The sequence below is a fragment of the Hydra vulgaris genome, chromosome 05 (genome assembly GCF_038396675.1).
Source record: "Hydra vulgaris chromosome 05, alternate assembly HydraT2T_AEP".
In the NCBI taxonomy this organism is placed as follows: domain Eukaryota; kingdom Metazoa; phylum Cnidaria; class Hydrozoa; order Anthoathecata; family Hydridae; genus Hydra; species Hydra vulgaris.
Window position 1 is genome coordinate 14,905,001 of NC_088924.1, and position 122,500 is coordinate 15,027,500.

The window sequence follows — 122,500 nt, forward strand, 5'->3', positions numbered from 1 at the left end:
TGAACCATACAAAAGAGGTGGAATTATAGATTTGCCCTTTTTACTAATATTATTAAAGATTCTCCAGAAGTCACGAGAGCCTAATTTTTGAGAGGAGATACAAGATTTCATGACCTGAGAATTGCGGGTTTTGGCGTTAGACAAAAAGTTTTTACAATTGTTTCTAGCAGTAATAAACAGACGTCTGTTTTCTGGAGAATTGTTTTGCTGATAAATATAGAAGTAACGGTTTCAATTGGCAATCGCAGCAGCACAGTGTGAAGAAAACCATGGAGGAGAGTGAGGCTTGACCTGGAATCGTCGAGAGGGAATAAAAGATTCCATTTCAGCCTGAATCCACAAAGTTATGTAAGAATCACATTTGTCGACAGGAAGACGAAAGATTTCTAACCAAGGGCCATCACGAAGAAAATCACGAAAAGAATCCAAGTCAGCTTTACTGTAGTTGTAAGAGGTTCGATAATAGGGGTATTCAGGTGATGAAGAAGAATGAGATATTAGTTTTAGAGAGATCAAACTGTGATCAGAAGAATCTAAGGGTGAATGAGGAGAAACTGAGCACTGACTAGGATCAGAAACAAGACATAAGTCGAGTAGAGAAGGTAGATGATTCGGGATGTCAGGAAAGCGATTTGGAAAGTTGACTATTTGAGTTAGGGATTGAGAAAGGTAAAAGTTGTGGGCTTTAATGCCTGAAGAGTCACTGACACTAGAGCCAAGCCATTCAGAGTGGTGAGCATTAAAGTCACCGACAACAACTATATTAGCTAATAAATAAAGAGAGAGGGCTTTGTCAATGTGATCAGAAATAACGTCAAAAAGAGTGCAGTCTTGAGATGAAGGAGAGCGATATAGAACAAAGAGAAAGGCAATAGAGTAAAGTGGTGCTAAACGAAAGCACATGAAAGAATAGTCTGTGGATTCAAACCTAGTTTCACGACAAACAGGTGAATTCTTACGAATGTAAATGCCCAGGCCAAGCATGTGACTATTGGAGTCTTTACGAATCAGAGGAAGATAACCATCAACGCTAAGATCACAAGATGAGACAGCTGAACTCAAATTAGTCTCACAAAGAGCAAGTAGGTCTGGTGAACTTTGCAAGAGATAAGACTCAACAGAAGAAAAGTTACTTCGAAGACCACGAATATTAGTGAATGATAGGTTTAGAGACTTGGTGATGATGATGGTTTTTTGTGTTTTATAGTTTTTGGTACTTTATTCATTTTTAAATTAGTTTGAAGAACTTGACTCAAAGCATAGATAGTACTCAGAACACCGTTTAATAGCCCAAGCAATTGCCTCATTACTACTAATAAACCCTAAGCCGTAACAAAGGGCTCCAAATGTGGCCTCCGCAATGCACACCAAAAGTACAAACAGGGACACCATCCATGCGCAACATGGCACTGTTAATACTTTGATATTTTTTAGCTGTTGATGGAATCAGCCTCTCTGAGAGCTACCACAGAGTTCGGAAAACCTGACTACCAGCCGGACTCAGAACCATAAAACTGTGTTTTAGAGCTGTACCCTCATTAGGAGATAATAAAATGAGTTGTCTAGTCATAAAAACAGAGACACAAGCAAAACCCATGCATTGAGTCTAGAAGATCCAGCATGCAACATCCTAAACTGGAAACAATGTACTAAAAATACATCTGCGCCAGCCTAATAGATGAAGAAGGGGTGCGAGGCTGGTCAACAGATAGAATCTGTTTACCTCTTAAGTCTTTGCCAAGGAGGGCTTCTACAAGACAGTAGCCGGGTGCATTTAACATCTGCCCAAGATGAGTATTTTTATCGAGACACCATCTCTAGCCTTTACTCAACCAAGAGCCCCAAGGCAGGGGGTGTTTTATATCGGAGTTGGCATCTCCTAGCCTTTGCCTAAAAAGGCGTATCCGACAATGCAGCAGGACATATATATACAATATATATATGCACATATATATATATACATATATATATATATATATACATATATATATATATATACATATATATATATATATATATATATATATATATATATATATATATATAATATATATATATATATATATATATAGAGAGAGAGAGAGAGAGAGAGAGAGAGAGAGAGAGAGAGAGAGAGAGAGAGAGAGAGTAAAAAAACTAAATAATTATAACACTCGATATATTTAAAATATTACTCAGAGTTTCACGCAAATAGCGATCATCAGATGTTGCAAATCTCAAAAAAACGACGACAAAAAAAAAATATATATATATGTATTAAAAATACAGTGGAGTGTCTTCTTTGATGACATTAAAGTTGTTCATTATATATTTGTTTTCATGGCGACACTTAGACGCAAGTTCTTTTTGCTTATTTAGTAAAGGCAATGGGGACGAAATTTTATGATATTTTTCCATCAAGCATAAATTACATGACTTACCACCAGGTTTAAACGGTTCAGCCTGGTCTAAAATTTTTCACGAAAGGATAGGATTTAAACTTTTCTTTTTAACACTCCACACAAATTTAGAAAGTTCAGTAGAGTTTGACCCACTTGCATAACGAAAGGAATTATTGTGCTTGTAAAGACGATCTTTAAAAGTTTTTTCTGTAAGCCCAATGTAATATCTTCCTTCATCTTGCTGATTTGTCTTAACACTACATAAATAGATGACATTTTTAGTTAAACATTTTCCATTAAGTGGACATAAATTTATCTGTCGGCAATTGCACAATGTGCAATTGCCGACAGATTAATTTATACTATGAAAATGCCTTAATTCTATGAAAAATAACATTCATAAATTATTTTATTTAGCCCTTTTATTTTTTTCTCTGGATTTTAATGCTGCAAAGGAACTTAAAATATATATGAAAATTAACTTTAGTAACACAAAAAGTTAAACATAATAATTCTTCTTAAATAAAAATGTTAATGTCTTGAAAATTTGAAGAACCAACATAAAAAATTAATGATGACGAAACTAAGAGCCAAAAGGAGATTTTTCTTGATGCGTTTAAGGCCTGAAAATAAAACAAAATGTTAACCGTCCTATTTTTAACAATATCTTCATAATCATTATTTTTCCAAAATATCTCATACTTTTTCTTACAAAGATTTTATTTGCTAAAAGTTATACTGGAATGAGTTGTGTTTGAAAGAAAGATTTTGGTATAAGAATAAGACTATGTGTTTAAATATTTCCAACGAATAAATACCTGCACCTTAAAGTTGCTTTTGTTTGAATTCAGCGTAATGTGTAATCATCATTATCATCAAAACTCTGACTTGAACTACTGGAGACCCAATTAAGTTGATCGTCACCATCTTCTGAATCAATTTCTTCAAACTGGCTATGAGATGCATTGCGCTTAACTGGAGTTGAGATTCTGTTCGAGGAGGCAGCAGACATGGAACTGTTTATTGAAGAGTCTAAATCTCCAGAGCTGGATGCTCTTTGATGCTGATCAGACTTAGATGGACCTTCAAGTTGACCTGAATAACATTGTTTCAGCATTTTTACTCTTCTTGATACTTTGTATCAAAATATGATAGGATATTTTTTAACAGTTTTAGTCAGTTAAACTAAAAATTTGTATGAAAAATAAAACCTCATTTTTTAAATAAACCTTTTGACAGTATTAAAATTTTTTTATTAAATTTTTAATTTAATTTTTTTAATTTAATTTTTTTAAATTAAAGTAAAATCAAAAATCAAATTAAAAGAATTAAAAAGATTATTTTGTTACAGCAACTAACAAACCCTCTAACAAACTGCATTTACCTGATTCAAGTTGTAAATCCCACTGAATTATGACTTTGCTGCTGTTGTGATGTATATACACCAGACGAGCCACATTAGTTGGGTCCAAACGACTTCGTAGTGGAGTTACAATATTTTCTACTTCTGATAAAACTCGTTCTGATGCTGCAGAAGATGCTAGGACGGAGAGCACAGTACGAGCAGCTGTAGACAAAAGTGGAAATCGAAGTTCATTTTGTTTCCACCAACAAAGGACATCAGTATCTTTTGGCACTTTGACTTTTAAAAAAGCTTCCCACTCCATTAAAATAAGAGGTTTCTCTTCAGCTCCAACCATTAGGTCTGTTGCTTCTTCACCTCTGCAGGCTTCATAAAGGGGATCGTTTTCACGGGAAAATTCCTCAAAAACCTCTAGGCGTGTTGCAGAGATCCATTCTTTGTAGGAAGAATGTTCATTGATAATTTCTCGTTTGACCTTTTTGAATAATGCTAGGGAGAATCGACGTAGAGTCACATCACGGTAACGTGGATCTAAAAAGTTGGCTTCAGCAAAAACTTTCTCATCGTAGCCATGATTCTTAAACTTTTCTTCAAGCTTGGACAAAACAGCTGCACAGCAGTTCTTCACACCTTCTGTGTTTTCTTCTGTCATGCTGTCAGAGAAGATTTTGTGCAAGCTGAACACTTCGGGAATGACTTCATGAATTGATGGCTTGTCTTCAACAGACAAGGTGTTGATTGCGTCATTAAGCCTTTCTGCCATCAATTCATTAAGCCTTTATGACTTCATGAATTGATGGCTTGTCTTCAACAGACAAGGTGTTGATTGCGTCATTAAAACTTTCTGCCAGATTTCAAAAATGAGATCATCAGGAATATCTCTCCACCAGGTATTCTGCTTGTCAGGGAATTCATTTTTTTTCCTTTTATTTGTATGTACAGAAGAATAGGCTTCGCATCTAAAATTGACTTCAAGCAAAAAAGCATACTATTCCAGCATGTCTTGACAAAGCTTTTTTACGTTCTTTTTTACGTTCCGTGCCCACTGGGAATATTTATACGCGCCGAAAGCGAAAGTAACTGGACTTTGCATTTGTGAGCAATTTGATGAGCATTCTGTAGTTTATTATTATAAAATATTCTGTAATTTTTTAACTTAGAGAAAACTATTCACTTCATTTTTATTATTTATTTTACCTTTCTCAGGACGTATTTTATGTTGAATTAGGTCTGCCGAATCCTTTTCATTTGCAGAAAAATGGTGGTTTCCTTTTTTTTGATCCCGTTAACTTTGATTTTCAATATTTAAAGTTACCCAATTTACCATTCTGGCACTCTTTCCCCCTCCCTTTCGGTATAATAGAACCAATCATTAAATATTAGTTGAACCCTATTTCAAGGGTACAAGGGTATATAGTCGGCAACTGGACTATTAAAACATTTATTAAATTTTGACACAAAAATAATTTTTTTTATTATAATAACAATCTATTGTTATTGTATTACAAAGACGAATTACAATACAATATTTATTTTTATTGTAGTGGGTCATTACAATACATTTTTTTTTCAAATATTGTTATTGTTTTATAAAGATGAATTGCAATACAATATTTATTGTTATTGTATTACAGAATTACAATAGTTGTAAATCACAAGTATTGTTATTGTTTCTAAATTAAGTTAATACAATAACAATAATTATTGTTACTGTTATTGTTTTCATTACAATTATAATAGTCCTAACCCTAGTTTATACCATGAATCCTGATCAATTTGGGTTTCAACGATACAAGATTTTAATCGAATTATTGAAATTAAAAAGAGAGAGGGCGTTTAAGAGCTAGCATCCCCTAAGTAAGGTAACGATTTTAATAACAATAGAAATGGTGGAAACAACTTTCTTTTAATTGACGTTTTAAAGTTATTAACTTTATTATTATCTATTAGGAAAAAGTCTATTTTGATAATAAAATGATTTTATAAAAAAAAGTGCTTTTTTTTTCTTCTGCTTTTGATTAAAATTTAAACATTTTAATTCAGCGATAACATTACAATTTTTACATTAAAAACTTTTTTTACCACTTTTATTGTCAATAGAAGTTAAAAAATGTGGTTTCTACGTAACCAATTTTTACAGTTTCATGGCCTGAATTATTTCTTTTAATTTATGAAAGAAATAATTTATAGAAGATCAATCGAACAATTTGAACTGTTAAAAAATTTACAAAAAAAAATTATTTTTTTTTTCGTACTTGCGGCAACTTGATTTAAAAAACTGTTGTCACAAATTTACAAATTTTTAAAAAATTAATAATCAAAAATAATAATACGCTGAAAATTAATCACGTCAATAATATTGCTTTTAAAGTTATTGTAAACATTTTACGAAATAAGTTTCTGGTTAAAAAGTCATTGAAATTTAGACAAACGTTTTTTTTGTGCAGATTAAACAAATATATGGAGAAAAATATAGGTTCACGTTTAAAAAGTAAATAGAATATGAATAGTGTTTTACAACTAACTTTGGTACGAACGTTTATACATTTTAGTATTTGTTTTTTGTGATGTACCTGAGAATTTATAAAACAATAATAAAATAGATAAAAACAGATACTTAAGGCTAAATATTTATGATATTGTTACGTGAATGTACTGACTGATGTAATAAGTATATGTACCTAAATACATCAACTACTTTAAAAATTTTCATATTAAAACATTTATAGTCCCGGACGGTGGGTAACTCCGGACACTTGATGTACAGCTTAAACTAAAGTAGCTATGTGATTTTAAATACTATAAAAACATTATTTGAGTGAAAATATGGCATATGCAAAATATCTATCATAATATGCTGAAGCGATTGGCTCGGAGTGCAAGATATATTTTCCACCACCAGAAGAGCGATGTATCATCATATTTGATTCACATATTAATATATTTCATTTTTATGTAAACTAAGAACTTTTTTATTGGCTAAAGATACATTTTTATTTACAATAATCATTGAAAAAAATTTTAATACTTAAATAAAAAGTTTAATACTTTAATTCACTGGTTTTAAAACTAATATTTGTGAATTAGGTATGATCGGGTGGTATCGCACACATGTTTGGAGTTCGAAACAACCTAATCCGTTTACATTTTAAAATAAGCAACTTTTTTATATAGATTTTAATAAATTTAATACAATGCAGAAACCTGTAATAGTAATCCATTTAATTCTAATAAAAAGACCTCAGATTTGAAAAAAACTGTTTTTAAAGTGTTTATTTTCATTAGTAAAAAGCTAATGTTTATATTTCTAAATGATGACAATTTCATTCCTATTCCATATAAAGGGTAAGGTTGCCTATCAGATGCAATTTTTAAAAGCGATATTTTTTTTTAATGTGTTGAGACCAGTCCAATGCTAAATAATTATATGTTATATTTGTATCACACTGGTAAAAAAAAGGTAAACTCATGGCAAAACTATGTGTCCGGAGCTACCCTCCAATTTTGAAACATGCCTTTTTTCTAACATTTTTTCTTTTATGTTTTGTATATTATTAAGGTAATCATAATAATTTTTTTGTATCTAATTCGATGATAAATGTTTATACTTTTAAAAAAGTCTTTTGACACTTTCTTTTCTGTTAGTACACATGTACAATCTATTTTTTCCTTAAGTGTCCGGGGCTACCAGACTTTCCCGTACTTGTGAATAAAAAATTATAAAATGTCTTGTAAGAAATTTTTTTTCTATTCAAAATTGCTTTGGAACAAATAAAATTATAATACGTAGCCTGGAATAACTATTATTATTAATAAGGATCAACTAAATACATTTAAAAATAAATTTATAATACGTAGCCTAGACAACTAAATACTTAAAAAAAAAAAGCTATAGACAAAGGATGTTCTGACAAAATTTGAGAAAAAAGATTTTTATTGAAATAAAATTAAAATAGGTTTATCACACTTGAACAGATTTATTAGCAACAATTATTATATTTTTATTTGTAGAAAGAAAAAAAGTATAATAAAACTTTATTTTTTATTTAGTTAATGATCTCACTTTACATTATTCGTGCAAAAGAACGATTGAACGGCAAGTGCATATTAAAAATTATTTGTATTATTGTATTTTACATCTATTTTCTATATTTAAACAGACCTCTAATTAAAAGGAGAGCGAATCTCCTCCATTAAAAAGTCAAATGGGTTTTTCCAAGTATAACTTTTTAGTCTTAAACCCCGTTCACATTGGAGATAAAACACGTTTTATTTTAAATGTGTTTTGTGTTTATAATGTTATAAACTCTGCAAAACAGTAATAAAACAACATGGCGAGGTTGTTTTATATTAACACATGCTTTTTATATTGACAAAGCAACCTTGCAGTATTGTTTTATTGTTGTTTTATACAGCTTTTTGCAATAACAATTTAATACGCTTTTAAGATAAAACGTGTTTTATCGTCAGTATGAACGGGGTATTAGTTTTTAGTTTATTATGGGATTAATATGCAGACAAAAACGTTCTGTGACGCTTATAGCGTGATGCTATCGTTTTTATACGTACTCAGCGATTTGTTAGTCGATCTCGCCATAGTCATAAGAAATAGATTTATTATTTATTTATAAATATATATATATATATATATATATATATATATATATATATATATATATATATATATATATATATATATATATTTATTATTTATTAAGAAATAGATCTCCTCTTGCTTTAAACTAAAAGAGCGGAAACTTCTTGCTTTAAACAAAACAGCGGAAACGATTAAATAAAACAAAACAATTTTGAAATTACTTTATTACACGCAATCAAAAATACAGACATACAAACCTGAATACATACATACATCTCATAAAAAAAATGAATAAATAAACTCACGCAAAGCAAGTAATTATGAAAAAAAAAAACAGTGTGTTTAATAATTTTAAAAGGAACTGTATGTAATTATTTTTGATTACTTCTAAAATTTGTTTTGAGGAAGCAGAGCTCACCCAAAGTTTCATCGTCGCAAACAAATGTCACAAACAAATAAGATTTATTCGAGATAAAAATGGTAAAAAACTTGAATAAATTTGGATAAGCACCAACAATTTTAAGAATATTATTGCAAATTACAATATTCAAAAACATTATTGCTATTTCGAATTAATAAAATTCGAATTTGATTGCTATTGAACGAAAAAGAAAATATCAGGAATTTACATTATGAATATAAAAAAATCTCAACCGGTGAAGTTTAAATTTAAAAAAACCGGAAGCAAATACAATTTAAAGACTAAAATAAAGGAAGCTGTATTTTTCGTTTTAGGCTTAAAAAGTTAAATCCTGTTATTAAATGCACAATCCCGAGATTTCGGGATTGTTGAAAACTGCGGAATCCCGGATTTCCTAACCGTATTTTTCAATCTTCTACCCTAATTTTTAGTATTCAGCCCTAATTTAGAGTCTTAATTTTCCGCGGAATACCGGTGTCATAGGAAATTTTGCTGCTAGGAAATTTTGCGGCTACGGCATAATTTCCTAGGAAAAATTGCCGCTCGCAGGAAAATTTGCTGCTGAAAAAAGCCAATTAATTAATGTCAATCTTTCCTAACATTATTGCTTCGAAATTTCAATTTTTTTGCCTAAACGAACAAGCTAAATTGAAGGAGCACACTATAAAGTTTAAATTAAAATTAACTTAAAATTTGTAAAGGATTAATCATAGCTCTTTTCATCTTTTTAAATCAATTTACTTTTTATGTACGTTACATAATAAAAACCTTTGCCTTAATAAAAGTAATCTTTAAAAGTAATCCTCCTTAACCAATTAAAATAATTATAAAAAAAGAATTTTTTTAATTGATAACTTTACTTTTATTAACATTAAATATAAAATAGTTGGTTTTGCTAATATTTTTAAAAATTTAATTTATGTTAATATTTCTAGCTTTCAATGTACTTTTTCAAAGTATTTTATTCATTGCCACACTATATATTAAGCTGAATCGAATAATTATAACAAAATAAAACTCTAAGACAAGAGTTGATAATATATTTTTAAAAAAAAACAGAAATATTTTATAGAAAAAATATTTATGGCATATTTCGTATGCATATTTCGCAATTCCACTCCTGCACTGAATTGTCTTCTTTATATTGGACACATGTAATATGGAACCATTTTAGGCATTTGCTGCAAGCAACCATTAACACTTGAATGCCAACTTTAAACAACTGGTTTTCTGAACAATCATATGCTTTTTTTTGGCGTTCCTGAGCTTTCTGAATATTTTGCAGTGCATTTCTATTACATTTTCCAATAGACTTTCTCTATTTTTTAAACTGTCATCAATCGTAGGTTTATTTTCAAAATCCTTTTTTACAGACTTTATTTGTAAATCAACAGGAAGCCTAGCTTGTCTTCCGTAAACTAGATAAAATGGGGTTTATTTTGTAGAGTCTTGAACAGAGACACGGTATGAAAACAATACACTCTCAATGTATAGATCCCATGTGTTTTGCTTTTCATCAACATATTTTAAAAGTTGACGCTGAAGAGTTTGATAGAACCTTTTGTCTTGACCGTTGCTCTGTGGGTGGTAGGCACTTGTTACGTTGCACTTTGTTCCCATCATTTTATTTAATTCATGGTTTACCTAAACAAAACAAAAAAAAAATAAAAACTCTTTACCTGAGTAGAAAAAATATAAGGAAATAGGTCTATTACAAAATGGTCTGTAAAAAAGGCTTGTATAAGGTTTATATTAAATAATAAACAAGTATATCATAACCAAATAAATAAAAATTAATAAATAATAAAAAAAAAGTTTTTGCAAGTTTTGGCATAAAACATTTTAGTTATGCAAAACATTAACAAAGAAAAAAATATTTTTATATATGCATTGCAGATGAGGATTATTAGCGAATGTTTTTTTAGCTTTCATTTTTCAACTTTAAATGAACAAGTCCTAAAGTTTTAAAATTCCAACTAAGTCTTTATTCACCCTTTACATCCAATTTTGATATATCAACTTTTTAAAATTTAGAATTATGAAAGTTATACAAAAATTAGAGTTTTAAAAAAAGTAATGAAAATAAAAAAACAAACAAAAACATTTAAACAAACAAAATCCAACACAGTACCTCATTTACAAACTCTCTTCCTTGGTCACTTATCTGAACTTCACAACAACCATGTCTTGTAAAGCATGTATACAAGAATTCTGCTGCACTTGTAGCTGTTTTATCAGATAAGGAAGCAGCTTCAGGCCACTTGGAGAATAAACAGGTGGCTGTTATGATATATTTATTTTGCCTTTCTGTTAAAGGAAGAGGTCCAATTAAATCAATTCCAACAGTACTCCATACTTCATCTTTAACTTTAATAGGATGTAGTTCAGCTGAGTGTTTTTCAAATGCGCTATAAAGTATATGATGAAGGAAATAATATAAATTATGCATATTTAAAGACTTTACACAATTTGAAAATAACACAATTATGTTTAATTTTTGTTATAACTTAGATAATAATACCTGCAGTATTATAAATTAAAATTATCATTGTTATTATTGTTTTAAATAAATAATAAAAAATAAACTTTAGTGTATAAACCTGTTTGCTCTTTGACACCTATCACAATATTTACAAAAATTCTTCACATCATCTACCATCCCTTTCCAGTAATACCTCTCGGAGAGTTTTTCTAACGTTTTATCTCGACCAAAGTGTCCACCACCAAGAATTGCAGAATGACAGCCTTCGAGAATCATAGTTTTTTGACTTGTTAGAACTACTAGCAGATCCATGTTTCTTTTTTTATCGTAGTAAAAAAGTAAGCCATCCTTTACCAAAAATCTTCTAGACTTTCTTCTTAATCCATCTTTTCTAATCTTATCCATGCCATGAGGGTATAATCCTCTGACAATTAGATCAACAAGATTGTTGTATTCTTCGTCGTTCATATTTTAAATATGGACTCATGATTAATTTCTGTTTGTCACGCATTCAGCAGCAAATTTTCCTAGGAGCGGCAATTTTTCCTAGGAAATTATGCCGCAGCCGCAAAATTTCCTAACAGCAAAATTTCCTGACACAGGTATTCCTAACCCTAATTTTGAGACTTTATGTCATCAATTGAGAGTTCAGATTTCAAATCACCCCCTCTGAATTGAGAACTGAATTAAGAACTTAATTGTAAAAAACAATTATTTGTGGAGTGAAATCACTGATTTCATTTCAAAAACAGTTGTTTTTTACAATTAAGTTTTTAATGAAACCATCTTTTTAGTTATGCACACACAAAATTTTATTTGTGTCCAAACAACCTAATCACAATAGTTTACCTACATAAATAAAAATATGATATTGACTTAGAGCATAAAAACATTGATTCAAATTCAAAGGTTTTAAATCATATTTTTCATGTAAAATTTGTCACTTTTATAGGCTTCGATAATATATATTTTTTTTTACAAAACACTGGAGCTATTTTATCTTAACGAATTAAAAACTTTTGAGAACTCTTTTTAAATAACTATTTTATGCTAAAATTGTACTACTTTCAGTTAATAGTTTGTTTAAATATATGTTATTGAAATAGAGAATAATTGTGTTTGAACTTTTAACTTCAGATTGTTTAATTGGAAAAAATGAGGTTCCATTGGTGAAGCAACAGATTCTTGCTGAGATATTTGAGCTAAGTGAAGAATATGCAATATCTTTTTATTTAAAACCTAATTCATTTACTACTGGTTGGCATAGTGTTATTCATTTCATTATAGACTCTGTGTTCCAGAATTATGATTACAGACTTCCAAGCATTTGGTTTCATACAGATGAAAGTAGAAGTCTTTTTATTTCAGCACCAATTAATGGGAGCCCTATTAAATATTTTAAAACAAAACCAATTAATATTAATCAATGGACATATATTGAGATTAATCAAGTTTTGAATAACACTTTCTATATATATATAATTAAGATTAACGGAGAGCTTGTTTGCTCAGAAACTAACTATTTAGCACAAAGTTTCAATAATGTTAAAATATATGCTTCAGATCCATGGTATGATGCTCATGATGGTTTAATAAAAAGTTTGTTTATCAATGGCATATCAAGTAAGTTTTTCTAAATAAAAATATTTTTGTTAATAAAATAGTTAAGTTTAATGAACAAGGTAAATTTAGTGTTTTTTATTTGAGTTTTATAAATATTTAGCAGGGTACCAGACATTGCCTGGGACTTTCTCAAATTATCAAAAAAAAGTTTATTAATACAGTTCACCTGCTATTAAATATACAAAAATTGATCCAAATTAAAATCTACGAAATTGTACAACAAACATTTTTATTTCATTGATACATATTTCACTTTTTCAATAAACTTTAAGATCATTTAAGAATTGACATTTCACTTTTTCAGTAAATAAATTATCATTTGTGTTTGTATTAGAAATTTTTATAAAGTTTTTAAACTCTAATAATTAGTGAATCTTGAATTTATGAAGTAAGTAATAAAACAGTTTAAAAAAGATTCATTAAAAATTAATAAATAAAAGATTCATAAAATCAGTAATTAAACTTAAAGCAATTTAATGATATGTAGGTATAAAAACTTGATGCATATTGAAGATAGAAACTTTGTTTCCTAATTATTATCTTGTTGAGATCTTAAAGATTGTGTAAAAAACTGTAAAAATATATTGAGATTAAAGCAAGGATTAAAAGACAAAAATGTATTTTGCACTGGTCCTTTTTAGAACTGTAAGAACTTTAGAACTGTAAAGGTAATATATTGGTTGTAAAACTAGCAAATTACAATTATATGGTAATATGTTAGTTTTACAAACTACATACACATTTAATGAATTTATATCGACATATGTTATATCCATCTTGTAGTATGTTACTTGTTTGAATTAAGAAACTAATTGTACCAATATCTTTTAACATTGTGATTAATATACATTATATTTTTGTTGATTTAGTCTGCACACAATGGAGTGATTGGTTGAGTTTTAATGTATCAAATGGTGGTATTTTTATGAATAGAACAAGAAGTTGTAATGTATCAAGAGAAATTGAATGTTGTTCTTTAAATAATACTATGTTATCATCAATTAAAGGTATATAACAATTTTAAGTTGAAAAAAAAGGTTAAATTTTTTTATTTATTTTGATTTTATTGTAATCACGCAATCAAATTAAAATCAATGTGTAAACTGACATAATATATAGTTACGTATTATTTAATGTTTTATTCAGTTTTGTCTTTTTATTTAATTTTTTTCATTACATATTTGTTAAAAACTTTTAGTTTTATATGATAAAATCTTTTTTAGCTAAGTTATTTTTGTGAAATGTTTTAATTTTTTAAATTTATGTTTGTTTTTATTTAAATAACCAATAAATTAAAAAAAACTTTTTTTTCCTTTTCAGTTTCCATTAATTTAATAGTCAATTAATTTATAAAAAGTTTTTTATTAATTTTTCAACTCCTTTTTAGTTTTCATTAGGCTTTTTCAGCTTTCCCCTGTAACATTATTAGGTAACGTTATGTATTGTAATGTAACCTAGTTGTATTACTTTATGTGGAAAATGGCTATTATTTTTACGTAACAAGAAGTAAAATTTTTTCAACGAAAAGTTACATTTTACTAATGTTACAAATTTTAAAATTGTAACGTGTGGTTTCTTTAAATTTTAAAAATTATTTTCTATTTTTATTAAATTAGTACATTATATATTTTATATATAATATTTTAGTTTTATATAATAAAGTGGTTTTGCAAGCATTAAAAGCAGTGACAAATTAGACCCTAGCAACTATAAACCTGTATCTTTAACATCTGTAGTTTGTAAAGTCATGGAAAGGATAATTAAGGATAAATGATGAAATATTTAGTAAATAACAAGCTAATCAATAAAAACCAACATGGATTTGTTAATAATAAAAGTTGTGTGACGAACCTATTGGAGTCTTTAGATTTCATCACAAATTCAATAGACAATGGTTGGGTTGTGATGTGTTTTGTTTTTAGATTTTGCCAAAGCTTTTGATTCGGTTGATCATGAAAGATTATTGTTAAAACTGGATGCTCTTGGTTTTAAATCAAAATTATTGGATTGGTGCCAAAGATTTTTAAAAAAGAAACTTCAAAGAGAGGTGATAGGAGATAATACATCTAAATGGAAAGAAGTTGTGAGTAGAGTACTGCAAGGATCTGTGCTAGGACCACTATTATTTGTAGCCTATATCAATGATATCTCCAATAAAATAAAATCAAGCTGTAAATTCTTTGCTGATGACACGAAAATCCTAAGAGCAATAAAAAATGATAATGATATAATTGAACTTCAACAAAATATAGATGTTTTAATGGAATGATCTAATGAGTGGTTGATGATGTTCAACCAGTAAAAATGTAAGATTATGGTAATTGGAAATAACCAACACAAAATTTCAATGAACAATACAGCTTTAGTGTACTCAAGTATGGAAAAAGATTTAGGTGTGTACGTTTCTGACGATTTAGGATGGAAACACTATGTTAATAAAGCAGTAAATAAAGCAAATCAAAAGCTAGGTCAGATCAAACGCGCTTTTAAATTCTTTGATGAAATAACAACGAAACTCTTGTTTATAGCCTTAGTTTGTCACAATTAGAATATGCAGCTCTCATCTGGAATCCATATTGGCAGTATGATAAAGATAAACTAGAGAGTGTTCAACAGAGAGCTACTAGAATAGAAAGTTTAAGATGATATAGCTATGAAGAGAGATTAAAAAAGTTGGGTTTACTATCGCTGGAGAATAGAAGAAGAAGAGGTGATATGATACAAATGTTTAAATATTTGAAAGAATACTATATCATAAACCTTCACATAAAGCCCGAAACGCTAGACAAAGACCATAAAACTAGAGGTCACAATAGTAAACTAAGAAGACAATATACAAGAAATATTAAACAACATAGTTTTTTCACCAATAGAGTGGTAAATTACTGGAACAAACTTAAACAAGAAACAATAGATGCAGTTAGTATCAAACAATTCAAAAACAAATTGGATGAACATTTTGAATACTAATTTTTATTATTTTTGTGTATTACAGCTGTTAAAGTACAAACTCTATGCAGTTTGCACTCATCACTTTTGTATATGTATATATATATATATATATATATATATATATATATATATATATATATATATATATATATATATATATATATATATATATATATATATATAAACTTTGTTTAAATGAAAAACAACATTATTAATAGTACTTCATCAATCATTGTATTTCAGCAATCATCAGCTATTAAATACATTCATATATATATGTGTGTGTGTATATATATATATATATATATATATATATATATATATATATATATATATATATATATATATATATATATATATATGTATATGTATATGTATGTATATGTATGTATATATGTATATGTATATATATATATATATGTGTATATATATATATATATATACATATATATATATATATATATATATATATATATATATATATATATATATATATATTATATATATATATGTTTATATATGTATATAAATACATTAGGGCGATGACTTTTTTACAATCTTATTTTCCTGTATCATTATTTGATGAGCTTTTATTAAAAATAAGATAAAATTTTATTTTCATGGTAATTTGATAAAAAAAATGTTACGCACGAATTGATTATATTTTTTGCCTAATTTTTTAGGTCCCTTTAAGCATTTACAAAATCAAACCACAAGGAAATCAATTATTTATAATATGTTATTGAACAGGATGAATCTGGTGGGAGGTTATCCTTATTGCGGCAGGAGTCATACAGGTCTTGGAAAACTTTGGTCCCACACTCACAGCACTGGTTGCTTCAGGCGTTGTCGATTGAAGATTTGTATGTTTTTCAGTGGTTTTGCAAACATCTGAGACCTTTTGAATAGTTATTCACTGTACTATAGATAGTTCATCAAAATCTTCAGCGCGGAACAATTGACTGCAAAGTCAGTGGTAGACCCATGAGTAGGATTTTTACGCAGCCTGTTACGGGTTTCAGGCATCAGAATATATGCGATAAGGGCTATAATGGTTCAAGAGTTCCAGCGTGCATTGCTAATATTTGGGATTACTTATTTGCAAATCTCATTCATCTCAGTGTGGTGACAGATGACACAAGTGAGATGGTAAAGAAACTTCATATCGCCTCTCCAGCCGCATGTTTCCTTATTCTCATTTTTACCATTGCTGAAGGCTGATTTCAATTTATCATAATTGCACATCAAATTGTTCACAAAGAAGTACTCAATATTTGGTGAACTTATTGCAAGGTTTTTTAGGGAGGTTCGTTTTTGTAAAGCGAAAAAATTTAGAGTAAAAAATAAATATTTTGCTAGTTTTTTATAACCAAATTTGCGTGAAACAAAGACCACTTAGTACAAAAAAGCGGGTCGATTGCACCCAATGACTCCCCCAGGGTACGAGCCTGTCTCTATAATGATATGTAGTATATAAATTATTTTACAAGTTGGTTCAATGGCTCACATTGTATATAAATATTATTGAAACAAATATATATACGCTAAAATGGTCTATATTGCATTTCAATTTATTTGGTTTGTGCATGACCTTTTTCAATATTTTATTAGAATATAGGTAATTTTAGGCAAAAGTTCATCTGTTCCTGTTACAGGAAATGATTTTTAATAATAAAAGTTAAAAAATTATTATCCTGATATATATATATATATATATATATATATATATATATATGTATATGTATATATATATATGTATATATATATATGTATATGTATATACATATATATATGTATATATCTATATATATATATGTATATATATATATGTATATACATATACATATATATATATATATATATATATATATATATATATATTATATATATATATATATATATATAATATATATACATACATACATACATATATATGAGCGAAATCTCGCTACGCAGCGAGATTTCGCTGCGTAGCGAAAATGCGTAACGCATTTCTAAGTAACTCAACTCAGCAAATATATCGTTAGAAGTTATCATCGTAAGCATCGTTAGAAGTTATATTGTAAGCATCATTAGAAGTTAGCATCGTTAGAAGTAAGCATCGTTAGAAGTTATATTGCGTCACTAGCGTCTTTTTAAGTACCGCATTGTAATTAAAGTTATTTTATTAACGCGTTAAAAATCGTACAAACAGTGTTTTTTTCTCACTATAACAAAAGTTAAAAATAAAAGTTCTTATATAAAAAATCATTTTTATTATTTTTTTCAAATATGAACTAAATTGTATTTTGAAAAAAAATATTTTTTTCATGAAACGTAAAATAATGTTAGTTTATTTTCTTATGATTTTACAGTTGGTTTTTGGTTATTTTATTAACTGTTAATAAATTATTTCTTATTTAATTTGTGAACTCTTTTTAATAATGTTTTTAAACAATAAAGAGTTTTTTTTTTGTTATTTATCAGTTACCGATAACATATTCGTGATCATAATTTACTTTCATAAATTAAACGAACGTCTTTAAAACTTTACGTTATTGAATTAGCAATAAACAATATATATCTTATTAATAAAATATTTACATCAAAATAAATCGTGCATTTTTAAAACTATTATGACTAAAAAAAATTTTTATATTTAAAAGGAATTTATATATTTAATTCCTTAAGATAAAACTTAAAACACTTTATTTTTTTTAAATAATTAAAAATTAGTTAAAACAAATAAAACAATAACAACAAAAATTATGAAACAAACTGTTTCTTTAACAAAAAATCTATTAGTTTACAATTGCGGTTAAATGCTTTTACTTACGACTTTATTTCTTCTGAATAAACGTTACGTTACGTCACGTTAACGACAATCAAAAGATAATTTAAATATTCTAAAAGATATAAGTTTTTGCGTAGCGCAAAACTGCTGAACGCGTAGGCAAATCGCCTTTTCGCAAGCAAAATGCGAGCTGCGTAACGCTTCTTAACAAGGCCTGATATATGTATATATATATATATATATATATATATATATATATATATACAAGAGCATTTATTTATTACAAAAAAACACTTCTGTCATTTGTAAATATAATTACCCTGTGACCAAAGCTTTAAAAATGTATGGACCAAATAGACCACTTTATGTTAATCTATATCACAACATCACATGATTCTTTAAATTGGACATAAGTAATTCTTTGTGCTGACTAGATTAGGTCTGGTTGCAAAAAATCTTTTAAGCAAGGTTGAACTTTCTTCAAATTTTGACATAGTGGTATCACAAAACTCCATTCTTTTGTCAAAATAACTTTCACTTAGTATTTGGTCTGAATATAGTTGAATTCATAAATAGAATAATAGTTGAATGCATACTTCTTAAATAGTATGACAATAGGTGCTTGTGCTTATCTAGATTTCGATAGAGCTATTTTTAATTGAAAAATTGTCAGTTTTTCCTACTATTTTTCGAACATTTTAAAAAAGGTTGCTTTTTAGTAATAAAATAAAAGCAGCAGATCAATCATAATAAAGATCTTTTGAGATATGTCAGATATAAAAAAAAGATATACAGATAGAAATGAAATCTATAAAAATCTGTCAAATAATAATAGTAATAAAGGTCTTTTGAAATCTATAAAAATCTTGATAGATCTTTATGAATCTCTCAGATCAGTTGAAATCTATAAAGATTTGTTAGATCAAGAAAACTGTCTTGTTAAACTTGTCAATCATATTTCAAATCATTTTGTTGTTAGGTGATGATGTGATAAAATATTTTTTTTGTTGCTTTTTAAACTTTCTATATGTATAGATTTTTAATAAATTTATTATGATAGCTAAGAGCTATTATAAATCAATAACACATACATAACCTATAAAACATTATGTGTCTCATATTTCAGTTTAGTTACTATATCTGGTTTGCAACAAAGCAACAATTTAACATCAAGCAACATTTTAAAATCCAATTTCAACAACACTTTGGACAACACAAGATACAATAAGCAGTAAAAGGCTTCTGAATATATATTTAGTAGTTCAAGTTTCTTGGTTCAATTGTAGGAGTTTTTAGAATTGTAGACAAAAAATGTATGAAGAAAATAACATTAAAGTCTGTAAAAAATTTAAAAATGATTTTGTAAATTAATAATAAAACGTAAATTAACAAATAAAATAAAATATTATTCTTGTTAAAAAAATTTTTTTCTTATAATAATTAGTTGTTGAAATCTTTTTTTAGCAATTTGTATACTAACGTTACCTTAACAGAAAATTAAAAACTTATCAATAAATAGAAAAGTAAATATTAGGAATAATTGCTAGAATACAACACTCAAGATAATACATGTAACATGTCTTTAAGCGCAGAATCTTTGTATGCATCTAATGGTAATGGAGACTTATTAGACAAAATGATTGACTCCATTGCTTAATAGCTCAGACTTTATTTATTCTGCACTGTACAGATTTGTGTTTTTAGAAAATATGATTCTTTACAGATTAATAAAAGTCTAGGTTTTTAACTCACATTTTTTTTGTCATAACATTTTATTTTTTTATAAATTATTTTTAATATAAATTTAATTGGCAGAGTAACAATTTTTGATTATAGGTATTTTCTCCTCATTTCTGAAACAAACTGCAATAAATATATATCTCATTTGTTTATTATCTACTTAATTTATATTTTGATAGTTTTTTTTTCTTGTATTGTTAATATTATGCAAGTATCTTATTCCTTTAGTTTTACAACCAGCTACAACAAAAGCAACACCAAGAACCACTTATTTAGCAAAATCAACATACACACCTTCAGCAAAAACAACAAAATATCTGACTACGCAAATAATGAGTAGCAAAAGTATGTATATTTTTTAGTATGTTATCATAGTACATCCTAACATCTTTTTTAATGGTAAAAAATCATTATTTCACCTCAAAATATCTGCCTTACTCTTAAAATACACAGAAAATTCAAAAGTTACTGAAAACCTCTTACTTGTATTTTCTACTTTGATACTCTCTTTATTTCCAATATAATAATCCATTTATTTAACCAGAAGTTGAAAAATTGCAATTTCTTTTTGTAATTTTACAAAATTAGGTTAGCTGTCACTCATATAGTTGAAAACTAGTCATTGGAGTGACACCTAAATAAAATAAACAAACAAACAAAAAAATAACAAAACCATGTGTAAATTAAATTAACTTAAAAATAATAATAATAACAAATAAGCTATAATAAATTAAATAAGACAAAAGTAAGTTTGTTTTAAATGCGTATAATATAAAAAGACTTAATTCTCAATGAATTGTACCATATATAGTCTTAAAGATAATTTTGGATGGCCATGAAATGTGATAAGCTTTTGTTAATGACACTAGATAAGAAATATTTTAATGAAGATAAATAATGTATTTTAACAATGTTAATTTACAATTTTTAAAGGAGACAAAACTTTAAAAATAAGTAGAAATAAGCAAAATAATTAAAACCTTTTGCAACACTGTTCAATCATTATCATTTAATGATTAATTAAATGGTTTGTTTGACTTGAATGGAAAGTTAGTAATATTAGTTATTTCTTTCTCTTAACAGTTGCATTGATTTTCTTTCTAAAGATATTTAAGACTTATTATTTGATTTACAACCCCAATGTAGTGAGACAAGTTTCCACAACCAGTGCAGCAAATAAATCGCCTTGTGCAGTTCAGTGCGGTAAAGTGAATCAAACATTTAAGTGAATCAAAAACCAACAAAAAAATTAGCAAGTTTTTAAAGTCATCACTAGTTAGATTTGCTAATATTTTTCTGATTTTAATTCACTTAATAAAAGTTTACCTTGTTTTCAAGTTTACAAATGTTTTCCTACCTATTCAATTTAGAAAAGAAACATTTAATACTTGTCTAACTCATTTAACGAAATAAGAAAATAAGAATGTAAGTCTTAGGGCTTTGGACTTTATCTAAGATGTGTCCTCATTTCTGGATTCTTCCTTTTTTTTGATAAACAAGTTATGTACATTATATTATGTATTAAGAAGATTATGTATTTTTAATGTTACCAAAAGTTTGTTGTCAGTTTATATTTTTAAATTTTTTCATAAATTTTAGTAGTTTTTTTAGTTTTTATATTGTTGTTTAAAATATTTTTAATATACACAAGAATAGAATACAAATATAGTCAAATCAATAAATCAAATCTATTTTTTTTTTTAGATATTTTTTAATTAAGTTTTTATTATTTTTGTCTCCCTGAAATGGAAAAAATATTTAAAAACTTTTTTAAAATCATTAATGCTAGAATTATATCTTGATGTTTGTAAAAACCCTGTTTGCGAAACCCCTCATTTCAAAAGGCTTTAAAGTCTGGCTTAAAAGCTTTAAAATCTTTGAAAGTGTATCTGTAAGCACTGAATAACTGTTTCAAAATATTTCCCACAAATCTAATTCAGCAACAGTAAAGGTATAGAAGTAAAACATAATTTATTTTTTATACTTATAATAAAATAAAAAGTTTTCATAAGGTTTAAAAAGCATGAAGCTTCTGAAGATGTATCATAGCAATAGAGACATTTATTTTCTGACCTTAACTAGTTCAACATGCATCAATTTCATTGCTTGGCCAATAATCTTGCTTGAAAAAGTAGTTTATTAAGACAACATGCAAATATAGGAGATAACTTAGAGAATATATATTTTTGATTTGATCAAGAAAATTTTAACTCTTTACACATTGCACAATTTACCAAAACTTTATTAAGTTTATGAGACAGTAAACAAAAGGTATCTTAAAATACTTTTAATTACTAGAGCCTTTATTTATTGCAAAGTGAATATATAAAGTTAATTTTATATAATACGTCTTTTAATTTTCTTGACATCTATTGTATATCTAATATTTTTTTGTAACAAGTAAATTAGATTTAAACTTCACTAAGCTATAAAATCTTTAGCATCCTTTTCTTTACTGATATTTCTAACAATCATTTTTATCAACTATAATTAAATTGAAACTTAGAAAAATAATTGGTTCAAACAACATTCTCACCAGCATACTTATTGGCCTACTTAGGGACGTGGTTGGGATTGAACTCGGGACTGCTCGCTTATGAAGCAGGCACACTACCACTACACCACTACCACATACATACAGTGTAGATTAGATTGTCTCAAAAAAAAAAACTTTTATTATTGAAAAGTTCAATTATTATCAATATGTATTATTAGCTTATAGTGAAATTTCACCTTTCCAAATCAACTCTAAGGTAAAGAAGGTGGTTTTAGATAATTTCTATATATTTGAATATTATATTGCGAATTTATTATTTTATAATAAAATTTTTTATATTAGGAGATTTTCGCAAACACATTTTTTATTTTATTTGAATGTTCTATTAAAATTATTTATATAATTACTTTTTGTTAATTACATATTTTTATACATAATACATAACAAAAATCATTAAAAAATAAAAAACAATGTAATAAATCATTTTAATAAGGCGTTAATAGAAAAAAAAAGGATTAGTTTGCTAATTTTCCTAACATTAAAATTTTAAGTTAGAAGATTGCGTGTGGACTTATGAAAGTTTTACTTAAGTAAGTTTTCATTTCATTAAAGTTTTTTTTCAATTGTTTAGAGACATTTTCAAATTATTTGTTAAGTGTAGATAAATATAATAAAAAAAAACGTTTATGCTATGCATGATAAGCATTTTTTTTTTTTGCTTGGCAAAAAAAGTATTTTTTAATAGTATTATTTGCTATTACAAAACAAACTGCTGCACTGTGACCTATATTTTATGCTATAAATATATATTAATATATATTTATAAACTGTACTGTTAGCTATATTTTCAGACAATGGCTTCAGGAAAAAAATGCCACAATACAATACTAGAGCCAGCTGAAGCATTGAGTTTTTTGTTAGGCTTTTTGCTGCAAAGCTTTGTTCCAAATCAACTTCCAATGACTGGAGAAATGCTCAGAAGGTTTTACTGGCTCAACATTAGAAAAGAAACTAGATAACATCTGAAAAATTTCTGAATTTTATCTGTTTATTTGTACTTAATCATTTGACATTTTTTTAGCACTACTAAGATAAACTATAAAGAGGTGTTTGCATTTAGAGAAAACTAGTAAACTTGTGAAACAAAGCTGGATTTGACAATAATTTCATACACACAGAGCAGCAAATCCAAAACAAAATTATTAACAAGATCAATAAGTACCAATCCCTAAAAAGACTTAAGACTCTAAGTCTACCAGAAGAAGCTACTGCAAGAAAGTAAACTTTCTAAATGAAAGCAGCTTCTTATTCCCAATTCATAAGGCCATCATCTTTAACTTGATAAAGAGTGATCCAATAAGGAACAAAGAAGCTCAAAAAGAGAACATTGAATTCCTAAAGCACTGCCTCAAAGAACACTCAAAGATGGCGGATATAGATAACAAAAAAATGCACTCACAAGATGAAAAGCTCAGAAATCAAGAGGAAAAGAATAAAAGGAAGGTAGAAGAACAAGAACAAATAAAGTATTAAGTTTCCTGGTATATAGACAGTGATAGCCTTCCAAACTCTGACAAAGCTTTTATGCATTGTACAAAGACCCGATAGATTTCAGGGGAAGTCAAAGTTAGTCTTCAGCTGAGTATTGATGAACTCCTAAACAATTGGATCCCAATCATGACAAGATGTGGTATTGGAGTTTGATCAGGAACCTGTTTGTTGACATCTCTTTATAAAGCTGGTGTCATTAACATTGGAGAGTTAAAGTTCTCAAGATCAACTCTGACCAGGAAAGCACACTCTGCTGTAGAGTCAGAAGGCCAGATCATCCAAGAGCAGAGCATTGACAAAGTAAAGCTTTGTAAATTGTAAAGCAATACACCAGTGAAGAAGTAATATCCACAAGTTATGATAGGTTAGCTGTAAGCGTTTTTTTTTCCTGAAGCTGACCCTTTAGATTTTCTGCTTGGCATTTTGAAGGGAAGCGACCAGGCTATAGTCATTCAAAGTATCCTCAAATACTATGAGCTATCAGATCAAATCATTGGGGTGTGTGCTTATACCACCACAGCCAGCAACACAGGGAAGAACAAAGGAGCTACAAGGAATGTTATTGTTTATGCTTTGGGGAGGCCTGTTCTCTGGCTAATGTTCAGACATCACTTATAAAAGAGACATGTGTCTCGTGTTGTGGAACCTATTTTTGGTACAACAAAAAGTCCAAGCAAACACCTCTATGTTTTAGTTCACAAGTTATGGCCGCAAATACACGAAGAAGTTAATAAACTTGAAAGAATTGTCAAATTTGAAAGGTCTAAAGTTGCTTTTAGAACAGGTACTGTTTGGCACCAATTTTCAGTTGAAACTAAAGAATTTTGCACCACAGCACTTCAGAGAAACACTTTCCTGAGAAGAGACTACAAGTACCTTCACCAGCTACTGGCTTACTTCCTGGGTGCAGATATACCTAATTTCTTCTTTCTGAAGAGTCTTATGGCAACTCAAGCTCTTTCAAATGACCTAAAAGATTTTAAGATAGCTTACTAGCTCCAAATGTCAGATGATTTCAAAGCCTATGCAGAGATTAGAAAGTTTCTCAACAAAAGCCTTCTATGGCACACTTGGTATCTAGCTCCCATATCCTTAACAAGTTGCTGTATTTTGTCTTTCCAGAAAAAATAATATATGGTGCTTGAGAAACCTGTAATCCAGCCAGTTGTTGTTCCGATGTCATCTCTTGATGATTTTGTCACTGAGCAAATTTATCTTTTCTTTTTTTCTCCTAGAAATCACTAAGTAAGAGCTTTTAATGAGGGAGAAAAGTACAGCTGCAATAGTGAGAGAGCCCCTAAGTCTTTTGTCAAGTTCTCTGCTTGTGCAAATCAGCTGACAGTGGTAAATGATCAGGCAGAATGTCACATAAAGCTGATCTAAGATTTTATTGGAAAGACACATACCGAGGACTTCAGGATATTCTTTGGGTAATCATTAAATATTATTATACAGATCTGTAGCGTGTAAATTGTTAGGAGGAGGGGGTCGTTTTGAAAAATTTAGGCAATTTAAAATAGCAAACTCATATCATGCTGATTTTTAATTACAAAAAAAGGAATTCAATTGTGTCTAACAATTTACACCTTACAAAACCTTACCCCACCCAATGTACGTGCTTGCTATTCAATAATGTCTGTAAAACTGTTTAAAGTAATTCCATATCATTTTATTTTATAAACTAAGCTATTAATTTCAAATACTTGGATTTTTAGAGCTTGGATTATTTAATTATTTTATAAAATAACCTTCCTTTTTAAGTTTATTTATTGTTTTCTAGGTTGTCCATAAAAACAGACAGCAAATATCCAAGATAGTTAAAAAGAAGTACCTGCAGAACATCTAATAAGTATCACAACTGTGATTGTATTTTTGTTGCTTTTTAACTCAATTTAAAACTGTTATCTGAAATAAAATTGTCACACAAAATCTGTATCTTCCTTATTCTATTAGATATATTTTAAATCGAAACCAGTGTTTTGAATATAATATTCGGGAAAAATTCTATTTTATAGAAATCGCCTAAAATCACCTTCTTTACCTTAGAGTTGATTTGGAAGGCTGAAATTTTCACTATAAGATACTAATAAATAATGACAACAATTGAACTTTTCCACATTTTGATTATCAAAAAAAAAAAAATTTTTCAAGACACCCAAGTGTACATCAGTCTATCTGTGAATGGAACTAGAGTAATGTATGCATTGCAAAACATTTTGAAAAAAAAATAACTTCAAAAGAATTCATCTTTTTTTTATTTAAAACAAAATAAATTTAAACTATTGACCAATATCTATATAATCTGGTGCAAACAAACTCTTTGAAAAACTAATTTATTTTAAATTTTCTTTAAATTGTTTTTTGAAATAAATTGAGTTCTTTAAATTGAAATTAAAAAAAATCTTTTACAAAAAACTTTTTATATTTTATTTTAATACATCTTAATTCTAAAATTTAAAGCAGTTTTTAGAACTAGTCGTTACAAATCATAAACCCATAGTTTTATTGTTCCTAAGGGTTATGTTCCTGGTCCTTTATTGTTTTTGATGTATGTTATTGATCTAAATAACTCTGTTTGCTTCTCATCAGTCCATCTGTTTGTCGATACTGCTAATATTTTGCACATCAATAAAATAATTCTTTGTATAGAAATACTAATTTTGATATAAAAAGTTCATTTGCTAAATGTCGCGTAACTAAATCATGGAAAAACTTAATTTCTCTTGGAAACTTGGAAAAATCTGAACTTTTTTTTTATCTCTAATGCAAAAAAGTTTGAATAACAACTATAACAAATATAACTAAAATCAAAACTAATAATAGTCGTCTATGATACATACGTTCATGCATAATATCCAACATATGATACATACAATCATACATAATATCAAACAAAATTCATTTAATAGATTAGTGTCTTGATAGATTCAAATCTTTCATAGAATATTTATATGATTTATAAAAAACTAAATTGAGCTTATGTCTTGCTTTTAATGATTTGTAATTTTGTTGATAAAACTAACTTAAGCATGTGTACTTTACAATATTCAGTTCTATAATACAGCTCCATAAAAGAAGCTAAAGTTTTGTTAAGTGAAATTCCATTGTATATTAGTGCATCTGCGAATGAAACATTCACAGATGCAATTATATACAATGGAATACACTGTATGCAATGCGAATGAGTTATAATCTTGTATGCGTTGCGAATAAGTTTGATAAATAACAACTTCAAAAGAATTTATCTTCATTTCTTTTATTTGAAACAAAATAAGATTGGTCAAATTAAAAAAAATTGTTTTAATTTTTTATCTTAACACTTTTTTTTCATTTTCATTTTTTTTTGTTTTGTTTTGTTAATATTATTGTTATTTTTAATATTGTTATATTATTATTATTTTTATTACCTATACCATTACCATTATACTATTGTAAGTATTTTAAAAGAAAATAAATATCATGTTGTTTTCAAACAATATGTCACACAATAGGGGGTCTAGTAGTAGTAGAGAACTTCTAAGAGGTATAGAGGTTAAACTCCTGATGTCTCTGGAAGTACTACACTTAACTTTTTCACACATTGACTTTGCTTGTCAAGGTTTTGAGTTTTGAGAGGGTTGTTGCAAGTGGTGACCTGTGATAAAAAAATGCTCTTGATTCATTTAAATAGTTAAAGTTTTTTTGAATGACTTTGAGACTTTGTTGAAAGATTCTAGAGTTTATTTTATAAAGTTATGGAACCAAAAGAAGCTTTTTGATGAAGTATACTTTCTATTTTATTTTTTTGATGAATTCTTTCTTTTTATTGCTGTCTACTAGAATATTGGATCAAATAAATCCTGAAACAGTTTTTATTGTCTTTAAATACAATAAATAAAACAAAAAAACTTTAAAATGTTTAACTAAAAAGATTCCATTTACTTTGAAAAATAAGTCTTGTCAGAACTATAAATAGCTTTATGTAGTTTATAGTTACTTAATGCTACAAACAATTGTATATATATATATATATATATATATATATATATATATATATATATATATATATATATATATATATATATATATATATATATATATATTTATACAGAGTTGTTAACAAGGCTGAAAGTAGCAAGGTCAAGGCCAAGGGCACATGTTACAAGGCCGAGGTTAAGAGTTTCAAGGCCAAGGCCTATGCAAACATTTTCAAGACCAAATACTGAAATTTTTGCCTTACGTAAAGGCCAATTATTAACAAAACTGTAGGTAACAATAAAACCACATGTTGTAAAAATAAACCAAAAAATACATAAAAATAAAGAAAGAAAACTTTTAATTCCTTAATTTTATGTATTTTTTTTGAAGCCAAGGCCAAAACAAGCAAGGTCAAGGCCAATATTTTCGAGACCAAGGCCAAGGCCTTAATTTTTGGCCTTAAGGCAAAGCTGAGGCTAAGGGCAAGGGCTAACAACTCTGTATATATATATATATATATATATATATATATATATATATATATATATATATATATATATATATATATATTATATATTCTAGATTGTTATCAACAATATCAGCTGTTTTGAGTGCCGCCAAAATTAAAAATTGAGGACCTTTTTTTTTTACGTCTATTACTGTAAATATTGTTTTTGTTGCAAAAACGCCTATATTCAGCATTATTTCAGCTAAAATTCTCCTTTTTAAATTACTACAATAATGTTAATTACTGTTAATGTTAATTACTGCAAAATGAGTTAAATATTATTTAACTTCTTATTTATTATTACTATAATGGAATATTATTATTATTGCTATAGGGAATGTTAAGAAATATATTAATAATACTGTTAGGAAATGTTTATTTTCTTTTATTCTTTTTTAATATTAAATAATTAAATTTAATATTACATTTTTAAAAATGTTTGATATTAACAAATTTCTTTTCTTGACATTTGCATAAATGAATTAAAATATTTCAATTTTGAAATGATTATTTCTTAAATTTCTAATTGCGTCTTTGCAACTCCAAATGATTTTTCATTTAAAAAAAATTAGCCAGTAGCAAATAAAAAAAGTTACATAAATTTATTTACTTCATTTATTAAGAGTTTATTAGTTTATTATTTTATTATTAAAATTATATTGCTGTATATGTTGTTTATTAAAAAATAATTGCTGCAATTTAACTTGTGTTATAAAAAAAAAATTTTAACTTATGTTTCGTGCAAGTTTTTGATGCAGCTGTTTATTTAAAATTTAATTTTGAGTAAAAAAAAAAAATGTTTAGGAAGGAAAACTGAAAAAACAATTTTTTTTAAAGGATAAATAAAATTTAAATATTAAACAATATTTAGTAATGTTTTTAAATAAGTTTGACAGTTAAGTTAAACTCAAAAATTAACTTTAATTTTAATAAACTTAAATATATTTCTAAAATCAAAATTCAATTAAGTTATATATATTTTTTTATCAAAATAAATTTATATATTTTTATTAAATTAGTTTTAAATTAAATTATATATTTTTTATCAGAATTAAATACTATTATGATATTTGCTTCAAGCCAAAAGTATTAGTGTTTTTCAAGAATAAAAATTAATCATATTTTTCAAGCATAAAATAAAAACGAAATAAAAATAAATTATTAATTTAGTTTCAGTTATTTTCATTAGTAAATAGCACTTATATCTAACATAAAATAATTTAAAAGCTAAAAAATGATAAAAATTTGCTTAACCAAATTTGCTTACTGCTTACGAAAAATTGCCTTAAGCAATTTACTAATGAAAAAAAAAGAAACTAAATTAATAATTTATTTTTATTTTGTTTTTATTTTATGCTTGAAAAACATGAATTAGTTCCTCAAAAGTACATCATGTTGGGTATCAAAAGAAGCAAAATTATTTAGAAATTTCAAAAACAATTATCATTTTGAAAAAAAACTTTAAAAAAACTTTTTTTAATTAATTTTTTTATATTTTTATTTAGTCAAAAATGTAATTTTTTAGGCAGTGATATAATATATAAATATATAATAAATATTTATACATATATGAATATATATATATATATGTATATATATATATATATATATATATATATATATATATATATATATATATATATATATTTATGTAAATATATATATATATTTATATATATATATATATATATATATATATATATGTATATATATATTTATATATATATATGTATATATTTATATATATATATGTATATATTTATATATATATACAAGGGCTATTCTAGGAAAATAGTTTGGCGATACCCCTGTGTTGACATCTTTCCGCAAGGAAATCTGCCGTATGTAAGAATTTTTTGTGAAAAAAACAATATATGCTGTAAAAAAAAAGAAGCGGTCTAGAATAGCCCCTGATATATATATATATATATATATATATATATATATATATATATATATATATATATATATATATATATAATTTTTCTATAAATCTTATTTCTTCAGTTTTACCACAAACTGCAATCAAAACAACACCAAAAACCACTTATTTAGCAAAGTCGACTTATGTTCCTTCAGCAAAAACCACAAAATTTCTGACTACACAAATAATAAAGACCAGTAAAAGTATGTATATTTTTTAGTAGGTTTAGTTTATTATTAGCAACAAAAAATAGTCATAATAATTAAAAAAAAAAAAATTTTTTTAATTTTTTTAATTTTTTTTAATAATATATTAATCAATGATTTCTAAAAAAAGTTTAAAAGAATTCTTGATTGGTTGACATTGAAACTTTTTTTGCTTTTAACTTTCCCAATTGCACATTTCCATTTGCACAATTTTATTGCTGACTTTTCTAGCAGCTCGTTTCTATTTAATTTTTTTTTTGAAATCATCAATGCTTTTAGTTTATTGCACCGTTTTTTGCAAAATCTTTTTTGGCAGTTGTTCAATAAGACGTAGTTTTGGGCAATTTAAAGAATTCATGTCTTTGGCTGCAAAGTTGACTTTATTCTGTTGATACCATAAAATTGTATCTTTTGAACAATGGCAGTTACTAGATTCAGCAAAAATAATGTCTATTAGGTCTTAAAACAGGCAGAAGTTTTTTTGCAACCTCTGTAACCTTCTTCTATGTAAATAATTGTATTTGCAGTGCTTGTAGTTAAAAAAAGGTCTTTTTTGTGAAGATTCCATGTGAAAACAGTTTTTTCATAAAATGAAATTTTATAGAGTTTAAAATTTTTATGATTTTTATATTTTGTTTCTTGAGTTTTTAATATTTTTTTCGAAGTTCTTTATTTTTGTTCTAGTTTATTTTTCAACCTTATGTCTAAGATTTTGCTGTTTTTTACACCACTCAAAGATTTTAATAAATCATGAACATCCCCAAATTTTTATCTTCTAATTCCGACTGGTTTCAAAGGTTCAACTTTGCCTTGAACTTTTAACTTTGTCTTGTACAAACCAAAAGTTGCAAATTTAAAAGATGGTTCTGGCTCTTGTTTCTGTTCTTTGTGTAATAAGAAGCTGAAAATATCTACACCTATAAATTTTGGGGCAACGAATCTGATAAAACATCTCAAAACATTTAAAAATTAACATAACACCTGAAATTTATTTATACAATTTTACTAGAGTTTAATACAAAAAATCTAGATGTTGCTAGATTTTTTTTTATTTTTAGATGTCAATATATAGTTTAGTTTATAGTCAATATATAAAATAGTTTCATTAGAGTTATTAAAAAGAATTAGAGAGTATTTTTTTCTAAAACAGAAAAAAAAAACATTCTCAAATCTACATAAATTTATTACTTATAAACAGGAATTATGAAAAATCAAAAGACAATAAAAAGTTTTAAGTTAATAGTATTGTATCTGAAACTGTTTCAACCATATAAAATTGTTTCTTTAGTTGTTGTTGAATCGCTGTTTAAGTTTCCTTGTAGTTTATTTTTTTATTCTAATTACGAGTGTTTGATTTCGCTTTCCTTCCAGAGTGGAAATTTTTTAAATGATCCATGTTTTTATAATGAAAAATAAATTGTTTCAATTATACAATTTATGTCACATAAATAAAAGTTAAGTTTTAATAAGTTTCCAACTTTCCGGGAAGTGGAAATAGATCGAATTCAATCTATTTTAAAAATTCAAGCATTTTTTTACTATTTTCTCTTTTTAAATTGAATTCAAAAAATTCAGGTGCCAAACGAACTGGGATCTCACTTTCTATAATTTTTTAGAGTAATAAAATAAAATAGTGAAACGTTAGTTAAACCATAGTCAATAGAAGTTATCCCGGGATAACTTCTAAGGGATAACTTCTATTAGCTAAGGAATAACTTCTATTGACTATGCTTCAATCGGAAATTTTTTTTTGCACTTACTTTGATCACGTGATTTTTTAAACAATAAGACCATTTTGTCAAAATATTTTATTTCTCGACCAGGAATAAGTTCTATTGACTATGATATAATCAACTATTTGTTAAAAAGAAATCTTATCCAATAAAGAAAATTAAAAATAAAAGATTGTATACAATTTTTTTTGTCTTTCCAACGGGAAGTGATTGGAAAGTGCATCGAAGTAAGGTCAAGTTTAATTAATAGTGATACTCTAAATTTAACGTCATGTAAGAATCTAAAAAAAGTGAATAATTTTTAAATACTTTCCACTTTCCAGAAATTGGAAATAGATTAAATTCAATCCATTTCCACTCCCAAGAAAGTTGGACATTTTCATTTTTTTTTTGCCTTCAAAAAATAAGGTATAGTTAAATATACATTTTCTAATATAAATACATTTAATTTGCGAGCACTTTCCAAATCAGAGGAAACTACTTTTGGAAACTGGTTAGAAAGCAAAATCAAACACTCCTAATTCTAATTCACTTCCACTTGACAGAAGATTTGAAAAGTTGCAGGTTGTATGAGTCAGAAAAACATGAAGATGGGTTTTTCAAAGGGTTGAAGTGTGGGGGAAAAAACTAGACAAAGTTTTTAGAGCATACAGAGACAGATACAGTAAAGGAGAAAGAGCATCATTAGAAGAAACTAAATACAACAACAGTAATCAATACAGGGACATATAAGAGATTTGTAGTGATAGAGAATGGAATAAGGAGTAAGATAATGGGAAGCACAATAAAAACAAGCAACCTTAGCAAATGCTAACTTTACAATTGGATATATATATGGTTTCCGTGAGTGGTCAGTAGTGAATGATAATACAAGAAGGTGTAATGAAGAGAACTTAAAGGGCTTAAGTTTATTACTTAAAAAATATGACTTTCTTATTCATCAAACTAGGAAAAGTAAACAAGAAAAAAAATAAAAGAATTGGATAAAACTTGAGAAGAAAAAAAAATAAAAAAATGATATTTTTCAAGACTATAAATTAAAATTTATTAGTTATAGTAATATAGTAATTCATTTCAACCTTATATATTTACCCTGATCTTGTTGTTGGGCATTAACTACTACAATTTAATTTGAAAATGATATCTAAACTCTTTGTGTTCAAATGCGTATTACATAATCTCGTGAACCATGAAGGTGCATAAACTCAATTTGGATATCATTTGTAGAAATATCTTTTTCTGTAACCATGCCTACCCACTAAAAATTAATCATACTTACATGCAACAAAATCATATAAAAAATTATATAGGTTTGTTACAACCACAAAGTTATATAGATTTGTTACAACCACAACATCATATAGATTTGTTACAACCACAATATATATTGCTGCTTTCAGCAGACAAAATCTGTCTGCATATTGATGCGCATTTGTTCTTATAAAACTCATATCAAATTGTTTCATTAGTTATTGTTGCCTTGCTGTTGCTGTTTCTTTAGTAGTTTTATAAAATGTGGTTGTGTTTATATTGGCAATACACAACTCAAGAATATCATCAACTGTTAAAGGTCTATATAAAATTGTTCTTGCTATTGTTCTCTTAACAATACAAGACAATTTATTCAAATACCTTTACCATCACAACATGATTTTCCATGGCTAGTTAAAAAAAATATTCATTCAACCGCCATCTGGAAATCTCCTTTATGGTGGCTTTCTTCCATGCTTTAACTATGGCTTCACTTATTAAATTAAATGGCTTTTAAAGATTTGAAAACTTTTATAGTTTTTACAATAAAACATCAGAGAAATAAAAGTTTTACTGATATCCACTGAATATTTTTTAATGAGCTCAACTGTTTTCTATTGAAACTCATAATCAAGGTCATTGTCTTCACAGAATAATTTATGCTGAATTATTGGTTTTGAAGTTTCATTAAAATAAATAACAACTGGATGTAATATACACTGTTGTTTATTCTAATGTTAATATTGTATTTCATTCTGTATTAAAAACTAGTAGTTTTTTGCAAAATATACCAGTATAATACATTCATCGTAACCTAAACTGTTTTTAAACTCTTTTAAATAGCAAGTTTGGGATTTGGCAATGCAAAGTAAGCTGTGAGAAGGTGAGTAAGTGTGAGAAGCAAATAGTTCTTTATCTTAAAATAAGGTAACTATCTAAGTAATTAACTGTGGTTTATCAGTACTCTCCCATTGATTAAATTGAATTTCTTCTTCTTTAACAATCTCACTTAATTCTTCAACTAAAAATGCCGTTAAGCTATCAAAACCTGGACATTTGGCACACCAATGAACTATGCATTCATATTGTTGGTATTACATACTAATTTTGACAATAAGTCTTTGTCCATGGGATAACATTTACAAGCAATATTGAATTTTGATGATGTATACAAACACATACACAGTGAATACCACTTGGTACCACACTTATAATTAAATTATTTACATTTAAAATCAATGTAAAGTTCATGGAGGTTGCATAACAATAATCTTTTTTGTTGCAAAGAACCATTTATAACCTTAACACAATCTTTTTAACCAGGCATAACTCTGGAGTATTTATCTTGTTAAAAAAAAATCATTAAACAAAGCTGAAATAAAGTTAGGTGTAGTTTGTGCCTTTTAAAGTTTAACTATTTTACATTTTTTGAGTTTTTAAGGGCATTTTTTAAACGATCGGCATAAATAGAAATTTTTTAATCATTGACTATATACCTATGTTATTACAAAGAATGGAAAATTTTTAATCTATAGCGGTTGTATGCATTTTTATTATTATTATATTTGTTAACTAGTGGTATTTTAAAAACGCTCAAATTTGCCATGAAATTAAAAAACATGATTTTCAATCACAATGGCATTGAGGCCCAATACACAGCAATTTTAAATTTGTTAAATTCTTTTGATCTCAAACAGTTCACTCACTTCAAGCACTAGCTATTTAAAAGGAGTTTGTACTAGGTTTGCTAAGTTTCATAACTGACCATTATTCTTACTAAACTTCTGTCATCATGTCGGAGAGCTTCATACAACTGTAGCTGTAAAAAAAACTGTTAAGCCAGAAAATAAACTATTAAAATCTCTGAATTAGAGCTGTTGATGCAAATAATAAGACGGTACTGTTGCAGTTTAATGATCAGAATGTCAAGGGCACTTGGTTGGAGAAGCAGGCTCTATTGATGCCCAAAATTTGCAGGAACCTGATAGACCATAAAAGGTTAAAAAATAGTAAGGTAAGGATAAAATTATATAACTTTAAAATACCTTTATGCAAAAAAAAATATATACTTAATAAGTTTCTAACAAAATTTTCAAAATACATTTAGACTTTTGAGAAGTGCAGAGATAATTGTGAATTATTGTGAAAAAAATAGAGCTATTTCACACGCCAGGTTTTTGGCAAAGAAATTTTGCTATATGAAATTCAAGTTGCATTTCCCCAAAATCAAACAGGTTCTTATTCAGAGTGATAAAATAGTTAAAGAGATTTATAGAATGCCTTACTATATTTCTCTCTCCTGAGCATTGTGGTTTTTAACCTGCAAGTTTTCTGGCTCTGCAGTTTTTAAAGTAAAAGTTTCCTAAGTTTTAATATTTTAGCCTTATTATTTAAGAATAATATAGGTCATAAAAGTAACAAATTTTTTAAAATCATGTCATAAAAGTAATAAATTGTATAAAAGTAATGGTTTGCAAAAAGGTTCAAAGTTGGATGCAAAAAACAAAAAAATAAATCTAAATTAATTTTTTTCTTCACTGACAGACTTTTCTTAAAATCAGTTGAAATAAAATAGAAATGAAATCAATAGAAATAGCATTTTGAGTTTATATTGTCAAAATTAAATGTAAAAATTTTTTGGCAGTATCATTTTAAACCTTATTTTATCTAGATTGCATTGTTTTTAATTTACACATTTAAGATCAATCAGACTATTGGATCAACAAGACATTTTGGATCAATGAGACTATTGGCAGGTGTGCCATTATAATTAATATGAGCCTGCTGCAGAGTTGGTATTAAAATCATGGTTCAAACACCATACAAGGTGTTGGATCCGCTAACTGTAGTGCTGGTTTTAGCATCTTCTAACAGAGATCGCTAAATGGAAATAGTAAAAGTTTTTTAACATAATTATTCCCAAAGGGAATAATTATGTTAAAAGGGATGTCCATAATTATGTTAAAAGGGATGTCCATAATTATGTTAAAAGGGATGTCCATAATTATGTTAAAAGGGATGTCCATAATTATGTTAAAAGGGATGTCCATAATTATGTTAAAAGGGATGTCCATAATTATGTTAAAAGGGATGTCCATAATTATGTTAAAAGGGATGTCCATAATTATGTTAAAAGGGATGTCCATAATTATGTTAAAAGGAATCAAAGCTGAAATTCTTCTTAAAAAAGTTTTTGTTGATTAAGACCAGACACCAGGTCTTGAGTTGTATATTTCACACTCCTGATTAATTTTTGATATTCTAGATCATAGTTTGCAAAAATGTCTAAGAATGAGACCCCCTCAGACTTTTTAGATACAATGTAAAGTTGTAAAATGTCTAAGAATGAACCCCCTTAGGCTTTTTAGATGTAAAGTTGTAAAATCCTTCAAATTTGTTAACAACTCATTAGAGCTCACAACAAAATCTTAAATACATTGACCATAGTTTAAGAAATTTATTTCTCAAAACAAGAAATATATTTCTTGTTTTAAAAAATAAATTGCTGGAAGAAGTATGTTTTTTGAAACAAGAAATGTATTTCTTGTTTTTAGAAATAAATTACAGTATGGGATATTTATTTCTTAAAACAAGAAGCATATTTCTTGTTTTAGGAAAATATTTCCTAGTAAGAAATTTAATTTTGCTGTGCTTACCAGTAAAATTTATTCAAGATAATTTAGAGCGTGTGATGAGCAAAGAGAAGTTTCAGATGTTACTCCAAATAAAGTGTTCTTGTAAAAAATCATTAAAAAAGAAGAAGAGTGATTACAAGCAACTAGCTATGGTGACTGCTCCCTAACTTTTGGCTATGAGTCAAAAACTCAAAACACTTTGAATGGTTTTAATAATTTGAGTTTCAATACAATACCTAACTGTATACATAAAACATAACAGTTTGAGGTTGGCATCAGGTCAGCAAAATTTTTGCCAATCTCAAACAAATTTAGGTTGTCAGTTAGGATGGCATTTCCAAATTCTGACCCTAATTCTAATGGCTGATATATATCAACCCTTGGAATAAGGGTCGGCATTCGGCAATGCCGACCTAACTGCCGACCAAGAAGCATTTGAGGTTGACAAAAAATTGCAACCTCATTTCTATGTTTTATGGTCAAACCTTTGTTTTACATTTTTTCTGCTGACCAGATGCTGACCTCACATAGATTATGGTCAGAAAATTATTGTTGACCTTATTTTTCCTAATTCCAAGGGCTAATTGAATTTCTTTTACCCAATCTTTTAACCATTTTGGATTTGGAAAGTTTGTTGCATGACCGGAAATGACCTCCAAAATCAACAAAAAAGTACTTTACAATAACCTAAATGTTAATTTATCTATGGGTCATTTCATGCCAACTGGACCAAGGTCCAACATCGACCCTCTCAGATTTTGATGAAACTTAGTGGGTTTGTCAATATCAATGAGAAAAGCAATTCCTGAAAATTTCAGCATAAAATCTTTTGTGGTTCATGAGATATGGTCATTTAAAATTTCTGATTTTTCCAAAAATTTTTTTTTTTTTTTTTTTTGTTAATTCACCTCCCCAAGGCCGAGAAGGCCACTACATACGAGGAGGCTACTTAATTGTGGTTATAACCCTCTCTCAACTCTATAACTCCGAAACACGAACCTTGACGAACAAGGCCGCTGCGCAGAGAAACAAGTTGAGCGCGGTACTACCAGGGACGTGGTGGTGATCGAACTCGGAACCTCCTGCTTATAAAGCGAGCGCTCTACCACGACACCACTACTGCATAAATAAAAAAATAAATAAAAAATTAAGTAGCAAAAACATGATTTGTTCATTCTTTGAAGCTCTATATTTTAAAAACAAAATTTCAGAAAACCTTCTAGTTTTTTTTACTGAATACAACTCTAGACTTTAATAAAACTTTGACATTGAATTCTTGAATGTCACATTTTTTCCATAATGGCTACCTAAAAAAACGAAAAAATTGTTTCCAAGTATAAAAAGTTGGTTTTTGATGAGTTAATATACAAAACCTGCAATTTAAGAAGTGAAAAGAAATATTTTTTTAGTTTCTATATATGGTAGGCTTCTACATTTTTAGAAATTTACTGATAAGATACAATTCAGTAAAAAATATAGACCTTAAAAAATGGCAGTGGCTAAAACTTAGGAAAATGTGCCTTCATTTCAAACCACCGCTAACCTAGGATCAACACTGGTTTTAATAAGATTTTTTTTTTTCTCATTTAGTAGACTTTATTACAGTTATTTCAGAAAAAAAAATAGTGGGTACTCATGGGGAAGTTACAAAATCAGAACAATGAAAATTGCCCAAAATGCATTAAAAACAATAAAAATGAAGTTATTGTTGTACTTTAGTTTGTATTATATATTGTAATACAAAGTATGTATGAATTTAAAAGTATTTCATAATCAGTACTAGAAATAAGTCTTTAGTTAAGCCTGAATTAAACTCGATTTTTAAATAGCCCTAGCTCTTTCCTGCCCCCTCCCCCATCCATTTACTTTTTAACATTCACATTTTATTTAACTTAGAAAAAAAAAAGTAATTGAACAATTCTCCTTACATGGTATGTCTGGTTTTATGTTTGATGTATGAAGTGCCTTTATGCCCAAACACACCACTAAACATACACATATTAAAACTGAAATTTAGTTTTTAATGTTTTCATATAAAACTTATTAGTAGCCTATTAAGTAAAACTGAAATAAAAGACTTTTAGTCTAATTTACCTGATATTTAATATCATGACTATAAATTTTATAATATTTTTTCAATACATTCACGATTCCACCCATTATTTTATAATTATAATAAGACAAATTAATGATTTAATTAAATAAAATCATTAATTTGTCTTATTTGATCATCTTTTCAAATTTAGATTACAACTTATACCAAGTTATAAGAGTTATTTGACTTGTCAATATAGTGCACAAGTTGATTATGAAATAAATAATGTTATTATGTAATAAACAATCAATATAAACAATGAATCTTTTAAATGATTTTCACTTAAAAACCATTTTTAAATCAAATAATTCAAGTTTATAATAAACTTTCGAAGCTGTTATTCAATTATGTTACTTATGCTATTGTATGATGAAATAATTTAGTTTTTTAGAAAAAAAAATCTTATTAAAACCAGTGTTGATCCTAGGTTAGCGGTGGTTTGAAATGAAGGCACATTTTCCTAAGTTTTAGCCACTGCCATTTTTAAAGGTCTATATTTTTTACTGAATTGTATCTTATCAGTAAATTTCTAAAAATGTAGAAGCCTACCATATATAGAAACTAAAAAAATATTTCTTTTCACTTCTTAAATTGCAGGTTTTGTATATTGACTCATCAAAAACCAACTTTTTATACTTGGAAACAATTTTTTCGTTTTTTTAGGTAGCCTTTATGGAAAAAATGTGACATTCAAGAATTCAATGTCAAAGTTTTATTAAAGTAAGTCTAGAGTTGTATTCAATAAAAAAAACTAGAAGGTTTTCTGAAATTTTGTTTTTAAAATATAGAGCTTCAAAGAATGAACAATCATGTTTTTGCTACTGAATTTTTTATTTTTAGAAAAATCAGAAATTTCAAATGACCATATCTCATGAACCACAAAAGATTTTATGCTGAAGTTTTCAGGAGCTGCTTTTCTCATTGATATTAACAAACCCATTAAGTTTCATTAAAAACCCCTTAAGTTTCATCTACGGGGGTCCATGTTGAAATCCTAAAATTTTGGTCCATTTGGCATGGGATAAGCCCTATCATAATCAGTAAAAGATTGGTACAACATATTTCTTAAAGCACAGGGGTTTTTTTTGGTACAGGAACACATTAAGAAAATATTATTAAAAAATCTAACTAGATTTGACATCAGAAATTTGCGTCAATGCTTGGAAATTTTTCTAAATTTAGTCAAAATTGCAAAAACACTTCTCACAAAAAAAATATGAAATAAAAAAGTTTTTTATATAAGTATGACCTCTATGCTACTCATTAGCCCTTCTGCATAAAAATTGTTTGCCAAAAAAAAATTATGGAGTTGGCTAATGGTCATTTGCTTCTTTTTTATCAGTAAGATGACTGAAAAATGTAGGGCTACACCAAAGTTATATTTACTCCATAAAGACTTGCTTCTTCTTCCATTTTTGTGTAGGCTTCGGCTAATTTTCTTTTTGCTGTTACAACTTGTCGTTGCTTTGCAACTTCATGAACTTTATTTGGTGAGACTCCAATTGATTACACCAAGCTGTTTAACTGGTGTTTGTTAAAAGGTTTACCTTCAACAAGTGCTTCATCACCAGCAATTTCTATTTCATTATTAAAACTTCTTTACAATTTGACAGAAATTGATTAAATGAGTAGTAAAATTTCCATTCTGGTTTACAGTCTATATTTTTTAACCTAAGGTTACGTGCCATTTCAAGAGAGTCTAAAAAAAATCATAAATGTTTAATAAACATTATGCTCTGCTTTTAAATATATATATAAGGCAAACAAAATTTTTATATTTATTTTTATATTTATTTTATATTTTTTATTTATATCTTAAACCTTCTTTTTATCTAATCTAAAACCCTTGTTTTTATGCCTTTTCAAAACATCACAACATTAATCACAATCACAACATTAATCACAATCATTCTTTCACATCACAACATTAATCACAATCATTCTTTAATATAAAGTTTTATTTTTTTATTAGTCCGTGCTTATGATAATAACAAGTTGTTTTTATCTCTTTGTATGATGAAATAATAAGTATAGTTTAATGTAGTTTCAAGCAAACCGGACCTTCTGTGGTGACCTTCAGATGTATCTTGAAATCATATAAATCTTTTTTTCAAACAAATGAAAAATGTTGGATGATAGCCATCATCTATTTTATTATCATACTTAGGCTTTAAATCCAATGTATTAAATTAGATGAAGTCATTTATGTCTGAAAAATAACAAAGAGTAGGTCTTGGCAATATCACTTCAATGTGGCAAAGTGTTGTAAGTAGAGTGGTCCAGGTATTAGGTCCATCATTATTTTTGATTTATATAAACAATAAACCTAAACAAATAACTGATACTATAAAATTGTATGTAGATGATAATAAGCTTATTTCACTGGTTTATTCTATGATAGGTCGTGATGTTATGCAAAACAATTTTGATATGTTAGTAGACTGGACATTTATATGGAACATGCATTTTAATACTGATAAATGTAAAATAATGCAATTGGGTGAACATAATAAAAACTTTGATTATTACTAATAATAAGAGTAAGATCAAATTATTAACAACTGAAAGAGATTTAGGAGTTTTGATGTCTTTGGTGATGATGATGATGATGATGAGTTTTGATGAAGACAATTAAGAATGGACTATGCAGATCAGAGATAGATAGCAGATCAGAGATAGATAGCAGATCAGAGATAGATAGCAGATCAGAAATAGATAGCAGATCAGAGATAGATAGCAGATCAGAGATAGATAGCAGATCAGAGATAGATAGCAGATCAGAGTAGCAGCTTTAAGTGCAGTTAGTTAAGTATTATTGCCAAATCTTTCAATTATAAAACTTGCGACTCTTTCATGAAGCTATATTGTGCATACGTAAGACCACATATTGAACGTAAGACCACATCTGCCAATACATAAAGAAATTAATTTTAACATGGTTTATGCATTCAACAAGTTAAATAAAAAATCAAGAACATTTCTTTACAAATGGAGTAGTTAAAGCATGGAATCATTTACCAGAATCAACCATCAGAGTATCAACAGTAAATAATTTCAAGAGCAAAGTTAAAATTTGAATGGCCATTGTGTTTTGGTTAAAGTGTCTGCTTCAGAACCAAAAGGTCTAAGTTTTAAAAAAGGCTCTTATAGATTTAATATGGTGTCAAATCTCAACAGCAATATTTAAATTCAAATTGTAAGATGCAATATTTACATTTTTAGTGTTTTTGATAAATTTATGTATGCTGACTAATATATTGTGTAACAAGCAATCCTTTCTATATGAGCATTTGAAAAGTTTAGAAAAGTTACTTTACCACCATTAGTTCTTGTGTTTACTTTAATTGTATCACAAATAATTACTTTGATGATTACCCACAAGTTAGAGACATTTAGCAAACCGCTGATGCCATTAAATAACTTTAAGTTTTACCATTTAGTAATAACAAAACTGCTAATTTGATTTCTTTTTTACAATTTTTTGAAATTACAGTTTGTATTCTTTTTTTATCTATTCTTTTAATATTGTGTTTATTGCAATATTGTTTTTATTAATGTTGTATTTAAAAGTGTATTTATTTCTTTTTTTTTTTTTCTTTTTTTATTATTTCTGCTTCTCTCATAACATCTCTATAAAAGTCAAAATGAATATAAGTTAGACATAATTACAAAGGTCTGCATAGTTACAGAGGTGTACATTCATCAAAAATAAAAAAAAGACTGGAAACTATGCTCTCATATAAATAACCACATATTGAGATATCAACAAAAGAATTTGAAAATACTTCAGACTTTCAAAAGTTCCTTATTAAAAAGTAAGTAAAAATAAAATGCCCCCAGTTTGAAAAGTAAGTAAAGTGTAGCTAATCAAAAATTGATGTAAAAAAGTGTGTCAAAAGTCATCAAAATATTGCATGCTAAAACAAAATCAAGTCCCAACTCAAATTCATTCTGACACTTGTAGAGATGTTAGGAGGCAGTTTGTATAATTATCATAATTAAAACAAAAAAAAACTCTGAAAGAAAAAGATTATTTTAATATAGTTTCTCAAAGTTTTTTTTAAAATGTCTTTTTTTCAAAAACATTACTGTTCTAGTCATCTCAGAGTTTTAGTCATTATTCATCAATGATCTTCTCATGAAAATAGGCAATAAAAAATTTTCTTCACATGCAAAAAAAATTTGCTGTTAAATAAAAACTTTTGTTCATGTATAAAGTTGTAATTTCGTTCAGAAAAATATTGTTTGATTTTATGTAATACAAAAAGAACATTCTCTAATTTTTTTAAATTTTACTCGCCCCCAGTGAAATTATAATAATTTTTCGAAATTTATGATTAGGTTTTATAAAACTACTAAGAAAACAGAAACAGCCAACAACAACTAAAGAAACAATTTGACATGGTTGAAACTGTTAGATACAATACTGTTAACTTACAACATTTATTGTCTTAGACTTATGGCTGCATGCTCTGGATGTTTTCACATAATATTTCTCTAAATGTTTATCATAGTATATATATATATATATATATATATATATATATATATATATATATATATATATATATATATATATATATATATATATATATATATATATATATATATATATATATATATATATGTATATATATATATATATATATATATGATTATTATTAAAAATACAAGCATTATATTTTATGTTTTCATAAAGTATAATGCTTGTATTTTTTGAACACACATTTTTTAGCTTTAACTTTTTTATTTTTATAAATACAATTTATTTCTAAATGAAATACTTTTAAAGGTTTTTTATTTTATTTTGTTATTTTAATTTATATTTGCTTTTTCAATTTACTAAATTAAATTGTTTAATTTGTTTTTTGTAATTTTTTTTTTTTTCTAGTTTTACAACAAACTACAATCAAAGCAACCCCAAAAACCACTCAAGTTGCAAAATTAACTTATGGTTTTTCAGCAAGAACAACAAAACCTTTAACTTCGCAAATAATTAAGTGCAGTGAAAGTATGTATTTTTATACTTTATATATGTTTATGTTGTTTTGTTAATTATGTTAATTTATTGTTTAATTTTTACATTTTATTTTTTATCTATGTTTTTTATTGTTATTTTGTATTGCCTAAATTATAAGTTTTATCAATTGAGGCACCTCACAGGACAAGGGACCAAATCTTAGAAATAAATTTATTAGCACTACTGTATAATAGAAAGAAAAATGATCAAAAAGAAAAAAAATTTAACTTAATATCTTTATTTTTGACCAAGTTAAAGCTGTTTGTGCAGGACAACGGCCGGAATAGCGTTTTTGAGAAAATTAAAGTTGAAAGTTTGCATAATTTAAAAATGTTATAAATTCAGTTTGATGAAGAAGTTAGTGGTTATTTTCTGTTTTTAAATGCATAATACAGTTTAGATTATGGGTACAAATTTTCACATCAAATAAATTTCAGTAACTCTTTAAAAATAAAAAAATAGAAACATAACTGAAAAATCAAAAAGGTATCAACTCCTAATTAAATACAAAATTTTGTATCTGCTTTTCGTTTGGGCAAACTGGATCTGTTTTTAGCATCTTATTTATATGTCCAACTTGTTTGCAGTAAGAACATGTGGGCAGCTTTCTTTTAAGCCCATCGAAAAATCTAGGTTGTCAACTGTTTCTTGAACTGTTTTGTGAACATTTGCTGCTCTGATCTAAAAATAAAGAATAATTTAAGATAATTAGTGATGTTTTCATTGTTCAAAGCCTAAATATTAAGTCAAATATATCCGTGTTTTAATTCTTATAATGATGGTAGGTTAAAAAATGAAAAACCTGGGCAAACGTTATCCTGTCAACTTGTGGCTTTGAACAAATTAAATCTTTCCCGCGTTCTGGGACAAAAATTCGGATGCTATTGTAGAGATACCATTGTCTTTCTGGTGAGAGAAGTTTAGGTAGTAATATTTGCGGCGTGGTAATTTTTGAGATGAGTTGGTGTTGCCATATTTGGAATTCTACCTCCGCACTGTCTGAATCAATCTTACAAGTAATCACTCCAGGCTTATCAAATTGAAATGTGAAAGAGTGCCATTGCTTGCTATTAGGAATCTTTTTAAAATTAGGGGAAAACTGTTCTTGCCAATCATATGTTGGAACAAAAATTGAACCATTCTCATCACCGATGATGACTGTTTTATTCGATTTTGAAATTGGATTACTAGCTTCTATGCATACATCAAACTCTTTGATCAAAGCTACTTTACTTCGCCGAAACTTGGATTTTAGAATCCCAAATCCTGCATCTAGAGAGAATTTCATGTGACCAACAAGCAATACCATAATAGTTATTTTTTGGTTTAAAAGAACAGCTACTCTCCAAGAGAAATACTGCATTACAATGTTGTTTTTTATTTTGCCCTACACAGTTGTCAGCATGGCAATACAGGGTATCTTTGATAGAACATTTATGTTCAGCAAGGTAGTGATGAATCATACTCAAAATACAGTTTGCATCTTTTCCAGTTAACATGTTTTCAGGTATCACATAATTGTGCTGAACACAGGCCGATTCATTTGCAATACCAAAAATCCCAAATTTAAACGGAGTTAAAAAATAGATAGATCCAGATTGATCTGGCAAGTTTGGTTAGAAGATTTGCTGTGCAGAGTCAAAAGAAATGTGTCAAATTTCAAATTTTTTTGCCAATTTGATACAATCATGATAAACGGAATGCTCTTTCTCAACTAACTTTAGATGTTTTAACATCTCAGTTATATGCTCTCATTTGACTTCTACTACTAGATTAACCATTTCAGACATTTTTATAGTGTTATTCTGACACACACTGCATAAGTCCGAGCGCGGACATTGGCTAACAATAAAAGGCAAGGTCATTCTCCAAATCTTCGAGAAAGCTACAATTTGCAGTGAATGCATTCCAGACAATTCACATGCGGATTTATATTTTTCATGTATGCTTTTCTTTGTCTCCCATGACGGGAGAAACATCATCGAATGATCTCTTATTCATTGAGTTTTTCAGGGTAGAATTAGTACATTGTTTTCAGCATAATTCATTATAAATTGAACAACTGCTGTGGCATCTACTTTTGTACAATTATTTTTGGGTTGTCTTCCAGTATTGCCATGTCTACGAGGAGCAATTCCAAACTTAATGACTCGCCTGCGTAGTAGACGGAGACGTTTACGACCAATCCCATGCAATATTGTCATTCAGTTTGTTTCCATGTTCAAACATCCCATCAATCTCAAAACATTGTAGTCTAAATTCGCATATTTCTGAATGTGAGAAGCGCGCCATACAGTTTTTATTTTTTACTCGTTGATTACGTCCACAACCAGATTTTATAAATTTTTGTATTTTTTCCTCATCTTCATTTTCAAATAACTGTGAGTCAAGTGAATGGAGAGAAATTATTGTCCTAATGGTGTTATCAAGAACAACAATGTCATTTTGGATTGTCAGTTCATCCTGTGAAGTTGAAGCCAAAGGTGCATTCTCACTCATTGGTTCATCGTGCAAAGTCAAGGTTAAAGGTTGATTCTTATCTATCACCACTTCATCGTTGCTAGATGCTTGGTTATCAGATGAATCAGACATTAAAAATTATCATCGAAATCATTTTCACGATTTCTATATTTAAAGAAATCGTGCAGGGCATCATTGACTTTTGATGGATCTAAACCATCAGTTCCACAACTATTTAAAAGCTTTGCTATATCAGCATTTTTAGAACTATTGGATTCATGATTCATGTTAACTAAAAAAGATCAATATTAAACAAGTCATTTAAATTAAACTTAAAGTTTAATTTTATCTGAACTTTTTTCTACACCTACCGTGAGTCGGCTCTTATCATTGGTTTGAAATACTAGCAGAAATTTTGCAACAAATAGTTGTTTATTTGTTATAATTAATTTCATGCACTATTAATTTTATAATTAATAGTCATGCACTTCTATTTAAATACAAAAAAACCGCAATACATAGTTACATTTATGAATTAAGTGGGCTTATTACGTCAGCATTTGAAATCAATTTGTTTCTAAAGTAGCACCTGTTAAAAGGAATTCAACAAAGAAAAGCATATTGAAAATTATTTCTTTATTTAATCCAGTAATTGTTATCAATCAATAATTGTTGGTACTACGATTAAAATCATAACAAAAAGTTTAATAAAATATTTGGTCACCATACTCGGTTTAAAGGGTTAATAAATAACATACAAATAAGTTTAATTTTCAATAACTTCATAGGATTTTCCTAAATAAAGTATTATATACTGGCACGCTAAAACATTAATAATACAGCATAAAAAAATAATTAACAAGGAGTTCTTTACTTCTAGAGGAGAGAACATTATCAAAACAGTTCTGATGAAGAGTTGGTACCTATTCCACATTTAAAAAAAATCATTTTTTGCAACTACCAAAAAAAATTTTTCACAAAAAAACACCTAATATGTATTGTAATATGATAAAACTAAAAAAAAACAATAATCTTGTTTTTGAATTTTTTGACCTGACTAACTATTATGTCAAATATCTCTGTAACTAGAAACTAAGACTTGGTACATTTTCCTGTAAGGCGCCTCAATTAGCTAAATTTTTCTATGGGCATTTGTTTCATTTTCTAGGCCAGTGAGCATAGACATATTTCAAAAGAGACACATACTTATGAATAACGTATATACCCTCTTTTTTATATTTAGTTTCGCATCCTGTGGTTGCTTTTTAAACCTTTATAATTATTTTTAATAATTATTTAATTAACTTTTATAATCTTTCTTTGGTCTTATCCTTTATTGTATTTTTTCAACTAAATTGTGTAACATATTAATACAATAATATGTTACATGTATAAATATAATTAATATTAAATTTTTTAGATTTTAAGTAATAGTTTAATTTGTATAGTTAGAGCCATTTTTAAACATTAAATTAAGGAGTCTTTTTTTTTTCAAATTTAATTTTTTTTATATTTTATTTTATAGTTTATATTTTTATATTTTTATATTTATTCTTACTCTCAACCCAAGAGTGGATTTGAATTGTGAATTTTATATCATAATTTGTAAAAAATGGCGATTAGTTAAACCAAATCTGGATTTTTGAGGGATACAATGCCTCCATTAATATAAAATTAAAATTAAACTTAATTTAAGTGACATAAAGAAAAATAAGGGTTGAATTTGTATCGTAATTTCATAACTCTATTATTACATATACTATTATATATACTTTTTATATATAGTTTTTTGTTTTTGGTTAAAATTTGGGTGGCGCCCAAATATATTTATATATATATATAGAACTCTTATATGTTGTCAGAAAGTTTATTTTCAGAATCTTTTTAAAAACATTCTGGTCAATTAAATTTGCGTTTTTGCAGTTTTTTTAAAAAACAATTAATTTGTAATCAAATTAATGGTTTTGACTTTCGTCCAATGCGCAAATGTTGGACGAAAGTCAAAAGTAATTAAAAGTGGCGTATTTGTTGGCGTAACATATATATATATATATATATATATATATATATATATATATATATATATATATATATATATTTATATATATATATATATATATATATATATGTGTGTGTGTATATATACATATATATATATATATATATACATATATATATATATATATATATATATATATATATAAATATATTCATATATATATAAATATATTCATATATTTATATATATATATATATGTATATATATATATATATATATATATATATATATATTTTATATATATATACATATATATATATATATATATTTATATATATATTTATGTATATATATATATATATTTATATATATATATATATATATATATATATATTTATGTATATATATATATATATATATATATATTTAAATATATAAAGGGGTAAACAGATTTTCCCCTTCTTCATCTATTAGGCTGGCATAGATATATTTATAATAAATTTTTTCCAGTTTAGGATGTTGAATGCTGGATATTCTTGACTCAATGCATGGGTTTTACTTATGTCTGTGTTTTTATGACTAGGCAACTCATTCTGTTATCTTCTGATGAGGGTACAGCTCTAAAACTCAGTTGTATAGTTCTGAGGCCAGCTGGTAGTCAGGCTTTCTGAACTCTGTGGTAGCTCCAAGAGAGGCTAATTCCATCAACAGCTGTAAAGTATCGGAGTACTAAGAGTGCAATGTTGTGCATAGGTGATGTTCCTGGTGTCGTTTGGAGCCCTTTGCTATGTTTTAGGGTTTATTAATAGTAATGAGGCAGTTGCTCGGACTATTAGATAGTGCACTGAGCACTATCTGTGCTTTAAGTCAAGTTCTTTAAAATATCCAAAAGTGATTAAAAAAGTACCAAAAACTATAAAACACAAAAAACATTTTCAACACCAAATTCTCTAAATTTATTATTTACTAATATTTCTTGTCTTTAAAGTAATTTTTATCTGTTGAGTCTTATCTTTTGCAGAGTACACCAAATCTATTTGCTCTTTGTAAGACTAATTTGAGTTTAAATGACTTGGCTCTAGTGTCAGTGATTCTGCAGGGGTTAAGGCCCACAACTTTTGCATTTCTTAATCTCTAACTCAATTTGCTTTCCAGGCAACTCCGAATCATTTACCTTCTCTACTCAACTTATGTCTTGTTTTTGATCCTAGTCAGTGCTCAGTTTCTTTTCCATTCACCCTTAGGTGCTTCTGATCATGGTTTGATCTCTTTAAAACTATTATTTCATTCTCAATTATCATATCATCAATTCTGACTGGGATTCTTTTTGTAATTTTCTTTGTGACGGCTTTAGGGTAGAAATCTATTATCTTCCTGCTGACATGTGTGCTTCTAATGTAACTTCTTGGATTCAGGTTGGCATGGAATCTTTTATTCCCTTTAGACAATTCCAAGTCAAGTCTGACTTTAATCCATGGTTTTCTTCTCATTGTACTGCTTTAATTTACAATCATAACTATTACGTTCATATCTATTACCAAAACAAACTTTTAAAAAACAGGTATGTATTTACTATGGCTGGAAACCATTGTATAAAGGTTTTGTAAACCCCAAAGCCCACTATTCTCAGGTCACAAAATTTCCTAATCCATCTCAAAAATTAGACTTCAGTGTCTATAATAAAGGCAAATCTGTTATTCCACCTCTCTTATATATATAGTATAGTATCAATAGTATAAATAGAATAATATAGTATCCACCTCTCTTGCATAGTTCAGGTTTTGTTACTTCACCTAAAGACAAAGCTGAATTGTTTACTAAGAACTTTATATTGACCTTATCTCTTGATTACTCTAATCACATCCTACCTGATATAGCCAACAAACAGGTTGATCTATTGCTTGACATTTGTACCACTCCAGCTTCTGTATTCAAAGTTCTTTCTTGCTTAGACACTTCTACAGCTTGTGGTCTAGACAACATACCTATTATAGTCTTGCAGAAGTGTTCTCTGGATTATTGAATCTATCTAAGTGTTCTCTTTAAGATTATTGAATCTATCCTTACCAATTGTAGTATAAAAGTCGTCCTCAATGGATAGCACTCTTCTTTTTTTTTATCCTGTAACTTCAGGGGTTCCTCAAGGTTCTGTATTTGACTCTAAACTCTTTTTAATTTATGTTAACGATCTTTTGGAAATTCGGAAAAATCTAAGGTGGGATTGTTTGCTTATGATACCACCATTTATTTTTGTCTTGATAAGAAGCCAACACTCTCTGATTGCTTGGAGGGAGTATTTGAGCTTGAAAAGGATCTCATATCTGCTACAGTATGGGGCTCTCAGTGGCTGGTGAACTTTAAATCAGATAAAATTTTTTTTAGCTAATTGTTATTGCTATAATCTAGGTTAATATACCAGTCATCTACCCTTCATCTTCTAGAATTAACTTTTATTTCCAATCTTTCTTGGAATACTGTTGCCATATCTGGGGTGGATCTTCCAATGATGCTCTTTTCTCTTTTAGACAAGGTGCAAGAATGCATTGTAAACATAGTTAGACCTGCTCTTGCAACCAACCATTGTCATATTGTTACAATGTTGCTTCTCTTTCTATATATATATATATTTATATATAACTTATATACATATATATATATATATATATATATATATATACATATATATATTTGTATATATATATTTGTATATATATATTTATATTTATTTATATATATATATATATATATATATAATTTAAATATATATATATATATATATATATATATATATATATATATATATATATATACGTATATATATATATATATATATATATACATGTATTATTATTAGCTACTTTAACTATAATTACTTCGATTTATATTTACTTATTTGATTTAATAGTTTTGCGTGTGCACAATTTTATTTTTTAATTATTTTCTATTTGTCTATATATTATGTTTCTTCAGTTTTGCAACAAACTACAATCAAAGCAACACCAAGAACTACTTACTTAGCAAAATCAACATATGTTGTTTCAGCAAAAACTGCAAAACAACTGAGTACGCAAATGATTAAGACCAGTAAAAGTATGTCTATTGTTTAGTAAGATTAGCTTTATTCATAAACAAAAAGTTATAGAGTATTTAATTAACATTTTTATTTAATTAACATTTTTATTTAATTAACATTTTTATTTAATTAACAAACTATAAATAAAAATAAATTAAAATAATAGTTTAAGTTCTGAACATGCACAATATTTTTATTTTAAACACTGTTATCACAGTAATTTACTAACATTATTTTATTATGTTTTTTTTAGTTACTATTTAATTTTTATTTAATCTTTTCTTTATATGCAATTTTAAGCTATATGATTTTATGTAAAAAAAATATTGTAAAATAACATAATATTAATGTAAAATGTAAAATAACATAATATTAGACCAAAAAACTTTTGGAATGCTTTTAGATGTTTAAACAAAGACATAAATTCTAGATTATTTACCATAAATAATAAAAAAGACAAAGAATCCATTACTTCAGAATTTGCAAACCACTTCGAAAAAGTACTGAATACTTCAAAAATAACACATCGTAATGGAAATCATCGGAGAATTCCCCCGTGTACAAAACATGATGATGTTATAATAACTGAAGAAAATATAATTAGGGCTATTTCGAACCTAAAATTTAAAAAATCTCCTGACTCTTTCGGTATCTCAGCAGAACATTTGAAATACGCAAATTGTGATACTTTAGCAAAATGGCTCATCAAATTTTTTAATTATTCCATTAATTATGGATGGACACCATTATCAATGTCGACGTCTATTTTTGTACCCCTTGTTAAATCGTATAAAAAATCTTTAGATAGCCCGAACAATTATCGTGGTATTAGCATTATACCAATTTTTACAAAGGTTCTAGAATACCTAATCCTTATTATATGTCCGGATATTAGAGATACTCACCCCCTACAATTTGGATTCAATGCTAACTGTTCAACACTACATGCTGAATTTCTAATTAGCGAAACAATTAAACATTACAATAGCAACAATTCACCTGTATACCTATGCTCTTTAGATGTAGAAAAAGCTTTTGATAGCTGCAACTGGAATATCCTATTTGATAAATTATATTTCGATAAAAAATTACCACTCTGTATAGTTAACACTATCTCTTCGTTATATAACAATAGTAGTGCAACAGTCTCATATCAAGGTTGTAAATCAAACTCCTTTCTTCTAAAGCAAGGAGTAAGATAAGGATCGATTCTTTCACCTCACCTATATAATATTTATACTGAAAGTCTTCTTGAAACTATTACAAATCAAGGTATTGTTGGCACATCGATATATGGTAACTTCACTAGTGTGGTGGCATATGCGGATGATATCATACTTTTAAGCTCTACCCTCTCTGGTCTCAAAAAGCTGATAAAACATGCAATATTTACAGTAATTTAAATTGTATTAAAATAAATGCCGAAAAAACTGAATTCTTGATTTCAGGTAAAGCACAAATACAAACCAATACGATAACGGTATCTAGTAATAAAATAAATCTTCAGAATAAACTTAGACATCTGGGATTCACATGGTATACTAAACATTCAACTTTTGCTTCACTCAATAATACAAATGTTGATGAAAAAATTTCAAACTTTAGAGCTGTTGTTCAAACTCTTATTCAATCTGGAATCCGGTTTGCCCACCCAAGTTCTATTTCTTATATATATAAATTATTGGCAGTCCCTACCTTAACTTATGGTATGGAAATATGTGAAAATAATTCTGATTTGATGAAAAAGCTAGATGTAATTGGAAGGAGTGCACTAAAATCGCTTTTAAATGTTTCAAAACACAGTAAGAACTATACAAATTCGCTATTTAAAATCCAGGAAATTTCAAAAAGTATTCAACAAAATAAATTAAACTTGTTTCTTCGTCTTCTTAATAATAAAACAACTTCAGACATTATCTTTTCACAACTGAAACACCCCTTATTTAAACATTCGTTTGTTGGCGATATTCAGGACCTATGCCGTTTTCGGATGCTAAATTTTCAAAACTTAATTCAAAATAAAAAGAAGATAAAAATAGCACTTTCTAAAAGTGAAATTCCCTCCAAAGTTGAACAAACTTTGAAACATGCAATAGAGTGCTGGAATGCGAAAGAGCAAAGAGGAATTTTTAAACAAATTCTGGAAGAAAAAATTCTTAAGTGAAAATCACGAGAAATAACTTTCTTATTTTTCTTTTTTACCTTGTAAATTACATTGGGTGTTAAATAAATGAAATAATAATAATAATATATTATATATATAATATATTATATATTATATTATATATATAAAATATATTAGTGTGTTTCGACTATGAAATGGAAATATTTTTTTTTATTACTACCTTGCATATCTACTGAATTTGTGCCAAATATGTAGAAAACAATAATAGTAAACAAAATAGTAAAACAACTCAGTAGAAACTTGCAGCCAAATGTTAAATGACAGAATCAAAAAGAATCAAAATTTGAAAAAAGTTGAGAAGGTAAACTAAAAGGATAAGACTTTGCTGAATGAAGTATTTATAGATAAGAGAAAGAGATCCAACCTTATTACGATGAAAGAGAAGCTTAAGCTAGGCGAACAGAGAATGTCTAACTACACTTGAAGATGCGCTTTTAAATCTTTTTTAAACAGTATTCCATACCAAGACCAATAAAAGAGTTTTAGAGATAGAGAATGGAATCAGGAGAAATATAATGGCATACTGACTGAAATAACTGACTTTTGTTGGAGTTAAAATTCACAAGCCACTGCAAATCCCAAGCTGTTACAAAAGAGATCAATTCTACAGGCTCATCTTGTCTTTCTTAATCCTCTTTACCTTTTCTTGTTGCCGAGCTTGAGCAAGTTTCTGTTTTTCCTCTCCATTTCTTGGAATGTCTGATCTTCTTCACCCCTTTTCATCTTCTTATCTTTGCGCTTTGCCTCAAGAAATTGTCAAACATTTCCAATTTGAATAGGGTGATCATTAGTGGCATGTGAGATATCTAGCAGCCTAGTTATTAAATCACAAAGTTTATCTTCTAGTTCTTTCTGTTTTTTTTATGTTCTTAAGTTTTGCCCACACTAATATATTTCTGATAAAAAGTTTTTAGTTTTAAGAATGCATTTAGCTTTTATGTGTATAAACACCATGCAAGGTGTTAAGAATTTCATCTACTACAGTTTTGCAGCCCAATGAGAAGTTTATTTTTTTATTTGCAGATTAAATAAGGACACATGATATTATGTCTAAATGTTGGCATAAACAATTACATTTAGACAAGTTAATTACTTTCTTAATAATTTTTAAACATGCCCAAACCTTTCATTAATTAATTTCATAAAATTTCATTTTATGAAACTAATAAATTCCATAAAACTGTTGTTAAAAAAGGATTGCAAATCTTCACAGCATAAGCATAGATCATTATATAACTTTAGATAAGTAAGAAAAGCCTTTGCTGGTGGAAAAACTGACTGATGAAAAAAAGTAATTATAATTTAAAAGTAACTATTTTATTTATTATAAACTTGCACTAAGTTTAACAAACAGGGTTCCCGCTCCTCCTTAAAAACCTTAAAATACCCTTGAAAAATAAAAACCTCCTTAAATGTCCTTAAACAACCTCTAAAAAAGTTAAAGTTTGACTGCTCTCCTTAATTTCTCCTTATTATTATTTTTTTTTAATCATATAGGAAATTTTATTAAAGTGAATGGATTATACTTATTAATAAAGAAGAAAATATATAGTTCTTTAATAGTAAGCAAACCTATATTTACATAATATATATATATATATATATATATATATATATATATATATATATATATATATATATATACATAAATATATATATATATATATATATATATATATATATATATATATATATATATATAAAGTAATATATATATATATATAAAGTAATATATATATATATATAAAGTAATATATGTATATATATAAAGCAATATATATATATAACGTAATATATATATATATAACGTAATATATATATATATATAACGTAATATATATATATAACGTAATATATATATATATATAAAGTAATATATTAATTTATAATAATTTCTCTGTTTATATTTAAAATTTATTGAAAAAAATAAGAGTCTTTTTTTTTCTCCTTAATTCTCCTTACTTTTTCTTTCAAAAAATTGTCATTTGCGACCAAATCTCCTTTAATATTAGGAAAACATCTCCTTAAATCTCCTTAAAATCCTTACATTTTTAATAGTGGGAACCCTGAAAAATTAAGTTATAAAAGGTCAGATACTATTAAGGTATTGATTTAAGAATGTTATGTCACATTTTAAATTTTTATGTATACATTAAAGTTTAAAATGTAATTTTAAAATGTAAAAACATACATGTCATTTTTTTTTTTTTCAGAATGCTCAAATATATATCTTTTTCTTTCATTTATCTAATATATATAATATACTTAATATAATTTTAATAAAACTTTACAAATCTTTTATTAGTTTTACAACAAACTACAATCAAAGCAACACCGAAAACCACTTATTTACCAAAGTCAACATATGCTTTTTCAGCGAAAACATTAAAACCTCTTACTACGCAAATAATAAAGACCAGCATAAGTATGTTTAATTTTTATTAGGTTTGGTTCATTATCATTCAAGGTTTTATGGTGTTATTAATCATAGTAATAAAATTCTAAAATTTTTCTTAAAGGTGAAAAGTCATTATATAATATCTTATGACTTGCTTTATAGAAAATAAAAGTAAAGTAATTCTTTTCTTTAACTTATATAATCATCTTGTCTTAGAATTGTCTAATTGTAAAACCCATCGGTAGAGTTCTTCATAAAAGGCTTATAGAATAATAAGTTTTTATAGTATTCCATTTGTGAGTGCTAATTAGAACAAGCAAGATAAATAGTTAAACCTGTTTGACAAAGCTTTAATTGAATGATGTATTATATTAGGTATATTAGAACTATGACTTTTTTGTGACCTGATGTTCCTGGGTCATAAATCAACAAATATTTATGCAAAAGTAATTTAAAAAAACATTAATTTGATTTTCTTCTTGAAAAAGGTCATCCACCAAAAATTTGAATTTACTATATATTCATATGGATAAAATTTCAAACAATTTATATGATTGTTATTTTTTAATTCTAATTTTTTAAGTGAAGAGTATTGAGTAGTTTTTAAGCATTTAACAGTTTATTGTTACATCATAACACTCTAAATTACAAATAAATACAAAGTTACAAACTTAAATAACAATGTTACAAGTACGAAAAGCTACTGTATATATCGAAAAATTTAGTTAAAGCTTAATTAAAAAGTAATATACAATTCTTATGTTTTTTTAAACAAAATAAATATAAGCTGGAGGTTTTCATTCTTTTTGCAGATGTCTAAAAGATCTTGAAGATGCTTGGTTGTTCATTCTGCACTCTGATTTATTTTGGGGATTTCCAATCATGATGGTTCCTGATTCCAAATTTTTTTTACTAAATTTAACATTTTTTTGTAATTAAATAAGCTGCTACATAGCTTCCCATAATCATCTGCACTGTACATTTGGTTAGTAAACCAAAAAAATAGAAGTTTCATATTATCACACCATCCTGCTGTTTTACCAATTACTTCTTTACCTTTCTTAAAATTCTTCCTGAGCTGTTCCTAGTTCTTTACAAGTTTTGGGATAAACAAATATTCGATATTGGGCAACATTTTGTTTCCTCCAAGTTCCTCATCCATTACTATGCAAAGGACTCTGTCAAAAACATGGTGTTGACAGCCAATGAATTGTGGGTCTTCCAGCTTCTTTTAAGTGAAAGATCTTTGTAACTAACTGACATCTCATTCTTTCTTCCAGAGTTTACTTTTGTAGTGTCCGCTACAATCATCTTTATACTCTTCCATAAATTGTACTCATTGAGAATAGCTGTCATACCTTTAACAACAGTATCTGCTATTCCATCTGGTAGATCTAGTACTTGTAACTTAATTTTTCTTTGTTTATTCTTCAACAATAGCAATTGGTATTCTTGATGACTAATGCATTTACCATCAAAATTTAGTGAACAGTTCTCAAATTGTTGTGTTTTCTTTATTTCTTTTTTAAGTTTAACAGATTCTTTAATAGTTGATCTAAATACACAACACTGTGAAGGTGTATAAATGTCAATCTCATCTTGAAATAACTGTCAACAAATAAATGCTTCTTTGCTGGTTTATAACTTTGTAAATGTTACTAATTTGGTTGCGGTTTTGATTTTGTTGTAGTTGTTACTGGTATTTGTGGACTGTTTTTCTGAATCTTTAGACTCTTGATATTCTGCCTGAGACTCTGATTTGGAAGTTTGTGTTGTTGCTGTTACTGTTCTGTTGTTGAAGAATGCTAAAGTATATTTTTCTTCTTTTGGATGGATGAATACTTTTTGAAGTAGCAACCTGCTTTTAATCTGCACTTAATCCAGTTTTGCCTGTACAACTTGAATTGGTAAATGTGGAATATTTAATTTCTTTTGCCATAAAGTTGTTTCTTTGTTCTCAATTTGCTTTATGTGTTCTTGTTTCCCTTTGATGCGTTATCCTAGAAACAGATAGGGACCAGCAATTTTAAGTGGTATCCTGCTGTTATCATCCATTGATTATTCTTCTAGTGAAGTAGTTCTTCTTTTCCTATGTAACAAGATTCTTGATCCAGATTGTCTTGTTTCTTTCAGTTGTGGAAGGACTTTTTTTTATAGAATATTATGATTGACGATAATACTTGAATATATTTCTGAAAGACATTAATAATAAATATAAGTGTACTTACATTTGACTGCCATCTTTGATTGACTGCCATCTGGCAAATACAAATTCATGTATATTTATTAGCTTTGCTCAATCAAGCAGTTTATATAGTCTAAATTTTGCTGATTTCCATAAACTTCTAGAAGAATCTCGAACGTTGTAGAATGTACCTAAATTCAAAAAGTCATAATGTTGCCCGCAAGTACTACTTTCATACCATTTTTAAAATTTTGTGTTTTGGGTGACCTTTTTTGAAAATTAGTTAGAATAAAACCTTTTTTTCATTACTTTTGAGTTTAAGTTCATTGATTTATGACACAGGAAATTTATTATTTTATAAAAAGTTAAAAAGTCATGACCCTAATATATATATATATATATATATATATATATATATATATATATATATATATATATATATATATATATATATATATATATATATATATATATATATATATATATATATATATTTGTTTTTGTGTTGCCAAGTTAAATTTAGTTAAATTTAATACATGAAATATTTGATTATTATTATTAAACAATTTTTCAGTTTATTTACTAATATTTAGCAATTTTTTTCTTTAGTTAAACAAACTACAATCAAAGCAACACCAAAACTTACTCAATTAACAACATCAAGATTCACTCTTTCAACAAAATATCTGACTAAGCAAATAATTCAGAGTAGCAAAAGTATGTATTTTTTAAATAGGTTTTCAATTACTAATTTTGACTTTTATTTGTAGTTACTTAATAGGGTGTTAGCAATGAATAAATTTAACACAGTAGTATTGGGATTGTCTGTATATCCTCTTTTTTGATGCAGATAACCTTTTTTTGTTTAGTTGTTAAATTTCTTTAAGGCTTAAAGGTCTAAACATCCTCTTACATGACACCTGTGCCATAATAGCTCTTGTAGAATAGCCTATAATTGTGTCTTTTGCGTTTTGTATTTGGCTCCTTCGCATACAGCCCTCATACAATATGTACCATTTGCCTCCTCAATCTTTCTTTTTTTTAAATTTATGTCTAAGGACTGTGTAATAGTAACAAAATATGATGAGCAAGGAAAATAAATTTACTTAACGAAAGTCTTGAGGTTTTTCAAGCAAAGAAATAATACTTTCGTTTTAACTTCTAACTTTAAATTTTTTTAAAAACTTTATAAATCTAACTTTAAATTTTTTTTTAATTTTAATTTATCTAAAATTTAACTTTAAGTTTTTTTAAAAAATTTTTCAATCTCATTTTTTTGAACTCTTTTAAGCAACATTTTTTTTTTTCAAATTAATAGAGTTTTAATCAAATAGAATGTTGGTTAAAAGAGATTTTTGTTGCATAATGCTTTAATTTAATGTTTTAATTCCATAAATTAAATAGAATGTCATGGGATTTGAGCGAAATTTTTTGTTGAAAAATCCAAATTAAAATAACTTTATTTTTATCACCTACTGTTATTTTTGCGAACTGAGAGAGCAGTTTTTAATTGTTTTTCGATTATAATAAATAGTTAAAGTTTTATCAAAATAACTTATGCATACCAGCTATGCATTTTGCATACCAGCTATGTACTTTGCATAGCAGCTATGCACAAAAATTACGCTTATGCATACCAGCTATGCATTTTGCATACCAGCTATGTACTTTGCATAGCAGCTATGCACAAAAATTATGTATAACGTTACACTTAAAATCTAGACCTAATATAAATTTTTATTTTTTCAATCTTTTATGAATTTTAAATCAATTGGGAATTCTGCCATATATGTAGTGCCATTAAGGCAATCTAAAACCTTGTCTAATTATGAAATTTTTAATATCTTAAACTAAATTTTAATATTTGTTTGATTTTTTTAATGTAGATATTATTATGATATAGATAGATTAAATAACTGCGTTGTTTATTTAATCTTTCTATATCAAAATGATACTTTTTTAACCACTCCTAACTTTAATTAAAAATATTTTTCATTAAAACTTTAATTGCACACAAAATACATAATTAAATTTATGCAGGATAATCTCAAATTCTTTATTTCATAAAAAAAGTTTTTGACTCTAAATAGATTTTAACAAACTTAAAACTAAAACACAATGTGTTTAGTTTAGTAAAAAATTGGTAACTAATGGTAATGATAATGGTAACTATAGGTAGTGGTAACTAATTAGTTATAACTTCAAAGAATAACATATTAAAAGGTACAAAACTTCCACTTTCTGTCAAAGCTTTTATTTAAATAATGCAAAAAGTTATTGTCTGATGCAATATGGTCCATTATTCTCCATTTGTCCATTGGTCTAACTGGTTCATTATTGAAAAGGTTGATTGTGTCAGAATACTAAAACTTATTGAAAATCTTTATTTTTATCATTAAAAAAAAATTTTACATTGGATTTTTCTTAAATGGATTTCATATATGGTTCTCTTATACATGGATCTCTTATAAACTTGATCTAATTTTATTATCTTGTTCAACAATATGACAGAGCTGTTTGAATAATTCAAAATGGTATCTGTAATTTTAATTTTATAAAAAAAATAAAGATTTTTCTGACTTCTCTAACAGTTGCCCAATATGTCTTTTTATTGACAAAAATAATATCTCATCATGAATCCAAAAAATACTCTTTGACAATCAATACAGATTTCGATCTTTTTTTTCTACTGTTTGCTTTTTACCCATATTTTAAAAATTGTTTTTTTATGCATTAGATGGAAACAATGAAGTGTGGCCTCATCTCATTGTAGTACTTGTATCTAAAATTACATATTTTTAAATTAATTTTCAAATACCGAAGAGGGAGTCCATTATGATATATTTTTCTTTGGTCAATCTTTTAACTATTTAACTTCAACATATGAATTTTAAGCAAGTGAACCCATTTAACAGATATAGAATTTGAGCACAATACTATATAAATATTCTTTGAATATTTCTTAAATATTCAAAGAATATTTAAAAAATATTCAAAGAATATTTAAGAAATATTCAAAGAATATTTAAACAATATTCAAAGAATATTTAAACAATATTCAAAGAATATTTAAGAAATATTCAAAGAGTATATAAGAAATATTCAAAGAATATTTAAGAAATATTCAAAGAACATTTAAGAAATATTCAAAGAGTATATAAGAAATATTCAAAGAATATTTAAGAAATATTCAAAGAACATTTAAGAAATATTCAAAGAATATTTAAGAAATATTCAAAGAATATTTAAGAAATATTCAAAGAATATTTAAGAAATATTCAAAGAATATTTAAGAAATATTCAAAGAATATTTAAGAAATATTCAAAGAATATTTAAGAAATATTCAAAGAATATTTAAGAAATATTCAAAGAATATTTAAGAAATATTCAAAGAATATTTAAGAAATATTCAAAGAATATGTAAGAAATATTCAAAGAATATTTAAAAAATATTCAAAGAATATTTAAGAAATATTCAAAGAATATTTAAGAAATATTCAAAGAATATTTAAGAAATATTCAAAGAATATTTAAGAAATATTCAAAGAATATTTAAGAAATATTCAAAGAACATTTAAGAAATATTCAAAGAACATTTAAGAAATATTCAAAGAACATTTAAGAAATATTCAAAGAACATTTAAGAAATATTCAAAGAATATTTAAGAAATATTCAAAGAATATTTAAGAAATATTCAAAGAATATTTAAGAAATATTCAAAGAATATTTAAGAAATATTCAAAGAATATTTAAGAAATATTCAAAGAATATTTAAGAAATATTCAAAGAATATTTAAGAAATATTCAAACAATATTTAAGAAATATTCAAAGAATATTTTGGAGAAAAATTTTGGAGCACTTAGGAGCAGTTACAGTAAAAGGATGAGACTTAATTGAATGACAAGTAACACAAGAATTAATTTTAGTAGATGGCACAAGAGACATTAGCATAATTAGAGCAGCATCCATTATATTATTTATAGAAAAGAGAATGAGAAGCAAAATTACAATGATGTGGCAATGTTTGAAGGTTGGCTGCAAGGGCAGGTCCAACTATGTTTACAATGCGTTTTTGCACCTTGTTTAAAAGAGAAAGGGCATAATTTATAGATCCACCCCAGATATAGCAACAGTATCCCATACAAGGACTGATTTGAGATTTATAAAGATAAAGAAAAAAATTTTGTGTAAGAAAGTGGCAAGCATGATAAAGACATGCAACCTTAGCAGATGCTAAATTTGCAATGGATTGGATATATGATTTCCAAGAAAGATCAGAAGTAAGAGTTAATCCTAGAAGACATAGGGTAGATGACTCATCTAATACATTACCACTCATAAATATAGTAAGATCTACATTATTGTGATAAAAATTAACTTATTAACTAATAAAAAGTGTTAATATTAGCATTTGTCTTATCAAGAAAAAAGTTGTTTCTGTGCTAGAATTTTGTTTTTAACTCTTTTTTTAATGAAATTAATAATATAGTTAAAATAATTTCATGAAATTAATAGTATAATAAGTGATGAAGCCATTCTTAATCCTAAGGTACTTATTTGTATACTTTTTTTATGAATTAAGCTTAACATAACTGAAAACAAGAGAAAATGTACAACTCCATATTAGGTTGTGCAAGTTCTAGTACACCAGCCATTTTAATTTCTAAAGTATTTTGGTTTTGCAAAAGATTAAATATACTGTTGAGAAAAGGTATTTTTGAATGTTTTTTTGATTTTTAAAATTGCTCTTAAAATGATTTTGATTTCACAAATACACATCTCTCCATTAATAGCATGTTGTGTGTTAAAACATGTTGTTTTAAACAACATTTAAATACTTGACATTTAAATGTCTAACAAATACTAGATATTTAGTTATGTGTTTCACTCCAAAATTGAGAGTCATTAGGTTGTTTAAAAATTCGATCAATTTCAATTTTTTGATTTGGTTTAAAAAAGTTTTTTTGAAAATAGTATTAAAAAAACATTTTTTTGAAATAGTTGAAAAAACTATGTATTTTTGATACACACAAACATTAAAAAATGACCTTTATGTGAAAACGTTGTCGCCCTGTGTATAATAATTTATAACATTTTTTTATAGGTTTTACTATATCTATTACAAATCCTGCTACAATGAAAGCAATATCATCTTCAATAGCTCCAAATCAACAATATACTTCAATAGATTTACTTTTGTCTATAAATGACTCATCTCTACAAGATCTAAAGAATTTGAAAAATAAAAGTGTGAAGTATTTATTTTTATCTGTGGTTGTGTTTTTTTTTGTGTTTTTTTATTAAGTTCTTTATTAAGTAATATCTATATACAATAAATATTTATATAGTTTTTAATTTTACTACAAGTGACAGTTGTAGTATAATAATATTAGTGGCGTTTAACCTAGTTTTGTAAAATTTGTAATTAACTTTTTGTCATTTTTCAATTTTATGTTTTAAAGTTAGTTGTTGTCACATGGTTTTCTTTTTAGTTGGAACCTAGTGAATTAGTAGTGTAGTGAATTAAGATGACTTTCACCTTACCACTATGCATGTATCAATTATATTATTGTTAAAAATCTAGCAAAAAAACACCCATTCTTCAAGAAAACACCTATTCGTTTCTTATCAGAATGATGTATAGTATAGTGATAAGAGTAATTGTTAATTTACCCATCGCTAATTTTTTTAATTGGTTTTTAGATTGTCTGATAGGGGACAATATTATTCCATTAATGAAAGCACAGATTCTTGTTGAGATACCAGAACTATTAAAAGAATATGTAGTCTCATTTTATGTGAAGCCTAATTCATTTACTACTGGTTGGCATAGTGTTATTCATTTTACTATAGGTTCAAGTAATCTATATTACGTTGATAAAGTTCCTAGCATCTGGTTTCATACAGATGGAAATGGAAGTCTTTTAATTTCAGCTCCTATTAATGGTAGCCCTCTTCAATATTTTAAGACGAAACCGATTGAAATAAATCAATGGACATATATTGAGATTAGTCAAGTTTTAATTAACTCCTTTTATATATATAGAATTAAAATTAACGAAGAGTTTATCTGCGCAGAAATTAATAACCAAGCACAAAGTTTTAAAAATGTTCGAGTGTATGCTTCAGATCCATGGTATGATGCTCAAGATGGCTCTATTAAAGACTTGTTAATCATTGGCATTTTAAGTAAGTTTGTCTTTTTTTTATCAAAAAGTTTTCAAAGTAATTTTTTATCAACAAAGTAATTTTTGAGAATTATTGATTTATTTGATATATGCAGTTAAAAATTCTTCAAAAATAGAAAGTTCAAAAAACTAGGAGTAAACCAAAGTAAACCAGGTTTGTTATTAATATTAATATGTAAATTAAAATAAACTAGCTGACCGAGCCCATAAAAATGCGGGTCTTTGTTAGTCTATTCTGTACCAACTTCTATACTTTTTCCTTACCTATATATATCCTAACTGCCTGGACCCATAGAATACCGGTTTTTATCAAACTGACTAATTCTATACTTATCTATTCCACACCAATCATTTCTATATTTATTCCTTAATTACTTCAAAATTTTTTAGTAAACAGTAGAAAGATAATTCTTAAAAATTGCTTTAAGAGCAAAAATAACTAATATGCGCACCAATTATCAATCATGCGCATCTGCATACATAGAACTTATAAGTGATTTAAAAAATGGTTTGTTTTTCTACTATATTCATATTTTTGATAGCTCAGTGTCATTGCGTAGTGTTCAATTCCTCCCCTAAGTGTAATAAACTTTTAAAATCTTGCTGTTTATATTTATAGCAAAAAAGTATATAATGTAAAAAAGATTTCTTATTGTTAAAATCAAATTTTAAAGTTTTCTCATGTTATACATATATTCTGATCATTCCATATACTGCCTGCAAACTTAACTTTGCTAAAAACTCAAAAATGCTAACAATGTTTACAGAAATCAGGCTTGGACAGGAATGGCGTGCAATCGAACACTATAACTGACCAAATTTTTATTTTCGACAACTTGACTAAGACTGTTTAGATGTTTCGATGATTTAAACATTTCAGAAATGCTCTTAAAAAATAAACACTAAGCTAAACCTAAAATAGGAAGATAGTTAAAAAATAATAATAATGAAAAAAGAAATCAGTTCTTTACAAATAAGTAAATATATAAACACTAAAATATGACTCAAAAAACTCAAACTCAAAGCAAAATTTGCTTCTTTTTTTTTAATTGCGTTTAAAATAAATTACTTTGAAAACTTATCTTTTGAAACATTTTATTAAAGTTACAAATAATAATTTTAAATTGTACAAAAATTTTTTTTTTAAAAAAAGTTGCAATAAACAAAAAGAATTATTTAAAAAAAAAGTATTTTTAAAAATGGTATAATATTCTTTGATAATTTAAATAAAATGAGTCTGCAATATGAATAAATTATACTGCCAACAAGCATTTTAATTTGAGCATTACAAGCAGTTGTAATTTTTTTTAATAACCCTTCTAACGTAACAAATTTAAAGATTATTATAAAAGATTTGAGCTCATTCACACCTATTGTAATTAAAATTAAAAAAAGTAAATCTTTCAAAAAATATATATTTATTTAAAAGGTTTAAATAAATTTTTTAAACAAATATGTTATTTTTGAAAAAAAGATATAAACATTTTAAAATACATTAATCAACAAAATGCATGTTTATATAACTTAATATAAAGTTGTAAATTAAAATGTTTACATAAGTAAATTTATGAGTAAGATTTGTTTATATAAGTTATTTTTTATTTTTGCGTAGTTTATATAAAATGTTTTTACACTCGTTCTAAGCAACTAGTCTTTTTTTAGAAAGACATAGAAAAATAGTTTCAAACATTAAAACTTATCATAAAAAGTACTACATAAAAATAATATGCTTCATAAAAAAATATATATCTATATAAAGCATATTTTTTTAATTTACACAAAATGCATTTTTTTTAAACAATCATTATAATTAATTTTTTGATTTTATTTAAAGCCTTCACGTAAAATAAAAACCTTAGAAAAAATCAATAATTAAAAGTTATTGATAACGTAACAATTTTTTTTTATTGCATTTAAATTGTTAAAACATCAAAACAGCTGTTGTCAAGTTGTAAAAAAAAAATTATAAGCATGGTCATCGGACGCCGTTCCTGTCCAAACCTGAGACATTTGTGTGTAATGCTATACAAGTGGCAGTACTAAGAAGATTAGGTAGTTTTAGCAACCAGAAATTATCAAAACAGGGGAGAGTCATAGCAAATCTAAAATCGAAGTTTCAAATTTTTCATTTGGATGAGACAATATGTTTTGTGTTTTTTAAATGTTGTCAATTTTTTTTATATACAATAACATAAATACAAAAATTAAAAAAAAAACATTTTGAGCAAAAAATACATGTAATTATTAGAAAAGTTTTCTTTTATTACATACTATCCTGTATACAACGTTATATAAGTAGATTTCGCACATTTTGTATAACATTTGTCTATTGTTATATTATGTGATACTAGTTGACCTGACCCATAAAAATATGGGTCTTTGTAAGTATATTCCACAGCAACCTTTTCTATACTTTTTATTTATATATATATACTAACTTTCTGGACCTGTAAAATACGGGTCTTCACCAAACCTACCATTTTTATACTTATCTATTCCACGCTGATCTTATTTTTGCCTTTTCCTTATTTACTTCAACATTTTTCAGTAAAATAATTAATTCTTAAAACTGCTTTAAGTGCAAAAAAATTAACATTCTCCGCATACATAGAGCTTATAAATGATTTATTATTAGGTTTGTTTTTTTCCTAAATGCAAATGATTGATAGCTCAGTGGTTTAGTGTGCTGTGATCAGTGTTGTTTTGGGGGGTTTAAGACCTCCCCTTATAATAAACTTTGAAATTTTTTCAATCTTGCTTATATATTTATTGCAAAAAAAAATATATAGAAAAAAATTTTTTTATTGTTAAAATGAAATTTTAAAGTTTTTTCATTTTATAGATTTATTATATTGTTCCATATACTGCCTGCAAACTCAACATATGTTAAAGACGTTTACACTTATAAGCCTTAGTACGTAACACTATACAAATGGCAGAACTAAGAAGATCTTAGACCATTAAAAACTATAGATGTGACCTTAGCAATAAAATGCTTATCTAAAAGTTGAACCAAAAAATTTTGCGCAGTGGCGTCACTTTGCAGCAAAAAAACTTTTATATTATCTTGCATTTATCTTACATTTTTTGATTAATTATATATATGGTGCATACAACTGCACATAAAGACATAAAGCTGGTACAGATATATCATTTCATGGATAAAAGTTTGTATTTATTACAATAGTAATAAATAAATAGTTTTAAAGAAATAACATAGTACTTATATATTTAGTCTTTATTAGAATATATCGTTTTTTTTTTTTAATCTTGTCAAATTTTTTAAATGTATATGAATACAGAAAATTCGAAACAAAACAATTTAAACAAAAATTTCAATTATTAGAAAAGTTTTCTTACACATGATCCTGTATGGAACGTTGTATAAGTGAATTTTTTACATTTGCATATAACATGTGTTTATATATAAACGCAACTTTATTCCAATGCTTCAAAGCTGCACTTGTTTAGAGAACCCACTTGAAAAGTGTTGATTAATTGCAATCAATATAAGAGTTCATAAAATGATTTGTTTTACTATTACATGCATAAATTTAATAGATCAGTGGTTTAATGCGCTGTCATTGTTGCCGTTATGCGAGGGTTCAAATCCACCCTTTAGCATAATATAATTTCAATTTTTTTAATCTGCCAGTATATATTTATAGCAAAAAAATAGATATAGCAAAAAAAGACCTTTAATTGTTAAATTAAATTCAAAGGTTTTTTTAGTTACAGGCTTGTTTTTGCCTCCACAGCAGCACTGAAGTAGCACAACAGTACAGGAATAGCAGGACTGCCTTCTTAAATTTTTCTTCATTAAGTTTCAGACCTTTTTTTTTTCAGACCATTCACAGCTTATTAGAACTAATTACCTGAGCACATTAATAACATAAGTATCTTAATCATGTCATATACGCAACAAATTCTTTCCAGTCTTTTGATGTTTTTAGAATTTTTTGCCTTTTAATAAATCCTTTTGTTTGTTATAGTGTATAATTTATTTACATGTGTTATGTATTAATATCTATATAAAACTTCAAAAGTGTTTTATTTTGTATTTTAAAACAATCAAAAAGGATTAAAAATAAAACTTTTTTGTTCAGGAGCTCTACGAGTTAACCTCTTAGCCACGCTGGCATGTTGACTATTAAAAAATTTTTAATTATGTAATAAATGAAAGACTTTATAAAACAGAAATTTTAAAGTGAAATTTAAACTATAAAACTTGATATATCTTTTAGTATGTTTTAACATCACATAGTTTGAAGTTTATGTAAGTTAGATATTTGCATTAGTTGCGTTCAAAACAATAAAATTTTCAAAACACGATAACACAAGAAGCCAAATTTGGGGCAAATATAAATTACAATTACAAATATAAAATACGATTACAAAAAAAATTCCAGAAATATTGACATTACCTTGTGCTCAAGCAGCAAAATACCCTGAAAAATGCCCCAAATTGTTCCTAAATTATTTGGCTTAAATTATTGCTAAATTATTGGCCAAATTGTTCCTAAATTATATGGCTTTGAGTGCAAGGTAAATCTCTATATTTTGTAAATAAAAATTTTTCTAATTTAATCATAATGGTTTTAATTTTTTTTTTAGATTGTTGTGTATCCTAGTCTTTTCATAAGTGTTGTTTAAAATAAAAATTGAGATTTACCTTGCGCTTAAAGCCTCAAAATTTAGGAACAATTTGGGTATTTTGCTGCTTGAGCACCAGGTAAACGTCAATATTTTTGGAATTTTTTTCTGTAATCGCATTTTTTTTATATTCATCCCAAATTTGGCTTTTTGTGTATTCCCGTTTTGAAAATTTTATTTTTTTTGAACACCCCTAATTTACATAGACTTTTGTTCGTATTTTCGTATACTAAAAAGTGCTGCAACTTTTTCTCAACATTAATTCATGTGTTATGGCTGCCATGTTTCTGAATCAAATATGCTCGAATGAGCTTTTATAAGTTACTTGTTATATTATAATATGATTGGATGCTATGCTATAAAACTTTAGAGAACTGGAATTAATTAACACTTGAAAAAAGTTAATTAATTGTAATTGGTATAAAAGATACATAAAGTTGTTTGTTTTTTTATGGCAGGCATAACTTTAATAGCTCAGTGGTTTAATGGGCGCTCACGGCAGTTTCATACAATGTAAAATTTGGCATTACGTCACAAGTTTAGCAAAAAAAACATTTTAAGCAAAAAAAGTATAAAAATGCACTAACTTTAAAATTATATTATTATTATTTGTTTATAAACCTTTTTATCTTTTTATAAAAAAATTATAAAACATGAATCTTTTCTTGTTAAATAAATGTTTTCATAAGATGGAATAAAAATAAATATTGCTAATGATTTGGAATTACTTTTCTGTTTTTTGCAATTTTTATGAAAAATCTGTTTTGGGTTTTTCATAAAAATCATAAAAATCAACCTAGAGTTGATAACGTAAGCTACATACTTGATGTTGAAAATTTGAAACACTTATTAATAAATGTTTGTTCTAAATAGTTTATGTTAGTTTTTAATGCATTTTTATTTATTTTAAATGAAAAACATAATATTTTTGTAATTTTGCGGAATCAGTAATACCTTAACCCTATGAATATGAAAATCAAAAAATTATTTTCTCTACCTCTAGCTATGTGTTCAAATATGTTTTCAAACATATTTAGCACTAAATTTGTTTTTTCATAACCTTAAATATTTGTTGTATTTTCGTATGTAATAGAGTTTATCAGCTTTGTGAAATTGAAATTAAAAAAATTAAAAATGTGCTGCAACTCTTTCGTACCATTATCATGGTTGCAATGCTGTCAAGGGTTCTGTTTCAAACACATAGGAAGGGGTACTACTACTACTACTAAAACTACCAAGTTCAGCATTAATATAAAGAGATTTTGATTCTGCCAGCAAAAACATTTAATAGATTGTAATTTAAATCAATGTTTTTTTTATACTTGGCATTAAAATTAAAGTTTAATGATCATAGCCTCTAACTCATTGTGTAATTTTTTATAGTGAATTTCGTTTTTGTCTTTGTCTTATGATTTTTTTTAAAAAAGACACAAGACTCAGTGTTGTGTTAGTTGTTTTTAGATTTTATTTCTTAAATATAAATATAATTAAATTACAAAATAAAGTTTAATTAGACTATTAGAATTCAACTAAACTGCAGAAGTAAAAAATATTTGTTACAAGTAAACTTAATTGTCACTTCAAATTTTTTTGTTATGGGTTTAAATATTAAATAACACTATTAATATTAGTATTAATATTAAATTTACACGATTTCAAAAATTAAGAAAAAGAAATAAAGTTAAAAAAGAATTCCCAAATCAACAAAAGGCCACATAAGAACTTTTTTGATATTACATTTTGTTTCACATCCAAGTTTTCTTTTTTATTAAAGTGTTACATGTAATTTTATTTATATTTTTTGTAATGTAAAGTTTTTTTCAACTTTTCGACTCTTCAATTTTCAAAAAAGAAATATTTTCTTTAACTGGAACATTTTAACTATTTTACATAAGCTACAAAAAAATTAAAATGGCAAAAATTATAACTACTTATGTTTCTACCAAAATTTAACCATTAACTAGGTATGAGACATATACATACTCATAGTATTTTGGTATTTAGTTTTAACCATATCATTCGTTTATCATTTAAAACAACATTTATGAAAAAACATGCTCCAGACATTGACAAAGGTATAATAATTAGAAGATAATGTTCCAGATTTTGATAAAGATATAATAATAAGCTAGAATAATTTAATTGCACAATCCAACTTAATTGCATGATGCAATTTAATTGCAAAATGCAATTTAATTGCCTGATTCAATTTAGTTGCACAATGCAATTTAATTCTGTGATACAATTTAATTGTGCAATGCAATTTAGTTGCACAATGCAGATCAGTCATTGCATGATATTTCCATCGAAGTTGGATCTGGTAAATCAATAGTTCAAAAAATTGTGAATTTTTTGAATTCTGGCCAGAATTGGATTTGCCGGAATTGTTAATAAAATTCCGGCCAGAACAAGAACTATATTTATGTAATTTTTTACCTTCAAGATTGAAAGTGGAAGCTTGCATCTCAGCATCATGGCTATATAATATATATTTATAACCTATAATATATATATATATATATATATATATATATATATATATATATATAACCTATTTCATTAGTTTGATTCTTGTTTCATTTAAATCTAATATATTGCTTTTATTTGTTTCCTATAATTTTATTCATTGAATGTTTTAATCTGCATAATATTTGTATTTAAAATTATTTCTTTGTTTTCTATTTTTCCATTTAGGTTAAAATTCAATTATTTTCTGTATTAGGCATTCTATACTTTTAAGTTATTTAAAATTTAAGTAACATTTAAAATTTAGAAATTTGCATTTTTTTTTACCTAGGTTTACCCATAATTCTTAATTGGCCTGCAGGACAATGATTTTTTGATTTAATATACACAGTCTGTGTCACATGTCTTAAAATAAAGGTAAAAAATAAATATAATAAACTAATATGTTATGCTGTCTAATTTTACAAAATAATTTTCAATACAATGAAAATTTCAATAAGTTTTTTAATAATAAACCGAGTCATATGAAGTTAGTCTATTTTCAAGTTAGAAATTTTCAGGTAAAATCAAAACATATTTTTTATTTAATATGCAAATATAATTTATTTAGTCTGAAAAATTATTTTAAAACAAAATAAACGCCTCCAAATTTTTTTTATTTGCTTTATATTTACATAGTAGATTACATAAACAAATTTCTCTTTATTTAAAGAAGTTACGAATATTAAATTTGTTATTTATTCTTAATTGCTAAAGGCGTCTTGAGCATTACCCTGTTGTACAGTTTTTCTGTTTTTGCAAAAATCTAAATGACCCGAATTTTGTTTGTAATCTTTAATTTTCCTATCAAAATCTCTATGAATCCTTACTTTCCTAAATCTATAAATTCTTGAAACTTGTTTTTGTAGATTTTATTGTTACATGCCTTTGAGCTTGGTTGTCAATAAACTTATTTTTGTTTCTGATGACATCATAAACTTAAGGTTTTTAATGCAACAATAAGCTTTCCACCCTAAAATTTAATTTTGTAATGTTGCATTAGTTTTTATAGAATTTTCTTCTTTGCATTGTTGGCCTGTAAATGCTAAGTTGTAATTTAATAATAAAAAGTTGTAAAGTAAAATGTAAAAGTTTGTTTGACTAGTATAAGAGTTGCTTTAACTAAGAATGGCATAGTTAGCATAATTAAGTAATTAAATTATGAAACATGTGTATTCTAAAATAGTTTAAGAAAATTGTTGTTTTTATAAAATTAGGCAGATTTTATTATATGTAATAAGTTTTTTAAAATACAAACATGAATTGAGTGAATAAGCATTGAGTAAGCAAGGTTAAAAACTTCATTTAAAAAAAGGAAGGTAGCTTTAAAAAGTGACATTTAAGTCAAACTTGTAATTTGATTTCCCCACTTTATCTTTTATTCATTTTTCCATGCCGTCTTTATAATTGGTTTTGATTGATCTCTTTGATTCCTCTAAGCTTTTTTTTTTTACATAATCAGAAATTTAAAAAATATATATTTAAAATGAGAAAACACTATTGTATTTTTTTTTTTTTTTAAGATTTTTTAAGAATAATATATAAATAATAATCTAATAAAAATAACTTATTTTCGTATGAAATAAAATAAAAATAAATTTTAGCTCCTTGGGCACAATGGAGTGATTGGTCAAGTTGTAATGTTTCATATGGTGCTGGATTTATGAACAGAACAAAGAAGTGTAATGTATCAGAGGCTTTAGAATGTTGCTCTTTCAACAATACTGAAGTAATAGAGTGTTTTGTAAATGAAACAGTTTTGTTGAAAGGTAAAGTTTTGTTTTTAAATAATTGACTTACATATAATATATATGACTTATATAAAGTAATAAACAAAGATATATAAATAATGATAAATGAAAATAATATCTTTATTTATTGTATATACTTCAGAAGAGCACTGCTAGTCATTTGTTCAAATCAAGTATAAGACTTCTTTCTAAATTTGATTTATTAAATAATTTGCCAGTGCCTGTTTCAAAAAGTCTGAATTTATTAAAACCCATAATGTGGCTGATGTTGATGTGTTTGATTCATACAAACACAAAGTGATAATAGCAAAATCAATGCTCAGGTGTGGTTAAACAAAAACAGCATCATTAGTTAATCATCCAGTTGAAACCAATAGGACTAATATTTATGCTTGGAAACTAGAGATGGGAATCGAACCCTTCTTTGGTATCAACACAATTGTTTTTTTGTTAGTTTTATTAGTTACATTCACAATGATAAAATACAAATAAATTAAAGTAATATAAAGTAGTTAAAGCATTGCAAACACTGAAAAGACTCTTTCACTGGCAGTACTTGTAGCAGGAATAGCCAACAATTTTCTAGCAATCAATGCTAAAGCTTTTTAGCTCCTCACTTAAACACCATCCTTTTTGTTCACTTAAACGCCATCCTTTTTGTTCTTTATCTTTCTTTTTCCTAATACTGTCTTTTTGATATTATTTATGATCAATAGACCTATTCCATTTTTTTATCCATTAGGTAATAGTTGCTATTGGTGACTTTAATGCTTAATTCCCCGAATGGCTTAGGATATTTACTTTTGAATCTGCTGAAATTTATACCCAAAATTTTTGCTTTTACGTTCCCATAATCAGAAAATTAAACTTGTGACTCCTTTTCAGAGAAATCTAATCACTTATCTTTATTCTTTAGTTTTTGTTTTGTCTCTGAACTTAGCTTGTGCCCACTCTCTCTTTGTTCTTTTTTAAATAGTTAAGACTTTCTGTTAACTTTGAATTAAAATAGTTGCTGTTTGTTGCCATGCTAAAAGTTTAAATTCACTACTAACAAGAAGTGCAAAATTAAAAAAAAAAACACTAGCTATGATTTCTTAGCTGAAACACTAAAGAAAGATGTGAAAACCTAATTAAACAATACAAGCAAGTGCAGTTTGAAGTAAAAATACATTTGATTCAGTAAGGCCTTAGGATTTTATTTAATGGCATGTACATTTCCAAAAAATGTGCATTCTCTAACAGTAAATACATATTCTTTCAATTGAAACGTTTGGAAAAGTTTTTACTTATCAACTTAAACAGCTTTACATCACTTTTATTTTTCAATAAATATTTCTTTGCATAAATACAGGTACCGAAAAAAGTTTAGAACCACTTAACAATTTTGCGTAATTTCATTATTTTTTCAATGTATGAAACTAATATTGAACTTTGATGATAAACTAAATATATATATATGACATGCTTTAATTAAAACCTAAAGGAATTTACACTGTATTCAATTGCATACACATTAAGCAATCAATAAACAAACACACACAAGTTGAGTAATTTTATGTCAAAGGATTTTTATCATCACATAAGCTAATAAATCTATATACCGTAAGCAGGTTTGTCATTTTATTATATGGAATTACAATTTTATTGATTCTAGTATTTTCCAATAGGTAAAAGTAAAGAAATACCAATTGAAGTTCGTTCCCAAATTATTGCTTTATATAACCATACTTCCAAATAGCGACAGTTATTGGAGTTTCCCATAGCTCTGTGACCAAGATTATTAGACTTTATAAAGAAACAGGGGAATTTACTTCAAGATCTCAAAGCGGTTGGCCGAAGGTTACTTCCTCGATAACAGACTTAAGAATAGGACAAGAGGTATTAAAGTCCCCTTTTTTTAAAACGCAAGAGAGATTAAGGAAAGGTTGACTCCAACATGTGATTGCTTATTGATTACTTAATGTGTATGAAATTGAATGCGGTGTAAATTCCTTTAGGTTTTTTATTAAAGCATGTCATATATATATATAATAATCATCAAAGTTCAATATTAGTTTCATACATTGAAAAAATAATGAAATTACACAAAATTGTTAAGTGGTTCTAAACTTTGTTCGATACCTGTATATGCACATCTGTTTTTAGCAATAAATGTATTGTACTTGAATTAAATGCATTAAGTGTCACCTTGATCATGAAATAGTTTATGACTTAAAGTCAAATACCTCTTAACAACAAAAAACCATTAAAGTTTGCGCAAGTTGTTCTTGTTTTTTGTTTCTTTAATTTTTTATTTTAGGTGCCTCAAGAAGTAATAACGGAATTATCACAAAGCATTGCAGATAAGCATTTAATTGAAAGTTCACGCCTCCTTCCTAACTGATGTCACTAAACTTGCCCAGAAGTGGGGTTTGAACCACGGATACTTAGTTTCTGAAGCAAGTGTGCTACCACTGTGCCATGGCTGCTTGTTGATAAGATTAAAAACAAAATTTCTATTAAACATGTTTCCCATCAAATAATTTTTGTTTAATCTTTTCCATTAAACATATTTTTCAATAAAATATTTTCCATTAAATGTGTTTTACATAATACAGTTACAAAGTTTGCATACAGGTGACCTATGTTACAAAGTTTGCATACAGGTGACACAAAGTTTGCATACAGGTGACCTATGGACCATTGTCTGGTCAGATTTTAGATTGTAGAGTTGTAAAGTTTAATATAAAAAGATACATATCCAGAGTAGAAGTGAGACTCATTTCAAGTAAAAATATCTCTATATTAAAAAATGTTAATTGATATGATGATAAAAAAGAAAAAGTAATGCTATCATAAAAATATTACCCTGCACTGATAAGTTTACTAAAAAAGGTTAAAGCAGTTGATTATTTGATTCTGTTTAAATTTAGTGCAATTTTGTAATAGTTCACTTTTAATTTTAGTTTACTGCTCAAGAGTTTCGAAAGTTTTGTGAATATATATATATATATATATATATATATATATATATATATATATATATATATATATATATATATATATATACACACATATGTAGATGTGTCAATGTTTGCTGTTCGCAGTGATGAACAGTGTATATCCCTGTATTTGTCAATGTTTGCTGTGTTCAGTATTGAACAGTGGAACATAAGTATTGTCATACAACTTTTGTTCTTTTTATGCCTGTTAATGAATTAAAACAAGATCAGTGGCAATATTACAGAAATAGTTTCTCTTTACAAATATTTCATAAATAGTTTCTCTTTACAAATGTGTGTCTACACCAATCAACCAAATATTGACTTCTAAAGCATATTTTTATTGTTTTAGAAGTTGGTGATTTATATTGGAATGTTTCAAATATAGTTACTGTGCTAGGGTATGTTGTTATGTTTAATAATTTTTCTCTGGTTTTTAATTTTCCTTGAAGGCTTAAATTTTTATTTATTTTGTGTTAATTTATATTGTTAGGGTAACACCTAAACTATCAATTTATTATGTGATAACAGTCAATGTTAATACAATAAATGCATAAACACTAAAAGCATAATTCGGTAACTGTATGATGTATGTATGCATAACTGGATATATAAATGAAGTATTGGTGAATAAGCATGACATCGTATAAACTTAAAAACTGTTTCAATGTTTCTTTTATTTAGCTTTTTAACAAAAATTTAAATAAAAAAGAAAGTCAAATTGTTTCTTTTCTATTCATTTTTTTTTTATTTAGCAGATTATAAGTAACAACTGGGGATTGTATTACAAGTTTACAACTAAATGGTTAATTATTGTTTGAATTTTATTTTTTTACAAAAACAGAGTTTTCTGATCATTTTTTTTTTAATATTCTACAAGTTTCCTTGATTTGTGTTTTTTTAAAGATTACTTTTTTACACAGAAAACATGAAATATTGGGGGGAAAAGTAAAAATTTTGGAACTGGATTATTTTGCAGTGACATTTTGCAGTGACATGACATCAAACAAGTAAAATGCTTACATTATTTCTTTAGTACCCATTGGATGTTAACATCCAACATCGGATGTTAATTCAAAGAATAAATTGCAGAAAAGCTGTTGTGGTATTGACTGCTATTAGCAATGGAGCATGATAAAAAGTTGAACTTTTAGAGCTATGCTTGTACTTATAAATTTTTGATGAGACTCTGAGTTGATATTTGTATTCTGGTCTTTATAATATATTTTGAATAACAAATACCAAAATCACTGCCAAAATGTTCCTTACTTTGTAAAATTTTCCTATTGTTTCAAAAAAAAGAATAAATACACTTATTTCCAACCAGCTACCCCTTATGAACACTTAAAAGCCTTAGATCCTATTTGAATGCAATCGGAGATTAACATGTTTAAGTAAGAGATAAAGCGTTGTTGATGTGAAAACATTGATAATCAAGGTTTTTCAAGGTATAATTAAAAGCAAATTAATACAGTTTATAAATGAGCTTGCTTCATTGATGTTGGCTCCTTCTGCTCAGAAAAAAAAAAAATTTTCCTGAAGTTTTATGTCATAATAGCGAAAGTGTCATTTGGATGTTTTTCAATTTTTATTACTTTCCAGAATTAAATCAAAATATGAGTCAGGTGTGTACAAAAAATGTACAAATCTAGTATATAAAGATCTGATGGAGTAGGGTAATACCCTATATACAAAGATCTGATGAAGGTAATACCAGTCATTTCTGTATTGACTACTGGAAGACGTACAGCTCGTTAATAACTCTTTTTTTTTGCTTGCTAGATAGATTTTAAAAGCTTTAAGATGTTTAAAAACTTAAATATGTTTCACAATTACATGATAAATATAAGTTTTCATGAATTTGCATGAAATTGAAATTAGAGAAACCGATTGATAACTTGGACTTTTTCTGCTTCTTTTTTTAAAGTTAGATTCAAATTTCTACAAAAGTTAGGTATTTAATTTTCAACTAGAGATTTTTGAAATAAAAGAGTGAGTTGCCTATCAAAAGTAATTATACAGTTTTGTAGCAGCCTGGGATCTGTTCATCATACTCTTTGGACTTCTATAAGATTATATTTCCATGTTTTTTTAAAATAATTTTTTATGTTTAATTGCTTAAATAATTGTTTCACACTTAAAATAACTGCTTCACAACTTCTTTTTTTTTAAGCTTAAGTAATTGATCATCATTGTCAGTTATAAATACAAATTGAAAATAATCATTTGTGATACTGCCAGTTTTGCTAAAAAATAAAAAGCCTGGTAGTGAAGACATCGTAATGGTTATTAACAAATCGGTTTTAGATACTCTTAAGAACAATCTTAGGAACATATCCACTTGCAAATCGAATCTATCCATGATCTAAAAAATAAAAACATTATGTAGTGTTGCCCCAAATCTGCTATTCATTCTCGCCCCATTTAAAAAATATGAACATGATCACATAAAATCAGAAAATTAAGATGTTAACTGCATAGTTGATCAGGCTTAGGACTTTTCCAGTAAGCTTGATAATATAATGTTCTGTTAAAAAAAGAGTGTAAAAAAATATAATATAGTTATAGACTAGTGGTAAAACATTTAGCTCACAATCAAAAGGTTGAGGTTCAAGTTCACTCTGCGCCCTCTGAAAGTACTGTACTCAATCTGTTTTTCCGCACAATGCTCATGAGTTAGCGCCCTTGTTTAAAAATGTTAGTCTTTCTAAGTTTAGGATTGAGAAAGAGTTGCAAACCAATTTAGGTTTTTTTTAAAAAGCCTATGTTTTTTCCAACCCTGTTTTATTCCCAAACATTTTAGTATCTGACTTTTTAGTAAACCAACTTTTTGGTAAATGAGAAACACTTTTTTGTAAACGTCACTTGAAAGGAAAACAGCTGAAGATTACTAAAGTTTTTTCCTTCTTTAATTATTATCAATGTTAAATGATACTAGTCACAAGAGCTAGTTCTTAGGTTATCAAAGACTTAAGATTGTAATAAAGCCAGTTAGTATTCTCAGATTATCAAAGACTTTCTATTGTAAAGACTTTCTATTGTAAAGCTGTAATAAAGTTAGTTAGTAAATACTTGCAATCGAATTGTTGGTGCTAAAAAGTTAACTACCACTCAGTATGCTTTATTTTTCAAAGCTCAAAAACATAGTGGCAATGTTTACCTACATAGAATTTTTTTTTATATAATATAACATGTTACTGTTTAATTATAATTTAAATAGTAAAAAAAAAAAAATTTCAAACTGTTTACAAAAATGTTTAATTGATTTTGAGTAAGCATAATTTGGTTAGGCTCTAGTTTAATAATTTTTGGTGTATATCTCATAGAAGAGAGATATTTACTTTTTAATTATGTAATTTTTGGTGTGCATCTCATAGAAGAGAGATATTTACTATAGACTCTATAAAGATAACTACCCCCTGTCTACCCGATATTTACTATAGATTATAAAGTTCTATAAAGATTTTTATATAGGTTGACTTAAAAATTTAAAGTTGCATTTTTTTTTCCACCAACAATGTAGTTAAGTTTAGAGAAATATACCTAAGAGACATAGGCATAAAGCCTATCATTAACCAAAAGGATTTTCTTTAGTCAAAAATAAAAAACTCACATTTTATTTTTGATGACAGTGTTAAGTGAGATGTCTTCAGTGGGTCAAAATCCATTCAAGTGGGTAATTATTATTACTACTTTTTTTAAAATTTATTTTAAAAAAAGTAGTATTAATAATTACCCATTTATTATTACTACTTTTTTTATTGATAAAAACATTTTTTCAAACTTGAATGTGCAAATCAGTGTGGATTGCATTAAAAGTTAACAATATTACAAATAGATTTTATAAATATGTATTTTTTTTTTTTTAGAAATCTAGTTATAATCAACTTACAAATTTACCCAACATTTGAAATGGTATCCAGCGTTACTATGGAATTTGAGTATGTTTTGCCGCCATTTTTCAATTTTATTTCTGAAAGTATTATTCAGCATTTCATTAGAACTGATTATAATAAAATAAAATATCGTGTAAGCAGATTTTTAATTTTTTACTGCATAATTAATATCATAAATAATATTTTGCATAATTTATTAGTCAGTTTATTGCAACTTTTTTGTTAAGCATTTTTCTTACAAAAGAAAGAAAATTTTTTTAAAAAACTCTTAAATTTAGTGAAATAAATATGATGGCTTTTAAATATATAAATAAAAATAGAATTTAAATATTTAAAATACTTGTCATGTAATCATTTGAATCTTAAAACCATGATGAATATTCCGAGTAATAAAAATATTTGTGAAAATCTTAATTGAATTTTATTCCTCAATTGTTTTATTTTTAATCATACAATATTTTAATAGTTTTACTTTTTTTTAATATTTTTTAACTATTTTTTAATTATAACTATTACACAAAAACTTACATTAAAAAACTCACACCTAAAAAATTTTTTTTGTAAAAATTCAAATGTCATCTCTAGAAAAAAGTACAAACATGTGACTTGTCTTGCAGTATCCAGCATAAAAGACGATATATCTATATATATATGTGTGTGTGTGTGTGTGTGTATATTTATATATATATATGTGTGTGTGTATATATATATATATATATATATATATATATATATATATATATATATATATATATATATATATATATATATATATATATATATATATATATATATATATATATATTGCTACTTTTTTCTATAGAAACTAGAAAAATAAATAGAAAAAAATGACCAAATTCATAAAATAATTTTTTTAATTATTCAAAAAAAAAAAGTAAGAGAAAACTTTAAAGTCTTTTTTTTTACATATTGCAACAAAAAGACTTTAGCAACAATGTCAAAAAAAAGTCATAATATTCACTTTTAATGCTGTGTAAAAAATTTTTATTGGTATAAAAATACTTTAAAAGAATTTTATTATATTATTAATAAAATTGTTTTAGAGTATTTTTTGCAGTTTTTAGTATTTTTTTTCCAAAAGATATAAATTAAGAATAAAACTCTGGTAGAGTAAAGCAGGGCTAAATGAGGCAAATTTTACTAAATCTAATAGATCTCATTAGCAGTGCGTCCAATTTACATATTTTTTTCACTATTAGAAAGATAATTTACCTGCTGAAAATTGGTTTAGAAAAAAGTATGTTTTTTGATTTATTTAAGAAGATTATTCCTAAAGTTTAGGGATACCAAGCTGCTCAACTTGCGTTAACAATGTAAGTTGAGCAACTGTGTGGCACAAGATTAATGATCAACAAATAAATAAATATGCATGGTATGGAACTTGAATAAATCAACTATAAAATTATCATTAACAGTAAACTTGTAATTTATAAACTTTTTATTTTACTTAAACTCCGCACTACCGCAAGTCGCTTACTTCACTACCGCAAGCCGCTGACTTCACTACCGTAAGCCGCTGACAGCAGCTTCTGATTTTTTTAAGTTTTGACTGATAGCAGCTTTCGAGTATTCTTTACAATTTATCTTATTTTGTACATAAATTTTCATTCTAGACACATAATTTGTTTGTTTTATAGGTTTAATTAATTCTCTACATAATCAAGAACAAACTAGAGCCATATTGTGTAATTATAAAAAGTTATCATTTGATAAAGTTAAAAAATCTTGACTAATCCTTGATAAAAAAACTTTAAATTTAGTTACAAAATAAAGTAGCATTAACACTGTAAAATTTAACTTGTAGAAGTGTATAAGTATTTAGCTAAGTAATTGCAAAAACTTTTGAAGAAAAACATCCTTTTTATACATTAAATTAGTTTTTTTTTGACATAATGATTAAGTTACTATTTATAAAAACAATGGTTTTTAGCATCTTGCATTTCAAACTGTTCATTTGGAAATAAATTGATTGTTCGATGATGCATCTTAAAAACTCATTTAATGGGAAAAGTTAATTGTTTTAGTTTTCTATTAACATATAGTTTGTTATGTTTTTAAAAAGATTTACTATTCAAATTTTAATTAATTGTCAATTTTATGCCATCCAAGTTTTATTCAATAAAGTTTGTGATGGCACTTCGATATTATGGATAAAAATAACAGTACTCAAAAAGTAAAATCAATAGTACTCATAAAACATTCTTCAAATTTTTTTTATAAATAATGTTTATACCTTTTCTGAGTTTCTGATTATTTGCAAAAAAAATTTACATTCTTTTAAAGAAAATTTTGTTTGTGGTAATATCCATGACACTATTGAATGTTTTCTTTAATTTTCTAATTGTTCCTATTGTGTTTCAACAATAATTTAAACAATCAATTTATTTCCAAGTGAATAGTTTAACAAAAGATGAAGCGTTTCTAACAGATGATTTTAAAGTATGATTTTAAGATTTTAAAGTAGGATTTAATAAAATATTTTTGTTTTTTATTATTTTATGTCTTTATTAAAGAACATTTTGAAGTCAATGTTAAAGTTATAAGTACAACATATATTAGCCCACAGGGAACACTATATTAGCCCACAGGGAACACTATGTTAGCCCACGTGGAACACAATATTAGCCCACAGGGAACACTTTATTAGTCCACAGAGAACGCTATATTAGCCCACAGGGAACACCAGTTTTTTGTTGTTTGTTATATATTACTTTTTCTATTTAGTTCAGTGGTAAATTTAACTCATCTGACTTATTCAATTACAATTTCACTATTTTTTTTGATGATACAACTTGTCAAATGGATGGCATAATCACTTTAGATATAGTATTTAAGTTATTATTTCAATTTGAATATGAAAATCCTATGACAACAACAAAAACATTCAGAGTGGGGATTCAATGTTTTGGTTTTGCAAAAATACCAGTTGTCACAAATAAAGATATTTTAAAAGGTAAATTTAATGGGTTTTTTTTTCTAATATTAAATTTTTTTTTTCTTTGTCTAAACAGAACTTAATTATTCAGTTATTAACAGATGTTTTAAAACACTGATTTAAACACTATCTAGTGCAAATCAGCGCATTCCCAACCAGAGAAAAATAAGTGCTGACCACCCAGCCTATATAGCCAATGACTAGCCGCTATATTACATATTGGAAAGTTGTCAGTTTGCCACTTATAGCAGATGCCGCTAATGGTCCCTTAAGTAACCAATGAGCAAAACTCCAATGAGCCGCTTAAAATGCCTAAATAGGTTCTCCATAAATTCTCTACAAAAATATTTGTTGGGCAGTGCTAGCACAACCCACGAAAACAAAAATAGAAAATTGATTTATATTAAGTTTTCAAACTGATGGCATTAAGTTTAATTTTATCAAATCAACTTAAACTGATGCAAGTTGGCTAAAACAGGGCTTATATTAGTCTAAGCACAAATTAGTTTTACATGAACCAGCATCAGCGCACTTTTAACTTGTTTTAAAACTTAACTTGTGTTTCAAAAATAAAATTGTGCCAATTTTATTTTTGTGCGTTTTTACTGCCTTTTAACCAGCAATTACCTTTTTACCAGCTACTTGACAAATGCTATCAACAACTAACTTTAACACATCAACAACTAACTTAAACATAAACAAATGTAAGCATAAACCAATTAAAACTTAAATAACTGATAATGATGATAATGATGATAATGATGATGATGATGATGATGATGATGATGATGATGATGATGATGATGATGATGATGATGATGATGATGATGATGATGATGATGATGATGATGATGATGATGATGATGATGATGATGATGATGATGATGATGATGATGATGATGATGATGATTTTAAATTTGAAGAACATTTTTTTTTTTAATTCTTTTCAGAGTCTTATGGTCGGGGAATATATTGGGATGCCGATAATTCTCATATTTATGTATGCATGAATCAACATTATCCAAGGTATTCTATTTTAATACTTTTTTATATTCTTTTTGTTGTTGTTTATTTAATTTTTACTTGTTATTATTAGTTTAAATTTTTTTTTTTTGGTCATTTTTTTAATGAAGTTTAAAATTCAGTTTTTATTTTATCAAGATGTTTAGAATTTGTATTCTTTGCTTTTAAAGAAGTTAAGCTTAACTTTTATAAAAGTCATAAAATGAATATAATGACTTTCCATTGTAATTTCATTAGTAGAAATAATTTATATAAACTTATCTGCAAAATTTCAATTAATTTTTTTTTTAATTTTTGAGGTTTTGCTGTAATGTATATATTATTTTTAATATTTAATTTTTTTTTTTTAAATACCAGTGATAAAGGGTCTAACAGCTTCATTTAGCAAATATCTTAACGATTTATTGTTTATTTAAAAAAAGATGTCATATTTGGGTGTGGTTGGGATCATGTGGAAAAAACATTAAATCTAGTTCAGTATTTGTCAAAGTTTTAATGGAATGTTGAAAATCTAATGATAGTTCTATGTAAGTTCTATCTAAAAAATAACTAAATTGAAATATGCAGGTACGTTTCTTTGCAAATGTTAGATAAAAATATAAGTATACTTGAAAAGGAAGAAGTTTGTTTTGAGTAAATGTTAAAGATGCTAAAGCAAAAATACAAAAGTTAAGCTGTCAAAAAAGTTATCTTGTGTGTAATTAAACACGACAGAACTGCAAGAGATATATGCTGCTCAGTTTGCATTTGGAGAATCAACAGTTGTGGGTATTGATAAAAGATTAGGAAGTATAACATCTGTAAATAATTAGAGATAATATTCTGCCTAATGCTAAATGACCCAATGCCTCAAAATAGGATATATTAACAGGACAACAACCCAAAGCACAATTCACCCCTCGCAAACAGTTCAAAAGACTTTATCCACCTTAATCTTGAGGAGATTAAATTTTATTCCCCTTAATCTTGAGCCTTTGAAAGATTAAAGATTATTATATAAGTTTTGCGTTTTATTGATCAATTGTAAAAAAAAAGAAATTATAAACTCGTTCTTTACACATTTGGGATAAGGAGGATGTGAACATTTAAGGGTTTTTAAGTTCCTAGGTTCCAATGGTAAGTGATTTTTATTTAATGTTAACAGTAAAAGCATTGCTTATTACATCACATAATAAAATTATTAAATTGAAACTAGATCATTATTAATGTTATTAATAATACATAAAACATATTTTATAGTTAATAGAGTCAACAATTCAAAACCTTTATTTGTTTTATTGTCAATAATGTATAGTTAATATAAAGTTTTAAATTTGAGTTTAATGTGTTTGCAATGACAGTTGCTTTTTTATGGTTTGTGCTGGGGTTTAGGCAATATATATTAGGTTTAATTATTTTTTAATAATTTTAAATTTTGAAAAAAATATAAAGTTGCTCGAATTTTCGGGTTTCAGCCTCACGGTTTTTTTATGTCTTGAAACTCGGATTAGCTTGTGCTTCCATTTTTAGTTAATTACGATTATTCAATCAATTGTCTTTGTAATATCAAATATTTTTATTTAAGTATTAAAAGATTATTTATTACTCATCTTTAGCCAATAATTTTATATTATTACTCATCTTTAGCCAATAATAAGCCTCAAAAAATGAAATATGGTAATACTTCAAATACTAGTTACACCAGCATTTAAAAGTATTACCATTTAAAAGTATTATTCTACCAAGAATTGTTTCTAAAATTATATGTGTGTGCGTGCGTGCGTGCGTGCGTGTGTGTGTGTGTGTGTAAATAATTCTGATCCTAAGTAAATAATTCTGATCCTTAAAACGTTTTAAGGCATAAAAGTGATATAAGTTTAAAGATAGTTTATTAAATGTTAATTTTTTTTAAGAGATTATATTGTTGTTTGTTATTACTTTTGCTGCTTTTACTAAATAATTGCTGAAACTATTGTTTTCAAAATTTATTTTAGCACAACAGTAGCATGTTATTACTCTAATAATGATGGGTATTTATGGGCTGGTGAGTTTTTTTTTATTTGATGTGCCAATCAGTAATGATATACTCTATGAAAGAGGAATAATTAGTAATAAGTTTGTACGTTCATGACTTTATGAGCATGTCGCAAATCCAAAATCGTAATAGACATTCTACCCAATGAAGTTATAGTTTTGTGGCTAACTTGATTTTATGGCTGGTTATTTAATTATTTTTTTTTAATCTCTAACGGAGTCTTTTATATTTTTTATTTTTAATTTATTTCAATTATTTTATACTGATTATTATAGTAAAGAACCAATTAAAACTTTTTAAATAACAAATATCTTTAGACCATAAAAATTATTCCTAAATAATATTGGTTTGCACCCAGAGTGCACGGATGGGCACATATGTGCCCATATTCAGTGAAATATTTTTCGAGTTAATGATAACTTCTTATTAAATCGTTATAAATTTTTTTTTTTAGACTTAGATATAAGAATTGGTTCCATTCTTGGTCACCACAACGTGACAAAAGAATTATATGCTGTTCATCGCAATTGCAAAACGTACATGATGTTTCATAAAAGCCTAAATAAATGGCTTGCATTAACCAACCAACAGTTTACTGATACGGCATTAAATAATCTTGATCCAAATTTGAGAAAAAATTTAGAGGATGATTACGATCAAATTTACAAGCTTGGACCTAATCAATGGTTAGGTAAGGAGATACTATTGCGCATTTTAAAACAATTTTGAAATTAATGGTTGACAAATTCACGTATAATTAATGTGTGTAATCGATTTTAGCGATCCTGGTACATGATTGAATTTTTTATTTTATTGCGCATTTTAAAACAATTTTGAAATTAATGGTTGACAAATTCACGTATAATTAATGTGTGTAATCGATTTTAGCGATCCTGGTACATGATTGAATTTTTTATTTTGTTGCGCATTTTAAAACAATTTTGAAATTAATGGTTGACAAATTCACGTACAATTAATGTGTGTAATCGATTTTAGCGATCCTGGTACATGATACATGATCCTGGTACATGAATTATTTATTTTAGTGTTGCTAATTGAATTTTTATTTTTCAATATTAATTTAGGAAATGCTGAAGGTTTGTTTTTTCGAAAGTTACAGAACGAATCATGGATTCCAAGAGTGAAGTGGCGTTTTTAAAAATTGCTTATTGATTCTTCACTTTTTATACCGAAGCCACACTACATGTGTGTCTGCGTTTTTGTTTTTTTTTTTTGACTTATGCAGTGTAGAAGTTTAATTTATCCTTACTGTGTCCAAAAATTATTCCCTATTGCGTTCAAAAACTTATGTATAAAAATTAATTCAAAAAAATGATTATAAGAAATTTATTTTTCTATAACAAAAGTTTCTTTTCTTCATTATTATTCTATTAGAGTTAACATCTCCTGCCCACAAAAAAAAAGAAGTAAAAAACCTTGTGCTGTTTCAGAAAAACCACCTAGTTTTTTTAGCTGAATAAATTTAGAGATCAAAATGTAAATGGTTTTAATACAAAATTATCTTTATCAAGTACTAAATACAAAATATTTTGTTAATTTAACAAAATACAAAATATTTTGTTAACTTTCGTTGAAGAACATATTATTCTTGAATTTTTTTTTGCGTATTTTTAATATTAATAAATCTACTTTATGTGATTTTATTAACACTCTTTGAATTATTGAAGAACGATGTAGGTTTTTTACTTTACTTAGGTGTTTTATTTTTTTTTAAATATTTTGACTCACAGTCAGAACACTAATTAAATCTAATATTTGGGTTAATTAATGTAAATTGTGGTTGGTTCAACTGCAAGTTAAATGTTATTGTGTTTGGTCTAACTGTAATCGACCCAATTCTATGTTTAATGCAGTTGTGCAAACTTAATCAAATTGAGGTTAGTAAAATTAAAATTTCAATGCAGTTGCGGCAATTAACACAAAATGCTGTTGGTCTAACCGCACAGCCAGATCGCATCTTATCAGTAAAAGTATTTCTGTTGGGTAAGCAATTAAACTTCAAAAAGATTGAGAAGTATAAGTAAATGTGTTGAAACAACTAAATTATGCTGCTTGAGAAGTTGGTTTTTAATGAGCCAAAATTACTAGTCAATAAAAATATCTTCAGTAACAATTATTGATAGTATTGTTATTCTATTGAATTAATTGCATTAAACTATTAAATGCAGTTTTGTTATCAGTTAAACAAAATGTCATTAATGATTAAACGCTTACAATGTTTTCAGTTTTGTATAGAGAAATACAAGAATATTTTTATTGCACTTTTTTTGCATTTTTTTAAAAACAATAATTTGCCACTATTCTAACTTAACTCCCACCAAACATGTTCACTAAATAAATGGATGCTGATGTTGAGGGGGCGCTCCTAAAAAAAAGTTATAAAATTATAGAAAAAGAATCAACTTTGCAATTTCCGCCTTCAAAACCACTTTACACCAAATTTTCTTTAAAAGATTCCAGGGTTAAACATTAGTTATTAATTGCCATTCATGAAGACTTTCAGGAAAACTATAGCAACGTCGAGTTGATTTTGGATCTCCTTGAACTTTCCCATATTTTTTCCTGTGAAGTGGTCTACAATTATGTTTTTATGCAAATACATGCTAGTAATGTATTTTATGAAAAAATCAAAAGAAACTCTTTTTTTTTCAATAAATGTTTTAGGCGCTTTCTGGTAACATTTATATATATCTTCGGTAACACTTATCTATCTATGCAATTTTTAGATATTGTTCATATCACATTTGATGGTTTTGGTTAGCTATATTTTTTAAGCAAAGCAGGGCAATATTTTTTAATAGCCATTTTTTTGCCTCAAACAATTGTGTGTGAAACAATAAAATCAAAATTTCAGTAGAAGAGAAGCAGATGTTGCATGATTAATATCATTAAAGATATTTCTTTGAGACAAGAGCCACGTGTGTAAAGTGCTCTGTGCTATGTACTTTTTAACCCACTGTGTTTTGCAAATATCTTTTATTTTTTTTAGAAGCTAACGGAACAATCATTTTCGCTTGAGAAAATTGGACAAACTTACCAATTTTTATTTTGTTAACTAAAAACCGTAAGGTTATCTTGACGTTTGAAATCTCTATAAACTGTAATTTTAATCTGAAACACTTTCCTGTTTTCACCTGAAAATTTATTTTTCAAATTTTTTTTAGTACGAACATAATAGCATAGCTCCCAAGTGACCAGCGATTTGCGAGTCAGACCCGCATAAACTGTTATAAAGCTGATGACCCGCAAATGTATTTTAAAAACCCATGAAGAAAAAACTGATATACAAATACTAAAACAACAGGGTTTGATGTTGGCGAGTTTTTAGTGGACATGTTTTACTTTAACAACAGTACTAAACAACAACATACATTGAAGGATTTTTAGTAGCTTTTGTGATCAGGAGTACATAATAATTTTGAAGTATGGGACTACACAATGGTTAATTAATGAAGTGTGTATCACTAGAGTACTGAACAATATAAAAGCCTGGAATCTTATTTCAATAGTCAAAATAGAGTACAAACGAATAAAGTGACAAACGACTCACTAGATTAAAGGTATGTTTTGACGATAAGAATACTAAAGTTTACCTGATATTTTATCAATCAGTTTTACACTTGTTTTTCGCTCTAAATAAAATTCCTCAATCAAAAAAACATAAAATTGTGATTTTACTTTTCACCATATGTAAATTTCATGTGGTGAAAAGTAAAATCATGGAATTCCTGCACAGTCTCTTGGGGAAATTTATTAAAGTGGAGTAAGTTTCAGTACTGCCTGTAAATGTCACTAATCCAGCATCATTTTTTGGCAAAAGAAAAGTTATGATAGGATTCACAATACGTACATCAATTAGAAAAATAGAACTTCTACAGAGCGAGGAGGCAAGAATTGAATTTTTAGCAATTCAGTTCATGCAGACAGCCTATCTATATGGATTTGTTGATAATGAGCAAGTTAGTATCATCAGCAAAGTGGTAAGGAGTTGCATACTTAATTGAGTTATTAAGGTCATTAATATAGAGAAGAAAAAGTAGTGGTCCTAATACTGAGCCTTGAGGAACATTGTTGGAACATTTTATTTGAGTAGATTTTGAATCACCGACTGAGACAAACTGAGATCCATTTATGGAAAAGATCATTTTCCATTGACTGACGCTGATGTTTAACATACTGCTAGTCTCCAAATTAGGAATAGAAAGTCTGTCGACTTTAAACCCATGTTATACTTTATAAACAGACTTTCTACTTTGAAAACAGTCCCTGTTATCCGTCACTCGGTTATCCGAAAATAATTTTTTTCCCTTTTTTTTTATTATTATTATTTGTTAATTTACCTTTCCTTTTCATAGTTTCTATTGATATTTTGCATATTTTTGCCTTGTTTTGCATTATTTAAATAATGTAAATACGCACAATCACATTAAGAACTGTAACCTACTAATGCATAAAAGCTTTTTTTTTTTCATTCTCCATACCCTTGTTATCATACAATTTTTTCTCTTATCCGACACCCCTTGGTCCTGTATTATTCGGATAATCGAGACTACTGTATAAATCTTTCTTCTCTTATGAAAGAATTAATTCAAATTTCTTTTATTGTTGCATTTCAGAACTGAGGATTCTGCTCTTTGGCCCAAAATCTTAATGAATTCATTTAGAGAAGTTCTGGTTCAACAAGACCCTATAAAAATGAAGGGGAAGATTTTCCAAAAGATGACCATGGACAAAAATTCTCTGTGATGTATTATAAAGGGCATTTTCCAAATGGGGAAACCTATGAAAGAAAATGGTTAGTTTATTCCAAGCATTCAAACAGCATATAAATAAAAGAAACTCATCCTCTTCAATTCGGTTTCACTAAAAACAGCTCAACCCTACACGCCGAATTTGTTATTAGTGAAACGATTAAACACTACAACAACAACAACTCACCCGTCTATCTCTGTTCCCTCGATGCTGAAAAAGCGTTTGACAGCTGTAACTGGGACATTCTGTTTGAGCGACTCTACAATGATAAAAAACTCCCTCTATATATTGTTAATACCATATCATCATTATACTATGAAAGTAGTGCTTCTGTTTCTTATCTAGGTTGCAAATCATATCCATTCTATCTAACGCAAGGAGTGAGACAGGGATCTATTCTCTCGCCTTATTTGTATAACATTTACACCGAAAACCTACTAGATACCTTACAAAATGAAAGCACCGTAGGTACATCAATCAATGGAAACTATACGGGTGTTGTAGCATATGCTGATGACATTATACTCCTTAGCTCCACCCTTTCTGGCCTACAAAAGCTTCTTAATACCTGTAATATGTACACACACAAAAACTGTATAAAATTGAATGCTGACAAAACCGAGTTCTTGCTCACCGGAAAAAAGCAAATTAAAAACTGCACAATAACTCTCAACAACAAAAAAATAAAACTTCATGATAAACTTAATCACCTAGGTTTTACATGGGATACAAAAAGTTCACCTTTTGCCTCACTTAATAGTTTAAACATTGATCACCGAATATCTAATTTCCGGGCAGTAATCCAAACTTTAATTCAATCAGGAATTCGTTTTGCTCACCCAAACTCCATTGTCCAGCTATATAAAACTTTGGCTGTCCCAACACTGACATATGGTCTTGAGCTTTGTGAACATAAAAAGGTATTAATGCAAAAGCTTGATATAGTTGGAAGAAACGCACTCAAGTCACTCCTCAACGTTTCAAAACATAGCAAAAATTATATTCATCCCTTATTCTTTATTGAAGATATATCAATAACTATACAACAAAACAAGCTCAACTTATTTATTCGCCTGATGAACAATAAAATTACATTTGATATTATTAAGTCGCAGCCGGAAAACAAAACAGCCCCACAACCTTTTTTAGATAGTATCAAGGGTTTGTGTAATAAACATGAACTAAATCTGGAGAAAATAATTCAAAGTAAAAAAAAAATAAAAATTATTGGCTTAAAAAATTTAGTTCCTGAAACGGATCTTCAAACTCTAAAATGTGCAGTTGAATGCTGGAACTCAAAAGAACAAAGAACAATCTTCAAGGATATTCTTGAAAAAAATATTCCTAGATGATAATAATAAAATAATAATAATAATAATTCAAGGATTTTTATAATTATCATGTACAAAACTCTAATTTACCTTGTATACTTGTATAGTGGGTGTTTAATAAATATATATAAATATTTTATTTTCCTTGCAATATATTTTCTATCGGAGAAAAATGCACAAAATTAACTGAAAATGGATATACTGATTAGAAACATATAACATCAGATCTCTAGGACCATGAGAAGTCCGTAAACCGCAAAGAATGCTTTATAAAGTGGATGGATTTGGCTGCAAGAATAAAGAAAAATGAGACTGTCAATGAATGCAACTTAAAAAAAATAAAATTAGAAGTGGAGCATTGGCAAAACATTTTGAAGAGAATAATTTCAGTTATAAAATTTCTTGCCTCTCACAATTTAGCATTGCATACACTGATAAATTATTTTCTAAAGGCAATGGAAATTTTTTGGGCTTGATTGAAATGATTTCAGAATTTGATCCAATACTTCAAGAGCATCTAAAAAAAATTAAATTACACGAAGTAAGTGATCACTATCTTGGCAAAAACATTCAAAACCAAATTAATCAACTTTTGGGTTCAGAGATAAAGAAATCTATCATTTTAAATTGTCAGAATGCAAAATATTATTCAATAATTATGAATTGCACTACAGAAGTAACTCACCAAGAACAATTAACCCTAGTTCTTAGATTTTACAACTGCAAGTTATTTGCAGTTGAAGAGCATTTTATTGGATTTGTTGATGTAAATAGGACAACCGGTGAAGTTTTAACAGAAACTTTCCTGAAACATTTGACAGAAGCAGGTCTAGATATAATAAATTGTCGAGATCAATCAAATGATAATGAAGCAAACATGAAAGGGATTCATTCTGGAGTGCAAAAAAGAATAAGAGACATTAACCCTAGAGCGTTTTTTGTGCCATGTAGTGCCCACAATTTGAATTTAATGGTATGTGATGCTGCAAAATCTTCTTCAAAAGCAGTGTCATTTTTTGGTTTGGTACAAGAAGTTTATAACTTTTTCTCAGATTCTAATATCAGATGGGCCATTTTAATGAAATCAGTGCAAACTTTGACTTTGAAGCCACTGTCTGATACTCGATGGGAGTCTCGAGTGGAAAGCTTAAAGACATTAAAAAATGAATATTCCAAAGTTTACGATGCTCTTGTTGAAATTGCTAACAGTTCAGAGTATGATACATCTACCAAATTTCAGGCAAATAACTTTGCCAAGAAAATGTCCAAATTTACATTCATGGTAAGCTTGAGTGTATGGTATGACATTTTATTTCAATTAAATTTGGTCAGCAAAAAAAAGAAGTCTTCAGACTATGATCTATCAACAGCACAAACCGAAATTGACCAACTACTCAAGTATTTTAATGACTTTCGTGATAAAGGAATTAAGGATGCCAAACTTTTTGCTATGGAAATTGCAGAAGAATTAGAAGTAAGTCCTCAGTTTGAAGGTGAAAACACAGTTCGTCCCCGAAAGAAAAAAACTCTTTTTTCCTATGAATCTGCAGATTAACCAATTTTAAATCCAGAAACACAGTATGTGGTGGAAGTTTTCAATGTACTGATAGATCAAGTGCCATCATCTTTAACAAGTCGATTTAATCAACTGAAAGAACTTTCTGAGCTTTTCGGATTCTTATATAAAATTCTAGAAGTCACCCAAAATACTGAAGCACTTAAGAAACATAGCAAGGATTTAGAGGTTGCCTTAACTGAAGATGGACATTCAGATGTGATTTCAAATCAATTATTTGATGAAATCAAAGCAATATCCTGTACGGTTCCAGGAAAATTGCTCCCTAAGGCACTGATCAGGTTTATTTTAGAAAATCACTACGAACAATCTTTTCCAAATTTAGTTATAGCATTGCGAATTTTATTGACATTGTTGCTCACTGTTACTTCCGCAGAAAGAAGTTTCTCAAAACTTAAATTAATTAAAACCTACTTAGTCAAGTCAAATCAGTCACAGTGCAGACTTACAGGCTTAGCTGAGATATCAATTGAAATTGACGAGTTAAAGAATATAGATATTAGTGCATTAGTTTAAATATTTGCTAATAATAAAGCTCGTAAAGTCAAGTTTCAATTAAGTCATGACTATAATAATAATTTAATAAAAATAATTAAAAAAAACATTTTCATTTCAGGGGGGCCTCACATTTTGATCTTGTCCAGGGCCAAATTAACTTATTTTGTAAAAAAGTTAACAATGATTCCTTTTACCTTTTGGCGTTTTGAAAAACAGCTGTGGTGTTGTAGGTTTTCATTTTTCCATGCTTTATATAAGGTTACTTTCTATATATATATATATATATATATATATATATATATATATATATATATATATATATATATATATATATATATATATATATATATATATATATATATATATATATATATATATATATATATATATATATATATATATATATATATATATATATATATATATATATATATATATATATGTTTGTGTGCCACAAAATTTGAAATCAATTTTTGAAAGCTTTTTTCTCAACCAATTTTGCTCAAATTTTGCACACTTAATCATTTTCGATGACAATACAAGGAAATGGAAAAATTTGACCAAAAAAAGTTAATTAAGTTAACAAAAATTTAATTTGTATTTTCCCATACATTTTATGTATTTGATATGAATTGCGTATTACGTCACAAAAATCATTGATTTGCAAATTATTTGCAGTTTCGAAGACATTAAAGCGCAGCGATTCAAAACCTATTGTTTTAAGTTATTAAGTAATAAGTCTTAAGTTATTAAGTTAAAAACCTATTGTTTTAAGTTAATAAGTCTTAAGTTAAAAAACAAAAATTTAGTAAAAACAGTAATTTTTAAATTTGAAAAAAAAAAAAAACAGTAATTTTTCCTTCTACAAAAGATAACAAAAAAAGAATTTCTAGGCCCAATAGAATTCTGCTTGCATAAAGCATGGATCTGAAAAAAGAATTTTTTTTTGATTTACTAGTTATTGGGTAATATAAACAACAACTTAAAATAAGATTACTATAGCAATCTTATTTCAAGTTGTTGCTTTTTTTGTTAAAATAAGTTACTTAAATTGTCACCGTAAAGATAAAAATAACTTTTCATTGATTTTTGTGGATTTTACAGTATTTTTTTAAAAAGTCGATACATTCCAATTAAGGACTCTACGTATTCTAATTCAAGAAACCATATATGTATATATATATATATATATATATATATATATATATATATATATATATATATATATATATATTTGTGTGTTTGTATATAAACTAGATTAACTGTTTTAAATAAATATAAAAATTTTTTTTGTGTCGTTTCTAATTTCTGAATTTCAACCTAATTATCAAATAGTTAAAGTTTTATTGATCAAATTGTAATAAAGTTGAAATGTTATAAAAATTATCATAATTAATTGACACATTTTGAAGTTTTAAGTCCCTTGTTAGCAATTATTATTATTAGTTATTAGTTGTATAGCTAACAAGGGGTTTAAAATTTCTTAAGACAATTATCTCAAATTCTGAGTATGTAATAAAATTAGAATTATTTTCAAATTAAGTTAAAATTCTAAATAACAAAATCTTTAATTATCTATGAATCCAAATAATAAAATATATTGAATATATTTAAAAAACTGAAAAAAATAATTGTAAAGCTAAAAAAGAATTAGATGAACAATAAAGTAAGAAGTAATAAGATCGGGTAAAGGGAGTTTTTTTATCAAAATAACTTTTTTTCACATAGAAATTTTCATTTTAACGTTTTGTAATATTTCGTAATTACTGCACAAGTTAAATAATCAATAAGATCATTATAGTATTTAGTTAATGATCCCAAAGAAACTTACAAATTACATTAATTAATATCAGTTTTGTATAAATACGAGAGAAAACACCGAAGTCTTTGTATCAAGTTGAAACTTTTGATTGCTATAATATGGCAAAAGAACTTCTATCCTTTACTGATCTTGTTTGGCTCGACAGCAGTCCTGATTCAGTCCGACAGGCTTTTTCAAAGCAGTATGGAAAAACACCTGACGGCATTGCTCTTAATCATGAAACTTATTATAATGCAGTGACACCAGCAATTACTGAGCAGTACGGTCACTACTGCTACAAAAGAACTGGAGAAACCACAGTTACATCTCAAGAACTATCTGATTCAGCAGATGCTAATCTTGGATCTACTTTTGCAGTAAACAAAGGTGATACACCAGTAACACTAACAATGAGCGTTACAGGGAAATGGACTGAATCAATATCTTGGTCTACATGTTCTGAAACTGGAGTAAGAATGTCAACTGAATTTGGCGTTGGAGGAACTTTCAAAACAGGTCAAACGTTTTCTATTTCTATGAAAACTGAAAGTTCAGGTACCAACTCTCTAGAGAAATCCGCAACATCACAAGTTCAAGTGACAGTTCCACCGCATTCTAAAGTTAGTGTGAGCATGATCGGTACAATGAAAAAAGAAAAAGTTACTTTTGAAGTTCCAGTTACTGTTGATGGAAGCTTTGGCGCTAATTATAACAAACAAGTTCAAGGTCATTACTTTTGGTTTATGGGTGCCGGACAAGCTCTTTCAAAGACAACGGGTATCATTAAAGGTACGATTGATCACGCGAACGTTTTCGACGTAACAACGGAAGTTGGACAAAGTCAACCCTTATAAATATATTTTGTTATAAATTTTATTTGAGAAGATTATCTTTATATTTAATTTATATATTTAACATTATAAGAAAAGAAATTAAGTAGATATATACACTAAAGTATTTGTTTTCTTTTTAGCTATAATTATAAAACATTACAATTCTTAAGATCGTTTCATTAAGTTATATAATAAAGTTATATTTTTAAAAAACGATAAAAATCGATTTTAAAAACGTTATTTTTAAGCTTTATATATCTTAAAAATAACATTTTAAAAATCGATATTTTCTTTTTTAATATAATATATAAGATATTATATAAAAATGAAAACATTACTTTTGAATAACTTTTATTTATCTTTTAAGCTGAAACTATTATAGGATTATGCGGAAATATAAATTAAAATATGAGAAAATATAAACTAAAAAACGATGAAAATAAAAATTAAAATAAGAATAATTAAATATGAAAATATTAAATTAAAATAAGAAATTAAAAAAACCCTGCAAGTAAACTCATTTCTTGAGTTTTGCTTCATATTTTTTATTCATCATTTTTTTTTTTTATTATCTTATTCATCATTTTTTATTTTTATTATCTTATTTTAATTTATATTCGCATATTTCAGTTTTTATTTCCGCATAAATTAATTTAAATTTCTGCATAATTTAACTTATATTTCACACGCTCTAGCGGAAAATATTTATTTGAAAAAACTGTCCACTAAAAACGGTTTACATTTTCGAGACCATGATACTTTGAACAACTATTATCTAAATTTTGAAAATATTCTGTCGACGTCTTTCAAAAAAAAAGGGGGTATAAACGGGCGGGTCATTTTTGGTGTTCAAAATAGGTAACTTTCAAGGATGTTGCAAACTTTAAATTTTGCAATATTGATCCTGGTATCAAGTAAGAATGTTTTACAAAAAATTACAGTGGTAGGAGCCTGGGAACGACTATACATTTAAAAAATCAAGAATTTTATCTTAAAAAAATTTCTTATCGTTTAAAAATGACGACCAGGGAAAGTTTAAAACCCCCTATTTGAGTGAGTTGTTAACTTTACGAGGTCATAATCTTTGAACGCTAAATTATTTTTTTACTAAATGGGAATATTATGGATAAAATTTAGTCGAGTTCATAATGGTAGAGTTTTTTTTAAGTGCTATCATGCCCCTTTCCCTGAAAATATTTGGACTTTAGGACTTATTTGAGAATAATATTGTTCCCAAACTCTGATCACCATGATTTTTTTTTAACATATTTTTTGGATTACTGTGAAAATACATATCTGGAGGATACTTATCTTGAACAACAAAAAAATCTTGAAATTGATCTTTTAGTATATTTAATATATATATTATATATATTCAATTGTTTCTCAATTAGAGAGTGGTTTAAACAACACAAATTAATGTTTACATTTATACTTATTTTCATTTACAACCAATAATAGTTTCTAAATGATACACATATACATTATAGCATATTTAATTTTAAAGTAAAACTGTTTTAAAGAAAGTATGTTGGGAGTTGTTCGTAACAATGGCTTTAAGTAGGCTTTGCAGATAGTCTTTAAGGCTACTAAAAAGTTTGTATCCACTCTCTCAAAACTGTTTGAAATCATAATGAACAGATTCATAGACCTGTTTAGACCAAAACCCTTTATTTGGATTCGAATTTGACAGAAGTGAAAGAAATTCACATGTATGCTTGATAAGAGCATGCACTTTCAGTGACACTTGTAGACCAAGTTTAACATAAGCATCTTTGTATTCGTTAATGGTGAAAACAAACTAGAACCAAGACATGCAGCTTTAACAAATTTCAAAGGAATTAACTATAGAAATGATATGTTCATCTTTTTTCAGTTTATAAAGTTTTGTTAATTCTTTTAACACATGAATATTTTTTAGCAGTTTCGAAAACTCTCCACCTTTAAATTGACCACCATATAGCTTAGGCCTTTCAAAACCTAAAACTTGGTTCCACTGGTTTGCCAATAAAGTGGTATCCTTAGGTTGCAAATATATTTAAAGATTATCATAAGTTCTAAAATTTCATATCAAAAGTACAAAAGATTTTAAATTATTTAGCTTTAAAATAGTGATAATTTTCTCAAGATTTGAATTAGATTCAGCCACGTTTTCTGTTAAGCCTTTAATAAACAATTTATTTACGCCATCATCTTTGTGTTTCATTACCTATTCCTTTCTCATAGCTTAACTTTTTTTTTTTTTGAAATTATATTCTGTCACTTTTTCTATAATATTTAAAAAAACTTTTAAAAATCCGCCTCCAACGTCAATGCCTACCTTTAGAATGTGATCTTTTGACAATTTTCTGTCTATTATTACTGTCTCAACAAATCTTTTAATGTTTTTACAATAAACCAGCTGTTTGGAATCTTTTTCAAATGATGTTTCTTTAACATCAAAGTAATCATTTAAAAATCTTCTTTGCTTAATTTCTCTCTTACATTTCTTTTAAATAATTCTCTTCCCTTTCAATATCAAAATATGCAAAAAACTTTGACTCCCTGTGTATTAATAAATCCACAAGTTTTTTTAAATTCGTTTATTTCCGTAATTAGGGTTTTTTCAACTAGAAAAAACGCTTTGGAAGAGTTTTTCGTTTGTTCAACGGCAATGGCTTTACCTTTGGCTACAATCTTGATTTTATCTCCTTCCTCCTCAATTTTTTTTCAACACTTTTGAGCATTGAAGTTTGGCACCTCGTCAATCTTACCATCAAAAGAAATTTACATCTATGTTTACAGTTTTTATAATTCTAATATTTTATATAAATTTCTTAATTTCAAGTTTGAAATTTTAAATCAAAAATAAAAAGTTTGCTCTACCATTGTTAAGTTCTTTTGTTAAATTTTTCATTCTTGTTGTGAGAGTGCAAGGGTGGGGTAATCCTCTTCCAATGGCAACCCTACAACTTTTACATATTTTATTTTTTTAGGTGATGGTACCTTTACTCTTCTTCTATTTTCAGATGTTCATCCTGGAGTAATTGTAGTTCGAGCAATTTCACAAATGTTACAAACACAGAGTGATTGGTTTCTGATAATTATACTTACTTTGGCTTTTGAGAAATCTTACGGTTTAGAGGAGACCGGGGTTAGTCGGAACATGGGGTTAGTTGAAACATTGAACTTTTGAGCCGACTGACGAGCAGTTTTTTTACTAACAAGAAACGAAGGTTTCAAGAACTAAAATACATACTATTTTGTTGTTGGATAAAATAAATTGCAAAAGTTAAATTGTTGCTCAAGATTTTAGAGAATTGTACACATAGAGTAACTTTTTGTAATTTTGTGTTATTAATTGTAACCTTGTATTATAAAAGATAATAAAATAGTTTGATAACATCAAAGTAGTATTTTTTGTGGGCTTTCTTTTAATGTGCTTTTTATAGGGTTTTGTGCATGGGATACTTTAATTAAATCGTTTAAGAATGCACTGGTTAAATGGGGGTTTGTTGGAACATTGTGATTGGGGTTTGTTAGAACATTTTTGTTTAAAGGCGTCAGTTATATTCCTTCCATTATCGCTCATAGATTTTTTTATTTATTTTATAATTATCCATACTGGCATACTAAATTAGAGTTCAAATCAAGGATCTAAATTATTAAGCATGTGTTTTCATTAATTTAAATCTTGCTACCACAACCAGCAGTTTGAACACAAACTGTTGGTTGTGGCTTTATAATATCAATCGAATTCGTACACACTAAAAAAAAAAGGTAGAAATTTCTACCTTAGGGTAGGATATGTGATATACCCTTAGTAAGGTATAATTTTCTACCTTTTAAGGTAGAAAATTATATTAAAAACAACTATTTTTCATACAATTTTCTAACTTAAAGGTATAATTTTCTACCTTATAAGGTAGAAAATTATACCTTACTAAGGGTATATCACATATCCTACCTTAACTAAAAATTTCTACCTTTAATTTTTAGTGTGTAAAAACAATGGTTTTCACATCTTTACAAATCTACGTTTAAAATGTTATGCGTTTAAAACTTAAACATTTTAAAAGTTCTTTTATTTAGTTTTTCAAAGAGGTTTGCTGTTTAAATTTAAATTATTTTTTCAATATACGATTCTAATTTTTCTTGAAAACTATTTGCGGTCACAGCTATTAGAAATTTTGTAAAACTGCATTAGTAGCAAAAAACCCACAAGAAATTTTTGAAAAATTTGAAAGCGTTCGGCCAATATTGGACGCTTCGGCACCACGAGTTTCAAAAAAAATTGGCCCCAAAAAAGGAAAGACTCGCATTTTAACAGATACACCGGAGAAAGACGAAATTGCCAGAAACAAAGTAGCAAGAGAAAAGAAGTTACAAACAGAAACTGCAAAGAAAGTACCTGAAAAGAAAATACTTACAAAAGTTACACGAAAAAAAGTCTGTTCTGTAAAAGATAAGGTTTATAAAAGGAAATGCGAGACAAAAAAACCTAAAAACCGTAAAAAGTTTTTATTAACCAATAATAGCGATCAAAAAGCAGCATGCATATATTGCCGATGAGAAAAAAAATCTGAGAGAAAAGTGGATTATGTGCTCTGTCTGTTACCTTTGGGCTCATGAGGCATGCTCAAGTACAGATTCACATGCTGCCGAATACATCTGTGATTTCCGTGCTGATAACTGATATATATATATATATATATATATATATATATATATATATATATATATATATATATATATATATATATATAAATATATATATATATATATATATATATATATATATATATATATATATATATATATATATATATATATATATATATATATATATATACATGTACATATAATATACTTGTGTTGTGTTAAAGTACATTTTTTTATTATTAAACATGCCATATTTTAAACTTTCATATTATGTTTCAATTAACCCCATTGCCTGTTCCAACTAGCCCCATTGGCGGGGTTTGTTGGAACATTTTTTTACAGCTCTCTCAGCTTTACAGATATATTAAAAACTACATGACTAAATTTAATCATTATTAGTGAATATTGTGTGCTTTAGTAAGTAGTATTAAGGCAATAAAAAAAATTTCAAAAATTATTTTTTTTGAAATTTTTTTTTAATTGCATTTTGGCCACAAGTTTACAAATGAAAAAAAGGTTCCGAAAAAACGAGATAAAAACATTATTCTGAGTAGGGGAGACCGGGGTTAGCCCCGGTCTCCCCTACTTAGAATAATGTTTTTATCTCCTTTTTCATGTCGTTCTAATGCTTTTCTACATTTAGTACAAATGCCATTAGGAAAGTTTTCATTGTTCAAATCAAATGATTTTTAAAAGAATTATGTATTCTGTTAAATGTCACAATTGTAACCTTTGGAACTTTTGAAAAACAAGTTAAGCAGACTATAGCTCTATTATCTATATGAGAGTTTTTGATGATTGGCTTTTTTAAACGATATGAGCGATAAACGATATGAGCGATAAACGATATGAGCAATACGAATCAATTTTTAAAATTTTTTTATTCGTTACTGCAATATATAAAAAAAGTTTTTTATACATTTTACCTGTAATGAAAACGTTTTTTTACAGTAGATAACGTTTTGTTAAAAATTTCGCATTAAATTTAGGCCCCAAAGGTCCAAGTATTTGTTAGGGAAGGGATAAAATTCTCGATTTTTTAGGTGTATATCGTTCCCAGGCTCCTACCACTGTAATTTTTGGTAAAACATTCTTAGTTGATACCAAGATCATTATTGCAAAATTTAAAGTTTGCACCATCATTGAAAGTTACCTTTTTGGACACCAAAACTTCATGACCTGCCCGTTTATAAGAATATTTTCAAAATTTCGATAATAATTGTTCAAAGTATCGTAGTTTTGAAAATGTAAACCGTTTTTGGTGGACATTTTTTTCAAATAAATTATTTCCGGTAGGGTGTGCTTTATTTATTTATTTATTTTGTCATCAAAAATTATTATTTATAAATTTATTGAAATCATGCACAGTAAAAACAGTTCGTGGTAAGAATTTATTTAAAATGCATATTCTAATTACTGACCGAGAGAGACAGACAAGGGCTCCTCTTTTCTGACAACATTTGCAATTATAGCTGCGCCAGCTAAATTGAAAAGTGTGAATAAACTGTACTATTAAAGTCTACATTTAAAACGGTTGAGTGATGATGCGTTTACTGTGGTAGTTAATAAGGAATTCCAGTTTTTAACTACTCGATTAGTAAAAAAATTACGTGTTTCATAATGTTTCAATTTTTTTTTGACTGCTAGTTCAAAGCCATGGCTCCTTATTCTTAGTCTATACTTAGATCTTCGATACGCTGGTGTGGTTTTTGGCGCCACATAATTGATTGAATCAATTCCAATAATTATTTTATAATGCTGTATAAGGTCTATACGCGTGCGGCATTTTTCAAGGGTAGTCAAATTAAGCCGCGTTAAACGTTCCTCGTATTTTAGGTGACTTATTGACTTAATCCATTTTATGGTTCGATGTTGAATTCTTTCGATTGTACTTATATCTCCTATGAAATGAGGAGACAATGCTGGGACGGCAAATTCAAATAATGGTCGGATATAAGTAGTATATTGGAAACGCCAAAGAGTTAAACCACGACTTCTGAATCCTTTTTTAAATTTCCCTAGCACTCTATTCCCAGCTGATCTGCGTGCTCAGCTTGTAACTTCACTTTAAGATTATTAGATACTATAACCCCCAAGTCGCATTCTTTTGCTGTGGTTTTGAGTTGTTTGAGATGACCATTTTGTGATTCCATTGTATATATATGGTTTGTCTCTTTTTTTTTTTTTTTTTGCCTATGTGCATAACTTTGCATTTTTTAATGTTAAATGACATAAGCCATTTTTTAGACCAATTAACAGCTGTGACAAGATCTTTTTGAAGACACAGTGCATCTTTTTCAGACTTGATAATACTTATAATCTTGCTGTCGTCTGCATACATTTTTATATCAAAATTAATTCAAAAATAAGTCCGGTAAATCATTAATGTAGAGCACAAAAAGGAGCGGAACTAAAACCGATTCCTGAGGCATTCCGCTAAACACTTTTCTCTATGGCGATAATGTATTATCTATTTTGACAAGTTGTTCTCTATTTTCAACCAATTTTTAATCCAGTTATGTAGTTGACCGTGAATGTCATCATATGCCTTCAGTTTTTATAAGAGCCTTTCGTGCGGCACCTTATCGAACGCTTTTGAAAAGTCTGTATAAATTACGTCTACTGTAAAACCCTGATTAATGATATCTGTAACAATACCCCGTGATTTTAATAGGTTTGTCGTGCACCCCCTGTGTTTGACGAAGCCATGCGGAGTAATAAGTTTGTTTTTGATAAAATACAATTGTGGATTAAACCTTCTAATACCTGACAAGGTACCGAAGTTTTGTAAACTGGCTGGTAGTTGCTTGCCTGTAACTTACTTCCTTTTTTGAATATAGGTGTTACTTCTGCTTTTCTCCATTAATTTGGAACAAAGGATGTTAAAATAGAAGGCTTAAATAACATGGTTAAAGGACCAGAAAAAGCTTTTGCCCAGTTTTTCAAGACTCTAGGTGCTAAAACTTGATCCTTCAAAAGCAACAGGTCCTGATGGACCTGTTGCTTTTGAAGAATTAAGTTTTAGCAATCTGTTTTTGACTATTTCACAAGTGATAAAATCAACTCTTTTATTGCAAGTGGCTGGAAATCGGTTTAAAAAATTAGGTTAATCGCTGTCTTCAAGTAAATGAATTTGTTTGTGAACTTTGATTTTGCTTTTGACATAAGTTTTCAGTCTTTTTGGGTTATATTTAAACGGAGAAGTTATTGCATATTCGTAGTCAAGTTTTGTTTTTTTTACCACTTTTGAGACGGTTTTTGCTGCTTTGCTATATTCTAGTAACCCGTGAGTTTTTATTTGGCTGGTATGGTTTTGTGGTACTTGGTATGTAGAGTGAAGTAGCTTTGTTATATTTGTCAATTAAAAGTTTGTATTTTTAGGCCTCAGATTTTTTTTTAAATAATGTCTCCCAGTCATAACTTTTAATATAATTCGAGATAAAAGTGTAGTTTGCCTTGCTCCATAATAATCGAGGAGTTATTTGTGGTTCATTGTTTGTTATTGCTGCTGCAATTGAACCTACAATAGTTAGGTGAACTTGTCCCTCCGAGGTAGACCCCAAAGATTCAGCTTGAGTTAAGAAAATTAATCTGTCTGGCTTGTTGGTTATAACTAAGTCCAAGATGGAATTTGGTTCTTTAACACATGAATTTCGAAAAGTTGGGAAATTGATAATTTGTGTTATATGATTTTCCTCTAAACAAGACTTGAACTGAGTGACATGTAATTTTTTGATTAGTATGTTGAATGCTGTCTGAACACCTCCTCCAACGTTAATACTTTCATAGCTAATGCACCTAAAATTAAAGTCACCATTGAGTGATAAGGAGTCGCAACTGATTGTTTTGAGGGCCTTTGTAGCAACTGAATTGATTGGGCAATTTCTCGGAGGGCTATTTCATCTTTATTTGGTGGTCGGTAAATACACCCTAGAAAGAGTGATTCAAGCTTAAAGGATTCTTTTTCGAGCTTATCCACAGCTGTTCAATGTTATTTTTGTTAAGTTGTTCAATATTCGTTAGCATGCATTTAGAATTGTTTTTTACGTAGATAGATACGCCACCTCCTATCTTTTCGGTCCTGTTTCGTGAAAAAATGTTAACCCCTGCAATAGCAGTATCTGAAGCCTCAGTAAACCACGTTTCAGTAAGAAAAATAAAATATGGGTGGTTGTGCTCGGTGGTTAATTGTACTCTGGCCTTCAGCTCGTCAACTTTCGTTTGATTTAGTGAGCATGGATTATTTGCCCAGAAATTGATGTTATTGGAAACCTTTACTGGACAAGTTTTTGATAATTCAACCTAATGAGGTATGGCAGTAAAACGTCTAATTGATGGTGATGGTCAAGTTGGGCGTTTTCTTTTAACATTGGGGCTTGATGGTTGTACCGGTTGGGATTTTTATGGCTGATTCAGGTTTTGTTCTGGCTGGGGTTGGGGTGAACTTTCATTAGCCATATTTTTTGTGATTTTTAATTTTGAGGCATTAGCGATAGCGTCTGCAACGTACTTGATGTTGACAAAGACTAATCTTTGGTGAGCAGCTGACTCTTGTGCATTAATTGGCTTAACGCAGTTAAGCGTCAATGGATGATGAAACGAAATGGCGAGTAAAGCACCTTTAATTTTGCGAGTTATCATTTCGCTCTTTTTTTTCACGATTCAGTTTGTTGAACTTGTATTGTTCTGCCTCCGTTCGGTCTTCTCTAGTAAACACATCTCTGTACACAAGACATCACGGTCTCATCATAAGTGTGATGAAACCGTGATGTCTGGCTTTCTATAAAACTAGGGAATGCGATTCAGAGTCTTTGACTGCAGCTCACAATCTTGGTTTTTCTGAGTTCTATGTAGGGTTTTTTATAATTAAAACCTCTGAATCTCGCGATAATTGAGGTGTCGATACCAACAGCTCTAAAGAAATTCTCGGCTGTATATATATAATAAAGTATATATATATATATATATATTATTAATTTTTTTGTTAAAATTTGTTAAAAAAAGTAACATTGTTGACGTCAACTTGTCTTGGCCTCTCCCCCTCTCCCCTATCAAAAAGTATCAATAAAATTCAGACCCCTTCTCCCCCCTATTTTGTTGACATAATTTATGGACAGCCCCTTTACGGAAAATTTATAATCATTATTTTATTTGTAATACATTTAATACGAAAAGAAATATATATAATTTCTATATATACATATAAAAATGTATATATAGAAACTAATTTGTAAAATACACTAACATAATTTACATATATATATATATATATATATATATATATATATATATATATATATATATATATATATATATATATATATATATATATATATATATATATATATGTAAATTATGTTAGTGTATTTTACAAATAGTTCTTAAATAACAGAGCAATAATAAATTAGTAAATTAGTAAAAAACACTTATCTAACTTTTTCTTCTACTTGAAGTTTCACCATTGCTGGATCATCAGGAAGAGTTCCTGAACTCTTCCTGATGATCCAGCAATGGTGAAACTTCAAGTAGAAAAAAAAGTTAGATAAGTGTTTTTTACTAATTTATATATATATATATATATATATATATATATATATATATATATATATATATATATATATATATATATATATGTTTGCATATGTATATATATAAATTATATATATTTCTTTTCGTAAGTATAATTAAATGTATTACAAATAAAATAATGATTATAAATTTTCCGTAAAGGGGCTGTACATAAATTAAGTCAACAAAATAGGGGGGAGAAGGGGTCTGAATTTTATTGATACTTTTCGATAGGGGAGAGGGGAAGAGGCCAAGACAAGACAAGTTTATACCTGGGGTCGGCAACCTGCGGTTGATGCGGCTCTTTAGCTCTATTCATAAATATTCGTATAACATTGAAATAAAGGTTTGGTAGATGATTTGAAAAAAGATTTGAAATAAAGATGTAGGTAGTTGTTTAAAAATTCTGTTTTAAATTTCAATATTACATTTCAGTATTATAATAATATTTATGCATGGAGCTAGAGAGGCGCATCTTGACATCAAAAGAAGAAAAAGAAATACGAGGCTTGCAAATCTGCAAATAATTCTAATTAATTTAGTATGTTTACTTTTAAGTCATTTATAAATATGATAAGCAGGAGTGGACCGAGGACAGAACCTTGGGGAACTCCACTTGAGACTTCCTGCCAATCTGAAACAAACTCACTCAGAACTACTGGTTGTTTTCTAAAACTGAGAAATGATTTATACCATTGTAGGATATAAAATTAAAAACCACAACCATAAAGCTTGCAGCATAATTTCAATAAAGAAACTGAATCAAAGGCTTTTGCAAAGTCCAAAAATATTATATCAATACTATTACCAGTTTTAATTTTGCTTGTTATAAAATCTAAAGTCAATAAATTGGAGCAACAATTTTTACAATTCGAATCCATGCTGTTCACTTGCTATTAACTTATTTAAAGCCAAATGGTTCATCATAACATTGTGAATAATTTTCTCCATAACCTTGCATACTATTGATGTTATTGATATTGGTCGATAATTTGAAGGATCTAACTTATTTCCTTTTTTGAATAGTGGAGCTATGTTTGCAGTTAACCATTTGTTTGGTATAACACCACTATAAAATGACATTTTAAAAATCAGTGATAAAGGATGAGAAAGTGATTTTAAACATTCTTTGAGAATACGAGGATGAACTTTGTCAACACCGGTTGTTTTAATAATATTAAGGTTTACTAACTGATATTCAATATCAGTGTCATTAAAACTTGGATCGCTACAATAAAAATTACATTTTGAAGGAAAAGTTACAGGGTCTAATACCTCATCTTTTAAAAATACTGAAACAAAATACTCATTTAAACAATTTGCAATATCTACTTCTTTTGTTATAATTGAACCATCAAAGGTTTTGAGAGCTTTAATTGAATCTTTTATAACTATTTTACTATTTAAATATGCATAAAAACTTTTAGGGTTGTTCTTTGAGTTTTTAGTCAGATTTAATTCAAAAGCTCTTATATCTTTATTGACTCTTTTTTTACATTTTTGTTCAATGTTTTATAGTTATTTACCATGTCAGTTTGTTTAAATCTTGAATGCCTGCATTTGTACCATAACCTTTTCTTTAACTTAACCATTTTTCGAAGTTCTTTAGTCATCCATGGAGCATATTTTTTACTTGTATCGTAACTAATAATTGAAATAAATTTACCACATCTAGTATGATATATATTTAGCCATTTTTTATAACCTTGACTAGCATTTAAATCTTTAAACTCATTTTCCCAATCAAAACTTGTAAAATATTTTGAAAGTTCTTCATAATTTCCTTTAATATATAATTATTTTGTTTTTATTTTTTGTTTTCGATCAAAATTGTTGTTTTCATAAGAATATTTGAAATTCAATATATAGTATCCATGTTCAATTCCATCTAGGGGAGGTAAGCGATTCAAAGAAAAAATCCGATTTCTATTTTCTGTGAGGACCAAGTCTAATAAATTTACGTCAAACCCAAAGCTAACTTAAAATGTTGGCAACAAGACATTTTGATATATGAAGCAATTGCTTAAAAATTCTATAAATTCTATGGTAATCAAATCTGAATCATTTTCAAGTTTACATAAACCATCATTAAACTATTTTATATTTGAAAAATTGAAATCTCCACAGATTAGAATTCCCATGTATTTATCATTTTTCCAAGCTTTATAAGCATGTCGAATAGATTTGGTTATTTTCTGGTAACTTGATATATCACCTGCACCTGTTCTATATATACCTCCACCTAATATTTTCCAGACCAATCTCAACTGAACACTATACTTGTTTGATGGCATTATCAACTAAACAGTTTTCAGTCACAGAATAAGATTTTATTGTATTTTTTATGTATATACAAACTCCTCTACCTTTAATATGTCCACGATCTTTTCTATACAAGTTAAAACCTTCAATATTTGTTGCTGATTTATCTGTCCACCAGGTTTTACAAAGCATTATAATTTGCGTCTGATTACAAGCTGTTTCGTAAATTAACACATCAAATTTGTTATTCAGTGATGTGGCGTTTGTATAAAAACAGTTTAAAAAGTTACTACTCAGATGCACTACTTTACTATTAATATTTGAATCAACAAGCATTGTTTTAATGTTCAGTGAATCATGTGGTTTGCAAACAGAAAAATTATCATTGGAATTCATACATTGATTTAAATTTTTTTTATTCTTTTGGTTTATTTTTTGACTAATTTGATCTGTTGTTTTGGTTTTATTCCATTAAAAATTTTTTTTTGAAGGGTGGGGTGTCATTTAATGTTAACGTAATTTTTTAGGGTGGTATCTGTAAGTTCGACGAGTTGTTGACAAGGGGGAAGGAGAGGTAAAAACTGCCACAAAAATGTTGACGTAAATAATGGACAGCCCCAAATATATTTATTAATTAATAAATAAATTTTGGTTTTTGTCAAAAGCACAAAAAAAAAATATAAAAAAATGTAAGAGAAAAAAAGAGAGAAAAAAAAAGGCTGAAAAATTATTCTTAAAAGTTATTTGAATAGAACAAAGAGATTAGAAAATATTAGGTGTACGCTGTTGTTGGCGGTAATCACTGATCTCTATAATAATTGGATAGCGCATCTCCTAATAAAATTCTGAAACTTTTGAAGCCAAAAGACGCCATATTGGAAAGCCCCAAAATTTATAATGCGCGTAGTTGCGTTAGACTCATATGCGCTTAAAACACTGATTTCACTTGATAAATAAAAAATGCAAAAATTTTAGAGATGCATTGTGATTATTAGAAACCGAGTAAATCTGGTGTTATATGTTCAGATTATTTCAGGAGATTGACATAAATAAAACTGATCAGAATTATATATATATATATATATATATATATATATATATATATATATATATATATATATATATATATATATATATATATATATATATATATATATATATATATATATATATATATATATATATATATATATATATATATATATATATATATATATATATATATATATATATATATATTATTATTATAATAGCATGCAAGTGTATATCAGTATGCACCTTTTGATACTTAATTGCCCTCTGCAAAATGCCTTAGGTTTGTAACATTTGCAAGGCAAACAACTTACAAGCTTGCTGTATGAATTGTTAGTTAGGCAATATGATTGTAACACAACCTAAAAGTTGCTTAGGCAATATATAGTAAATCTTTATATTTACTTTTAATAATTTTGTTCTGGCGAGTATATATGTATAGAGGGAATGATAAAGACAGAGAATCAATTATAATAGATGAGTGTTTTTCAAGCTATATGTAGTTAAATGAGAAGCTGGAAATTAGCAACTAAGAAATTTACGTAACAGAATCTTAAGCGTACAACAAAAATTTTGTGAAATGATAAAAGAAATAGTTACCAAGTTTAACAAATATAACACAATTTCGCTTAACTGTCAAAAAATACTTTCAAGACATTTTTGTAAGGACCACGAGACATTTTCACAATTTCTGAACATTTGTATAGAAATTGCTCTATCATCTCGGACAAAATAATCATTGAATAACTTGTGAAAGCATTGAATAAAAAAATAAACATTGAATATAAAGGTTTTATGTGGTAGGGAAAAGTAAAAAAGTATGTACACTAAGACAAAAAATTGTTTACCTTTTATTTTGGTCTCTTATGTCGGTTATTTGTTTTCACAAGAAACATTTTTAAGATACATTAGTTATACAACTAATATTTATCAGTATAAAACTGATAGATGTTAGCTGAATTATAATTATTTTACTGATTTAAAGTCATTATTTAAACTCAAAAGAAACCATGTCTGTTTTCATTTATACCATAATTATCTTTAGATCTTTCTCGTATACTACAAATGCCACTGAAATAGAAGAAAAACAGCTAACATGTATGCGATGCTATTAAGTTCTCTAGTCTAAAAGTGAACAAAAACACTTAGCTCTTTAATCTAAAACTGAAGATAACTAGTTATCAGCAAATATCTAGAGTTTTTTTAAAGATAGAGATGGCTTTTTCGAACCTTCACAAAGTCTAATCAAAGTTAGCAAAGCAACAAAACAATAATTTGTTATTAAGTGATATCAATCTCAATTAAGTATTGCATAGTTGATGATATTACTACTTCAGTTGTGGAAGAAATCAATATATCCTCAGAGTTTCAAAAATTAGAAAATCATTTACAAAGATGTTTGATACAATGTTTTTATCATGTTTTATACTTAAAAGTTACTTTCCGGTTGCTGTTGTTTAGTAAGGTCGCATCAAATTGTAAAAATAAACATCCAAAAGTAACCAATATCAATTTGATTTTCAGCAAAGTTTTATTTAGAATATCATAAATTCAATAAATGTAACAAGTTCATAGAAACCAATACAAATTTTATTATTTCTTAATAGCGCAATTTATTTTCATCGTTAATGTTTTTCGTATTTTTTTATTCCTTTTTACAATTTTTACACCTTCAAACATTTTAAATATAATAATATGATTGAAATATGTAACTTGGTCGAGTAGATATAAACGAAAGAAAAAGGCATATCTTCAAGCGCAATATCTGTATTTTTGGTATTCTGGGGCTTTCTTATATGGCGGCCGTACAAAAAATTGGATATTTGAGATACGCTATCCAGTTATTAGATAGTTTCCAAAATTACAACGGGGACGGAAAAGCCGACGATGATTCTATAATAATATATAACTGCACATGCGCAACTTAGTGGAAATCCCAAACTGAATTTTGTGTTTGTGCGACCGCACGTTTGTTCGTAGATACTAAACGACAAATTATTGTACGCAAGCGTAATTTGATTATAAAAATTTTTGGAGTTTTAAAATGGCTTCGGGCCTTCGCAACGACGTTATTTTTTAGTTGACGACCAATTTTTTATTAACCATAGCGTTTTATATCATTTTCTATGAAGTTTTTGGGCTAACAGTAGTATTTTGGTTACTTAATTTAGTTATAAAGTAAGTAAATTAAATAGAGAACATAATTTTATGAGTGATGCAGATTTACTTAAAAAAAATTTTTTCTTTGATTTGTTTATAAATTTGTTTATAGATTTGTAAGGCTTTTTACTTTTTTTTTGAGCGGCAAAACTTAAAACTTTTTATAATTTTGTTTATATAAATCTTTTATCTTTTTATTACTTTTAATTGATCTTAGCTCTCAATTTTTTTTCTTGTTCAAAAATCGCATCTCGCCATTGCCATAAAGTGACACCATTTTAGTTAATGATCTATGTAATGACTTTATGTAAAATAAACAATGTCTTTATGTAAAAAAGTCAACTAATTTTTTTTTTGTTTGTTTAAATTTTAAATATCATCTTTAATTTTGTATGCAGTTTATTATTGATTTATTATTTTAATTTAGTTAATGAATATAAACACTATTTAATAGATAAAGTTTAAGCTTGCTGGTTATTCAACATTAGAACAAAAATGAAAAAGTATTTCATGCTGTCAGATGAGATGTTCATTCGAATAAATTTTGCTATGTTATAATACAAGTAACAATATTATCAAAAGACTGACATCAACAACATTTCATTTAAGTATGATATTGAAACCTCATTATGATGAATGCTATTGTTGTCAACAAGTATTAAAACTCAGTAAAAGTCAAAATTTTGCAAAATAACTTAAACAAAATAAAAAGCCTATTGGTTGTCCTGTTATCGGTGAAAAAGTCTGGTAATTTTCAATGATTGCGTACATTAAGAAAAGCACCATGGCAGCACACGACTCAGAAATAGATATTGAAGAATTAAAAAATGAATTTAATCCTCATTTACAATTTTGTCAGTGTAATTTATGTAATAAAATACCAAAACAATCAGTAACTCTAAAAAATTACGATCATATTTATATTTATTTTTTTTAGTTTACAATTTTTAATCGTAATATAACAATATAACAATACATAAACTTGGTATCTGAAAGAAGATCCAAAAGATCTTGTCGCCAGAACCATATAAAATATATCAAACGTGTATATATAATATAATAAAAATACAATTGATTTAATAACTATTAACAATGTAGAATAAACAAGAACAGAAAATAATTTTACATTTCAAATATATTTATATATATTGTCAGTAGAAGGACTAAAGTTTTTTAATTTAGTTTTAAAAACAGAAAACGAAATTGACAAATCAAAATTTGGAACAAAAATTTTGTTCCATAAATACGGTGCTCATTAGTTTATGCAAAATTGATTAAACTTTGTTTGACAAAAGAGTTCAATTAATAAATTATTATTTCGTAAAGTATATTTGTTTATAGCTTTATGGGTAAAAAGATCTTTAAAAATTGGTTGTTCACTTTTACAACGAAACATAAAACATAAAATATTATAGACATTGAGTTCGTAAATGTTAAGTGCTTTAACGTTTTTAAACAAAATATTAGAATGAGAAAAACGATTTTCAAAACATATTAAACGCATTGAGTGTTTTGACGATGGTAGAGATTTCGTAACTTACTTCTCCAAACAATATTTGCATAATTAAATAGCTATGAATAAATGAGTAGTAGAGTTGAATTAAATTTTGTTTATTTAGATGGTATCTGACCTTATATAGAAGTCCTATACTTTTGGCCAATTAGTAGAAATAAAGTCGATATGATACTTCCATGTAATATTTTCATCAATATAAATGCCTAAAAATCTTGTGACCGACTCCTTTTTTATTTCAATTTTATCAATAAAAAGTTTAGGTAAATTATTTGGTAAAAAACTCGTTTTTGCGAGGGAGTGGAAAAGGATCCATTTTGTTTTGTCAATGTTTAAAGTTAACTTGTTGCACTTAAACCAGTTGGAGATGTGATTGAGTTCTTTATTCATATTTGAAAAAAGCTCATAAATGTCACTGTTTGACAGAAATAAATAAGTATCGTCCGCAAAAATGATACTCATAAGGTTAGAAGCTTTATTTAAATCATTTATATAGACTAAAAACAAAAGTGAGCCTAGAATAGAACCCTGTGAAACACCGCATTTTATGTCAACTAAATTTTCATTATGAAAATAACCTCCATAGAAAACAAATTGTTTTCTATTTGTCAAGTAACTTTTATACCATTTTAATAATTTACCATTAATTCCGTACAAATTTGAGTTTTTTAAGTAGAATTTTGTGATCAACCGTGTCGAATGCTTTTGATAGGTCAATGAAAATACCTAGTGTATATTGTGATCTACCAAATGAATTGGAGATTTCACGAATGAACTGTGTAATGGCTTGTTCAGTTGAACAACTTTTTTTAAAACCGAATTGATTTCTATTTAGAAGTTTATTTAGATTAAGGCAATTGTATGTTCTATTGTTTATAATTCTTTCTAAAATTTTCGAGAAGGTTGAAAGAACTGAGATAAGGCAATAATTACTAATATTTGATTTTTTTCCGTCTTTGTAAATTGGAGTAACTTTAGCTATTTTTAATTGGTCGGAGAATACACCTTGCTGTATAGATGCCCTGAACGCTTTATAAAGAATACATTTTAAATTTTCAAAGCAATCTATGTTGCCATTTATTTCGTCCACACCAGTGGCTTTGTTTCTTTTGAGAGATTTGTAAGCTCTCTCAAACTCACCAAAAGATAAGTCAGAATATAAATTATCTATAAAAAGCGAATTATTTATAGGCTCTAGGAAATTACTGAAAGTTTTTTCCGTAATCTTATTAGCTAATTTAGTTCCTATATCAAAAAACATTTATTAAACTCGTTTGCAATTTTGTTTGGTTCATATATATTTGTTTTATTTATTTTAATTACTTTAGGAAGGGAGTTTGAATTTGTTTTTTGTTTTCCTGTTATTTCTTTTAACGTTCTCCAAGTATTTTTTGAGTCGTTTTTAAATTTACTAATTAAATTTGAATAATAATTTTTTTTTAGTTTTTTACGAATTTTTTCAAATAAATGTTGGTAATTTTTATATTTTTGTTGGTTTTCATCTGATTTTGTTTTTAAATATTTTATAGTTTCTGTTTGATTTTAGAGGATTTTCTAAGTCCTGGACTATTCAAGATTTTTTTTTTGTTATTTGTTCACAAAGTGGAAAGTTTGCATTGTATATTGAGAAGAAAGTATCAAAGAACCTATTATATATTGTATTTGCGTCATCACTAAAGTTAATATGTTTCCAATGCAGAAGTGATAATTGATATTGAAAGGATTTTATATTGTTTTTGTTGAAGACACTTTTTTTTATTATATTTTGTCTTTCGGGGTTATTAGAGGATACATTATGAATTGTAAGAAAAATGGGGAAATGATCGGATATGTCGGTTTTTATAATTCCTTTTTGTAATTTCTTATTATAAATATCTGTTGTAAAAATATTATCAATCAACGTCGTTGAAGTTTTGGTTATTCTAGTAGGGCGATTAATTAAAGGAAGAGCTCCTGCCATAAATATTTCATCATAAAAACTTTTTACTTTTTTATCTTTGTTACAAATTAGACAGTTCATATTGAAATCTCCAATTATAAAAGTAATTTTGTTTTCTTTGCTACCTTTGTGAATGATATTACGCTGTAAAAAGAAACTAAGATTTTCAGACGCACCATCTGGTGGTCTATAACAGCAGCTTAATAGAATACTTTTTTTTTATTGTTTAGATTTCAATAGTTACGATTTCTTTATCACGGTCAGAAACGCACATATCATTCCTAATAGACTTGCAAACCATTGGTAAATAGAACAGGCGGCTGGCTCACAAGTTCAAGTGACTGGATAGCCAGCTAGCCACTAAAAACAAAACCAGCTGCGGCTGGCTTATAAAGAATGAGGCTGGCTAGCCGGCTGAAAGTGGAGAATATCCTCTCTTGTTTTTAGTTATTACTAAATTTACAACACACCCCTAAATTATTTCACAGCAAATTAATGTTTTCGTGTATAAAAATAATCATATTCATATTAGTTGGGTCCAGTAAACTTCTGCGATAATTAACAATCAATCCAGCAGTTGAAAATATGGATTCTACTGCTAAACTACTTGATGGAATACATAAATATTCATTCGCCAAACGTCCCAGATAGGGAAATTTTTTATCGTTATTTTTCCAAAACACCACAGGATCTTTTTCTTCTTCTTCTGTTGGCAGACAATTAACATAATTATTTACTTCCCTTGCTAGTGTTTGATGTTTACTTTGATCATGATTTGGTAGCGTAGTTTTTATTTCTAGAAGCAGTAATTTCTTCGCAGTTGGATGATTTTCTAAAACATAATGATTTTAATTGAACATCATAATGGTTTTAATTGAACAACATAATCATTTAATTGAACAACATTTTTGGTCAATTGAATGTTTGTTTAATATTTGATTAATTAAAATTAGTTTTATTATTTAACATTTTTATTTTATTTATATCATAACATTTTTATTTTATTTATATCATAACTTTTATTTATTTAGCTTACCATCTTATTTTATTTATTTAGCTTACCATCTTTTAGTAGTTTATTGTCATTTTTATCAATTGCATTGTTAATTGTTGAATTTGAATTTGAACTTTCTGTAAAACTTGATAAAGTCTCTAAGAGTATATCAGTTGATCATTATTTGGAAAGATGGATTTAACTGCTGGATCTAACAAACATGATAATTTGGCTGTTTTTGACAGTTTCAGACGCTGTTCTAATTTTGAGCTTCAAGCTAATTTAAGCTTTTTTATCACCGGTAAATCGTTAGAAGATACCTGGAGGAGTGATGCAACTTTATGCTTGACCAATGGCAAAATAGAGAGATAGCTACCCCCACTCACAACTTCTGTCAAGTTTTGAAATGGTTTAAGGAACTTTACAAGTTCGCTTAATAATATTAGATCAAATTCATCTAGACACAATTCTCTTTTTCCAATTTTTTTAAAAAGTTTTTTTACACCATTATATAACTGTTCAATAGACTCTGTCATAAAAAGTGCACTGTTCCATCGACTACATACTTGGAGTTTTTAAATTTTATGTTGTTTAGATTTGTATTTTGAGTTCTCTTCAAATAGATTATCATTTTTTTCATATTCATCCTCACTATCTACAATAACGGGATTGTTATTTGGGTTTAACTGATTCTCATTCGATATTAGTTTAATTGGGAATTGTTCATCAAGATTAACAAGTTCTTTTATTTCAGCAATTTTTCGTAATTTATTATAAACATCCACATCATCATTTGTACACAAAAATTCGTTAATTAGAACAGTAGATTTGAAGCTCAAACATGTAACAATATTTCAACATTTCTTGAGCAATTTTAAAACTTCTGAACATTTGTTAAGACCATCAGAAACCAGAAGTAAATTCAGCACATGAGCTAAGCAATGTTGTGGCTCTTCACAACCCAGTAGACTAGAAGTCTTCATCATATTTGCAGCACCATCGTGAACATTATGCAAATGTAACTCTCCATACTGCTTGCTAAACATATCTTTAATAACATTCTTCATAAAGTCTGCAATATTTTCTGCTGTGTAGTTTTCCAGTGGTGTACAAGCTAAAGTAAAAATTTTTCTATCCCATTCACTGGTTATTACTGAACACTTTACGCCTATATATGACAGTTTTTTGTATTTATCTGTCCAGTCATCAAAGAGTAAAGAAGCAGCAATATAATATTTTAAAACATCTTTGACACTGCTTTTGAGAGCTTTGAACATATCAATTAAAGCCCCGCATGCCAAAGATGAGCGTGATGGAGTGACTATACCTAAATTTTTTTCAAAAAAAATTTATAAAACCAGTTCTTTCAACAAGATTAAAAGATAGCAAATCGGTACAAAACCAAAGTGTAATGTCACGAGTAATATCAAATTTTGCTTTCGATGATGATCCGCTAACGCTGCACCAATTTTTTAAGATGTTGTTATTTTTTTCTTCAGTAGATACTTTATCAGTAATAATTTTGTGTACTAAAAACAAATGATTTTTCATGTTTCCACTTGATGTAGAACGTTTTACTGAATGAATTTTCGACAAATGGGCTTTTTATTATCTAATTTGGCTTTTTCAACTTCCAAACATGGTTTGCAATAATAATTGCTTTCATCGAGATTTTGACCATCTTCAGCTACTAATTCTCCATAATAATTCCAAACAAGTGAAGCACGTTTTTTTTTAAGGTGCTGCACAATCTTATCTTCAAATATTTTATTGATAAGTTTTCATTTAGTTCGCGACAAGATAATGATGTATTATTTATTGATCTTTTCATATTAAATCTCTAATTACCAAAAAGTAAATGTACCTGGAAGAAAAGGAAATTTCTTTTATATGCAGTTTGCTCCTAATGCGACGGTAAATAAGAAATATTTGTTATCAAATTATAAACCGAGTCAAACCATGGAAGTAAAAATTATTATATTGCCATGGTCAAACGAAAAATAAGCGCAAAAATGAAGTAAGCACAACAAAATTCATAAAAATCAGAGGGAAAAAAAAGGATTGAGCGAAGATTATAGTTTTAAAAAACAAAAACTGACCATTTTTCAGCTGTATTTTAGCGGCGGCTGCATTTTGAATAAAATAGCGGCTATTAGTGGCTATTAATAAAAACTGGCGGTAGTTGGATATTAACTAAATTGGCGGCAGTGGATTAATAGAGGCGACGGCTTCCAAGTCTAATTCCTAATGTTATGTACAATGTGTTCCTTAACGAAAATCAGAACTCCTCCACCACGTTTATTTGTTTGTCTTTCTAACAAAATTGTTTCAAAACCTGGAAGACGGAAAATAGAATTATTTTTAAACTCATTCGAAGAAATCCATGTTTCTGTTAAGCAAATTATATTAAAAATATTTTCAGTTTCATCTAAAAAATCACAAAACTTTTCAAAATTTTTATTTAGACTTCTAATAATAATGTGAAAGATTCTGATTTTTTGATTTTCAGTGCCGCTTTAAAGAAATTCTTTAAACTTTTTCTGCCTAATAGAAAATTTAAAGGTAAACAAACTCAATGAAACTTTATGTCCAAAATTGTAAAGAGCTTATATTACCTAAAATTTGGTGACCAAAACAAACTCTTTTTTAAATATGTTAGCTGTTGAGTGTAAATGTAAAAAAAAGTTCAATGTAATGAAAGAATATGGTTTAAATACTAATCTTTAATAAATGTCTGTATTGATAAATCTTCGTTTGCTTTAAATTTGGCTTTATCGTCATCATCTTTATTGGTTTCAGTATCATCGTCAACATCATACTTATTTAATAAGAGATTCTGCAATTTTCATTCCCATAGTGGATAATGATATTCCAAGAAGAATTGAAGATACTGCACTCTGTGCTCTTAAGCAAAAGATAGCTATAGATGATGGACAAGAACTTGAGTTAAAAAGTGGAGGATCTTAAGTAATGTTTTTTAATTTTAACTTTTAAATTTACTATAACTATAAAATAATGGCTATTTATATACAAAATGGTTACTACTTATGGCTATAAATATTCAAAATGGCAACTAAAAAACATTAATGATTTGATTAATACGAAGATAAAACCCTAATATACTTTTAACCACTGGCTTAATTGATTGCTTTGTCATCGAAAATAAAATTGGTTTTGCCAAGGTTCCAATCAAGGCAACCGGCAACCATTTTTAAATTGGAACAGTTTGATTCCGGAACGGCATGCTTTTTAAAAAAACAGCAACAGTTAAACCAACAAAAATCAATTGAAAATTATTTTTATCTTTAAATTGAAAATTTAAACAATTTAAAAACTTATATTAGGATTAAAATTGCTTGAACAAAATAAAATTCTACAATTTATACAGCATAAAATCTTAAACCACAATGGCGTTCAATTATTTTGTTAACTAAAAATCATTAAATAAGTTATTACTTTTGAAGCTTATGATTGTAAGAATTTATTTTAAAGTGCGCCTACACTATTTCTTAAACCCTTTCATTTTAATACTGATTAAGTAAGAAAAAAACGCTATAGTTTCAATAAAAGAAAACTTTAGACTATTTTATTATACCGCTGCAATGTCATGCATGCAGCAATTTATAAGATAAATGTATGTTATTTCTTGAATTTTAGACCCCATCGCATTAGCAACAAAAAACCGTATAGCCCAGTGTATAGCTTACCCAGTGCAATCAATAAAGTGTGAACACAAGATTAGACCACCTTAAAAAAAAAGGGGCAAAAAAGCTTTAAATTGATGGTACTCATGCATTTTTTGACGAATAACTTTTGAAATTTATTAAAAAACAGAAAAAATGACGTTTTATTAGAAAAATGTTTTATTAGAAAAATGTTTTATTAGAAAAATGTTTTATTAGAAATAAAGCTATAATGTATTTATTTTCCAAAATAAATGCAAGTGTTCTAGATAAGATGCTGCTCTAACTTTGGCAACCCTCTCCTACAAGTTTTCTTAATTTTATGTTCGCTTAACGCTACGAAGATAAAAATAAAAAAAGAATTCAAACCTGTGATGTAAACTTTTTTGCAAAATATGAAAAAGTAGGATGAGGTACGGATTTTCAGGAGATGAGTTTTAACCAATCCTATCTATTCTCATTGCTATGCAATAATTTAATATTGTTATATTATAATACAAAAAACATTACATTAAAAATAACAAAACACAAATGGATATTTAAATATCTTACAATTCTTAAAAGGTTTTTAACCAACATATTAAAAATTGTTTAAAAAGTTTTCTGAGAACCGTTAAATAAACAATCAATAATGATTCATCATGCAAATGCATGAATTTTAAAAAAGAAAATTTAAATATAAACAAAAGAATATAATTTTAACTATGAAACCAAATAAATATTTAAATACAAAATAAATATAAAATGTGCATTTACATAAAATTTACAAAATATACAAAATATATGCTATGATTTTAAAACAAACATACTTTTACTTTTTTTTTAATTAAACACTTTTTAAATTTTTTTTTTTATTGAAAAAACATTAACTCAACTTTTGACAATGACGATGAAACTAATAAAAATTGAAACAGATG

General features: G+C 27.1%; 4 protein-coding genes across 6 annotated transcripts in view; 3 read left to right on the top strand and 1 right to left on the bottom strand.

Moving 5' to 3' along the window:
• The first annotated feature begins 5,984 nt into the window (after nucleotides 1-5,984).
• LOC136080612 (uncharacterized) lies at nucleotides 5,985-88,345 on the top strand. Of its 2 annotated transcripts, XM_065797476.1 has the most exons (20): nucleotides 5,985-6,273; nucleotides 7,795-7,840; nucleotides 12,382-12,867; nucleotides 13,737-13,874; nucleotides 20,561-20,677; nucleotides 30,853-30,972; nucleotides 44,581-44,700; nucleotides 52,139-52,258; nucleotides 56,732-56,851; nucleotides 59,619-59,726; nucleotides 64,117-64,260; nucleotides 64,716-65,201; nucleotides 73,963-74,127; nucleotides 77,443-77,491; nucleotides 80,960-81,119; nucleotides 83,732-83,960; nucleotides 84,893-84,968; nucleotides 86,939-86,988; nucleotides 87,434-87,670; nucleotides 88,065-88,345. In XM_065797476.1, exons 1-20 carry the CDS (start codon nucleotides 6,247-6,249, stop codon nucleotides 88,136-88,138), a joined length of 3,072 nt encoding a protein of 1,023 aa, XP_065653548.1. In that variant the 5' UTR covers nucleotides 5,985-6,246; the 3' UTR covers nucleotides 88,139-88,345. The 2 variants fall into 2 exon arrangements, with proteins under 2 accessions (XP_065653548.1, XP_065653549.1); XM_065797477.1 differs by lacking the exons at nucleotides 5,985-6,273; nucleotides 7,795-7,840 and adding an exon at nucleotides 11,746-11,846.
• A 2,482-nt stretch (nucleotides 88,346-90,827) lies between these two features.
• On the top strand, nucleotides 90,828-95,175 carry LOC136080199 (uncharacterized). Its single transcript, XM_065796812.1, has 4 exons — nucleotides 90,828-90,959; nucleotides 91,665-91,795; nucleotides 93,504-94,576; nucleotides 94,655-95,175. Exons 1-4 carry the CDS (start codon nucleotides 90,828-90,830, stop codon nucleotides 95,173-95,175), a joined length of 1,857 nt encoding a protein of 618 aa, XP_065652884.1.
• Nucleotides 95,176-97,013: 1,838 nt separating this feature from the next.
• LOC136080613 (hydralysin-like) lies at nucleotides 97,014-97,912 on the top strand. Its single transcript, XM_065797478.1, has one exon. It carries the CDS (start codon nucleotides 97,078-97,080, stop codon nucleotides 97,810-97,812), a length of 735 nt encoding a protein of 244 aa, XP_065653550.1. The 5' UTR covers nucleotides 97,014-97,077; the 3' UTR covers nucleotides 97,813-97,912.
• A 24,106-nt stretch (nucleotides 97,913-122,018) lies between these two features.
• The window catches only part of LOC136071883 (uncharacterized), a 51,817-nt gene continuing 51,335 nt past the window's right edge, over nucleotides 122,019-122,500 (bottom strand). For both annotated transcript variants that reach the window (XM_065797480.1, XM_065797479.1), the window contains one exon: nucleotides 122,019-122,500. This exon is cut by the window's right edge and continues 572 nt beyond it. The gene's annotated coding sequence lies outside the window, so the exon portion shown is untranslated.

Bases quoted from the DNA above. Each gene is read 5' to 3' on its own strand.
- LOC136080612 (XM_065797476.1), top strand. From the start codon at position 6,247: ATGAATAGTGTTTTACAACTAACTTTG. The intron at 65,202-73,962 runs GTAAGTTTGTCT...AATAAATTTTAG, and splicing joins GTTAATCATTGGCATTTTAA to CTCCTTGGGCACAATGGAGT. The intron at 84,969-86,938 runs GTATTCTATTTT...AATTTATTTTAG, and splicing joins ATGAATCAACATTATCCAAG to CACAACAGTAGCATGTTATT.
- LOC136080199 (XM_065796812.1), top strand. From the start codon at position 90,828: ATGATAGGATTCACAATACGTACATCAATTAGAAAAATAGAACTTCTA. The intron at 90,960-91,664 runs GTTAGTATCATC...GAATTCATTTAG, and splicing joins GATTTGTTGATAATGAGCAA to AGAAGTTCTGGTTCAACAAG. The intron at 91,796-93,503 runs GTTAGTTTATTC...CTCACAATTTAG, and splicing joins GAAACCTATGAAAGAAAATG to CATTGCATACACTGATAAAT.
- LOC136080613 (XM_065797478.1), top strand. From the start codon at position 97,078: ATGGCAAAAGAACTTCTATCCTTTACTGATCTTGTTTGGCTCGACAGC.